This window comes from Gymnoscopelus microlampas, assembly GCF_963454915.1.
Source record: "Gymnoscopelus microlampas genome assembly, chromosome: 6".
Lineage (NCBI taxonomy): Eukaryota > Metazoa > Chordata > Actinopteri > Myctophiformes > Myctophidae > Gymnoscopelus > Gymnoscopelus microlampas.
Window position 1 is genome coordinate 14466160 of NC_139943.1, and position 129928 is coordinate 14596087.

The 129928-nt window shown below is 42.1% G+C and overlaps 11 protein-coding genes across 13 annotated transcripts; 6 read left to right on the top strand and 5 right to left on the bottom strand.

The window, feature by feature from the left end:
• Nucleotides 1–3030: 3030 nt before the first annotated feature.
• Nucleotides 3031–4503, bottom strand: LOC311048004 (potassium voltage-gated channel subfamily A member 1-like; the record flags this gene model as incomplete). Its single annotated transcript, XM_084060983.1, has 1 exon — nucleotides 3031–4503. One exon carries the CDS (start codon nucleotides 4501–4503, stop codon nucleotides 3031–3033), a length of 1473 nt encoding a protein of 490 aa, XP_083917109.1.
• A 3176-nt stretch (nucleotides 4504–7679) lies between these two features.
• Nucleotides 7680–11348, bottom strand: LOC311048005 (shaker-related potassium channel tsha2-like). The gene is made up of 2 exons (XM_084060984.1): nucleotides 9644–11348; nucleotides 7680–8051 (listed from the first exon to the last, which is right to left on the bottom strand). Exon 1 carries the CDS (start codon nucleotides 11114–11116, stop codon nucleotides 9674–9676), a length of 1443 nt encoding a protein of 480 aa, XP_083917110.1. The 5' UTR covers nucleotides 11117–11348; the 3' UTR covers nucleotides 7680–8051; nucleotides 9644–9673.
• Nucleotides 11349–14308: 2960 nt separating this feature from the next.
• LOC311046863 (cytosolic carboxypeptidase 3-like) lies at nucleotides 14309–23300 on the top strand (the record flags this gene model as incomplete). The annotated part of the gene is made up of 12 exons (XM_084059437.1): nucleotides 14309–14358; nucleotides 14780–14868; nucleotides 18850–19032; nucleotides 19549–19659; nucleotides 20331–20481; nucleotides 20581–21369; nucleotides 21470–21632; nucleotides 22270–22396; nucleotides 22511–22611; nucleotides 22692–22789; nucleotides 22985–23054; nucleotides 23160–23300. The coding sequence occupies 12 exons, from the start codon at nucleotides 14309–14311 to the stop codon at nucleotides 23298–23300; spliced, it is 2073 nt and encodes a 690-aa protein (XP_083915563.1).
• A 7555-nt stretch (nucleotides 23301–30855) lies between these two features.
• LOC311046864 (galanin receptor 2a) lies at nucleotides 30856–31788 on the bottom strand (the record flags this gene model as incomplete). The annotated part of the gene is made up of 1 exon (XM_084059438.1): nucleotides 30856–31788. A coding segment is annotated over one exon (933 nt), but the record flags the coding sequence as incomplete, so codon positions are not given.
• Nucleotides 31789–34320: 2532 nt separating this feature from the next.
• LOC311048012 (parathyroid hormone-related protein-like) lies at nucleotides 34321–36258 on the bottom strand. The gene is made up of 2 exons (XM_084060991.1): nucleotides 36147–36258; nucleotides 34321–35415 (listed from the first exon to the last, which is right to left on the bottom strand). Exons 1-2 carry the CDS (start codon nucleotides 36248–36250, stop codon nucleotides 35001–35003), a joined length of 519 nt encoding a protein of 172 aa, XP_083917117.1. The 5' UTR covers nucleotides 36251–36258; the 3' UTR covers nucleotides 34321–35000.
• Nucleotides 36259–65193: 28935 nt separating this feature from the next.
• On the top strand, nucleotides 65194–70027 carry tmpob (thymopoietin b). Its single transcript, XM_084060985.1, has 6 exons — nucleotides 65194–65875; nucleotides 66856–66973; nucleotides 67091–67246; nucleotides 68084–68175; nucleotides 68603–68709; nucleotides 68842–70027. The coding sequence occupies exons 1-6, from the start codon at nucleotides 65633–65635 to the stop codon at nucleotides 69227–69229; spliced, it is 1104 nt and encodes a 367-aa protein (XP_083917111.1). The 5' UTR covers nucleotides 65194–65632; the 3' UTR covers nucleotides 69230–70027.
• Nucleotides 70028–72368: 2341 nt separating this feature from the next.
• On the top strand, nucleotides 72369–80117 carry slc25a3b (solute carrier family 25 member 3b). Its single transcript, XM_084060986.1, has 8 exons — nucleotides 72369–72425; nucleotides 73657–73820; nucleotides 74749–74879; nucleotides 75410–75589; nucleotides 76759–76940; nucleotides 77645–77817; nucleotides 78884–78994; nucleotides 79685–80117. The coding sequence occupies exons 2-8, from the start codon at nucleotides 73682–73684 to the stop codon at nucleotides 79843–79845; spliced, it is 1077 nt and encodes a 358-aa protein (XP_083917112.1). The 5' UTR covers nucleotides 72369–72425; nucleotides 73657–73681; the 3' UTR covers nucleotides 79846–80117.
• Nucleotides 80118–80235: 118 nt separating this feature from the next.
• Nucleotides 80236–87358, top strand: ldhbb (lactate dehydrogenase Bb). Its single transcript, XM_084060987.1, has 8 exons — nucleotides 80236–80335; nucleotides 82586–82722; nucleotides 83313–83430; nucleotides 83879–84052; nucleotides 84530–84703; nucleotides 84886–85003; nucleotides 85569–85692; nucleotides 86927–87358. The coding sequence occupies exons 2-8, from the start codon at nucleotides 82594–82596 to the stop codon at nucleotides 87092–87094; spliced, it is 1005 nt and encodes a 334-aa protein (XP_083917113.1). The 5' UTR covers nucleotides 80236–80335; nucleotides 82586–82593; the 3' UTR covers nucleotides 87095–87358.
• A 1168-nt stretch (nucleotides 87359–88526) lies between these two features.
• On the bottom strand, nucleotides 88527–91503 carry LOC311048013 (vesicle transport protein GOT1B-like). The gene is made up of 5 exons (XM_084060992.1): nucleotides 91350–91503; nucleotides 90480–90571; nucleotides 90014–90192; nucleotides 89810–89891; nucleotides 88527–89226 (listed from the first exon to the last, which is right to left on the bottom strand). The coding sequence occupies exons 1-5, from the start codon at nucleotides 91372–91374 to the stop codon at nucleotides 89188–89190; spliced, it is 417 nt and encodes a 138-aa protein (XP_083917118.1). The 5' UTR covers nucleotides 91375–91503; the 3' UTR covers nucleotides 88527–89187.
• A 746-nt stretch (nucleotides 91504–92249) lies between these two features.
• On the top strand, nucleotides 92250–99028 carry slc35b4 (solute carrier family 35 member B4). The gene is made up of 10 exons (XM_084060988.1): nucleotides 92250–92474; nucleotides 92796–92909; nucleotides 93007–93109; nucleotides 93705–93754; nucleotides 94901–94982; nucleotides 95116–95176; nucleotides 95911–96020; nucleotides 96241–96316; nucleotides 97286–97361; nucleotides 98004–99028. The coding sequence occupies exons 1-10, from the start codon at nucleotides 92398–92400 to the stop codon at nucleotides 98251–98253; spliced, it is 999 nt and encodes a 332-aa protein (XP_083917114.1). The 5' UTR covers nucleotides 92250–92397; the 3' UTR covers nucleotides 98254–99028.
• Nucleotides 99029–100733: 1705 nt separating this feature from the next.
• On the top strand, nucleotides 100734–108732 carry LOC311048000 (uncharacterized protein). Of its 3 annotated transcripts, XM_084060977.1 has the most exons (10): nucleotides 100734–100936; nucleotides 102502–102951; nucleotides 103015–104314; nucleotides 105014–105352; nucleotides 106061–106154; nucleotides 106250–106430; nucleotides 107395–107478; nucleotides 107643–107713; nucleotides 107815–107950; nucleotides 108592–108732. In XM_084060977.1, the coding sequence occupies exons 1-10, from the start codon at nucleotides 100856–100858 to the stop codon at nucleotides 108610–108612; spliced, it is 2757 nt and encodes a 918-aa protein (XP_083917103.1). In that variant the 5' UTR covers nucleotides 100734–100855; the 3' UTR covers nucleotides 108613–108732. The 3 variants fall into 3 exon arrangements, with proteins under 3 accessions (XP_083917103.1, XP_083917102.1, XP_083917104.1); XM_084060976.1 differs by having other exon boundaries at nucleotides 102502–104314; XM_084060978.1 differs by having other exon boundaries at nucleotides 102502–103696.
• The last annotated feature ends 21196 nt before the right edge of the window (nucleotides 108733–129928 follow it).

Here is a 129928-nt window from a genome sequence, read left to right on the forward strand (position 1 = left end):
GTGGGTTTTTTACAGGGCTTTGTGATTCTTAAAATCTGAAAAAGAAGAAAAAGGGGTAAAGTACTTTTCTATTCAATGACTGTAATGAATATATTTGACACAACTGATTTCAGCGTAAGCGTAAAGTGATGTTGATGAAACATTTTCAAGTAGTGTCATTATGCTTTGTCACCTTGCAGTCAGCCTATCTACCTGTACATTTAAATGTTGAGTAACAATATATTATACTACTACTTGTATACTATACTATATGATAATGTCTAACAAGCAGGTTTAGTGGATCAACTTAACAAAATGATTGTGCAAAATAGAGAGACTGCACGTGATGTGCATTGTAATGCCCAAGGATTGCAATGTGACAGATTTATGTCAAACATTTCCAACTGTCTTTTCCAGACAGCTGTATTAACACATTCAAGCTAATGTTTCTAGGGCACAATGGTATAGGCCATTATTTCCTAGCAAATGACACACAAAACAGTCAATCCCATCTAGTTTGGAGAGTCAGGCAATCTCTATAAATGATGCTCTACAAATGCATGTTTTTGATTGTGCGTAGCTAGAGGGGAAAGAGGAAAGGAGCAGGGTTGGTACACTATTTGTCTTAAGTGCTTGTGTAAAGGTGATGTTTTGGGACTACTCTCAAGCTCAGTATTGCATGACTGCAGTTTACACCTAAGGATCCATTTTACATTATGGCAAAGGAAGGACTGCACTGAAGCTTGCAGCTCTGCAGTTAGTTTAGCAATGACCTCACTGAGGTAGAAAGACTGAAAAGGTTCATGGCACATAAACACAAACATAAACAATTAGGAACAGAACACAGGCAGAACATGTTAAAAGCAACGAATATTCCCTTCTTATCTGGACTGTTGAAATGTGACAATATAGCTGATGCTTAAGGGCATTTATAAGTGCATGACAGCATGGGAACGGGGTTGTGCATGACAGTCGTGGATCATTTTTGTCAACCAAACATTCTCTTGCCGTTTCAGACCTTGATCAGCATTGTCATCATCATTCATGATATCATCAACAGCATAAAATTATGAAAAACAAGAACTGCACCAGATCTGCTCAACTTCATGGAATCCAAAGTACAGAGGCACTTTCACCGGTCCTGTTGGTGAGAGGGGAGCAGGCCCGGCGCGCCGCAGCCGACAACGGTAGTGGGGAGGGTGCGTAAGTACGTAGGGCGCACGCGCAAAGCAGCTGACGTCCTTGTCGTGTCTGTCTGTCTATCACTCCCTCCTGGTACACAAAACAACACTAACCGCTTACTTAACACGCTGAGGAAGGCTTGACGCCGAAACGCTATTAATTAAGAAGTACCAGAAGGTTTTTTTTTAAACTGGCAGTCTTGACTTAGGGGGCGAGATGGTCCGGTTGAGGGGGAGTTGCCCCCTCACGCCCCCCTGTGACGCCGAGCCTGGAGGGGTTTAAAGGCACTAGCAACTAATGTCAAAACAATTCTTTGCAATATGAAGAGAATTTTGGTATAGTTCTTTTCTGCGGTTTCAAAACCAACATGTTCTAAAATTTGGTGTTAAAATGGAAGCATGACTCATAATATGTTTAACGTTTCTTGTTCAAAGAAGGTCCATGCACTGCACTATTGAAGTAATACTGTTATTGGTGCTTATTATGATTATATGCATTTTTGATATTATTTCTTCAGCTTCTTCGACTACTCTTTAAATTAGAAATTCTGCATCCCCGAGTTGGGTTTGGATATATTTTGTCACGTTTCAGAAAACATCCAGGGTTAAATTCCTTAGTTTCCCTGACAATATGGCACTACAAAGTGCCTGAACTGCAACAAGCTGTATACTGATGTCATGCATTAAATATACAGTACCAGGATACAAATGTACCTTAGTCAATAGGCCATAATGCAGATTACTTTTTTCATGCTATGATCTCATTTATGTACTGTTCCCTTAAGAATTAACATTCAATTCCTATACTTCTAAATGATTTGCATTTCAAATTAAAAAACTATCCAGTGCACTCGTTGTGAAAATGTATGAGAAGATTGGAATGGTGGCGGGGATCCAAAAGAACATCTTTACCATTATGAGGTATGTCTCATGCATGCCAATATCAAAATGTAAAGTCTCTAAACATGCTCACGTGAAGCTCTTTTCTTTTATCATTGTGCTGTGTTGCATCTAAAGGGCATGGCATTGAATCACTTGGTGATATCATATCATAATTACAGCATCTGCTGGAAAATAGCAGCATTGCGGATGTCCGTGAAGCGAGTATCACCATTTCTTTACATCCAAAACGGGACAGATCAGTCTGTTTCCTATAAGGTGCTTTGCTGAATAAGTAGATCCTTTGAGGGTGTTGCCTATAACCTCCACGTGCCGACCACTGATAGATCAGTGGTTCTCAAAGTGGATTCCAGGGACTCTCTGGGTTCCTTTAGAGGGGTCTAAATTGACCCATACAAGTCTGTAACTCTGACAGTATACAAATGAAACCAAATGGACCCTAGTAATGGGTCCATTTGGTTCCATTTGTATCCTGTCAGAGTTGAGGGGAGACCTTGAAATGTAAAAGTTTGAGAACCATTGCCGTAGATGCCCGCGTTGGTCTCTGTAGACTTTTATGATGCGATCATGTGCAACTTGCGGACATGTTATCTGTAAATCCATGCATAACATTGTAGTTCTCACGCTTGTCCTCTGATAAGTCATCGTGAATGGCTCTGCGTTCGATCCGGTTGCGCCGCGTCATGTGCGTAATAGTTGATTTTTTTTGTATTATTATTTTTTATTTTTTCAGAATATGTATATAGGCCTATTTGTAGGATCATAAGCATTAATTACTCTATTTACCTGTCATATACTTTAACAGCGTTGTTTTTTCGATTTCCTTTCTATATAGCTGAGCATGGTTATTGGCCTAATGCCATGGAGCGCTTTGGGGAGGTAAATGAAAGCATTCCTAACTGATAGTCTACACTCCTCATAATATGACAGTCTCATAGAGATCCCATGTATGGTGCCTATAACTGGGGGTCTACACATCAGTAAGCAGCTTGCTTTTATTTACACAGTTCTGGTTGGCTATAGTGCAGTTGCCAGTTCTGAGGTTAGCTTCTCTAAAATTGTCGATGCTATTGTTAATATCTCCATCGATCTCCATATACTCTGATTTACTGACGCTCGATGAACTACGGCGGCTAGAATTAGTTTCGGAGGGTATATTTGGGTCAACATTGAGCAGCTGGGCCTGCTCCTCTCCCTCCGTCTCCCGGTGGTAAAAGTAGTTGAAGTTGGATACAATGACAGGCACCGGGAGTGCAATCGTCAGCACTCCGGCAATGGCACACAGCGAGCCTACAATCTTGCCCCCTATAGTAACAGGGACCATGTCTCCATACCCCACAGTTGTCATGGACACAACAGCCCACCAGAAAGCGTCTGGGATGCTATGGAAATAGGATCCTTGCTCTTCGGCCTCTGCAAAGTACACGGCACTGGAAAACAAGATGACACCTATGAACAGAAAGAAGATCAGCAATCCAAGCTCCCGCATGCTGGCTTTGAGGGTCTGCCCCAAAATCTGCAATCCTTTTGAGTGTCGTGACAGCTTGAAGATCCTGAAGACTCTGACCAGACGGATGACCCTGAGGATGGCTAGAGATGTCGCCTGCTCCCCCACCCCCTCTTTCTCTGGATCTTCAGCCAACTCGGTACCTAGTGTGATGAAGTAAGGAATGATGGCCACTATATCAATAGTGTTCATCATGTTCTTGAAGAAGGCCGGTTTACTAGGACATGCAATAAAGCGTACTATCAACTCAAAGGAGAACCAGATTATACAGAGGGTCTCGATGATGAAGAATGGGTCTGTGAGGATGTTTGGCTTGTAATAAACAGTTCTGTTCCCAACTTGGACCATCCGACCAGCTGGGTCCTCTTTCAATTCTGGTAGAGTCTCTAAACAAAATATTACAATGGAGATCAGAATGACCATCACAGAAACAATAGCAATCCCTCTAGCAGGGCCTGAACTCTCTGGGTGCTCGAAGAGCAGCCAGATTTGACGCTGGAACTCCTTCTCGGGCAACGGTCGCTCTTCCTCTCTGATGAAGCCCTCATCCTCGCGAAACTTCTCCATCGCGTCCACTCCCAGCTCATAAAACTTAATCTCTTCCGAAAACATATCCAGCGGGACGTTCACGGGTCTCCTCAGGCGGCCCCCGGACTGGTAGTAATAAAGGATGGCATCAAAGCTGGGGCGGTTTCTGTCAAAGAAATATTCATTTCGAAGGGGATCAAAGTATCGCATCCTCTTCTTCGGGTTGCCCAGCAGAGTCTCTGGGAACTGGGAGAGAGTCTTCAGCTGCGTCTCGAACCGCAGGCCGGCGATGTTGATGACCACCCGCTCGCAGCATTCGTGGTCGTCATGGTCCGGGGGATAAGTGTCCTGCGGGTGTCCCGGTACGGCCGCTGTCTCGTCCATGTTATCTCCTGCTACTACGGTCATTCTGAAGGATGGTTCCGGTCGTTCTGATCAAGCAGGCATTCGGGATTTTGATCAAATTTCCACTGTAGTGCTCCCCACTCCCACAAATGTGTTGTTGTAGTCCCCAGATAGGGGGGTTGCTGGCTTTGCCTCAGTGCGGCTCCACTGCGGTTCTCGCTGACTCGACCATTGCTGTTCCCCGCTGCATCTGCTACTGCTGCTGCCTCTGTCACCCAGTCAGAGAGGAAGAAAAAAAAAAGGAAAAAAAGAATGGATCGAACAGCCGAGATATTTGCTAGCTCAGCGATTTCTGCCATATATTTATTTATTTATATATTTGCTTTTCTTTGCCCACTATACAAGTGGAAACATTCAGTACTATAGGAACATGTAATCCATTACCTGCCACCATGCCAGTGCTAATGACACCGGGCACTTATTGATACTCTCATCAGTGTCAATTAGCCTATGTTGTGACGCATAAGATTTGAATCTGCAAAGCCAGTCATGTTCACTACAAACACGCATACAAGCATATTGAAAACAATTACATTCTTAGACAATGTCTCTGAACAAAGGTTTATAAGATTAAACCTTCTCTATAATGTTATCAGGTTATAGGCTTACCTTGGGTTGACCGTTGAAGGGTCCCGAGGAGTGCGTCTTATTCCCGTGTAAAGTCATCCACCGACAGGGTCACCCCGTGGTTGTCATATGGCGTTAACACTTTACATTACACCCACCAGAAAACAGCTGGAGTCTTTCCTGTGCTGCAGATCACATCCTACCATGTCCGTCACAATCGAATAAACCTATAAAACCCATACACTATTATATTCCTAAGTTCTCTGCATTGAAATAGCATTAGGCATGGACAAGCCACAGATCAAATTGTGACAATAAAGGAGAACAAAAGCTAAACGAAAGGAAAACGTGCATCATCAGAGAGAGAGCCGCAGTGTGTGTCTTGTCGGTGCGGCGGCACCTCAGTCAGTGTGAATGGCTGTAGCCAGCCTCCTACCGCAGGAGAAATTCTTATGCTGCAATTCAGAGGGGAGATACATTAAGGGGCAATAAGCAGCCCTTGACATTTCCAGACATTACTGCATCAGCACAAATCCGCGGTTATGCGAGTAGACAAGATGACGGGCAGAATGTGTTTCACTTCAGCTATAAGAGCATTATAATAGAGACCTGGCGTGTCTAAACATGAGAGAGAAACAATTCGTGTGGAGGGTCACATGCTTTTCTTTTTTCTTTTTCATATCAATCATGTTGTTGTGTTTTTCACATGGAAGTATAGCTACAGTGGTGGTGGAGGTGATGGAGAGGAGAGGAGAGGAAAGGAGTGGAGGATGGATGAAGGGAGGCGGGTGCAGGGGGAGGAGGGGGGGGGGGGGGGGGTTCGACGCAATGCAGACCGGGCTGTACTAAAGCACGCTGCCAGAAGTTCTCTACTACACCACAAAAACAAGAGCACTTGTGTGCCAGCATTAGCGCAAATATCTGATCTAAGAGGGAGAGCTTGGGATAAACTTTACAAGGACTATCATCATGTCATTATAGCACAATGTATATCTCTACAACACAGATGTTCAGTTGGTGAAAGTCAACCACTGGATCTCAGGATTCACACATAGTCTCACATGGCTACTGTAGGTGGGAGAGTTATTATAACAACGGTTATGCTTCTTCACGTCTTTCTGTCTCTACTGCTCTGCTCGACACTGCAAAGAAGCCTCCAGAACGCTCGCCCCAAAACACAGTCGCCCGGGGGCAAATCCGGCGACCTCGGAACGGTTGCCACCAGGTATTCCTAAAAGTAACCTCAGTAAACTATGCCTAAAACCTAACCTTATTCCTAAACGTAACCTCAGTATATATGCCTAAAACCTAACCTTATTCCTAAACGTATAACCTCAGTAAACAATGCCTAAAACCTAACCTTATTCCTAAACCTAACCTCAGTAAACTATAGGCCTATGCCTAAACCTAACCTTATTCCTATCCTAAACTTAACCTCAGTAAAACTGTGTCTAACCCTAAACTTATATTTCTAACCTTATCCTCAGTAAAACAAATACAAGAAACGCTGGGGGCAAGCGGTCCGCGAGAAAAATGGAGGTGAGCGTGTTTTGGGGCGAGTCTTCCGGTTACCGTTTCAGCACCACGGACAGCACCACGTGATTGCGATTGTCCCTGATTGACTCGCCTCAAAGCGCGTGTCAATTGGTTTAAATCAGGGGGTCTTCAACAGGGGTTCCGGGACCCCTAGGGTCCCCAGAGTTACTATAGGGGGTACACCAAATCTTTGTGTGATAAGATGTATTTACATTAATCACCTGAACCCCTAGCATCCATATTCTGAGTAGAACATTAGCCGGAAAAGAGGTTTGGTTTAGAAGGGAAAAGAGCAGACCAAGTGCAGAATCAAATATCAAGTTTACAAAGTATTAAGGGTTTGAATTAGCCAGGCTAGGTTTAAATGGTTAAATGTCTAAAAACACACATTTAACATGAAGCCAATGTAGTGTGGGTCCCTGCTTCATCTCTCTCTCTCTCTCTCTCTCTCTCTCTCAGCTAAGGGCTCCTTATTAGCTTGGCCTGAAAAACGTTGCAGACCCCTGGTTTAAATTCCAGGGATAAATTAGAACGCAACCACCCAGGTAGCTAATAGCTGTAGGATATTTTTTTTTCATAAGCACTATTTTAATAGGATACCTGTATGTTTAGCTTTTATTTTTTTCCACCACAACTTGGGTTCGAGTTACCGTTGTTGTGGGCTGACTTGAACCGTTCCTCGCGTTCAAATTCTATACAAATCAACCCACATACCGTAATATAAAAGCCTATAAAATAGATATAGCCTATATATTCATCAGACATTTTACTTAGTTAATGGAATTTGTGGCAAGACCATTTATAGGCTATTGCAGTTCTCTCATTTCCCTATTCGGCACCAAAGGTTTGTAACCAATTAAAACATACACATAACATAAACAAGGTAGGCTACATATGGAACTGATTAAACGGCATTTCAGCTTATTTTAGGCAAATTCGTTTTATAAATTCTTGTGGGTCTAATCTTATTGATATAAAGAGGGGGAATAAGAAATTCAATATTTTCTGAAAATAATTTATTTATAAAAAAAAAGAATATGGACTAAAAGTGCACATACATCTTCATATTAGAAAAATATATATCTTTCCTTACATTTGTGTGACTTACAATTGGTTTGTTTCATGCAGACGTCATAACAGAAAGGTCTTCTGGGCAAACTAGTGCTAGAACAGCAAGTTACAATTAAGTTAACACAATCTAAACCACTTGACGTGATTAGATCAAAAAAAGCTCAATACGGAAAAAAATATCAAATTCATACAAAAAGCACCATTATGTACATAAGGCCAGGCCACTTATAGAAAGAAAGCATGGTCATCTATAGGGCCTAAGAAAAAGAATGTTGTTTTGATGGCACTGTCCATGATATAGCAATGTCCACTTCCATTTCTTACAGGCAGATACTTTTTTGGGGAGTTGCTCCTGACGTTATTTTACCCTGTGCCTCCTGCAAATAGGGAGAAAACAAAGCTCACTATTGTACAATATAAGTATACACCTCATCAAGTGCACTTAATGCAAGCAGCAGTGGTGGAAAGTAACTAAGTATATGTACTCAAGTACTGTACTTAAGTAAAAGGAGGTATTTTTTATTTTACTGGAGTATTTCCAATTTTCAGTACTTTTACTTCTACTCCAATACACATCGAGGCAAATATTGTACTTTTACTCCACTACAATTATTTGAAAACGTAACCTATGCGTCGCCATGTGGGGCATTGTGAGCATGTAGATCTGCTATTTTCAAAAGATTTTTTCATAAATGTTATGCATTTGAAAACTTGTGAAATGGGACATTCTGCATAATGAGTACTTTCTACTTTTGGCACTTTACGTACATTTTGATACCAATACTTTTTTTGTACTTTTACTCAAGTAAATTTTGAATTCTGGAATATTTCTACATTGCAGTATTGATACTTTTACTTAAGTAAAACATTTGAGTACTTTTTCCACTACTGGCAGGCAGCCATGGCATCTATTACGCACAGTTACGCACAATCAACAGCAACACTCCTCAGCGCCAATGTGCATTAAGCAAAAAGCACGGAGTTGCCTACAAGTTACAACACAAAGTAGTAGGCTACGAATTAATATTATATGTTAATATTCCACACACTGTTGTTAATCGCGAGCAAATAGTAGATATAAGGGTCTGCATCGTTTTTAATCAACCACGCCGTGGCGCTCGAAGCTCACATATTCAGGCGTAGCACAAACCATTGGTCCAACAACAAGAAGAAATGCCGAGAGAAGTTTGTTAATCATAAAGGCAATGATTAGAAAAAATAAGAAATACGTGCATTAGGCCTATAATGTTCGCAGCATACAGTACTACAACTAACTCTACAGTAGCCTATACACCAGTGGTTCTCAACCTTTTCAGGCCGCGACCCCCCAAAATAATCATATTTGAACTGGGGACCCCCCAATATTATCATATTTGAACTGGGGAACCCCTCAAAATAGTCATATTTGAACTGGGGACCCCCCGCCTCCCCGAATATAATAAATAAATAAATAAAATATTAATAATAATAATAATAAATCATATTTTAACTGGGGACCCACCACCCTGACAAGCACTTGGAATTCTAGCAGTTGAGGCAATACAATTAGTTTGATTCGGTTCCACAGAGAAATATTGTGCAAATAGCCAATCTACAAGCTCACAATATTGATCTGCTATTTTCACAATTTTTGCCTCTTATATTATTAGACAATTTGGCCAATGTTTGACCAGTTTTTATAGTATAGTTTGTTGATTACTTTTGATGCAGTAATGGTCTTCTTTTTCTTTCATTTTCATTTAAAAAACGTCCTTAAACGGTCACTTCACTGTCATCTAGCCCCCCCCCCCTCCCCCCCACACACACACACACACACACACACACACACACACACACACACACACACACACACACACACACACACACACCATCATGTGGGGACCCACAGGTTGAGAACCACTGCAGACACATCTAGGCTGTACAACAGAGACCTTCAGCAGCTTCTGTCTATGTTCTCCAGAACACTCACCAAGACACTATGTGTGCTTATTATGTGATTCTATACATCAGTCAGTTGTCCTGTGTACTGCTCACATGGACTGAAGTTAACGTATTTCAAACGGTCACATTCGTCGTCATCGTCGATGAGTGACTGCTTGGCGACAGTCGAGTCAGAGTGACTGCCACTGCCGTTAGAGTTTGAGTTGAATTCACCAATAAAGGGGGTCTGCTGCTGCTGCCCACACGTCACGTGTACGTACTCATGGCTTTCCTCCTGCTCGTTTCCTCTGTGGTAGAAATAATTGAAATTTGACACAATTACGGGGACAGGTAAGGCTATGGTGAGTACGCCGGCGATGGCGCACAGAGATCCAACGAATTTACCCCCGATGGAGGAGGGACACATGTCCCCGTATCCCACCGTGGTCATGGTCACCACGGCCCACCAGAACGCATCGGGTATACTGGAGAACGTGGACTCGGGGTCCTCGGCCTCTGCGAAATACACGGAGCTAGAGAATAAAATAACTCCTATCAGCAGGAAGAATATGAGCAGTCCCAGTTCCCTCATGCTGGCGTTGAGCGTCTGGCCGAGGATCTGGAGACCCTTGGAGTGTCTGGAGAGCTTGAAGATCCTGAAGACTCGGACGAGACGGATCACCCTCAGGATGGCCAAGGACGCAGCCTGTTGGCTGCTGCCCTGGTGGTCCGCCAGGTCCAGGCCCAGTGTGATGAAGTAAGGTGCAATTGCCACGACATCTATCGAGTTCATGAGGTTTTTAAAGAAGGCCGGTTTGCTGGGACACGAGAGAAACCTCATCAAAAATTCAAAGGAGAACCACACTATGCAAAGTGTCTCAACCTGAAAAAATGGATCTGTGAACGGGCTGGGTTTTTCCCCATGACTCGAGCTGTTTACAGGGCTGTCGTTCCACGTGGCAACTTCTCTGAACTCGGGCAATGTTTCCAAGCAGAAGATGATGATGGATATCAAAATAACCATAACAGATACTATGGCGATCCCCCTCGCGGGTACTGAACTGTCGGGGTATTCGAACAACAGCCATATCTGGCGCTGAAACTCCATATCAGGCATTGGACGTTCTTCTTCCCTCACCATGCCCTCGTCGTCTCTATAGATCTCTATAGCCTCCTCCTCGAGCTCATAAAACTTGATTTCTTCCATGAATATGTCAGTGGGCACATTGACAGGTCTCCGGAGCCTCCCCCCTGACTGGTAATAATATAGGATAGCGTCAAAGCTGGGCCTGTTCCTGTCGAAAAAGTATTCATTTCTCAAAGGATCAAAAAAGCGCATCCTTTTACGCGGATCACCCAACAGTGTGGACGGGAAGCGAGAGAGTGTCTTTAATTGTGTTTCAAAACGTAGACCTGAGATGTTGATGACGACCCTCTCGCTGCATTCTTGGTCTGCTCGCTCCAAATCGGCCGCATCGACGACTACAGGCTCGTCGTGGTTCTCTGGGGACACCACGGTCATTTTTGACCCACCGAGGGTAATCCCTCACTCACCTCCTCGTCCCCGACCCTTGGTCTTTGACTGTGCGTCGCCCCCACTCTTTCTGGAACAGGCCGACGCTATATATTTTAGAAAGCAAAATCCTTGCTCTGAAAGTCCCAACGGGTTGCCACCGTTAGTTGTTGACTGATGTCCAGAACGGTTGCTCTATAGTTTTTATAACTCTCCTCTTGTTGGGTTAGTCCTTTAGAATGATCAACTTTGAAATGCATGGATCACCACCACTTGCATAAGCTTACCCAGTGGCTAGAGGTGGCTATCATATTCACACCATTTTAAACTCCAAAGCCCTCCCCAACTTGGCTGACGATCCTGACGTGATGACACTTGCTGCTGCTGTCTGTCCCTCTGTGGCTCAGTCAGTGACTCTGTTTGTGGCGTGCAGTTTAAGTAGGCCGCCCTAAGCATTGAGTGAAAATGAACTGAAATGTTGCCCTGAATGGCATAGCTTTTAAAAATATAATTCACAATGAGTGAGCCCCTGCAGTCTTACTCTTGTTAACACCTGGTTAGGTACTAATGGTTTCCAGTCCAGGGAAATCCAAGGTCTAACATGAATAAAATACCACATTAGTGATCCACCCTACAAATTAGTAGGCTATGTGGCTATCTTGGGGCTGTCTTGGTGAGTATGCAGTGATTTCTTAATGTGTTTTGAAGCATGTAGCCATATAACCTGGGGCCCTCCTGAACCATGCCAGTGGAAACTGCTGGCTTGACTGACACTTGAGTAGGCATGGAGGGAGAGTGTCTTCTTGAGGGAGCCACTGCCAAAATAACACTCCCCGTTCACAGCGTTTCAAGGGTTCGATTTTACAACTTGGAACACGGGGGCCCCCAAAGACATGTAACCTAGGCCTGGGGTCACCGAGATACTGAGGTGTAAAAAACAGCTACACTTACAGTCAATTATATGTTAATCCTAGTTGGATTCTGTTCAGTTCCCACAATATAGACTAGACAAAGCAGGTACTCCTGTTTTATCCCCACCCAAGTTCAAGGTCTGATTTATTTCATACCACTGTGGCAACAAACAAGTTTCTTTCTGCTGTCCAGACTTTTTTCACACTTTTATTGCAAATCATTCATAAATTGTCCAGTTTAGGTTTGTCCTTACAATTAACACATTTTATACACCTGGTGACACAGACACAAATAGAGAAAAATATTAAGAAAATATAATAACTACATATTTACCCATATACACAAATGTGCACATATAAACCTGTATCCATACAAATATGTGACACATATGTGTCTACATATATAGATCCACTTATATAGACGAACTAAAACTAACTATAAAGAAAAAACGATGCCACTAACAGATCAAGCAGTATCGGTTCCCTAAATCTTGTTGTTACATACAAAGCAGCATATTAATAATTATCCATGGATAATACATGGTGTGGATGCATGCATCAGTTATTAGTTGGTTGTCAGCAGACTTCTGTTGTCATAACTTACAGTACTAGCAGATCTTTTATCTGAACAAACAACGTTTTCTTTCTTCACTTTTTTTAGATTTATCAACCGGCTGGCCCACAGAAGACCACAACCTTCTGATCTCGCCGCTGGGCTGAGATGTCAGAATCAAATGTCAGTGTCAATCAGGACATGGTGCTTCCCGCAGCGGGCGTCCTGCTGCTAATGTATCAGCAGTGACCAAACGAATGTCTGGGTCAAGCTAAGGTGTCAGGCCTTGACCGTATCCAAGGAAACAAACAATAACAAACAGAGAGAGGAATGTCCACATCACGTTGACAGATGGGTCACAATAAAAAAAGGGTCTTAGAATTCAAGATTCACGACCCAGACAGAATTTACATTTTTCAGTCATCACGATTGGTTAGCAGTGTGTGTCAATAATACCTAATATTTGGACCATACTTTTGGATTTTGTATTAGTTTAAAGTTTAAAGTATTATAATTGAATATAGTCACTAGAACATACGTTTTACAAGTCTGAAGCTGCAGGGTGTATGACCTTTGAATCCGGTGCATGCCCATGGCAACAAGATATTGTTAAGTCATTCACACAAGGTAATAAATCTTGGGGTTCCTCATCCTTACTAACAAAAGGAAATGTCTATGACGCAAGTCATTGATCACAGCATTATTAGATGCTATTAATGTATCGATGCTATCAATGTATATCACATCATCAGCTACAAATATAGCAGATAATATACTAAGCAATGATCAGTTTTAATGTAATTATATTATTATTGTGAAATAATTGTGCCTTGTTATCAATCATAATTTAGTAATTGATTATAGTGTGTAAAACACCACACTGTGGTATGATATATGATTATTATATATTAAAAAAGAATTAAGCACAGTCAAATGCGTTCTTATTGTGCATCATCCCCCGAGGTTGTCTTTGTCTAAATATAGACAAGCCGAGGTTCCGTCCTTACCCGTTACAGACATGAGGTCACCACAGTGGTAACGTGTTTCAGTGGACTCCCTCTGGCTTTCACCTCCTTCCAAACACCCAGGCCAAGTATTTACAAAGCGTGTGTATTTCTGTAAGTGTGTATCCGGAGTCGCTATTAGTGTGTTTGGTGAATGAACACATGTGCAGTGCGTGTGTGTATGTTATATATAATTGAAAGAAGATTTTTAGAAGGTCTGTCCAGCTAGTCAACAGCTCTTTTGGATCCCATCACTGTGGTGCCAACTATGCTGCTGTAAATGGAATAGGGGGGATTTGACCTGGACTGATGAATGCTCTGTAGGGTTAGTGTTGACAGCGTCTCAGTGTGTGGAATGAACCTATAGATGTAGGGCAAACTGTATGGCAGACTGCTCTTCCATCAACACATTGGTCTATAATATAAAAATATTTACATACACGATACACCATCACCAGCAGTTATTACAAGTGGCATTTTTACCAAGAACAAATCTCAACAGAGAGCAAAATTTGCATTGCACCGTGTAAGAATTTGACATGTACACTGCAACATCTGGAGTAGTGTACACTGAGCGAGAGTACAAATGGACCCATGAATGGCAAATGGTCATTTATTTAGCACCTTCATTATACTTTCTGAATGTAATGCACACTGTAAAGCGCTTTGGATAAATTATTGGGTGAATTGGGTGAATGGTTCACCCATTCACACACACATTCACTCACCAATGATGGAGGAAACCATTGAATGCACCAACCTGCTCATTGAGGGGCAGTTGGGGTTCGGTGCCTTGCTCAAGGACACTTGGACACTAACCCAGCGGGGGATCAAACTAGGAAACTTCTGATTCCCAAGCAACCACTCTACCTAGCTACCGCTGCCCCATAAGGGTGCATGGGTCCATTTGTACACTCTCTGAGTAAAATTGTGCACAAAAAGTAGCAGCTAGGCTACTATGTGCAGTAGCTGTAATTACTGTGCACAGTAGCCTGCAGTGACACAGTAATTACAAACTTGGAAATATGAAGGTGAACCATTCAAGGATTGTGCCATACATTTCAGTCAGCACTCATCGTACTCTATGTGAAATGTGAGAAGCCAGAGCAATCCAAACTAATTAAGAGTGTGAAGATTGTTGTACTAATCAACAGACTGTGTTGTACTAATCAAGCCTTAGATGTGTTCATTCTATTCCCATTAGACTGTGTACATGTGAGCGAGCAGTGGACAGGCATCTTCACCCAGAAGTGTCTTCACCCAGGAGTGCCTTCACCCAGGGCTTCCACCCTAGTAAGAAGATACTCCACCCAAGCACTGTGCCAGTTCTTAGAGCTTGATAGCCACCAATTTTAGACTGCTGTCGTCTGAAGTTGATGTTCGTATTTTTTGCTGATAGGTAAAGCAGGCATGTGAGAGATGAAACTGGATACCCCAGATCCGGAGGTTTAGGCCTCCTTGGAATTACCTCTACATGTCCAATCCCACGCCCCCTTCCCGATAATCATTTCAGTCCTTGATCAAGCCTTTCCCTTTTTTTAGTCGACAGCGTCGTCCGAAATTCACACTGCCGCAACCGCAGGGGGATCGGTGTCAAAGGAGAGCCACACATGGGTTGTTAATCAAGCATGACATCAAAGGTCTAACACGAACCCTTAATTTTTATCATGGTAGTATCTCTAATTATAATAGCTGTGCGAAGTGTAGTGACAGTAATACAGATACAGTAGGTGTTTGGCTGCAGAAGAGAGGAGCTAATCTGTGAGAAGCAAATTGTGAGTATCAATTCGCCTGCGTAAACAGTCTTCATACTCATGCTGAACCTCAGCTAGAATACAACATTTCCAGATGTATGACATTAGGTACTATACAGTGTGTACTCTAAATGCCAAAAAGAAGCCATTTCCATAATCATTATACCTGTAACCCATAGATAACCTTACCAGACAACCTTGTTTCCATAATACAGACACACAGATTCTTAATTAACTACCACCAGACACATTGAGTGTAATGCCAACAGTAGACTAAACCAACAGTAGACTAACCAACAGCAGTAGATTAACCAACAGCACAACCAACTAAATATCATTGCTTACATAGCTTTTTTCATTATTAAACCCCTCTGCACATTATTTATTCCAGCCACTGTCAACATGAGGTCTCTATAGTTGAAGCCTGGGTTTCAACGTTTTCAGAGGGAGGGAATAAGAAGTCTGCACACATCTCAATAACTATCAGTGTTGTCATTTTGTACATTGACCCATGCATTTTTCCGGAGATCACATTTCATCACCAACATGTCCTTAGAGTCCCAGACATAGTGCATTCTTTCTCACGAAACCCCACCTATAAAGCCCGCTTCGTGGATTTATATGCCTGTGTGTATAGAGGTTGTATTTTCAGCTTTCACCAGACCTGTAATTGAAACCAGCTCAAAGAGCAACCCTTTGCTATGGAACCTTAGAGACTCCTATAAATAAACAGGCAACACTCCTTCAACACTTGGCTATATGGCACATGGAATGATTAGCTCATGGCAACAACCGTCTGATCTACAGTGTGTACCCACCACTACTTTTCAGAATGACACATGGTTATTAACAGTATACTGTACATATAGACTGTACATTTTACTGTAGGTTAAAAACTTAGCTATACAATGTTGTTTTCACATTTCACTTGAGAGAAATTAGGTCCTGTCAGGTTGGCCTGTAACTGTTATAGCATAGGCTAGGTTGGCTAATCACTAATATTACTTCAATGCTTCCATATCAGCAAGATAGCCTATTAAATGTATTATACATATCATCTATAATAAATGCTATATTGTAGCAAAATATAACTGTAGTTGGCCATAGAACCAAATTCAAATGATAATGGGCCTTTGTTGTTGTTGTTGTTTATTGTTGAAGGCCAAACCAGTGATAAAAAAATCATAGTCCCAACATCAAAAGTAAATACAAATAACAGTGGAGACATTTTTTTTTAATTCTCTTCAGCTCTTAATAGAAGCACTAACACTTAAAGATAAATTATTTGTCAATTAACTGTAGGCTATCTGCTGTATTTGGGGCCAGTACAATTGAACATTTTTTATTGTATTCTTTATGATGGGGTAAGAAAGTTCCAAACAGCATATTTTCCATCTATGAAATGCAAGTTTTATTATAAAACTCTTTCAGAATCCTATCTCCTATGTGAATTTAACCCCAATTTGACTCACAATCCCTGGGCCTTTAAATAATGAATGTCCCCCCCTAGAGGTAAACGGTTGAGAAGTTACAGTAAATTGCACCTGATCCGGACATAGAGATGAGACGGGCAGCCAGAAGCCTAATTGAATCCAGGTGATAAGCTACTAACGTCGGCCAAGATATTGTCGAACAGACGACAAGAGAAAGCACTGTTTGAGTTTTAGCCTTTTGATTTGATATATATGCCTGTTGTAAACGTCAAATTGTGTTGTTGTTTTTCATGCATGCATTTAATTGTATTTTAAGTTATTCAACTTTAAAGGCGTTGGAGAAGCCCACCAGACATGTGAGTAAATCCAAATTGTGCGTGTCACTGTTTTATGGAAGAAGCACAAATGAAATAGCTATAGCTAATTTCACGGATGCTAAAAATATTCGCAAAAATTACCAAAAAACAAACTAATAGAAAAGCAAAGAACATAATTGTGTAGTCACCTATATTTGAAACATAATGGATAGGCTGGGTTCTCCTGGTTACTTTATAAAGAGCATGGCTACACACCTGATACATAAGACCTAAATTGAGTGGTTGTAGCTCTTCTGCTAAGGTTGGCAACACAAGTCCTAGCTATGGCATACATACGATATTTATATCATGTAAGTCATAACGTTAACGACAGAGCTCCCGCTGGCTTAAATGTGTTCTACACACAATAACATGCGACGCTGATGATGAGAAAACAATAAAGCTATAGCTACCATGGTGCTTTCAATGCAAGACACCTGTTGTTGACAACAGGGGCTATAGAGGCTATAGCTATTATGAATACCATAACAACATTTCAGACGCTGACAATGTACAGTATCTACTTTCAGCATGGCATTACAGTGCATCTGGTGGTAGTTAGTTAAGAATCTGTGTGTCTGTGTCATGGAAACAAGGTTGTCTGGTTATCTATGGGTTACAGGTAATGATTATGAAGTAGTGTCTGTCATATTAATTACATCTGTCTGGGAAGCATAGTAAGCTAGATGCATGTGACCAGGTCAATGAGTGTTAAGTGACAGAGTTTTAAGTGACAGAGGGTAATTGGATGGATTGCATTCTTGGCAGCACCACTGCATGTGTTCTGGAAATAGGCCCTTGTTACAGTTTTTTACATTAGTTATTTTCCCTGACTCATAAGACTTGGAACAAGCCTGGCCTGAGGTGGAAAGACGCAACATTGCAGAAATGTTCCCAGCAAATACGCTGGATTGACAAAATCTGAAGGTGGCTGTCAGTGTGTAGGCATGATGGCCAGAATATTCATTTCTCCCAGCAGTTACAAGGACAAGGATATCATATGATGCCGACCTGCAGTGGAAGCACTCAATGTCACATGCATCAGAGATAGAAGAATGGTACTGATGTCATCTATATGCGAGAATCAGGATCAGTCATCACATAAAAATGAAGGTATGTGCTGAATATACAGTAGGCCTACGTCATATTTTCATTAATTGGTTGTTTTATATCAGGGGTCTTCAACAGGGGGTCCGGGACCCCTAGGGGGTCCTCAGAGTTACTACAGGGGGTCCGCCAAATCTTTATGTGATACGATTCTTTTTTTACCTTTACCACTTGAACCCTAGCATCCCTTTTTCTGAGGAGAACTTTAGCCAAAAATAGCAGATCTACAAGCTCACAACGCCTCGGCGTTGTGAGCTTGTAGATCGGCTATTTTTGTCAAAGAGGTGGTTGGTGTAGAGGGGGAAAAAAAGCAGATCAAGTAAACAAAAAAGGTTGAATCTGAAACACAATTTTATATAATATAGTCGAGGGGTCCCTGCTACATCTCTCTCTCAGCTAGGGGTTCCTTGGCCTGAAAACGTTGAAGACCCCTGTTTTATATAGTGTGGTGTAGAACATTATCCGATTACATTTCCAACAATTAGTTGCTAATACGTTACATTAACAATATCATCAGCCCACCCCTCCGCTCCACTAAATATTCCTTAGGGCATCAATTAGGCAGTCAAAGTATTATCTCGAATATGCAGTCAGTCACTCACTGTAGCTTATCTTTCCACACAGCATTACGCAGTGTTCAGTCATTACCCAGAACCACACAGGTGGTGTTTGAGACCCACTCAGGGAGAGCCGTGGCCCGACTGAGAGAACCCCGCCATCTGTACGGTGTGTCCGGACACATGTCTCAAACAGTGCCGCGCTGGCCTCAAGAGTGTGTGGTCATACCCAGGCAGATTCATCACATTGGTGAGACAGAATATTAAAGGAAATCTGGTGGTTTAAGTCAGTGGTTCTCAACCTTTTCAGGCTGCGACCCCCCCCAAAATAATCATATTTGAACTGGGAACCCCCCACCCTGACAAGCACTTGTAATTGTAGGAGTTGAGGCATTACATTTAGTTTGATTCGGATCCACAGATAAATATTGTGAAAATATCCGATCTACAAGCTCATGTGCTCGAGCTTGCTCATGTGCACAAGCTTGCAGATATGCCAGTTTCAAAATGTTTGCCTCTTTCTTATATTATATGTCTTTTTTGGGGGGGTCCCGACCCACAATTTGAGAGCCACTGGTTTAAGTAATAGTTGAACGATGCAGCTTGTATCGGTTGGGATCTGTTTGTTAGTCTGACTGAAGACAAACTGACAGGATTGTTTATTTTTAGTGGAGTGTTGGCCATAGGTACCATGGTTTGGTACCATGGTTTGGCTTGGTGCATCACTGAACACACCTCGTGAGGACTTTATTCTCCTGTTTTCCAGAGTGGGCCCCTTCCATCCCAGAGCCTCTTTATGAACAAGTGAAGACAATTATTACTGAGCAACAAGTAGAAACAAACATGGACGGCATAATTGTATACAATACAGAAGAAGGTATGCAGCATTTGACAGAGAAAACCGACAAAGCCTGATGGCAAAATGTGTTGTGTAGTACTTTCAGATTACATATTGCTATAAAGAAACACTAAAGATAATAATGCAGTGTGATAATCACTCTGCATTCATCATTGCCCCAGGTTGAACACTGAATGTAACCAGGTGATTGCCCGAGTGCAATTAAGTACCGGTATATCTCAGGCTTAAATTATTTTATCAGCAAGGTCTCTCTCATGGTGAAAATTTAGCATGTGGTGGCACCTTAGCTTGTGCTCTTTGGTTAGCTGCCGTATCAGCCCTAGGAATAATGCAGCATTAGCGTGCCCTGATTGGTCAGCTATTTTCCCTTGGGACAATATAGCAGCTGCCCAATCAGCACAAGCTCAGCCTCTCTGCCCTTTTATCACCCCTCACCCAGGGCAAATAAAGGCTGGTATGCGATCAAATCTTTTAGCACATATAACATATCATTATTATTTTGTTGTATATTTATTCCTGCTGTAACCTGTAGGTGAAAAGTTTTTTCCAGTGCATTTACAATCTTAAGAATCTAATTGTTAGTAATTATTTGTCATCTTTTTATGGTCACAACCTCACAGTAATTCCCTGAAGACATAATGTCACATTTCTTACCATGTCGCTGTGTAATTGATGTATTTGTTTTACAGTGAAGGAAAACTACTTTTCGGGGGCTTGTGTTGGTGGGAGCCGTCAGTCAGCTCTGAGTCCTGGTGCTGTATCCCTAACTGGGCCTGATGACACTACCCTGCTGTTTGAAGGACGTTTTGAAAGTGGCAACCTCTTAAAGGCTGTCAAATTGTAAGATGATGTGGCTGGCAGTTCACAGTATACTCATAGGCACTGCAATATCTGTCTGTTTGGTCTCATAAAGCCTACTGTAAACTCATTCTCTTTCAGAGGTGAATTTGATTATGAACTCTTTCTGCGGACTGACCTCTATACCAAGAAGCACACTCAGTGGTTTTACTTCCAGGTCAGGAACACCCGAGCACATGTGCGTTATCGCTTCACCATTACCAACTTGATGAAGATGACCAGTCTGTACAAGTTGGGCCAGCTGCCTTTGCTGTACTCTGAAGAGAAGGCCAAAAGTCAGGGAGTTGGCTGGCACAGGGTGGGCCAGAGTGTCTCTTATTACCGCAATGGGCGCCAGAACTTCAACCGGCCTTGCTACTCCCTCTCCTGGTGCCTTCGCTTTCCTTATGACCAGGACACCTGTTACCTGGCCAACTGCTACCCTTACACTTATTCCAACATGTGGGCCCAGCTTTCTGAAATTGAGCGGGACGCCAGGCGCTCACGCTACTGTAAAGTCCGGACCCTGTGTCGCACTCTGGCAGGGAACCTGGTCCCAGTGCTGACTGTGACCAACCCTTCCAGCCAAAAGGAAAGCAATGGCAGCACGCTGAAGCCAGCGGTGGTGCTGACAGCCCGGATCCATCCAGGGGAGACCAACAGTTCCTGGGTGATGAAGGGCATCCTCAACTACTTGCTGGAGGACTCTCCTGATGCGGCCATGCTCCGAGACACCTTCGTGTTCAAAGTGGTGCCCATGCTCAACCCAGATGGTGTGATTGTGGGAAATAACAGATGTTCTCTGATAGGAAGAGATCTCAACCGTAAATACAAGTCCAGCTTTAAGGACTTGTTTCCCACTGTGTGGGCTACACGTTCCATGGTCCAAAGGTACTGATGTTTGAACAATCAGACAACCAGCTTTGCCTTTCAGAACAAAGTTACAATTGGTTCAGAAACCCACAGCACTATTTTTTACTCTGTTCTCCAGGTTGTGTGAGAAGGGTAAGGTGCTGCTATACTGTGACCTCCATGGTCACAGTCGCAAGCAGAATATTTTCACATATGGCTGCGAGAACCTGGGGGGGCTGGTCCAGAATCCCCCACATGAACGCATCTTCCCTTTGATGCTGAGCAAGAACTGCCCAGACCTGGTACGTTTATCTACTCTCTCGCTCACCTTTTCCTCCACAAAGTAATACGTTGAGTAATGCAATACATTCAACAACATCAGTGTTGAAAAAAATGGACCTGTCCCTATCATGAACAAATGGATACTGTAAATTCTAACAGTCAGAGAAATTCCTATAGCCCCCCCCCCCATGCATGCAGTACTGTCAAAAGACACTTTTGTACATGTACTGTAGAGCAGTGGTTCTCAAACTTTTTCATGTCAAGGACCCCCAAATTGACACTTATTAGCCCGCGGACCCCCATTTCAAAAGATATGCCAGGGACCCCCATAAGAGAAGATTTTTTACGGCTCTAGCAGTGATTCTCAACCATTTTAATTTCAAGGACCCCCAGTTTGACATGCATTAGGGCTACAGACCCCCATTTAATGGCATTTCTATCACTTGGACCGCAATTTATATTGTAAAATCTATGTCAATTTAACTCTCAGAGTTACAGACCCACAAGGGTCCATTTGGTGCCTAATCTATCATTTACCTGGGGACCCCCTGGAACTCCCTCAAGGACCCCTGGGTGTCCCCGGTCCACACTTTGAGAACCAATGCTGTAGAGTGAGTACACCTCAATAAACTCAACAGGTCTGTATTTGTGTTTCAGTTCTCCTTCCAGGATTGTAAGTTCAAGATCAAACGCAGTAAAGAGGGGACTGGCAGAGTGGCTCTATGGAGACTTGGGGTCCTCAACAGCTTTACCCTGGAGATCTCTTTCTGTGGATCCAGCACTGGTGCAGAGACCAGCATGACTGTGTTTTAACTCACTTTACTCCATATTGAGTTGTTTTATTTCATCACTGGAAGTGGTTAAGGTGGACGATTTACTGTATTTGGTCCCTTTGCAGGTCAACGGACAGGAACTCATTTCAACACACAGGACTTGGAGATGATGGGATTTCATTTTTGTGATACATTGTTAGATTATTGTGACCCCAACAGGTCAAAGGTGGGTTTCCATTGAATGTTTTTGTTTGTTTTCAAAATCTTACAGATGGATCACAAAGCTTAAACAACTTATTTTTGCAGTATATTGCATGTCTTAGAGAGCTGCAGGAGATTGCTAGGTCTTGTGTTGATTTTGCTGATCAGTCTTCTGGACCAGCCAATATTGATCATGAGGCAAGGTAAGTCTACAGTTTTTGTTGTTTTTTCAAATTTCAGTTTAATCAAATTGAATGAATCATTATTTGTTTCATATTTGTCTTTTATAATTTCTGATAATCTAACATTTCTATAAAGACCATTTGACAACACCAGTCTTTTAATTGCATTTTAAAACTTGGATTTTTGTTTTGTTCTCTCTTTTTTTTGTCATTCAGCACCAGTGCATCTAGTGGAAATAGCTCAGATTCTGATGAGCAACCAGTTGACCTCTACTCGTTTGCCAAGGTCACTGACAGTTTTGTATTTCTAACGCTTAGTTTAACTGAATTCCCATTTAACAGTGTTTGTCATGAGGTTTGGTGTCTGTGTGACTGACTCTGTATTCCTCAGAAAAATGCACAGCAAAACTCGAAGACCAAGAAGAAGAAGAAGAAGAGAAGGAGAACTCACTTGTTGAACACGCTAGAGATGCAGGACAGCAAGGTGCGAAGGCTGTTATCTAACTCTCATACTGCCCTCACGAAACGCTAATGTTAGACTGTTTTTATTGCTCTTAGTAAATGTGATATTCTATTTCTGTTACAGTACGCAAGTATCAAGGGGACACTGGAGAACAACACACTGACACCTGAGTCCAGTGGCACAATGCCAGATCACCATCTACAAGTACGTTTTTCTGTAAATTGATTTGACAGACACATGCTTTTTATTTGTAGAAGACAGATACGATAAGGTAAAACTTTATTGATCCACAGAGGGAAATTCATTTGTCATAGCAGCAACAGCAGTGAGAATGAGTGGTACAGGTGGTACATAAATGTAACGATGATGATGATGATAATATAAAATACTTAGTTGCTGGCCCTAGAAATCTACACTAGATCTCTCTATCAACAATGAATATATATAAATGATTATATGTACAGACTATCAACTTGCAACTAACATTCGCCGACAATAGCTGATCTACAAACTCAACACGTTGCAATGTGACACGTTGTGAGCTTGTAGATCGGCGATTGTCTGCAAAGATATTTAGTGTATAGCGAAAACGGTATATGCGTGTTGTGTGCGTACACACACACACACACACACACACACACACACACACACACACACACACACACACACACACACACACACACACACACACACACACACACACACACACACACACACACACACACACATGCGCTGTCAACACTCAACAGACCAGCAGTGAGTGTCTGGATGAATATGTACAAACTATCAACGGTATGAATGAATATAACTACAATCTCTCAACAGTTATCCTTAACGGGCATCTGTCAGTTCGGCAATGTACATCCTAGTAGTCCAGGTGAAAGAGTCCATGCAGGGTTAGGGTTAGTAGTCCACAGTCAGTCAGTAACCAGACAGCGCTGGCCTTAACGTTCTCTACGGTTTCACAGTTATGCTGTTACTGGGACAAAACAACAGTGAGGAAACATGATAGTGACACAACTTCTGTCATAACCTCTAAATATAACAGACATTATAATAACAGAGCTTGTGCCTTGCCACAAGGGGGGAGGGGAGGGTAGGGGGGAGGGAGGGAGGGAGGGGGCGAGCACACTTTCTCACTTTCAAAGTGATCTGTTAGGCCCAAGTATCCATGGCCATTAGGAGCAATTTAGCGCGACACAGGAGAGGCTTTCCACGGGGCTCCCTCCTTTCACAGGCCTGATGAAAAGCAATGCATGTCAGGGGAAACCAGAGCTGGCAGACGCACGCTCCCCAGCAGGGCGTGATGGAGATGGTGTCACTTTCACCCCTCCCTCCCTCCTTCTCTCTCCTTCGCTTCGCTTACATTCTCTCTCTCTCTCACACTTGCTGTCTTTTGCTGACATGCTCTTTCTCTCGTGCACTATTCGACTCGCACACTCACTCAACCCCCGCGTCCTCGCCTACACAAACGTGTTTCACTCACTACAGTAACATCTTTTCACTCACTCTCTTTCCTTTTCTCTTTCTTACTCTCTTGCTTACTGGGCGTTCTCTTGTATTTCTTTCATCATGCACTGTTGAGGGTGTATAGTGTTGTATATTGTATATTTTGTTCATTACTGATGGTGTTTCTTTGAGTGTGATGTTTTCTTTTTACCCAGCTGTATCTATTCTACAGTACTTTTTCTTGCCCTGAAACTGAATCTTAACTGCCGTGCTGCGTTTGGTGAGTGAATTTCCCCCGCAAGATCAATTAAGGTATTGTCTTATCTTAATTTCTCACTTTTATTTCTTGGTTTGTTTTTGTGCTGCAGCCAAAGGCGCCTCCAGGTTCTCAGTACCTTCCTGGGATTGAGCTTCCCAACAGGGAGGGTAGGGCATCCCCCACAGGGCCCAATGCTGCTGCTAAGAAGGTACTAAACTTTGTCATTGTTTACAGCAGTTCTCAAAGTGGGATCCGGGGACCCCACAGGTCCTTGAGGGGGTTCCAGGGGGTCTCCAGCAAAATTAGTTAATATAGCATAGCATCACAATCGGTTTAACCACTTTAACCCTATTTTATACTTTATACTTTTATACTTTACATCTACAATCTTTTGATTTAAATAAATAAATAAATCTAGATAAATTGTGAAATCTGCATTATTTTGAAAATGTTTACACGAATCTTCTCTTATTGGAGTCCCTGTCACAAAATCTTTTCAGATGGGTTCCGTGGCCAGTTTGGGTTTTTTTTGACATGAAAATGTAAAAAAAAATGAGAACCCCTGGTTTATAGAAGCCAAACAGAGATTTGTTGTTTACAGTGGGCATCATATAGTACAGCGCAGGAGTTCTGCGCACCCACAAAATGACTCAACACACTCCCTTTATTCATTAGTTAGTTTTTTCTTTTTTTTAATATGCTGTATATAATGCATTAACCAAATTAACCGTGGCGGCTGTTGTGCCTATTTTGGTTAATGTTTTGTAAAAAGAAAAGTTATGTATTTTTATTCTATTTACACATTTTCAAAACTAACAAACATAGCGGATCTATTAAGCTCAAGCTTAAGTGGTTAAAGAGTGTGTTCTGTTGTGTTTTCAGTGGCATCATTTGATCATGTTTAATGCATGATCTCTGCATGCAATGTCTTGGTGTTCTCTGCTTTCTCTCTCGCTCTCTCTCTCTCTCCCTTACTTGGTCTTTGATGCACACAGAGATTGGGACTTTGACAGAGATATTCTTCCTTCTGTCCATGAGTGATGAGCATGTAAACGGTTGAGCACTCTGCTTTTTGGTATTTGCAGTTGAAATTTGAGTTTGATTTTAATTAATTATTTTTTAGTTCAAGTCAGTTGAACTTTGTCCCTCCATAGTGCAGTTAAATAAATGGGTGCACATTGTGAATGATGCAAAACATAAAGCTAAGTGTATGATTGCTTTTCTTTGGCCCGCAGCCAGAACGCTTGCAGCATCTAATGGAAGAGTACATGCGGAGCAGGATGCAGTTAAGCCTGGGGCGGACTGTCAATGGTAGGCTCAGTAGCAACTTAACCCTGTTATCTGTGAATGTTCATGATCTCACACATAAACATGTCTCATACATCTTGCCTGTCCGTGTAGCCGTGTTTTTTGTTTAATTTAATAATGACATTTTATAAACGTTTCGTTTTTCACATATGGTAAACCAACAATTAGTACAAATGAGTAGAAATAAAGAGATACAATACCATTGTAATCAAAAACACACATTAGTCATGGAGAAATACGTTTTATTCACATGAACACAGATTCTTTATACCTTGTTTCATTCAGAACATTCATAAAGTAGTAGCTTTCCAGACTAAAGAGTCACTATACTGTACCTCTGTGAATAAAGTCACTTGAGTGACTGCCTGCCATGACTGCCTGCCATGCAGGCAGGTTTCTGAACGAAACTGCATTGGTAGTTTTTAATTAACGCAAGAACTTCTTGCACTTCTATTTCAGCATGCTAACTTTGCAGTAAGAGAAGGCTTTAGTATCTATTAGTCTGGAATCCCCGTCGAGGATTTGTAGGCAGATGATTTTTGTCATTTGTTGGCAGGTTTCTATTGGCTATTTTCGGGCGATTTGGTATAGAGGGAGAAAAGGAGGGAAACAAGTGCAGACCCTTCAATTAAGTTTATTGGGCTTAAGTGGTTATATCCTTGGGCAAGTAAATTACCAGTGGTAAAGTATTGGAAATTGCAATTGGAAATACTCAAGTAAAGTACAAATATCTCAAAATTGTACTTAAGGTGGTTACTTTCCACCACTTGTGTGTGTGTGTGTGTGTGTGTGTGTGTGTGTGTGTGTGTGTGTGTTCCAGGCAATGCCTGGGGGTCTTCCCAATCCCACAGCGATGCTCGCTTGCTTCCCCACTGTATGCCTTCCGCCCTTCTTCTGCCCACGCTGTACCCTACTCACCCCCCCAAGGAGCAGCTGACAAGACAACAGGAGCTGTCCCTCCAAATGCTGTCCCATGTCCAGTGTAAGCGGATGCTGGCATTTAAGTGGTTAAAGAATTCACCCTTTTAGAGCATATCTGCAGTTGTAATGGAGACATAGTTAACAATAATGCAAAACCTATATATATTTATTTTGTGGATTTGTATATCAAAAGTCCAGTCTTAATAACTTCCTCTCAAACAAGAATGTCATGCATGCTTACATCAGCAGATACTAACCAGTTTTAACCAATAATATCATGACATGCACCTGTCAGTCAATCTTCCACACAGAGCTATTCGTTATGCTAGACTAGAGGGCAGTGCAGCATGTTGAATGTAAACAAAACATGACTGCATTGCGTCACAAAATATCTCTTTTTAAATGTGAGCAGTCCACTCAAATATGTTTCTGAAAACATTTGAGGCGAGAAATATTCAATCAGTGACAGAAACTTGATTCAACACTGCCTTTTTTGTTATTGTTTTACTTTGTGGACTGACTGTTCAGGCGGGTCATGGTACTTGCCAATGGCCAAAATCACAGCTCATAGTTGGATGGAAGACGTGCAGACAGCCGGCGTCTGGAGGTTGGAAAGCTCCGGTGCGGTCCAACCCCGCCCCCATCACTGTGATTGGCTGAGACGTGCATAGCTCCCATTTCACTAGGAAATACGTCACGAAACGGAAATTAAATACTCTCAAAATACCATTTCAGCTCGTCTTTAATAGTCCTCAGCAGATTCTGTGAATGTCATGACGTGACTTTTGATATTTGTGCCTAAGTCTATAATAGTGGTATGCAGTGTTGCATTACTCTTGAATTATGTTGCATCCACAGGCAAACCGTCCCACTGTTCCCCAGACTGTTTGCAGATTAAGTCCAACAGGTGAGACATGGACACTTGTGCTTCATTTATAGTATAAAAAGTATAAATTGGGCTATACTTGGTTGCTGCAGACTTCGACCACTTTCAACCTGGTGTCCCTACTTTGGACATTATAGGCAAAACATTTAAAAACAAACAATTTCAACATTTTCGAGAATAGCTACTGCTAATTCTACAAGCTCATGTGGCCAAATACATATCATTTTGGGGGTCCTTGACATGAAAAGGTTTGAGAACCACTGAATATATCAACATACGTTTTTAAAAAAAAGACATTTGTAGAATCCCCAGACACAAAGATTTGAGTAAAAAATGTTCGCTTTAAAAATATATATATTCAAGATTTGCACACAAAAAAGAATTGCAGATCTACAAGCTCATAGCGTGGCACTCGGCGCGCTATGAGCTTGTATATCTGCTATTTCTGAATAGCCAAAGAAATCTTAAAATGATACAGATGCATTCCCGGATTGAATGGGTTAACTTTTGTTTTGAGGAGGAGTTGTTCATGCTCAGAATGAATACCAGGAATATCATACAGGCAATTTTGACGTTTGCTCTTTTTTGTTTTTGCAACTAATGTCTGTCAATCAAAGAAACCACTTGTCAATGTCAGGGTCAACGGTATGAATATCAGGTTTTTCCTGGAACAGAACTGAAATACAGCGAGTTCTTTACGTTCAGGAAGACTGGAGCCAGTCGAACCATGTCTTTAATCTCATCAGATGATCTCCAGAGATATACCTGCTATTTACTCCACTTAAAGGTTACATCTCACATGTAAATGAAGGGGCATCTACAGTATCAAGTGCCTGTGTCATGGTGAATTGGATTTAGATGAATGTTCCAAAGATTGTTGTATTTTTCCAATCTCCCTGAGATGCTTGCACCAGTGTCACTGCACTTTGCCAAAAGTACAACTAGCTGATTAAGTAGAGCTCTTTTCCAAGGACTAACAGCACAATATACCCCATAAAATCCTCAGACCCGTCAGGTCCATTTCAACACTCTCAGAGTTAAATTAACACTTAGGGTTTTACTATGTGCAAACATGAGGCCCTTCTGGCACAGTACAGAGTACACATTTCAGTCCATGTATCCTCACAAGATAAAAGACTCAGACAGTGAATGAATGGGTGGAACATACATACATGTACTACTACTAGGTTGTAGTAGTTGTGTGTTTGGTTCACTTGGTTGCAGTGGTAAGTACATTTACACAAGTACTGTACTTAAGTACACTTTTGAGGATTTTTTACTTTACTGGAGTATTTCCCATTTTCAGTACTTTTACTTCTACTCCACTACATCTCAGAGGAAAATGTTGTACTTTTACTCCACTACAGTTATTTGACAGCTTTAGTTACTTTGTATATTTAGATTATTATTACAAAACATACATTAACCATTCCAGGCATATATACTTTTCGGCCATTTGAAAATAGCCGATCTATAGCTACAGTAACAATGCGTCGCAATGCCACGCCTTGTTAGCTTGTAGATCTGCTATTTTCAAAAGGTGTTTATACATTTTGAACTTGTGAAACGGGACATTCTGCACAATCAGTACTTTTACTTTTCGTACTTTAAGTACATTTTGATGTCAATACTTTTGTACTTTTACTCAAGTAAATTTTGATTCCCGGACACTGCAGTATTGATACTTTTACTTAAGTAAAAAATGTGAGTACATTTTCCACCACTGCTTGGTTGTAAAGATGCATTGTACTCTATTCAAAGACTGGAGGTTTTAGAGCCTGTGAGGGAGTTTGCTGTACCCATCAGTACCAGCTCAGCAGGGATGGACTGGGTTTTTCTCCCCTCATGTCCCTTATTCACTAGTTTGGTGACTGGAGAAGATGAACATCTTCCAAGGTGAGCTGCTTGTAGGTGTAGCATGAGAATAATGGCATTAACAATCCTCTGAAAGAGGTCCTTAACCAGGCAAAGGTCATTATCTAGGCAAATATTTTCAAAATGTAAAAAAAAAAGGAAAGAAAGTTCTTAATTGGTTAATAATGATAGAAAACATACATTTCACAAAATATAAATTATGTTGCACATATTTTAATCATTATTGTTGTATTATAGTAATTGTATTTGTAACATTATAGTACAGTTCTTAACCATGTATATCAACGATAGCAAGTAATTGTGAGCAATTTTGTCCTTTTTTCACAAAGCAATGAGGAAGAAGGAATGAAACAAACGAAGAAAAAAAAGAAAGATGGAGCACTGAAAAGAAACAAAGCATTAAGGTACTTGGGGCATAAAAAGAAGACTTAAACCAGAGAACCACTATACACTATAGTGCCTCAAAATGATATTAAATATAACTAGGTTTTTGACTATAATGATACAATTTCAGTGTTATTACAGCATCATATTATGCTCAGCAGATAGATTTTCAGTGTTATATTATGTACATATATGTATATGTGGTATAGTATAAACAGTATATTATTCACATGGTACACACAGTATTTTAAACCTTAAAACAAATACTGTGCACAAACAGTCGAATGAATCAAAAACAAAACACTGTATAAGCACATGAACCCTAGTGTTTATAATAGGTGAACATTCACCGAAAAATAACCAATATACAAATTCACTACACGTCATGACGTGTCGTGAGCTCGTAGATCTGCTATATTTGGCGAAGCGTTTTGGTGTATAGGGAAACAAGGAGAGGGGCCAAGTATAGACCCCTGGGGGACACCGCGGTCAACCGGTTTAAGTGCTTAAAACCCTACCGGAACACTGGTGCCATAGTCACTCTAGCAGCTGTCTGATGTGACGCTTATGACCTGCGGGTGCACCCTGTTCCTGTTCCAGTTGAAGAGCCACGCTGCCCTCCTGTGGCGGTAGCGCTTGGACAGCAGCACATAGAGCACAGGGTTGACACAGGGGTGGAGGTACTGGAGCACAGTGCAGACGAAGTAGAACATCTCCCATGCCTGGCCGTGGCGGTACAGCCCCAGGTACACACACAGCTCCAGCACGTAGCCGGGCAGCCAGCAGACAGAGAAGGTGGCCGCGGCCAGGAACACCATGACCGACGCGCGGCGCGTATTCCTGGCACTGGCCACCGACATCACAGGGCTCTTGTGGAGGAAGAGCGCCAGGCGGATGTAGTTGAAGGCGATCACCAGCATCGGGACAAAGTAGAATAGTATGAACTGGCTTAAGACCACCTGGTAGTGATGTTCGTGGATGGTCGGGAGGCAGAAGGTGAAGCCGGCCAGGCTCGGGCCCAGGCTCTCCTTAGTGGCAAAGATGCGCAGCGGAAGGCTGATGAAAAAGCTGAGGGCCCAAACAACGACAAACATGAGAATGACCAGGTCCATGGTGGGCGGTTGGTATGGGTTGGTGATTATCATGGCGCGCGTCATTGAGACGGCGCACAGGGAGTAGGTGCTGGCCGCCAAGCTGAAGGCCAGGAGGAACTGGTAGATCTTGCAGGAGGTGTCCCCCAGGGGCCAGGAGTGACTGACGGCAGAGTGCAGGGTGAGCGGGATGAGGAGGAGGGTGAGGAAGTCGGCCAGAGCCATGCTTAGCAGTAGGACGTCCAGGCGGTTCTTGCGAAGGGTGTTGTACTTGGCGAACAGCGAGAAGACCAGTATGTTTGCACAGAACCCAATGCCCAGGATCACCCCGCAGGTGCAAGCGAAGATCAGCCCGTATGTGTTGGGAACAGCCTGTGTGACAACCCCACCCCAAACACCACATGTTCACATCAGAATCATCATGTTCTTGAGCCTGATTTGTGAAATAGAAGAGTTTTAGTGGAATTTTCTTGAACATAAACAATAAAAGATAACCAGCACACTGCCACTATCAAGGTACACGTAGGATAATTTATTAAAAACATTTCGATCACACACAACCTTCCTCAGGCCTGAGGAAGGTTGTGTGTGACCGAAACGTTTTAATAAAGCGCCTGTGGTAGTGTGTGGGTTATCTTTTATTGTTGATGTTCACCGTTTCACTTACGCACCTGCTTTTAGACTTTTAATCCGGGTGTAGGAAGTGTTGTATCGATAGTGGCATTTTCTTAAAAGAAGCTTGGAGCGTTTTGTACTTTGTCATAGGTTGAAATAACAGGGGATGTGAACATTGTACCCTGCAGCTGATGGACTGTCAAGCTGCAAATCTGTTAAAGGTTACAGTCCGTAGGTTTTATATCCCTCCCGATGGAGAGAGGTAATTGTAACGATGTCTGAACTACAATAAAGATGGCAGTGGACCTAGAATCCAATCCAGTGCGCTGTCTGCTTCAAATAACTTGATTGCCATTGTCAACTAGTAGGTGTCCTACCCAACATCAGGGTCTAAATTTCTCAATAGAAGAGTAGGAAGATCACCTCTAACCACTAACTGCAGATGTGCTAGTTATATTGTATTAACAAACTGCATATATGTTCAAAGCCTTAGTCATATTGTATGAACAAACTGCATACTGTTAAAAACCTGAAAGGCCATCCAGATAAAACAACTTACATTTTTGCCAGAAATGTACATTTCAAACCACCTGTCAAACTCTAGTCAGATTTAATGGTGGTATTTAAAAGGCACTTCCTTAATTTGAACATACTCACCATGGTCTTTCTTCACTGAAGTATCTTCGCGCTCGTTCATTCTCTTTGAATGGTGTGCAATCTGTGCAATCTCATCCTACAAACTTGTCCAGAGAATTGTCTTGTGTGTGAGGTCTTAGCCCTCTCAGGATTCATTAGCACAGTGATTGCTAAATGTGGAGGGGAGAAAGCCAAGGCAAACATCACCTGGGTCAGATTTATTCTGGTTGGCTAGGTTTAAAGAGATAGCACCTCTGTCCAGTGGCTGAGATGTGTAAAACCCATCATTAGTGACGCCCCTTTCATAACAATGTTGGCGAGTGCTTCTGTAACTTGTGATCTGATATATGCTGAATTTGTGCTTTTAGGATTTTCGTGTTTGTATTCTACACATTGTGCTTTGTTTTTTTTCTGCTTTGTTTCACACCTACCTCATGGAGTTGGACCGCAACTATGTTGAAAATTAGTTGTATGTTACTGAAAATTCTCATACTGAAATCAGACTGAAAAGTCTCCTTTGCTGCAGAGATGGCGTGTATACAGTAGATGCACCTGTACTGTATGAACAATCAGCATCTTTAACCACCATAAAAATGACCATTTCATTGATTGTATTCTCCACTTTGTCCCCTGCTCTGTGAGTTATTAATGTCTCTCCCATTGTTAGATTGATTTCGGTGTGAGCGGTAGGCCTTTATCAGGCTGTTGCACAGTGTTTATGACATCATGCCGACTAATGGCCTACACTGCCGCTCTTAGTACAGGATATAGCTGCCACTGATGCATTTGCTCTCTCGTCTCTCCTTCCATTACCATGTCTATAAGGTTCAGTCAGTGGCTGTGAAAAACACCACGTTCTCAAGTGCAACATCAACAACAACCAAATTCATACCTTTGAAACCACTTTTAACCACATGAACCCTAGAAAATAGCAGATCTACAAGCTTGAGCTTGTAGATCGGCTATTTTCAGTGGAGACTTTTGGTGTAGAAGGAAAAAAAGAGCATGGGCCCAAGTACAGACCCCTGGGGGACCAAGGTCAACACAGTATGTGGTTAATTAGTCTATGAGAATATTTTTTGAATATAGATAGACCTTTATTGAACTCATAAGGGAAATCCAGCTGTCATAGCAGTGCCGCATGTACAGTATGTTTAAAAATGTTTGCACGTTGATAGACAAGGATCCAGTAAATAAGTTAATAGGTCATTACATATTAACGTGTACGTATCTCGGTCAAATGTTTGTCATGTTTTTGTATGGTGTTTACAGAGTGCAGTTTACAGAGTGCTGTTACGAGACGGAAGACACATTTAGACTGCTATACCTGTACGCTACATTGCTACATAGTTTAGATTTCTACATAGTTTGGATTGTTGCATAGTTTAGATTGTTACATAGTTTGGATTGTTACATAGTTTAGATTGCTACATAGTTTAGGTTGCTAGGTTGTGTCAAATGTTTGTTGTCCTCAGCCAACCTGATACTGACTGTATGGCTTGTAAACAAAGACACCACAAATCAAGTTGTTTCTAATGGCTACAGTTTTAATTTTGGATTATTTGGAAACATGTACATTATGCCCTCAGTGCAAGTGATGAACATTAAATGAGACGAAAAGTTCCCAACTAGGGCTTAATTCTATGAAAAATAAACCATAATGTGAAAGTAGAGTGGGTTTGATGGAACACACAATAAGTTATAAAAGAAAAAATATATAAAATGTGGGAAAAGAAAGTATCATCAGCATTTAATTGAAAATCAACCACAAGAGAACATGTACAGGATATAACTAAAGTGCATTATGGAATTTAGTCAGCAGCGCCATGATACATTCACACACACAAATAAATACACACTATAAAATGAAATAAATTATGGCAGAACAGTTCTATAGATGTATTCAGTGAACAGTTCAGAACAATTGTATATCCACAACAATCAATACAAGAGGAGCCCTCTAAGTAGCATACCACTTGTGAATCTTGTGAAATTACACTATGTACAGATAATAAATATTTTCTGTCTGTGCCCTATGCATGCACACACTTGGTAAGAGATTTAAACCATATGGCATTTTTTTTTAAGTAAATCAAGATTACAAAGGCTCATTGATTGCCCAAATATGGATTTAAAACCAACTTAGTTTGATATTTCATAACATTTTATAAAATTGTATGAAATTGTATTAAAGTACAGAATTATCAACATGGCAGATTATACAGTAATCATACAAGCAAAGCCCCATGGCCCATAATATGAATTGACTGATCAAGCCATGGATTGAGTCTCAGACCACAGTCAGTGTCTTTGTAGGGCACCACCCAACAGCCATTCAGAACCTGTCAACCAGGGTAGTGCGTCCTTTGTGACTCCTTTGTTGTGACAGATCTTGCCCTTCTCCGCTTCTTTTCCGTCTCCCTCCGGCGGCCTAACCTTACCTTTTTTTTCCTTTTGGTAGCCACTTTCAGCGGCTGGTCCTTATAGGCCAGTGCCTTGTTGGTCTCCTGGGGTAGGTTTGCACCCCCCTCCCTGTCCAGCCTAAACCTGAGGGGGAGGTTTTTGGTGCCACCTGGGGGTTTCTGCCGCAGGGCGCCCCCGCTCAAGTCATGGCCATTAACTCTGGTCTGAAGGGGCGGGGCTTGCTCGTCGGCCGTGTGCACCTCTTCCAATAGCTTCTGGAGCCACATGTGACGCTTGAACTCCTGCAGGGAGCGGCCCTTGTCGTGCATCAACTGGGCATGGCTCACTGACCTTTTCCTGCAAGGGTGGAGCAGAAAAGTCATGGGTCATTATGCTGTCTATCCTGTGAAGATGAAAATCTCTCCATGTTCTACAAAGGCCTCATTTGGTAACAAGACCCTTGGACACAATATCCCTGGAAAAAGATATTCTTAATCCTAACAGGGCAACCTAGTAAAATGCAGGTGGATCATATATCTCGTCAAGATCTATATGTTTCTGTTTAGGCCATTTTTCATATGCCTTTATTGTGATATTTCACGTGACACCAGCCGCAGTGAAAAGTTCTGCCTCAAACTATTTTAGAGGTGTTGGCTAGAGAAATTCAAGGTCAGGTTCCAGGAGACCTCGGTACAGTAGATGGCAGCATAAACAACATTTGTGAGAGCTATTAGTAGCTTAGACTCATGACCCTGCTGCAACGCAACTAATTTGTGTCCCTCACTTTTATATGTGCCATAAAACCGTTTGGGCTATCTATATTTATAATTCATAATTTAAGAGTTCTAGTTGCTCATCTGTGCAATGTTATACAACCTAAGAATCCAAACATTACTTTACAGTAATCACAGTCAAATCCTCAGTGTTAATTCAATTGAGAGAGTGTACAAATGGAACCAAATGGATGTTACTAGGTATGAAAGAGAATAAAAGAGGTTAATATTTTTAAGAAAAGGTGCTCAGGGTAAAAAAAAGAAAAGAAAAAGGGGCGGGGGGACCAAGTTTAAATAAAAATTAAAGGCACTCACATTCTGTTACTCAGTGCATCAACTGGCCTCCCATACAAAGACACAGGAGAGCACAGCAAGAACACAGCGAGGCTCCACTGATGGAGCATGCCTATAGAACACATCCTGGAGCCAAAGATCTGCAAAAATACAAGAACCATACTTCTAACATCCATTTCAGTGGCAAGTACTGCTATCCATTCACGAATCAAGACTTTGCTTTAGAAGGAAACGGATTTCCTGCCAATCTGCAACTTTACTGGATTTACTGGATTACTTGCAGCCTAATGTAGTCAGACAGTAAATCACACTTCTATTCCTACTAACAAATCTCAGCTCTCCCACTGTGTTGATAAGACTATGAATGAAAAGTAAAGGGGGATTTAAAGACACTCGCATAATGCATTTCCCAGCCCCACAATAAAAATGGCAATTAGAAGTAGTTGACTTACATTCGACTCGACTCCTTAGAATGAGAATCCACAAAATGTTCGGTCCACAAATCCCTAAGAGTAGATCCCTTTGCAAATGTACATTTAAAAAAATCTAAGAAAAAAATTACACAGGCGACAACAATTTGGCAAATTTAAAAACTCTATCCAAATCCATTGGTGTGATAGCAGTCAGGGGAAACCCCCGGTGAGTCTGTTCCATTCAGTTGCCTCCCAACAGTGTGTGTTGAGCTATTTATTTCTCCCCAACGTCCCAATGAAAAGGGAGTTGAGGAGATAAAGATAGAAAGAGCAGCAACAGCCCATCAGCTACAGTGCTGCCACACCAATTGGCCCCTGGGATAGTCTCAGGAAGAAGGACACTGAAGCATCATTTCTTGCAGCTCTTGCATGGGAGTTGATGTGTCTAGCTTGCCTAGCAGTCTTGCACTGTGAGACAAATCTGTGTTTGTCTGAGTGAGGCAGAGAGAGAAAGTGGAACTCCTCTTTGGGTGAAGATGCAGGCACTCGCTAAGCCCCTGCCCATTAACTCTGATCCTGACACCCTCCTCACCCCCCCCCCCCCCCACTCCCAAACCCTAACACACACCTGCAGTGACAAGAACGTGCAGTTTATTTTATTAAATTATTTTACACACATTTTAAGTGCCAGTATAACTTTGTATGCATAATCTAAGGTACATTACAAGTATAATGGTCAGAACAGACAGGCAGGGTTTAAAAAGACGCGTTCCTGTAGATCAGCTATTTTTGCTATTTTTGAAATTTAGGGGGGAAAAAAACAAAATAGGATCATGTGATATTTTCAAACATATGAGACAGACATTTCCAAAAAGATAACGTATGTATTTAATTCAGTCTGACCAATAGCATGGATAAAACATATCCCCACCGGCCAGGGGGGGGGGGTATCAAAAGCAGAAGCACCCCCCGCCCCAGCAAATCTAACCCTGCAGACAGGTGTGTGCACCAGTGGATGCAATGACAGGGTACCAAGCCCAGGCTACATAAGGGGCGGATAGGGGTTCTCCAAGGTAAACAGCTGGGCCTCACCACTTTCCCTGGGGAAAATGACCATAACCTCAGAAAAAAACAACCCACAGGCTCTCACTGCAGACCATTCAATTCAATTCCACTCTGCCTCAGCAAACCAGCTCACCACGGAATGGTTACAGTGGGCTTTGAGGTATCTCCTATACTCCGCTAATAACTGTGGCAGTTATGCATCGACCCCGAGCTAGTATATGATCCTTGGATAAATAAATGAAAATTTGACCATGTGCTGGTTACAATTGGGCAGTAAATTGAATCACTAAACAAAAAAACAACCTTTTTTATTATTATTATCCAGCAAAATGAATCATTTGAAGATGCATTTAGGGCTAGGCTGCAATCACACATAAACCACAGCATAGCTACACCACTAAAGCTTATGTGTTCTGTCCAAACCATGGGATTTTACACATCCTTTTTGTGTGCGTAATCGGTGTACAATATTTATAGCTACTTGAGTAAAATGTATTCAGAAATAACAGGTTAAAGTCCAACTGTTTAGCCAACATTTATGATACATTTTGCAGTTGGACCGTACAAAGATCCTATTTATTGGATCTTCTCTTTAATATATCAGTGATGAGCTATTTGCCATGACATTTTATAAAACACATAATACAAATGTTTTGTCAACGTTTTATGAGCAATAGCTTTTATTTGGTCTTATTTTGGACCTTGTGTTTCATGAGTTATTGAAGTAACTTGCAACTCAATGAAATCCTACTCCCTCCTCTTCTGTGATTTCATATTAATTCACTATACTCTTAGGCAAGGCAAGGCATGGCAAGTTTATTCATACAGCACATTTCAACATCAAGGCAAGTGCTTTACACACTAAACACATTATAAAAGGACATTTGAATACAGTTAAAAAAAAATATTAAAGAGTTAAAAGCATAAGAAATAATGAGTTCAACCGGAAGATGGAGCTTTTTTTGAACATTTTTTGAAAAATCTTTAAAGTGTTTGAAGGAATTTGGAATAATTTTCTTTTTTTTTACCTCAAATCTTCTCTTCTGGGGGTGTCCCTGGCACAAAACATTTTCAGGTGGGGGCTCCGCGGCCAAATACATATCAATTTGGGGGTCTTTGTTTTGAGAACTACTGATTTAGAAGGCATTTGTTGAATCGCCTAATGGGTGCATACAAACTAAACGCTGGTACACCACGTTTTAGTTCTGGGGACATAAAGCTGACCTGTTCCAAACAACCAGAGAGGTCAGAAATGTATTTTGTTCCTAAATCATTAGTAAATTTGTAAATTAATTACAGGACAGCAGTTGAGTTTTGGAAGAAGTACTCTCATCTTTTTTACTTAAGTAAAAGTATCAATACCATAATGTAGAAATACTAATTTTGCAGAAATGTCCCATTTCAAGTTTTGTATAAAACATCTTTTGAAAATAGCAGATCTACAGGCTCACAACACTTGTAAGCTTATAAATCGGCTATTTTCAAATACCCAAAGAATAGGTTTGAAGTGGTTATGTTTTGTAATAATGATCGCGTGCGTGCGTGCGTGCGTGCGTGCGTGCGTGCGTGCGTGCGTGCGTGCGCGCATATAGGTTTAACTGGAATAAGGGTTCTGGATGATGACCAGGCAAGGAAAATCACTGGGTTATGAAATTACGATTGAAGATAATTGAGGGATCAGGACCAGATGGGGTGTGAATCTATTGTGTTAGTATCCAGGGATATGTAGTCTGTTATTAGGTTTTTCCAGTGAGCAATGTTTATGTTTCTCTTTGATTTCCAGTTGTTAATACAGCACCCAGGGAGCAGATAGGGCTCTTGCTCAGGGACACATCAACACATAGACTGGGCAGGCTGGGGCACGAACCAGCAACCCTCCGATAAAATGTTATGGTCTGGCCTGCACCGTGGCTTGGCGGTCCGGGCACCTATAGCTTGACAGTGCATCGCGGGTTCGAGTTTCGTTCCTGACGATCTTTACTGCATGTCTCTCCCAAGGGCCCAGCTTGAAAGTTTTACATTGAGGCTAATACGGAAGAGACAGTTCATATGAATGGCCTGTAGTTTCACTGTTTTACCCCTGCTGGTGTCAGAAAGAATTTATCTTAACGCAAGCGGATGGGTTTTTTGACAAACTTTAGACTAGATTTTCTTACCTTTGTCATAAATACTATATGCTTCCAGTCGCTAGTTTAAAGTCTCCTTTCAATCATCATGATATGCGTTTTGATAAACTATGGTCCCATTTATTTTAAAATTGACGATAAAGTAGGTTATGCTCTAGGAAGGGCGGGATGATTTGATTGACAAGCTACACAACCAATAGCATTCATTCCCCGCCCCCGCTCTTGATTGACAAGCTACCCAACCAATAATGGTCTGGTGGCATTCTGCAGGATATGACGCGATATGACACGATATTGAAAGATGGCGGATTTGAAATTGCTGAACAATCGGCTTCATTTACGGTCTGTAGAAACCAATGGCGCCACGTTGTCCATTCTTTTTATACAGTCTATGGTCTCTCCACATCTCTCTCTCCTGAAGGAGTCGCACAGTTATTAGTTAGATCTTTGTCCACAACATTACTGTAGTACATTAGTAGTACAGCAAGGTCAGAGCTGGCCAATGGTCAGACAGTTATTTAACTCAGTGTTAGTTACACACAAAAAAAAGGTTTTAAGAGAATTACTCAGTTGGAGAAAAGAGAAAGGTTCCTGTGGTTAATAAAAATGAAAATAAAACTATGATTTTTTTTTTTGAGTACTTATGTTGTGTTGATTACCAGAAACCGTTGAGACTAAACTGTGGAGCCAGTGTGTGACAAATTACTTAATAGAGCACTCACAATTTTACAAGCCGTCATGATTCAGTTCAACAAGTGGTCCTGAAGGCCGGAGTTGGGGTTGGGAGTTGGGACCAGTACACCCCCCCCCCCCAGCCCCCCAACCCCCTGCTGTCTCCCAAATTAAGCTTTCTTTGGTTTCCAACCGGTCTGCCCCAAACGTCTAACGTTAACACTACCATTCTGTAGGAAAAAAATACCTCATTTGATTCCATTCTGTAAAGACTTTACCTGCAAAAACTATGAAAAAAAATCCCATTTCCTGGCAGACAGCAACACAGAATGGGAGCCAGGAAAGCTGCTTTTGATTCCTGCTAAATTGCACTCTCAACACAGAACAGTATTGCTGTCCATTTTTCATACTTTTCCCATTGCACCTAATTGACATTCACACATAGAGGACCCCCCCCACACACACACACACACACACACACACACACACACACACACACACACACACACACACACACACACACACACACCACATTTAAAATCATTTTCACTTTTCTCTTCCAAGTCAGCAGGCCACAACACTGAATCTAGAATAGCCCTCATATTGTCACAGTTAAGCAGATACCTTGTATCTCCATATTTCATGTTTTTTCTTTTTATGAATGCCCTATGCTCTGCTTTTTTCCCATAATTTTAAACGTTTTTCTTTACTTTTGCAAAGTATTTAGGAATGCCAGGTTGAGAGTGGTTATAAGTATGTCTGTGCGTTTTAATATTTAACCAATGAAAGGTATTAACAGGAACTTGTAACTAAATAATAACTGCATTGGATCCATTGGAACATATTTATTTTTCCAATTCCTGAAAAGTAACAGTTTTGGATATACAGGGTTTCTACCAGACAGCGGTGATATTGTGTATACTAGGTAGACTGAGAGTTCTGCATCTATTTTTGGATGTGTTGTACCATTTCCCTGCTTTGGACCACCCTCTTATGTCATAAATCCTGGTCCGGCTTACTGTAACAGTTCCTCTTTTTGTTCTGGAGCTGCATTCAGAACTCATTAAATTCTTTGCATGGTCATTGCGATTCTGGCCCTCATAGGAACACAGTGCAGCTCTCTACAGCAGGGGTTCCCAAACAATTTCAGCTCTAGCCCCAGAAGAGACTCTCCCCGGTACCCAAACGTACAAAAATACATTATGAATGAATAACTTGAGCACTATTTTATTAGTGAAAATATCCGATCAATTTCAGTATTGGACATTTTCTGAAACATTTTAGAATTTGTATTTGGAAACTTTCTCTTTATTTTTTACTTTATTCTTCTAAGATGTTTTGTCAATAAATAAAAGTTATAAAAGGAAAAAGGAAAAACTAAAAGAAACTCACGACCCATAAAAACTGGTCCGTGCCCGAAACACTGCTCTACACCCACAGTGAGTAGGTCGTTGTCACACTTTGGAAATGTCAGCATTCACAAGGCACTTTTCCTACTCTATGGCTTGCCACCCCTCTAAAACTATCGTGGCTTTGAGTAATATTTTAAATTATACTGTAGTGGAAATGAAATGGCATACAGTGAAAGCATACATGCAAAAAAAAAAACTTCCATAGATTACCTTTGTAAACGTTTTCTGTTGAACATGCCTACAGAAACCTATAAAAAGCTCAAATGTCATTCGTAACCATGTCCGTATACTGTAGCGTTTGCGTTGAAGAACAAAGGAAAATAATTATAGTGTCTCTGATAATGGCCCCTTTATGGTTGGCCTTTTCTTCACATGTTAACTTTAGGCATGTAAGCTTGGAAAACCTCAGTTGAAAAATGGGTTTTGCAGAGTTATTTTCCTCTTAATGGTTTTTTAACCATGAGTTATAGGCAGCTTCTCTCAGTTCATTTGAGGTATGCCGTATAATGTACCACTGTGGGCACTTGGAAGACTGTTCTGCTAATCATTCACACCTACCAATCATAGCTGACATCTTTGGAATGCTCTTTATTCTTTCCCCCCCCCCTTCTTCTGTTTTTTGCCCTCCATTTCAACTATTTCAACAGGCCCTCCACAGTTCTAATGCTTTTGGTAATATACATTAATATTGGATGTTGAAATTGTTTGGTTTCTTTGGTTCATTGATATCATAAGTTGTCACCAGTTTCGAGTTCTGCTACATTAAGTATGGATACTTGATAATGAAGTGAAAGGTCGGGAACTCCTAACAAGATTTGTTTTTGTATGCAGCTAAGAGAATCTGTCAAACTCGAAGGCCGGGTTTGGCATTGCAGTATGGTGCCCTGCTTCGAAACTCTATGACCATACCACTGGCTTTGTTTATGCAGTGATTTATTGAATTATAGACTTTCCTCCCACTTATAATTTAGGTATCTATACTTTTGATTAAAGAATAGATACTATGTGATAGCCAAGACTAATTTGTACGTGGATCTTGCGGCTAAAAAGGCTTATTTACTTGTCCTCCCAGCCTGTCCTGACTCCTGGTACATGCAGTAGTGCCTGGAAAACAGAGACGGATGCTAAAGGCAGCCTCTGGATACTTTAAGACCATTTATACTATATGGAGTATGAATCAATGAAGCATTTCCCTGCATTGGGAGAGGCCATTCAACTGTCAAAGTGAACTTGTCTAATGATGCAACTAATGATACCCGTGCAAAAACAATGTCCACCAAAAAAGTCACTATATCATTACTTAAAGTTAGGTGTGCCGTTCTATCAATATTAATTGCATAACTTCTGAAAGATTCAGGTGATATTCAGATGTATATAACACCCTAGACCATGATTATATGAAATTAGGTTTCATACAATGTCTACTTTTCCTATTTGAGACAGTAAATGCCCTCCATTGCTCCCAAATCCCAAATAATGTTTGAACCATGTTTGTGGACCCATGTTTAGATATTTTCTAAATGTGGTTCAATTGCTGGTGTGGATGTTAGTCATGCTTAATATTTAGTTTGTCATCATGGTGTGGATGTTAGTAATGCTTAATATTTAGTTTCTCATCATGAAAAGCATTAAAATAACACACACACACACACACACACACACACACACACACACACACACACACACACACACACACACACACACACACACACACACACACACACACACAATGGACAAGTTTAGTCAGTATGTCAAAAATGGGTCAATTCTCCACACACTCTGAGAGGCGTACATCCTGAACATTACCTAATGCCTGTTCAGGGTTACCAAAACATGGCCTCCTCTGTCACTCATTGACTTGATCTGAAGTAGTTGCAGATTTTATGGTTTCTGGTTTTGCTATGTGATATATGGTGATCCACGTAAGGCAATACTTGGAAGCCGATTTCTTATTTACAACTTGATTTTTTTTTATTTTGCCATAAATGTCAAGCTCCCGGAGACAGTGAGTCGGGGAGGTCCTGCTAGGACAAAAGCATGTTGTTCAGACTCAGCCTGGAGCACAGGTACATTAAATAACTATTTTTCAGACAGGAAATATCTGCCATTGGACATTTTGCCTGTAAAATATATTTTTTAAGATGAAATAATTCCTGCCTGAATATAAAAGACGATTTTTTTTTTACCCTCATCTATTGAATGTTACTTAATTATTTGCTGTCTTACGATTAAATGGCGAACGTATGTTTGATCACGCCCTAAATATGATTCTTATTGTAAGTCGCTTTGGATAAAAGCGTCTGCTAAATGACTGTAATGTAATGTAATGTAATTCAGGCTGATTCATGAAGCAGAAAAACAAGTCCAAAGTCTGAGCCTTTGACCTGGTCTTATGAGGTGGCCACGACATTAGCATTTCTCTCTTGGCAGATGCAATTTAGTGAGGCCGGCTTCTCTGCAGTAGCCCTGTGCTCCAGGCTCTGGGGAGGGGGCTTCTCTCCCCCTCATCTCCCCACCACCGCCCCAAACCCAGACCACAAGCTGCCCCGTGTCTGATGCCCCTTCTCACTCTCCTGACCTCAGAGCCAGACCCCAGGCCAGCTGGACGTGGCCTGAAACCCCACACAGTCATCACATAGCCACCACCAATGGCTGCCACCCTTCTGCCCCCGACCTATCACCCAAAACATTACCATAAAGTTCTGCCCTACTGCCAAGCAACACACACTGCAGAGCTCACAGCTAGAAGCCCCCCACCCAACTCCACCACTCTTTCTCTCTGTATCTCTCTCTCTCTCTCTGTATCTCTCTCTCTCTCTCTCTCTCTCTCTCTCTCTCTCTCTCTCTCTCTCTCTCTCTCTCTCTCTCTCTCTCTCTCTCTGTGTGTGCCCCTCTGCCCTCTCCCATGTAAAGATAGCTCTGTCTGAGGGAAGAGAGTGGGGTTGCCTGAGGCGGGTAAGCTCACTTGGTTATGATGGCTTTTTAACACACAACATAAAACCTACTGTGGTGTTTTATGTTTTGTGGCTTGCGGTGGTGCCGTGGCATGGCCTGTGGAACAGTCCTCTGCCACTGCAACTACTGCAGTACAGTATTTGAGTCTGCTGAGAAATGTGTTAACAGCCAATACGCACTGTCGAAACATGCAGCCGGTCAGCATGTGCCCGTGCACTACGTTTTTGTACTCGTTCAGTGTCACCATTTCATATTGCAATAGCCCCTGTGAAAATTGGAGAATTGATAGAGGCCTGATTGAGCAGACCACACACATATGGCGTTACGGTAATGACGGCCCACGTCTGTTTGTTTGCATAAGCGAAGAGCAGCCTCAAACCGTTAATGAGTGCTTTGCGTACAGCGTGTAACCACAGTTAAGCCAGTTGGTCAACAAGGTTGGCCAGACAAACCACTGTGTGTGTGTGTGTGTGTGTGTGTGTGTGTGTGTGTGTGTGTGTGTGTGTGTGTGTGTGTGTGTGTGTGTGTGTGTGTGTGTGTGTGTGTGTGTGTGTGTGCGTGCTGTATGTGTGTGTCTTCCTTTGGAGGAAAAAAGTTCACACTCACAGTCTGAACTCCTATCATCACAATTGGTCAGACTTCCTTTGCTTTCCTTTACCTTCCCTAATTTGCTCTTACATCATCCATAAGCACTCACTGTAATGTTTCTATTTTTAACAACATTCTATATTTACTCAGCTTCTGTTCTGACACACAGATATAGTTTTGTTTTTCCAGTGGAAAAAAAAAAGTATCTATGAGACATTTCAGTGACTATTTACACACTGAAAAAAATGGCCTCACTTGAAATTTCCAAATCGTTATAATGCACGTCGAAAGCCAAGTGCACTTCACCGGCTCGAAGCTGATCCATTTACTGTAAATGAGCTTGTCTCTGTTGGTTTCCTGACCAATTACTGTACAGTGAACTTAGGCCCCATATTTATTTATCCATAGGTTATTTTAAATGGACTGCACTCAATGCACAAGCCTTGTTGAGCGGTCTTGTCCTCCCAGCCTGTCCTGGGACACGCAGTGCTGCCTGGCAGACAGAGACGGATGCTGAAGGCAGCCTCTGGACAGCTTTAAGCATGATTTATAGTTTGTCTTACATTGGTGTCATGCCCTGAAAATAGCAGATCTACAAGCTCAACGCGCGTCGCATCTGCAACTCATTGTGAGCTTTCAGATCTGCTATTTTCTGTGTGCGACACCATGGTATGACAAAGTGTAAATCGGGATTTACCCCTAGTTGGGAGAGGCCACCCGCCTCGTGTTCACCAGGGCACAGTGACTGGCACAAGTCTCTCCCGCCTCAGTTTTCACCTCTCAATTTTCTGCTTCTCCGAGAAAACTGGAGAACGTTGTATACTTTATAAAGCTCTACAACTCAGAGGGTATCAAGGCGGGGAGAGGAAATAATAGGAAGGCTCCGGATTAAGTTCTGAATAGAATGTCAACCGAGTGGTAGAATAAGCCAACCCTTCAGTCCACGATTTGCGTTTCTCACTAAGCATTCAGCCCCAGCATCTCCAAGTATAAAACATAAAATGTTTTTTAACCTAATCCAACCTGGGGTGTGGGCTTGCATAAAAGACACAGAGACATACACAAAGACAATGTAAACGTTTATTTTATACACAAGCAGCTTGCCTGCATGGCATTGACAATGTGATGGTGTCGCGTGATCGAGGTCTTGTCTGACATCTTCCACACAGAAACCATGGCCTAACAACGTAGATTTGCGCTGATGTCGGGCATGTCCATATTTGGGCATAGTCCGCCTGCCCACCCGCCGCCACAGAGACAGACAGACAGACAGACAGACAGACAGACAGACAGACAGACAGACAGACAGACAGACAGACACACAACTTGAACTTTATATAGTAGATTATGCTGGCTCTTTGCATAGATGTGTCATTTTAAGAGGCGTAACAAATTATATATAGCGGTCTAAGAGACTTCACTGGGTTGAAATAGATGTTGAGGGCTGTGAGCAAGGCACCTCAAGGCTATGTGAGCTCATTGAACAGAGTACGGAATCGTTATGTTTTATTAGGTATTAAAACTGTTGTGCTGTATACATGGTCTGTTTTTAAAAAGTCTTTATACAAGGCACTGTTAGCTCGACGATATTTGAAGATGGGAGTTGTTCTGTTTTCTTTTTTCATTGAATATATTTTCCAGTTGGATTATTAAAGTTAAAACCTTCAAATGTGGTGAGCAATGACATCATGTTCTTTTGCTTAAGGCCACATCCATGTTTATTGAAGATATCACTGAACACAGACAGCCTTATAAAACTACATTAGCACTGTCTTCTTGGTCAAATGTTCTTCAGAAATTACACATTTTAATCAGGTCAGCAACATTATGTGAAAAGTTCATTGAAAGGGAGCAGACAATGACACACAATAGTATGTGGATATTCATGGAGACCTACTACATAATGACAGACTAAATTGAAAAAGTTATCACAACCAAAACCAAAGGTTTTTCTTTTTCTGAAAAATAGCAATTCCAAGTAAACCTTTTGGAACCATGAAACCAAAGGGGAACTGAAATCCCAAATAGTTATGTAATTGAAAAACCTTTAGTTATCACAAAGCTATCATAACCCTGTATAAGAACAGCGGATTCAAGTCAGAGTGAGGGTTTCGTGCAAAACCTGATGTTTGACCATCTGATTGTTGAATGTGTTCTTGATCTGATTGTTGAATGTGTTCTTGACAATTGTCTTAAGAAGGGACAATAAGATGTTCAGAACTGATTTAGTCTGTAACTTATTCCACTTTTTAAATACACATAACATTTTAGGTCCTCGATGTACAAAGTCCTTTGTAAAAAATACAGACTCAGTAAAACAAAACCTCAAACGTCTTATCAAATATTTTCAATCTGTAAGCAATCAAATATAAACAAAATGATGCAATAGTGTTTGAACAGGGACCAGTAGCCACCATAATATATTCTAGTCATGGAATTCCATCTGAATTGACAACATTTTCGAGGATCGGCCTTCAATTAATGAAACTGGACGAGGATTGGCAAGGTATCTTTTTCAGAATGGTTCACAATGAGAAAAATAACCCCACCCTCTGACCAAAAAACTCAAAAATAACTCTTTCAATCTCAAATTGAAACCATATGCTTCGCCTCAATGATGTAAATGTTTGAATGTGTTAATTCACTAATGAACAGTGAGTCCATTAGACATTCGATTACACACTCTGGGAAGGAGATAAATCAACATTGAGCGTAATCCAAACATGGGCATGTGCCAGGCAGCTTGTTTTCTGTCCGACTGTGGTTTTCCAACAGTCTAAATCCATGAGGCGGATTTGCTCACAACAGCCAACATATTTCTCCAATCTGCATCCCTCTTGTAAAGCAAAGGAAGGAAGGCCGAACTCATAACTGTTTGTTTTGTGCTGCCCCCGGTCTCGCAACCTTGTCACATAAGGCTGGGCTTTCATTGCCTCTCTAATGCATGAGCAAAAGGGAATTAGCTTTTATAAAGTTTGTTTTTAAAGAGTTGTAAATAAAACATTACTGACTCAAACCGAAATCCCTTTCCCCCAACCCCAAATGGTGTATTGTGTGGGTGGCAATTTGGAAATACTGAGCCATGTTGAATGTGTTTATATTACATTGTCCCGGGGGAAAGTTGAGCCTTGCGGTTCAGATGGATTACAGCGGCGGAAAGTGCCGTTGTACGCCTTTTAAGGTTCAGCGTTAATGGCGAGATTGAAGTGGTTGTGTAGGTGTGATCTGTTCACTTCACCTGTTGGTGGCCTTTCAGTCCAATGCAGAGAACTGAAGAGCGTCTGTTTTTAGTTTGTTTTCTCTGTGTAAAGATGCAAGAGATTATGCAAGTATTACAGAAGAGGAAAGAGGCAGTGGTGCTTAAGGAGTAAAGGGTGTCCACACATTTATTCTAACACCTTCCCAGCTGTAGATATCTCGATATCTGTTCCCAATCAGGGTTTTTTCCTGTTAAAGCACACTTTGGACTCAGCCCCCTGTTGCAGTAATGAACCACAGAGTGCAGGCCTGAGCTATATGAATCACAGAGGGTGTGTGTGTGTGTGTGTGCGCACATACTCATGCGTGTTGTGTGCGTGCGTGTGTGCGTATCAGCGTGTGTATGTGTGTGTGTGTGTGTGTGTGTGTGTGTATGTGTGTGTACTGTATGTGTGTGTACATTTGTACGTGTGTGTGTGCGTGTGTGTGCGTGTGTGCGTGCGTGTGTGTGTGCGTGTGTGCGTGCGTGTGTGTGTGCGTGTGTGTGTGCGTGTGTGTGTGCGTGTGTGTGTGTGTGTGTGTGTGTGTGTGTGTGTGTGTGTGTGTGTGTGTGTGTGTGTGTGTGGGCAGGCATGCCTGAGGTTGCTGAGATTCTGCCTTCTCCTCAACATTAATAAGGACTTCCTTCCTACCAGACAGAGTCAAACACCTGATCACTTACCAGGGAGGACATGCCCACGCATCCCTTACAGCTGGCAGCCTCTGCAGGCTAATAAGGATCGGCCTGTGCGCCTCTGCTGCCCATCAATCATAAATGTTCAAAGTGCTCTGAACAAAGTACACAGTTAAATTAACACTCTGGATTTTACTGTGTACAAATTAGGTTCTCTCCATGCATAGCTCACTCCACCCCTCATGGGTGAGAGTGTGTTGGTGGGATACGTCTTTGGGTTCAATTCCCGTTCATGTTTAAATATTGTAGATGAGAACTATGCCGAGAGACAGAGTGAGAAATAACCCCTCTCTTATATACTCTCCATTTTAGAAATTATTACTATTTCTCCAATTGCAATACATTTTGGCCTCTTTTGAAAATGTTCAGCCAAGATACACCAGGTGAAATGTGCATTTTTATGATGTGCGTAACCCCTTATTTTTCCTGTTTAAATATCAGGTTTTGAAATGGTTTTTCCATAATTGAATTAGAGTGGCTAGTCACAACTGACTCAAGTGTACATCCACAGAGTTTCCAGCCCAGACGCTGTCAGGGAACCTCTTGGCCCGGCCGATGGACGAGTTAATAGGACCTGAACAGAAGATTGTCCCATTCACAGAGCTGAGACCCACCTCATGGTGCAATCATGGTTGTGTTCAAAGATATTGATGAACTTGCAACTTTTGATATTAGATTAGGAATGTATTATATCGTGAATGCATTGGGCCATCGACTTGCTCTTGCATCAAGTATGTTCGTTGTCATAAAATTGGCTTCGCTCACTACAGTGATAGTGTTACATGGATCCTATACTATCAACATACCTCCCAGGAACGGGATGTTTCAGCAGATAGTCAGCTTGCACTCAGTAAAAGTTGACACAAGCAGTCATGTGGGTCTATTCAGGGAACAGAATATCCTCCCAAACTAAATCTAAACCTACTGCACTACAGGCTTTCAGCCAAACAGCTTATCCCAGTGAAGGTCAGCATAATATATTACTGCTACCAACGTGAGTTCACAGACTATGTCAAAATAACTATATATTTAATATTCAGCATCATCTGTTCTTCATGTTCTGTGCTCACTGTAACACAATCAATGGCAGCAGTTGTTCTTGTGTTATTGTAAGGACAGATCATGAATGGGGGTGCATGATGATAACATTTTTCATATGTGGCTGAAAAATGTAATGGTTTAAAAGACAGGAACATTGATGTTACTAATGAATCTTAAACAGTATAGCCTACAGGAACACTCACTGCAGTGCTCCAATATGTGTGAAAAGAAAAATCTATTAACTTGAACTGCTGGTATTTGAAGGAATTTGCCAGATATGGTTTTGTAGGGGTTCAGCTGATGTTCAGCAAGTCGTCAATAAAAACAACAAAGTGGCCACACACACGTACAGCCAAAGATTTTTGAGGACGCAGAGAGATAAAAAACTATGTTTTAGACAGACGAGCCACGTTCTTCAGGGTATTGATTGCCAATACCCTGAAGAAGGCTTGTCTATCCAAAACATTTTTTTTTTATCTTTCTGCGTTTTCAATACACTTTTGCACTTAAGCGATGTGTGTGTGGCCACTTTGTTGTTTTTTGTGATCTTTGCCATTGGTCGGCACCAAAAGTGGTGTACGTGGCCCTTCCGTGAACTTGGCAAATTCTCAATCACAGAAAATGGTAGATTGCATAGATTTTCAGTAACTGCTTAAACATTGGAACTTTTTGTTTTATCCTATGCCATGTCCAAGTAGGCTAAAACCTAGCCATGATTACCAGTTTACCAAGTACTACAGTATTTGTCTCACCTGGCACAGAATGTCTCATTAGGATGTGTTTGAACTGGTAACATTAAACTAGACATTATCAAGAAATAATTCCACCAACTCTTAAGAGAATTATACTATTTCCATCATTTAGGTTTGTTGTGAATATTCCTGTCTTTAGGTTTTCCACAGAACAGATTTGAGTGAATCCAACCCTAAGTCTTATGCAGCTATTCTACCATACTGAGGTTCTCAGCTCTGTTTGATTAGGGTAACACACAGGAGGTCCACTGCCATGGTGTTTTCTTTACCTGGGCCCATAACTCTTAAAAACACACAAACACTTGGGTTCTAAATGACCTGTTCATCACACAGTGACAGGAGAGGTGATTCTGGACTCTTGGTGGGCCAGGTGTGCAGATCAGGACAGCCGTGCCGTGCCAAGACCTGTTGGCATGGCGACGTAGGACCATGGAAAGTTCTGGAATCTGTCGCAACTGGCAGGGTGCTCTTGAGTGGGACTGGTGTTGGCTTTGCCTCCAGCTGTTTCTTTACAGACATGCTGAACGCCAGCAACTGCCAGGGGGCCAAGATCAGCCCAGTGAGTCTGGCCACACACAGGCCACTTATACACACATATACACCCACAGTTATACAAACACACACAAACAACAAATACATAAGCATATTCTGCAATCATCTTGCCATAGCCTAGCACTGTAAAATACAACAGCAAAGTATCTGTATAGTGCATCCATAATTATTCTAATTGATTCTTTGCCTTGCATTGATCAAAACTTGAAATGCGTATAAATTATGTGTAGGGCTGCCGGATAACTAGCTTGGACGATTATTCTGACGTCTTTATTTACACATCGGTTTTTGCTTCTGTTTAAAACATTTACCTTCCAACTGACTACATTTTTTTCCTTTTACAGCAGACACCTCTTGGATAAATTGTCTTTTTTGAGAATTATTTCAGTTCTTAACAAATGGCAATATAGCATTCAGGACTATCATACTTCCACTTTAGTAAAGTTCTATCTGTCGTACTTGAAACCCTTGATCGAGGAACCTTTGAAGGTGGTGTCAGTGAATAATCGCTCTGCTGAAATGGCTACACCACAGAAAAATAAACTTGCCATCTTTGTTTTCCTTGTGTGGTCGACGGTAATTCATTGAATAAAGAGAAATGGTGGGGAATTCTTTTGAGGCGTATGTTTGATAATTCATTACGTTCTCGCAATGGGGGAAAGTGGCTGCGGAAATTAAAATTTATTGAAATCTATTTGAGTGGTAAAGTTGGCTGTGTTTCTTGGATAGTCTAACCCTCTTTGACTTGAACAGCGTGTTTTGGTCAATGAGGAGGTGAACTCCTTTTGTGGGTTTGCTCAGAGGTTAAGATGGTTTTAGTTGGTGGTGGATAGACCTGCAGCTGGAGTCATTAGTAGAAAAGGTGATGGATTACTACATGAACCGATCTAACAGGCTTTGAAGAAGTAGTGTCTCATGCCTGGATGGACAGGTATATACATACACTGCTCAAAATAATTAAGGGAACACTTTGATCCCTTAATTCTTTTGAGCAGTTTTTGTTAGCAGTATGTACACAGTTCATGAAAACTCAAAATAATGAAGGGATCAAATTGTTCCCTACATTTCTTTGAGCAGTATATATATATATATATCCATTCATGTTCAAACACTTATCTGGAGTCGGGTCGCGCACCTAGGAGCTCCCTAGGGAGACGCTCAGGAGGCATCCGTACTAAATGCACCTTAGCAGGCTCCTTTCCAAGTGAAGGAGCAACGGATCTACTCTTGAGTCTCTCGCAGATGACTGAACTTCTCACCCTATCTCTAAGGGAGACCCAGCCACCTGTCTGAGAAATATCATTTTGGCCGCTTGTAGCTCCGATCTTATTCTTTGAGTCATTACTGATCTTAAAGCCTTATTTATACGTAGTTTCGTGCTGGTACCAAGCACCGACAAGCTCACAACACGTTGCAGCGCAACGCATTGGGAGCTTGTAGATAAGCCATTTTTGGTGCATGACACCCAGGCAGCAGGCATTCGCTTTTGAAAAAAGTAAATACTCAAGTAAAGAAAGTAAAAGTACCTCAAAAATGTACTTAAGTGCAGTACTTAAATATACTTACTTAGTTACTTTCCACCACTGGCTTCTTTCCCCCAACTGGAGACCTGCAGTGTGGACGGCCTGATAGCCTGTTGAGATGAGGTATGACTTGACTGACTGAAAGACTTCCTCTACTTTGTCCCCTCTTGACTGGGCACATAGTGGGTGGATATGGTAAGCGGCAGTCATAACAAGCATTTTTCAAAATGAACTTCATTTGATGACAAGGTTGGACATATTGAATGCTCGTCAGTGTTTCTCAATCCAAGCCTCAGATTTTGCAGTCCAACAAAGACAAAAGTGCAAATGTGTCGAAGCAAGACATAGAAAAGATGTTTTTGGAAAATGGCACATGCGTCATCCTGAAACCAGTCTTGGGGTCTTCGACGTGGGAACGTGCACACGCTTCAGCACACGCAGCTTGCTTGAATTGCGTGATTTCACAAAGATACTTATTGAACTCAAACCGGGCAGTCTGAAGAAGGTCTTTTGACTGAAATGTCATGGCCTTTGGCTTTTAACTGAAATGTCAAGCTTTTAATGTAAGATAATAAAAGTGTGTCTGTTTGCATGTGGATTTTAACCACTTTTAACCACTTAAACTCTATTCATTTACCAGAGTCCTCCAAGGGTCCATAATAGGCCCCCTCCTTTTTTCCCTGATCTAACGCAAATGCTGTGCGTTAGATCAACTTTTTGTTACCACCACGCTCTGACTCCTCTGGTGCGATATCCTCTTAGACCAATATCATTTACAATAAAGATGGGTCACACTCACTCGAATGACAAGAGTGAGTTAACTTTTTTATTCTTCATGTCTTTACAATGAAGGACAAATGACTATCCAGCCTTCGTCAGTGTGCAATTTTCTGTGCGTGACACCGGAGTGCAACTAAGTATAAATCACCTTTTGCTCTCAGCAGTAACCTGTCCCACCCATCTGTTCTCATTTTGCCACCTGAGGGTTGCCATCTTGTAAAGCGAGAGAAAATAAGAGCTAAAAGGAAGGTGACAACAGTTTTCCCTTCTAGTTTACCTCCATGCACCACACTGAGTCTGACAAGCTGCTGAAAAATAGGACTGGGTCACATTTCACCCCTCAAAAGAATGTGCAGGGGCTGAGTAACCCTGTGGTCTGCGTTGGCATGTTTGGGCTGGCTCTTCATAATATGTAGTGTGTGCCATCGAAGACCGAGGGCATGAACACCAAAGAGAACTACCCAGGGCGTTTCTACTTTGGACTTGCAAAAATCAATGCCAAAACCTAATAGTAGCACCGTAATCAGTCTTCCCCCTAATATTAGCACCCTTTTTTCTCAAGGGTGGCGGTTGGAGCATTTGGCTCAATATATCCTATTTGACCTTAGATTCAGTTCTGTGGCTTCATGAAGGCACCGTTGTCATCATCATCAGTCAGCACACTAACACAATGCTGTGTTGACCTTGTTTATCGCCGCTGTCGGGTGGAAATTTTATTTTTATGTCTAAAACCGATACTTTTCAGGAAATGGGAAAAATAACCTGTGTCCTAATGTATCCAATGTATTTACTATTTAGCCACAAGCTCTTGTTAATACAGTACATTGATTAAATATTTGTAAAAGCCACGGACAGACTTAAAGGTAGGGTAAGTGATTTTCTTTTGTTAAAATAAGTGTTAAATAGTAGCTTTATATTCTGATAGTACTCATTGCAATATAGAGTGTTTGTTCAGTAACAGGAGTCTCCATGTCTCTCCAGCTCTTTAGTAAACAGAAAATGCATTTTCAGGTCAGGATACCAATTTTATCGAATCAGGACAGAGAACTCTGACAGGATACAGATTAAACAAGTGAAATAGGAAGTGATGGCACAAAGCAATGAGCATGCCAAATTGGAACTGGATCACTATGAAAATGAAGCTGATAGATGGGTACTCTCTCCTGATTGGCTGAAATGGTGTCACCTACCTGAAAATGTATATGCTGTCTATCAAAGAGCTGGAGAGACAGAGAGTTACTGAACAAACACTCTATACAGTAGCAATGAGTACTATCAGAATATAGTATTCAACCTTTTAACAAAAACCTTTTTGTTTTGACCAAAAAACATCACCCTACCTCTTTCAACCTGACGGCTAATGCTGGGCGTATAATGTTCAAAGATTTTCAAACTTTTACACAAGTGGTGAAATTAACCGATCTTCAAGCTCACAACGTGTCATGATGCAAGGCAGTGTGAGATTTTTCACTACTTTTGTTCATTTATGAAGATTTTTTTTTTTTAATTGACATTTGTGCTCCTCTGAGCACAGATCTCTGCCAGGCCTGCTCGCTGACGCCCACCCAGGGCTGTGTAAGTCATGGGGTACAGCCGCCAGGACACAAGGAAGCTGCCGGGGTCGTGTGTGATTAAAATTGGGGCCAGATTGGAAAAATGTAAATTCTTCCCTGGCCTACTGGGAGAGTGTGTGCTAAGTTCCACGCCAATCAGTCCAGTGGCCGTGATTAGCTGTTCACAAATACGCACACGGACGGACGGAGAGAAGAACAGGAGCGTATACATAATCTCGCCGTTGCGTTCTAATTGCCAGGTAATATATGAAATATGGAGACACATATTTCATAAAACAATACATCCTTATCTTCAGTATACTAAACCCTCTTAAAATAGAAAACATTGTTGAATTGATCCCTTATGTTTATGGTATGTCAGCTACCATATATTCACAACTTGAGCTACTTGCAACACATGGTTTCATTATTGAACCCCAGTCAGGAAATCTCACAGAAATGGCCTCTTTTTTAAATCAAAACCATAAGCATTGGTGATGTCAAGCCAAGGCAGACATTAAAATGTGGTACAGTTACATAGAGAAATACTGTAGATTGTGTGCCCCAAGAAGTGAGGAAAGGAACTCTGAGACAATTTGGTCAAAGCACCTGAAATCTTGGGGTGTATTCAGTGTCACCACCACTGGTGTTTGTTGTCCCCCTTTGAGCTGTGTTGGTTTGTTACACCTGTGCTGAATTTGCAGGAAACCGTCTTGTCCAAAGGGCAGAGTATGTCAATTAGACCAGGGGGTGATCTATGGTCAATCAAGCCACCCAGTATGCATTCTCACTGCAAATTAATTAAAACTGATATCCAGTAAGGCCAATATTTTTTGTTCTGCCACTAAATGTCGGCGATTTATCATTCAAATATCCTCGGGTTTTGTGTAGGTACTTTTGGACCTCGGGTCCAGTGGGTTTGATGCTTGGCCAGGGACAATATAGTGCCCTTGCCAACAGTCCAAGCTGTGAACGCTTGTCTGAGAGTTACCGTAAATCCTTCTGCTTGCACCGCTAAGAAGCTCAGAAAGCCACAGCCCTGCTATTTGCCACCCCTGTGGTCCTTACAGGTAGCCACTGAGACTCCCCAAATTATGATCTCCATGTGTAGGGGAGCAATACGAGAACAGAGCTCAATGGATAAAGAACTACCTGTTGCCCCTTGTTTTCATCAATGGATAAAGACGGGTGCTGTCTGGTCACCCCTGTGTTGATTAATGTGTCCATTTATTGGATGTGATACTGGTGATTAATGGGATATTATTGTGGGATGTTTGCCCCCACTGATAAAAAAAAACATTCAGATTTCATATATTTCCTATCTGAACTTCCCGTTTGTGGCTGCCATTCCAAAGCACAAAGCTTTAAATTCTTGAACTTGTACATCCCTTGAATTTATATGTATATGCGAGCTTGCTTGATTGATATATTAAGCTGCAGAAATGCATTGGTGGTATAGTGTTAATAATATCTACATTACAAGCAGTTGATCCAGATTTGGTTACATTTTATTTCATTTTGGCCAATGCAACAAAACATCCCCCCCACCCTTAATAAAACAGCCCTCACTGGTAATTGAGTAGTGCATTGATCACATTATTGTGTAATGTCCCAGGTTCAATTCGGACTGGAGACCTGTGTTTAATGCCCCCCTCCTGTGTGTGTGTGTGTGTGTGTGTGTGTGTGTGTGTGTGTGTGTGTGTGTGTGTGTGTGTGTGTGTGTGTGTGTGTGTGTGTGTGTGTGTGTGTGTGTGTGTGTGTGTGTGTGTGTGTGTGTGTGTGTGTGTGTGCGTGCGTGCGTGCGTGCGTGCGTGCGTGCGTGCGTGCGTGCGTAAATATACATAATCTAGATTTGTTTTCACCTCATCTTTATCAAGTGGAAATAAAATGATTATCTTATCATCTTGTAAGGGGATAAGTTAACCTTGTAGATGGTGCTGGGGGACTACTCATTATGTACTACACAAAACCCTGGGGTGGGGGGTTCATTCATTTATTCATTCATTCGTGTTGTTGTTTTTTGTTATTTTTTTCAATAATCAGTAGCCTGCAACTCTTAAGTGGATCACGTAAATGTTGAAGATCAATCCTGTTTAGTTTTCACCGAGCCTGTTTGGATACTTTGAGCAATGGTGGGCAGCAAAGCAACCAGGTACTGTAAAATCAGCAAACATGATTATGATCTTAATTTAGACATATTTTAAATATGAAATATTATCAATCTCGGAGGCCCACCTGGGAGCTGAAGTCCAACACTGCCCCCACCAGGAGTTCCCAGCAGGATTCTGGGATCACACATCAAGGTTTGTCGCTGGCCCTCGACCCCTTCCCAGGCCTCTGGGGTGGGGGGTGGAGGGGGTGTAGCGGGGCGGAGGAGACAACACACCGTAGCTGTGTGCAACTGCACAGTGAGTCCTTTTGCTCGTTGCCATGCTGTAGTTGACCGCAGGATTGCAGTGTTTACTTAAGAGCCGGTGCATAAGAGAAAGGCGGACCACCGGCAGTCGCCACCCGCCGGGTCCTGGGCAAGACCTGGGGCTCATCTTTGTTGAAAATGGCTCTGGAACCTGCCGCCTCCCACTGGGCTGGCCTATATTTAGCAACAAACTGAAAAACCTCTTCATTCTTAAAAAGCTGTTTAGGTTTCCATTGAGAAGGTGGTTCAGAGGAGGACGGGTTGTGATGCTGCAGTCCAGTGCCTGTAGTGATGCTCCACTCAACTGGAGAAGATGCATAACCACACAAACCCCAGCGTCCCCACTCTTGGGAGAACGTTCAGCAAGAAAAAAGCAGAAGTACAAGCTCGCAAGGTGTCACATTGCCATGCACTGTGAGCTTGTACTTATGCTATTTTCGGCAATTATAGATTTGGTGTAGAGGGAAAAAGGATGGGACCTAATTAATAGACCCCTGTGGGACTCTGGTCAGTGAAGCATAGTGGTTAACTGAATAGTGACAGCGATGCTACTCTCGCCTCTGCCCCTGCCCCCCCCACCCCACAGACACGAACTGAGTGCCAGAAATGCAGTTTTTTTCTTTTTTGGGGGGGGGACCGTCTAGAAGGAATGCGATTAGTATTTTAATATAATCGGTGTTATGATATATGAGTGAAATATCCCTTGATGACACAATAATGTGTATTGTTATGTGTTATGTGTTATTTTGGGGTGGGGGTTGTTTTTTGTTTCAAAGCTTGTTTTCACAAACTAAAGACATGGCCATGTTCCCTTTTGTTACCAACATAAATATGTTGTCAAACAAACCTTTTCAAATCAACACATGCTTTTGACTCCAAGTCATAATCTTTTGGAATTAGCTCTGGCAGAGATATAAAGGTTAATATGACTAAAGAAAGGCACAGGAACTCAAACCAAACCAAACATCATTAAACTAGATGGAAACAGATTTCAACTTGTTGGGGAAATCTGTCTTTTATTAATACTGAACAACAAACCAACAAAGAGAATGGAGGCCAACTTATAAAATTGATAGCATCATGGTTAAAATGTAATGTCATAGGAACTTTTCTCAAAAGTGCACTCTTGGATCTTTAATATTTCACTAAAAACAGGACCCTACTGCTCTGTATGTAATAAGTCAAATGTTTCCTTCTTTATGAAGATGTTTTCTTAAGATAGATGATCTGCTGATTCAGCGTTTCTAATATTTATATGATGTTTTACCCCTCCCAGTTACCAAAGTCTCTGATTCTGGGGGAGGGCAAATCCAAGAGAGGACATGCGTATTACATGTTTTCATTTGCCCTTATGTACGCCTGAATTGTGAAACAATCCCTCTTTTCATGCCCATGGTTTCATTCAGTGGGTGGCGAGAGCACCAGTATGATTGGGGATGAGGGAGCCGGGTGATTTTTTCCAAGGTGAGCACCTCATGGGAGATGACTGTTCGCTGCCATTAGTTTAAGTGCAGGAGTGTCAGTTAACCCGACACTGGCAGAAGGAACACTTAATACCAGATGGAAGTAGCTGTCCTTGAAGTCTTAACAAGCAGGCACACAGAGAAACAAGCCTTTATTCAGTGTAGGAGCACGTAGAAAAAATTGATAACTTAGCAAGGTTACCACAAAGTGTATGTTAAATCCCACATAGGAAAGGGAGGGATAAAGGAGATTGAAGGGGGTGGTGGTGGGGGGCAGGGGGGCAAATGTCCAAAGTGGATAAAAACACAGTTTGGATGTTGCTGACTGTAATTTTTTATTGCGTTCAAAATAGGCAGGAATATAAAACAAAGCGGTGGTTGTCACGCTAAAGGATCCTGCTGCTTAAGAGGTGTCAAATTATTGTACCTCAGCTGGATACATCAGCGTTGGAAGCCAGGGGGTGAGAAAAGAGCCAAACCCAGTAGACTTTGGCACATTTGTCCTTTACCGCTGGCACGGATGAGCCACGCTGTGAGGCTTCAGGGCATCGATAGGCCCCTGGTGTTTCCCTACCCAAAATTATGAGTTACTACAATGCTTGACCCTTCAGGGCCAATGTCCTTGTGGACAGTAAACATAGAGGTGACATTTACAGATGAAACTTCCCTAGTCCCCCTGATACTGATCTAACTTTCTGATGAAGAGGAGGCCAAGTCCACCCAAGCAGTGAGACTGAGCCAAAAGTTTCAGGTTTCAGGATTGCATAAATAAGATCATATCAAGTGCCTAGCAGTTTTTGAGAAATGTGTTCAACTAGAGTCACACACGTTAGAGTAATATATCATCATCTCACTGGCCAAACACTTGAAACCGAAAAGGCCTCATTTCTTTTAATTAGGACATTTCAGAGTATACCTCATCTATCTGTGGAAGCACCTGACATAGTGGTCACCAAAGAAGCCTCTGTCAGCTCTGGTAGATATGATCACCATCCTTTTTTTGTGTCTAGAGTACAGATATAATTGCTACCTGGATTAAAAAAAATGTTAGGGCCAATCTGGAAGTCTCTCCTGCCATACTATAAGTTCCTACCGAAGATTTACAAGGGAAGTTCTGTGTTGAGTTTTGGATAAATTAAGAAAACAAGCCCTGTGGCAAACGTAGGCTTATTATATTAACACATTTTGCTCAACAAGATAATCTCCACAAATCGACACACTTTTTTATGATAGTCGAACCACACAAACTTCAGAATTCATGGTTCATGGGTTCACAAGTGTAATTTATGTCAGAGAACAAGATGTGAAGCTCTCTTAGGCTCTTATGTTAACCACAGACCTTATTTTCCACATTAATCGAAAACCCAATGGGGGGAAAAAGCATTGGAAATCTGGCGAGGGAAACCGGTGCAAACTCACTTCCGGGTTTTAGGACTACAAACTGTAGCACTAGTGAAATGAATGCACTGAGTTGCTGGTATGTTCCTCAATCTGCTACTGTGACAGAGTGCTGGTGAGTCTCAGTTGATAGTCTGCTTGTCATTGAATAGATATTCTACTCCTGAGTGGCGACATGCTTGTATGAGTGGGCTGTGATCTCACAACAAAGGCATCCAGGAGAAGACGCATCACAGGAGGCCTTTGAGAAATCTTTGGCTCTTCCCATACTGGTCCGGTACCAGTGTTCATCCATGCGAACAGAAAAACTGAGCCGAGGCAGGTCTGTTGAGGACTCTCAGCCAAGTTAAGCACGGAAATATTTCTTTCCTGTTAACTCAAGAGTCTGGCAGTCACCTGCGTGAGGTTACCCTCTCTGTTCATCCACCACTGGCCATTCGTTAAAGCCTTGTGAAGCACAGACAGCAAGATTATCTGGTGATAAACCATGTATGAGATGTAGCTATTTGTATCAACTTTGGTGGTTTTAAAATCTCCAGTGAGCCAAAGCTCTCAACTGAGATTTTGTCACACGGTATCGTTGTCAGTAAAATAAGAAAATGTTCACTTTGCAGGGTGGTTTTGTTGGCAGAATGAAATTCCCTTAATTGTTACAGTATAGAGTTGCAAGGAGTTTCAGAGGGCCCTAAGGTTGGGGAGCCAGCGGGTGTGCTTGGGGACAGTGGATAGATTTCTGTTTCGGGCAGAGCTGGTCATTGTGTTTGGCGCACAGTAGCTTGCTGGCACACACTCTGCTCAGCTATGCACATAGGCTCCATGATCTCTTGAATTACACAGTGAATGAAGGATCTACAGCATTGAAGCTCCTTACAGGCAATATACTGTGGCCTATCTTAAGTGGCAGTGGTGGCCTAGTGGTTAGAGGGGCGGCCTTGATAACGGAAGGTCCCTAGTTCGATTCCCCAATTCATCACATCAATCATGAATCACCGCTGAATAGCCCTTGAGCAAGGCTTCCATGCAGGGTCCGGCTGGAAACAAGCTTCGTGCTTAGTCCGACACCCTGGGTAAACAACAAACTTTGCTTTGCTTTGCTTTACTGGTCACTGTGAGTTAGACGAACCCTCCGTGCATATCAAACTTTTCTTCATCCAAATTTGAGGAGATGACGGGTCAACATTCGGATTTCCTCCAAATGATCCTACACCGTCTCACTGGATTTAAATTGTGTGTGTTTTTTGAATTTTATTAACGACATGGAGGTTCACATACAGTCTGGAGTTCAGTGAGGACATGTCCAGTGTTTTCTGTGTTCAATGGCCAAACAAAACTGTAATAGCTCAAATCATAATAATGCAAATATATGAAGGAGTACTTAGCAATTATGGCACCAACAGGAACATGGCACGCCAAGTGGGCATCAACAAGGGCCAGAAAGGGAGTCTCACTTTTCCTTTTTGAGAGAAATGTCTACAGCTAAGTGTGTGTCCTTTAAGTACATCTTGGATGGTCAACAGACGAAAATATACTGTGTGAGCACTACTAGATGGCTGTTCTGAGGCCAGGACACACAAATTCAGCTCCTGTGAAATGCACGGCACCCGCTGCCCGCATCCTACCCTGCTTTCTGGCACAGGAAACTACAGAGTGCCTGATCTTAATTAGTTTAGCAGTAAGGAATAACATCCTTGGAGGATTAGAGATTGTTGTTATAGATTACCACAGAGAAAATGCAACTTTTTTTTATTGTAGTTTTTTTCCAGTCCTATTTAATACTTAGTTGGATGCCAGTGTAACGCTGCGAAAATAGCCAATCTACAAGCTCACAATGTGTTGCATCGCAACACGTGCAGTGTGTAGATCGGCTATTTTTCATAATTCTTTTTTATAATTTGACACCCATATTGAATGACATGCCCAAAATAGGAATACCAGGTTGAACATGGTTACGTTCTCTATAGTGGTGGCAAACTTCAACTGCGATCACAGAAATATAATGATGAAGATAAAACGTTTTTCAAAACAAGGTTACAGTGTGCTTTGCAAAGCAAGATACAAAAATACAGGATGTCCTGTTAATGCAAAACCTCCAAATAAGCATTTATAGGTAACAGGGTCAGCAAATAGCAGATGCAGGCCAGCTTGGTGACAGCTGTACCAGTAATGATCATACAGCATGTTGAAATTTCAGAACTATGATTAATTTGACACGTATTTCTTTTGTTGTGTCAGTGGAATTGGATCACACATTCTCTGGGTGGTAAGGGTTGACTTTTCCTAGGCTGCTCCTGTGGTTGGCTCAATTGGGATTCAGAAATGTTTAAAATCCAAGATAAACTGCATGAAAGAATCTGTAGTCAACATTTTTCTAAATGATCAAAAATCCATTTTTAGAATTTGATTTGGAGTAAATTCAAAACCTCTGTTCCCTCATTTCCAGCCATCATATGACATTATTTTTCTTTCAATTGTCAACATACCTTTTGAAATACAGTATATACATATGTATGTACACCATAATTATTCATAAACAGCCCTTTATATTTTTTATAATTAATTCCATAAGTCTATACATTTATAGACCTGTCCTAGTAATATGTGAACAACTATTTGTCAAATAGATTAATTCCATTTGAACCACTTTCAACCTGGAGTCCCTATTTTGAGCAGGCCATTATAGGCAAAAATAACAGATACAAGATCACAACGTGTTGCATCATTCATGACACGCTGTGAGCTTGTAGATTGTCTATTTTCGTTCTTCGCCGTACAACGAAGTGTATAGGGCTTAAGTGGTTAAATGAACTCATTCTGAAAATGTGAATGTTGACGATTAAAGAGTGAGCTTTGATCATTTTTCAGAGGGCAAGACTGTTATGCTTAAAGAGGCACTTTCTATGATTCTTGGCCTGTGCCTTATTTTCTGTATAAATTACATACAAAGAAAGCTTAAGAGGTGTTTCTCAAGGGCTCGACATTTTTACGCTTACGCTCCACTGGCAAGTCCAGTATGGAAAACCTGAACTATACTTCGAGTCCTGTATTTGGTGTGGTTTGGACTTGAGGTGGGGATCAATTGCTTGGTTTCTGCAGCAGCATCGCAGAAACCCCCAGAGGGAGGTCTGAAGGACAGGTGGGGGGCCGTGGCATGCACTGCCACCTCAAACCACTGTCCCCAAGGCATCAGAGGGCCCTCACCACAGAGTGAAGACTAATTTAAAGGCTACTTCTGTATATATTATACTTATAACGCAGCTGTTTTCTTCAAGCCACGCAGATATACAACAATTTGTTAAATTAGGCTTTAAAGACATGTCCAGAGACCAAACACAAAAAAAGACATGGAAACAGTACATGGAAGAACAATTCTTCCATCACAGTGGTTCTCTCTCTCTCTCTCTCTCTCTCTCTCTAACCGTGGCTAGACAAATTGGGATGTTCGAATTTCGACCAGCTTATTATCCTTCTTCCAGTTGTCAAAAGAGATGACTGCCTGAACTCTAATAAAACTACCTATGGTTTCACCGCAAAGGTTGATAAGGTGGCTGATGGTGCCCCCTTCTGCCACAAAAGCAGAACATTTACAACCTGCATTTTCGAAGATTGCTCTTCAATATTAAATTATGCTATTCAATATATTATTATAATGTATTATTATATAATGCAAAATACACAAGTATTTCCTTCCTTTTTTTTATTACACTTTTTTTTCAATAAAAAAAAACAAAAAACATGTAAGCCTAATTATTATCAAGTGAGACCAGAGTCACCAGACCAGTGCCAAGGGGCACGATTAGCGTTAAGTCTGTGGTTTCTTTCAGAGTTGCCATATTTTGTGAGAGAAATAAGCAACTAGGTCTAGGAAAACAAGCCCAAAAGAAGCAACTAGGCCACATGAGCATTTTAAACCTACCGGTATATGCATCGGCTATTTTCAAAAACTCTTGCAATAAAATGTGCAATAGTTGGAATATGTTTTGAAACATTCTAAACAACACAATGCTCCCTTGCACAAAACGTTTTCATGAAAATATTTGTGAACCACTGGTTTAAATAATAATTAAAACATTTGGAAGCAAGCCTAAACTAAGCAAGTACACTTTAGAAACAAGGCCAAAAAAACGCAACCACCAATATTTGCAAGCAACTTTACAGAAAAAGCCCAAAGTCGCTTATAATAAGCCAACATGGCAACACTGGTTTCTTTGTCGCTCGCTGGTGATTGCCTGTCTGCTGCCTTATTTATGCTCCATAGTACTGCGGTGTGGCGCGTGCGAGAAATAGCCGATCAGCAAGCTCACCGCGCCTCGTGTCCACGGCGCGAGGTGAGCTTGCAGATCGGCTATTTTCCGCGCGCCGCACCGTCGTACGACGACAACGTATAGCTCGAGCCTGCGCGAGCGCTTCCATTCATAGCAAACCAATCAGATCCGAGTTTATTGGCGTCGCGCGTCCAATAGGGAGCCTGCTTCTTGTTTGTGGCCTGATGCGACACCGCGCGAGACAGACAGTAGCAAGTGGGCCGGTTTGTTGCTAAGCTAATTCAGTCGTTTTTTATAGTGAATTGATTTAAAACCGTATATATTTTCACTTGCACCATACGCGTGTGTCTTATTGATTTTGTCGTTTTTCTGGGTTAAATTAGATGCTAAGCTAACGAAATAAACCGAAATAAATTATTTTTGTATTAAATGTTAGCTAGTTCTTACTAGCTACATCGCGCGAGCTCGCGCCAGTTCCGTTTGACAACAGCGGTCACGTTCCTCCGTGTTGTTGTTGTTTTGTTTGTGTAACTAAACGGAGAGAGTTGGTCGTTTTCAGGATTTCAAAAAAAAAAAATCAAACCAGACACGAAAACAGACGAAACATGTCCGTATTTCTGGAAGATCCGTCGGTCCTCACGAAAGAAAAGCTGAAAAACGAGCTGACGGCCAACAATGTGCCGCTTCCCAGCGGAGAGAATCATAAGAAGGAAGTGTACGTTCAGTTGTACCTGAAGAACCTGACCGTGTTGAACAGCATGAAGAACAGCGGCCCACCTGCAGACACCTTCTCCAGTGATGAGGAGCTGGAGAAGCCGGTGGTCTCCAACAGGAGCCGTTCTGGGAGAGTACGTTCTGTTTTCATGTCTAGATAATATGGATACAGGATAGGTGGGCACTAGGGACATCTGGGCACCTTAATGTAAAATCGTCTATTTTGTCCAGAAATGTAAAAAATAATATTAATCATGTAAAGTATACATGATGTGAACATGCACGGTACATCATTATCGGACTCAGATTTTATCCTTCAACTTCTTGTGTATGCCTCAAAATGACTGGATATACAGGTGTTGTAGCAGTTGTAGAAATATTAGACCTTATAGAATGTTTAAGCATTTTTTAATCATGTATACTTTACTTGATTAAAAAAATCGAAATATATATTTTTTACAATTTTGTCAAAATATCTGTGCGTGTGTTCTTTGAAATTATATATGCGTTAACAACAAAGAAACACTGGCAACCTAGAGCCGGTGTGCATAGTTGAGCTTGGTGGCTCATCATCGACCTTGATCAATAGAATAGAAAGAATACAACTTTTTTAACCCACGTTCAATTTATTGTCACAGATTTACAGGTGTATATCAAATATCAAAACTAATATATCAAATCGAATATAGCCGAAAGGTAATATCTTCTGTCCTTGTCTGGACATAAACTTGTATTCTACTCCACTATATTCCGGCTCCATGTTTTGATTTGATGATTGTGTGTAGAGTCATAGCTGACATTGACATGTATTACACACCTCAATACAGTAGTTTAGCAAAGGCCATTGCTTTGTAGCACAACAATCAGAATATAATGTTCTACTGCAATCGTAAACAACATAGTGATTCATATTGGCTATAGGTAACCATTTCAACCCTAAGGTCCCTATTTTGGGCATGTCCTTATGTTGTCAAGAATTGTCAAATAGCCAATCAAGATTGTAGTTAATCGGCTATTTTCGCTATTCGTCGTAGGGCTAAATATATTGGGCCTAATTATTTTTTGTGATATTTTATCTAAGAAGCAGCCACAATAACTTGTAATTACTCTGCAGAAAGCTACCAGAAAGACAGACAAGCCACGCACAGAAGAAATAGAAGTGGCCGGGCTCACTGATGAAGACTTAAAAGAACAGCTGGAAAAACATGGTGTGGAGGCTGGACCCATTGTGGGTAAGATCATTGCAGCAGGCTCCCTGTGGTTGTTAAAATCCTTCGAAAATATTGAACTTTGAAAATTGTTCTTTTACCACTACTTAGCCACCATTATGCGATATGCCCTCATTTCAGCCTCCACACGTAAGGTGTATGAGAAGAAGCTGCAGAAGGTTTTGGATCAACCTCCATCAGAACCCCCCAGTGCACCTGAGACCACCACAGAGCTCACAGCAGACAGCAACCAGAACGGCAACACCAATTCTGACCATTACAGCGACAAGGAAGACGGTAAGCTCACATTCTGAACATTGATTCAGGCTGCTGGGCTGAAAACACTTGGTCTGAAATGGAAATTAAATATTGCATAGTGCACTTAAAGGGACACTTTCAACTTAAATCACATTGTTCTGATGTGAAAAGATCAATCATTTAGTGTCAAATTACTGCATATTGATTGTATTTGGCAATAACAATATTTTGAGATGGAAGTGGAACCTGGTGGGTAGAGAGGTTCTTGAGAACACCTCAGACTATGTCTGTCACTGACACAAGGCATAACTTTGACAATAGTGTACTACTACAAATTTCTCTATGTGGATTTGTTATATTCTCACCATGACTCTTTAAGTCCCAGCCCAGTGTTAGAGCAAGGGCACTCTGCATTCCTCTTGGTGTAATTCTCACTTCACATCTTCCTGTCTGAGAGGCACTGGCTTTCATCCCTTAAAGGAGTAGTTCACCCAAGAAATTATTTATTTCTATCGTTTACCTACCTGGTGATGTATTTTAAAACATTCCATAACGGTGAATGAAGAATACAAAAATGAAGAAAAACCTGATGAATGGAATTAATCCTTGATTGATTGAATATTTTATTAGACAAATGCAAACCGCAAAGTACAGTCAAACACTTAGTCTAAAATGATCACACTAAAAAGTCCAGTAGACTTGTTTCCATTGAGGTCCTAATCTGAGACCCAAATTAACAACAGCAAAAGTATATAAAAATACGTACATAGATTCTCTTCTAAGTAATTTCTTGGGGGAACTACACCTTTTTAAGTGGGGTTTAGCGTGTTTGGATTATTTTTCACTAATTGGTTTGCATCCGTTATATTCTTTCAGAGGAGACTCCTGTTCCTGTTGTGGAGAAGCCTGTACAAAGCCGAGGGAAAACTCCTGTCACCCTCAGGACCAGTAGTAGACGCCAAAATAAGGTTGGATACATTCTGACAATACTAAACTCAGTTTAAACCTTGCTTAAGGCCCATTTATGCTGCTTTGAGTGCTAAACGATGCATCACACTACATGTCTCACAGCATTCTGAGTTTTGAGCATTCACACTGCCTGCGACAATGTAAACTAGGAACTGAATATGGTCTCACACATCACATAAAGGAGCTTACTTCGTCTTCCAAACCAATGTGATTACGCTACATTTTATGAAGCGTCTGCAACCTTTAATTTTTCCAGAGGTACATGACACCATCTATGAATGTCCCACACGACACATTTTTGTTGATTTGACGTCACTTTTGTGCGACGCGATGGCCGACGATTCATGCAAAGAATAAATTGGCCTTTACATATGTCTTATAGGAAGGCACTCTTATACAATTTTTTTAATCCTAATGTATTGACAGGCAGTGGAGGAGAAACTTGCTAGTGATGACCAGACCCCAAAGAAGGCTGGGGAGAGTGTTGTTGAAGATATCCTTGCCAATGAAATTAGCACACCAACAGGCATCAGGTAACTTTTGAAATGGGAAGTTATGATGATGATGTAATTATTTTAATGTGACTACAGTATGATTTAATTTTGTACTACGTGATACATTGATTTAGCTGACATCTTCCCATGTGTGCCATCTTCTGTGAGCAGTGCCAGCTGCAGGAGGCCAATACGAGGGGCGGCCGGCCGACCAGTGAAACCAAGCGAGTATTGGCTGGACGAGTCCCTCCTGAAGCGCAGCGTCTGCACAGAGAGCCACTCCTTTTCGGAGACTGTCTCCCGTGTCTACGGCAGTACGGCCCCTCCCAGCAAGGCACCAGTTCGACAAGGCGTTCTATCTATGCTACTCAGGCTGCTGCTCACGGTTGTAGTCGCAGGTTCACTCTTCTACGCCTACCAAAATGTGAGTGCTGAGCACATCAATGCTCTCAAGGGCCTCCTGGAGAATGTGCTCACCCCCCTCCAGGAAGTGGTTGACAGTACAGCCACCTACCTGGGCATCAGTGGCAACAGTGTCGCACAGGGCACTGACAAGTAAGGACACCCCCGTCTACCCAGCCCGCGCCACACCCTGCCATCTGCCACAATAGACCTTAACCTAAACAGCAATCTGCGATCGCCTATTCTTTTTATACATTGGTTGAATCAAGGACACAATTTCAGTTGGGTAACATTATAGACCCCCAACACCCCCTTGCTCCACTTTTCTTCCCACATCAAGAGGGAGGTCTCTTCTTATAGCAGCTTCTGGTTAACACTGTCCTGTGGCAGGCCAAGACTAAGACTCGTTTTTATGTCATTTTCAATCTGTGAATTGTTTCGTGTCCTTTTTTGTGAATTTGTATTCTATGTAGATGTCAGTGCAGAATGGAGAGGACAGTTATCCATGCATGGTTGTAGTTATTGATGGATATAGTTTTTAAAGGTCTGTGCCAGGCGTTTTCTGACGGTGAAGTGCCTGGACACTGTCAGCACTTAGTGGCCTCCCATTCCGAAGCACAATGAAATGCTACTAACTAAACAACGTATTTTTAAATCTACACTGTAGTCATAGAGAACTAGATAGTGTCTCGTTTATTTTTTATGGTGCTCAGGTCAATTCTGCTCTAAACTAATGTGATCCGTGCTGGGAGGAGACACCTGGTGAAATAAGGTCGCATCACTGTATGAGGAAAATCAGCCCACCTCGTTGCTGAGGTAAAAAAAAAGAAGAAGATTTTTGCTCAGTTGCTAGTAGTCACTGTTGTGGTCAGTTTAAAATAAATAAAGTAATTGCCTGCTGAAATAAGCATACGTTATAACAGCTGGCTTGCATCAAATAAACTGCTGCCCAATTTATATTCTTTTCTTTTTGCTGTGCTTTAAGATTTGTGATCCTTCAGTCCCCTCTATAGGACTGGCTGTTAAAGTGCACCCACATATCCCTGCACACTTACTGTGTTTATTCATACACCACTGAATAATTTATAATGAAGACCCATGGAGGACATAGACTGTAAAATCCTCAATGTTAATTTAATTCGGAGTGTACAAATGTAACCAAATGGACCTGAAATGGTCCATTTGGTTTCAAATGGCTAAATTAACGTGCTTTTTTATTTTTTTGTATTGATTAGTACTTCTGCCTGTGTAAATTACAGTGTTTAAATTCTAGGCTACTGTTAATGGGGGCAGTGGCAGTGATGTGGAAAATGTGGTGGAACATTTTTGTTTCCATTTGGTATTTTTCTAATGTGACATGTTGAACTTTTTATAGCACATTTTAAAGCTGCAATCCATAATGTTTTTGTGAATAAAATGTTATTTTGATAAATGTATGGCAGAGTATGCCAATACAATATAACTAGCACATCTGCAGTAGTTCTAGTCGGTCTACCTGCTCTTCTATTGACACAAGGTTATCCTGTGGTCGAGTAGGGCCACTAACTACTGGTTGCCCGAGGTTCAATGTTTATTGTTACATTTAATGGGTAGGCCTAGAGTAAGTCTGTTACGGTCTGTTACGGTTCCTCAGACAACAGGTATAGAAAAGTCAAAATGCAGTTTAGCCTCTACTCAAACGAGCTGTCCTTTTATAGCTCCAAACAGTAAAAATGTTGGTGCTTGCAGACATGGGTTTGAATCCCAGGTAGGTGATGACAGTTATAGATTGCAGCTTTATGTATAATGTGAAAGCAATACGTGAAATATACAAGTGCTAACGTATTGTAATCTAAACCTTGTTTACTTAAAACGATTTGGGTTTTCATCAGGCAGCTCTCTAATGATGGACAGAAATGGCGGATTATGTGGGTAAGGATTTTGAATCTGTTTTTATTTATGATGTATATGGTGTATCATGAAATAAATTTGTTTTTTTGCCAAATGTGTTGCTACTGTGTCTTAAATCTAATATACTGATTGAACTTTTGTAAAATAAAACCAAACTAATAAAGTAAAGTAAAAACATATATATTATTAGGTGAAGATTTACAACAATAGTTTTGGGGAAGATTGTGATTTCAGTGCTCTGGGTCCAGACTGGTAAAAAATGGGTCCTGAGCAAAACTATTTGAGAGTCTGTAAAGGAATTATTGGATCCTACATTAAGATTAAGTGATCATCTGAGATATGTATGCATCATCATCTGTTAATGACCAGCAGGACATGGATGAAACAGGAAGGAAGAATGTTGTTTACCCATGGCCATTCATGAAAATATATAGATGTTGATATTTTTACATTTATTTTGTTATATACTTTTGACACATAGGCTAACACATATGTTGATGCATATGCATTTTTGAAGATTTTAAAATCACGCTCATTTGTGGGGTTTATTTTTGTGTGTGACGTTTTTGATTGGTTTTCGACAATGTTTTAAGGTTTTATCTCCGCGGTAGTTCTGACGGGCGGAGTTTAGGCACTCACAGATTTTGTTAGAGAAATAAGCAACCCGTCTAGAAAACAAGCCCAAAAGAAGCAGCTAGGGCACTTTAAACTAAGCACTTAAAGGGGGGTAGGAGACAAATACATATTAATGGGGATAAATAAATATCAATTTCGGACATGAAAATATTTGAGAACCACTGGTTAAATAATTAAAACATTGTGAAGCAAGCCCAAATAAGCAACTAGACTTAAACACGCCCGAAAAACCACAACCACCAATATGTACAAGCAACTTCACAATTTTCAGAAACATAAGCCCAAAGTCGCTTATAATAAACCGACATGCCGGGCGAGGCAATGACAAGAAAGCCAACTTTCGTAGGCTAGTCTGGACCGGATGCTTGCAGTCGGCTGTGGTTCTCAGGGTTGCCATGTGCGCTTACTATAAGCAATTTGGGACTTGTGTTTCTGTAAAGTTGCTTGTAAAAGTTCGTAGTTGTGGGTTGTGGATTTTTGGGCTTGTTTCTAAAGTGTACTTGCTTATTTAGTCTTGCTTCCAAATGTTTTGATTATTTTGAGCTTGAGCCACCAGTGGTTCTCAAATATTTTCATAAGTGTTTTGTGCTTTGTTGTGCTAGAATGTTTAAAAAAAGATTCCACATTTCATTGCAAGAGTTTTTGAAAATAGCCGACGCATATAGGTTTAAAGTGCTCATGTGACCTAAGTTCTTTCTTTTGGGCTTGTTTTCATAGCCCCGGCTTCTTAAATCTCTCACAAAATCTGGCAACACGGACGTTCACCCTTTTTATTACAGACGGAGGCCCACAGCGGCAGCGCCATATTGTACAGCAAAGTCTGAAGAGTAAGTATGTCTATATATACCAAACTAAAGTACAGATAGTGGCATTATGTATGGTAGGATGGGATAAAAGCGTCGTTTCTATTGAATAAAGTTAGTCGACTGATGTTAAATAGTGTATATTTGCTGCAGTATTGACGCTACACTGGCTTCCAGAGAAACGTGCTTGGCAAGCAGTGTGTGTGTTGGCAGTTAAAGCTGCGATCCGTAACTTTTACTGCATGGCCTTTGGCCTACTCGGGATTCGTACCCAAGTCTCTCCCCCGTGATTATTACCGCTCAGGCAAGAATAGATGCAGGGGAGATATGGTTGCATTTATGATCTGCAGGTAGTACTACTTTGTAAACCAGTAGGTGCCCTACCGACACCCCAACCACTGCAGATATAAATATTGTATTATTGATTATTGATTATTGAAGTCAGGAATTCGAAATGTACTTGAGTAAAACCACAAACGTATTGGTATCACAATCTACTTAAAGTACCAACAATAGAAAGTACTCAGAATGTCCCGTTTCACAAGTTTTCAAATGTATAAAAATCTTTTGAAAATGGCAGATCTCTACGAGTTCACACATTGTGAGCTTGTAGATCTGCTATGAGTCAAAATGGGGTTTATTTGGCATTCGCTCTAAAGGTAGGCTACAATGAGCAGCGAAATGTTGGTGGGACATGTTCCTCAAAGACTATGCTAAGTGCTAACACACAACTAGTAGATACAACAAGGTGGAACAAGAATTCTTATGCAGGATACAGAATGTGCTGTAATTAAATCTAGTACAAGCAGGGGAAAAAAGATGGAACTAAAGGTAACCGGCATTATGTAATAACTTAGTTTTTTGTAGATTTGTGTACCTTGACAAAAAAAGAATCACTACATTTTCAGTGGCACATGAACATAAAACAGATGAGTTTGAGTGCATTTTGTTCATCACACCAAATGAGATGGAATAATCCATAAATGTCAGCTTTTACACAGGCATGTTTTATTCAATCACTGAGTGTCTCAGCGTGTCCTCAGCCGCATTATACCAACCCCATTAGTTGCAAAATACCTAAGGTACAAGAGTAACTAGGCTAGTGGCTTAGCTAGCCAATTCCTTTTTTTTAAATAAAGAGTAATAGTAGCTTAGCAAGCCCATTGCCCAACACTGTTACGTCATTAGCATTGCTTCAACAAGCCAGTTGATGTGCTGTAGTAAATGCTCACTTAAATCTCCTTTTGTACTTCAGTACAGCTTATCCAGCCAAGGACACCATGTATCCGACTGCGCTGCTGCACCTTGCCCGGGCCAACCCATTCAGTGCCCCACAGTTCACACTACAAAAAGTCCATGAGCCAGAACCAAGCCCTGTACCTGAGGGAGGACGGAGGCTGGCAGCTGCTGCAGTGGCCGGTAATTCTCTTCTTTATCCTGTCAAAAGTGGCCGACGTCGGCGGCAGAATGGTGTCATGTGATGCTGGTGTCAATGTTATTTTAACCTTTGATTCAGCATTTCAGCAGGAAGAGATTGATGTCCTGTAGCCTAATCTGACAGATCCCCCACTATTTTTTCAGTTAGAAAGAGATGGTTGTGACTTTGTATCCGGTATGTGTACCACACACTGCAGCACCTGGGATTCAGGTGACAGGTCTGTGACCTAAAGCCGAGGTCGCATGGATATCTTTGTTTTTGATTGCACTTTGACCTCGCCATACTAGTGACTTTGATCACATTTGAAAGCTACTGATATCTCTTAACCCATTACGGAGATGCCACTAACGTCATGGATGAATAATAAATCGTATTGTGAGTTAACCGTATGTTTTTCTTTTGAGAGCGAGAGAGATGCCTAAGATAACACAACACCCCCATCAATGAGCCTCTATTCCATAATTCCATTAATTGCCTTTCCATATTCATTACTACACCTGATCAGTGGTATACTTTGCATGAACAGGGTATTTAATCAGTCAAAATGGAACTTCAGGTTTCATGGTTAACAGTGTGATGAGTGATGCAGGCTAACAGATTGAATATTTTATTGTTACATAATACATCCCAGGTATAAAAGAGTAAAGTTCTTGGATTTCGGCTCCTCGACATTGCAGCAACAATTCAATAGGAAAAAAGCAATACAATCTAACAAAAAATATAATGGAATAACAATAAGTGAGTTTCTTTTGTTAGGTGCTGTGTGCATGGGACTTCCTCAAAATATACATATACAGTATGTATATGTGTGTACAATTTGTGTATACTATGTACTGTACATACAGTACATTGTACTGTATATAGGTACTGTATATAAATGATAGCATGGTGTTTGTGTGTTCACTACAGACTCTCCAGATGTGAGCTGCGAGTTTGGGTCTGCTAAATACTATGCCTTTTGCGGCTTCGGGGGCATTCTCAGCTGCGGACTCACACATACAGCAGTTGTACCCCTTGATCTGGTCAAGTGCCGACTGCAGGTCTGTATTTTTGTATTTGCACGTTTTGATTGAAGATAATATATGAAAACAAAACGTCTTATTGTGTATTCAAATAAAGGGGGTATACCGTTTTTTCCACTTTTTTCTCACGTATTGTGACATCGAACTTTTAAAAAAAACGGATTAATACACAGACGCACAAGAAAAAATATATATTCAAGACAAAATTAACAAATCAGGATTGAACACAAATTAAGTATACCTGCATCATAAATCAATATACTTATGTGCTGTGACATTTCAGACTGATATAGGGCATGTGGCCCTGAAACGTTGCAGCACATTTAAGGGTGCAATAAATCATTGTTCTTCTAACTGACCCCATTAGTGTGGGAGGCGAGTGTTTCATTTTCTACATTCATAAACAAAAATGGACTACATTATTATGTTCAGATGTATTTCATTCGGACTCGAACATCCAATCATGATGAACAATATTTTGTCTTTGTGGCATTCTCACCTCAAAATCATAAGCACTCATGTCAATCTATATTTATTTTGTCTTTTAGGTAGACCCTGCAAAGTACCAGAGTATCTTCAAAGGGTTCTCAATTACAGTGAAAGAGGATGGTGTTCGTGGGCTGGCAAAGGGCTGGGCTCCAACCTTCATTGGATACTCTATGCAGGGCCTCTGCAAGTTTGGCTTTTATGAGGTCTTTAAGCAAGTCTACAGTGACCTTCTGGGAGAGGTAAGCATTGCTCATTGTGGACTTGTGTCTAAATAATACTTAATGGTACAATGGTATCACTCACCAAAAATAACTGTCATGTAATTTAGGCTTGAGGGCAGGATTTGGGTAGATGATGATAACTCATTGAGTTGCTAAATATTTGACTCTTCATCTCTTGCAGAAGAGATGAAATGTTGAAATAGTTTAGACTGTATGATCACCGGGATGATCTATTGTGCTTATTTAGAGCCTTTTTGTTTTATTTTAATTGATTTTAACCAAGCTCTTTTGATCAAGATTCATGTTGAATATAAAATCTGGCACAATAAGCACTGAAGTCATTGTTGCCGTGTCATGCACTTTAAACTTAATGCGTCTCAAGCTGTCTCCAGTTCAAACATCAGGAGATCACGTGTCTTCCAATACATGTCAAGGCCTTTTCAGAATTTTAACTTATATGATTTTTAACACCATGCACTTCTGAAAGGCCCAAACGAATATTTACATTTGGGTTATACATACATTCTCAATCAGATGCCCCTATTTTGGACACCATGTCATTACAGGTGAATACTGTATCTGTGTACCACCAGAATGAAACACGTTCCTTAGATCCACCTCTGGGGGGCGCTCCTGGGCTTCTGCTGATCTCTGTCCAGAGTGTTGCGGCAGCTCAGAGACCCCCAGCAGCTTTCTAGGCTGTACAGTTGGAGGTGCTTGAGTCATTGGCGTGTGAGAACAGTCCACCCGCTCCTCAGCCCACAGAGCTGCACTGGCCCTTCACTGGACCACACCCAGTGTAGACAGTCTGGGGAGCGGACAGTCATTAGCAGTTCAGTTAATACACATTGCAGGATGTTTGTGCATATCTGGAAATCAATTTGATTATTTCTAGGTATTAGAAGAACTTATGGACGTATGGCAAAGTATGAAGAGATAAAACTGTCAGTATACAGTATGTGATATTTGTTGCATGAAGAATGATCCTCAGCTATAGGATGACATGACCTAGTTGGAAAAATGATGCATCATGGGGGTGTAAAACTGCAATTTACTGTAAGTGTAGGACCCCTCAGGTGTGTGGAAGGGTCTGGTGACTTGTATCATAATGATCAAGATAAATGGATGAGTGTGCATATAGATTGACATGTCTGTCTCTGTCTCCCTCTCTGTTTGGAACTAAACAGGAGAATGCCTACCTCTGGAGGACGTCTCTCTACCTGGCTGCATCTGCCAGTGCAGAGTTCTTTGCGGACATTGCCCTGGCACCCATGGAGGCATGTAAAGTGCGCATCCAGACCAAGCCTGGTTACGCCAACACCCTGCGAGAGTGTGCACCCAAGATGCATGCTGAGGAGGGGCTCTGGGCGTGAGTGTTCTGATATGTGCTGAATTTGTTTGCTTCGATTTCATATCATTTAGCTGAGCCACTGCAAAGTGGCCAGTGTCCACAAATGTGTCCACCAGAGGGTGCTGAAAGCGGAAAACTCTGCAACTATGCACACCTCCAGTTTGACTTCATTTTCATTTAAAAGATTTCAGAGAAAACATGCTCCTTAGATCCACCTCTGGGGGGCCCTCCTGGGCTGCTGCTGATCTCTGTCTAGGGTGTTGCAGCAGCTCAGAGACCCCCATCAGCTTTCTAGGCTGTACAGTTGGAGGTGCTTGAGTCATTGGCGTGTGAGAACAGTCTACCCGCTCCTCAGCCCACAGAGCTGCACTGGCTCCTTCACAGGACCACAACCAGTGTAGACAGTCTGGGGAGCGGACATCATTTACAACTGTAGATTCTGGCTGCAAGGGAAATTGTCATATTTCATTCAAATCATTCTGTTCAGTTTTAACCACTTGAACCCTAGCGTTCCAGTGGTTAAATTCTGGGCATGTCATGATAGGTGAACATTCTGTGAAAATAGCAGTAGCCGAGTTTATAGATCTGCTATTTTCGGCGCAGAAATTCTGTGTAGAGTGGGGAGAAAAAGAAGGGGGCCAAGGAGATAGACCTCTGGGGTACCCCGGTCAACAAAGTGTGTGTATATAAGGTTCAAGTGGTTATGTTTCATCTTGCTGCAGTTTCTACAAAGGCGTGGTCCCGCTGTGGATGAGGCAGATTCCTTACACCATGATGAAGTTTGCCTGCTTTGAGAGGACTGTGGAGGTGCTCTATAAATACGTTGTGCCCAAGCCCCGCAGCGAGTGCACCAAGTCGGAGCAGCTAGTGGTGACCTTCGTGGCCGGTTACATCGGTGAGTCCGACATTGACAGTACCGCAGCTTGTTAAAGCTACAGTCCATAAGTTATGCCCATTGTCACCCTCTCCCGATGGATAGGCGTAATTACAACGATGTCCTAACTACTGCAAATTTGGCTCTAGTGTCCAATCAAGTGCACCATCTGCTTCAAATAACTTTATTGACATTGTCAACACGTTCCTTAGATCCACCTCTGGGGGGCTCTCCTGGGCTGCTGCTGATCTCTGTCCAGAGTGTTGCGGCAGCTCAGAGACCCCCAGCAGCTTTCTAGGCTGTACAGTTGGAGGTGCTTGAGTCATTGGCGTGTGAGAACAGTCTACCCGCTCCTCAGCCCACAGAGCTGCACTGGCTCCTTCACTGGACCACAACCAGTGTAGACAGTCTGGGGAGCGGACAGTCATTAGCAGCTCAGCTAAAACACATTGCAGGATGTTTGTGCATATCTGGAAATCAATTTGATCATTTCTAGTAGAAATTAGAAGAATGTATGGCAAAGTATGAAGAAATAAAACGGTCAGTTTCACATGTTATACCGTAAGTTTCCTGTTCGACACCAGGGTCTAAATGTCTCAATGGAAGAGGAGGGAGACCACCCCCAACCACTGCAGATGTTCTAGTTATATTGTATAAACATATGCTCTACCATACATATTCATTCAAATAAGTCCTGGGTTGTAGTATGGAAAATGCAGCTGTAATGTGATCTCTTTTTATAGAACCAGACTATAAAAGCCTATTCCTGCCACTGTTAAGTCAGAAATCTGACTTTATATCTCAGTATTCTGAGGGTATTTTTCTCACAATTGCCCGTTTTACAGCTGTGAGGAAAAAACTCATTCTAATCTGAGTCCGAGATATAAAGTCAGATTGTGAATTCCACAATTAAGGTCTTTTCCCCCCCTTTTTTGTATTAACCTTTTTTATGGGCTAGCACACCAGGTTCTGTTTTTAAACTCAGTACGTTGTCCTGAAGATAAGGAGTGTATGCTAAACATGCCAAAGCCTATCAGACCTGTGTTCTTGGCTGACCCGTGTTTCCTCTCTGTGCACCGCAATGCAGCCGGCGTGTTCTGTGCCATCGTGTCGCATCCCGCTGACTCAGTGGTGTCTGTGCTCAACAAGGAGAGTGGCAGCACAGCCATGCAGGTGCTCAAGAAGCTGGGACCCATGGGTGAGTAAAAGTGGTCCTCTGTAAGCCTGACATCATATGAGCAATGGTTTGCAAACACCAGAGTGAAACACGTTCCTTAGATCCACCTCTGGGGGGCGCTCCTGGGCTGCTGCTGATCTCTGTCCAGAGTGTTGCGGCTGCTCAGAGACCCCCAGCAGCTTTCTAGGCTGTACAGTTGGAGGTGCTTGAGTCATTGGCGTGTGAGAACAGTCTACCCGCTCCTCAGCCCACAGAGCTGCACTGGCTCCTTCACTGGACCACAACCAGTGCAGACAGTCTGGGGAGCGGACAGTCATTAGTAGTTCAGATAAAACACATTGCAGGATGTTTGTGCATATCTGGAAATGTCTATTTGATCATTTCTAGGTATTAGAAGAACTTAAGGACATAATGGCAAAAGAAAAAAATATGAAGAAATTCAAATGTCAGTTTCAAATGTTATACAGTATGTGATATTTGTTGCATGAAGAATAATCCTCAGCTACAGTGTGATATGACCTATAGCTTGCAGTTTTACACCCCCATGATGCATCATATTGACCTCAGACCAGAGTCTTCAAATTGTGTAAATGTGGATTTCTTTAAGTGTAGGACCCCCTCAATAAAGTGTCCTTTTTGTTTTACTACTGTTTGTATCACATGACGGCTTAGGCTGACTGTAAACCCTTGTCCTCATTTCCCCTATCCCAGGTGTGTGGAAGGGTCTGGTGGCTCGTATCATAATGATCGGCACCCTGACCGCCCTGCAGTGGTTCATCTACGATTCTGTCAAAGTGTACTTCCGTCTGCCTCGCCCCCCTCCCCCGGAGATGCCAGAATCCCTGAAGAAGAAGCTGGGACTGACGGAATAACACGAGCAGCCTTAAAACCCCGCACAATATAAAAGCCTTAACACACCCCAGCCTTGTACCCAGCACTGCACACAGTGCACGAGTCTTTTGCCTGTTACAGCCACAAGCTGTCCTGACGCCCACCTGCACTGGGCTTCTTGTCAGACTTGTCAAAACTTTTAAACGAGGAACTGCTATTTCCTCTTTGGAGGTCTATAAAGGTGAACTGTAGACCAGCAGGTGTTGCCACCGGATTGTAGGTCAATGTTAAAATAAAAGAGAATTTGGAAACATTGTGTGGTCTTTTGCGTTGACATTAAAGTTTTCTCTTTCTCCACAAGGGAACAAGTGAGCACTGTACTACCTGAGGTGTCATGAGTGCCAGATTTGAGTCCTAGTAGGGGATGAAAAGGCTTAGTCAATTAAATCCAGTCATCAGTAGTAGCAGGAGCAGCCAGACAACTGTAGCAGGGCTAAGAGAGGACCTGATACAGACAACAGCACATCAAGGGTAAGATTTACCATACTGTTAGTGAAATTGAAGGGACAATATTTAGAACAGAAAAAATGTGCAATGTCGCCATATATTTGTATTGGAAATCCTTAGACCCTTGCAAGAGAATGTCAGTGTGTTTGTGATGTGATCTATACATATCGTCGCTGTTGGGCAGAAACCTAGTATATCCATATTTCAAATGTTTCGTTTTTTCGGTTTAAAGCATTTTTAATCATAAACACCTTATTTTGACATGTTAGGATGGGTTTATCACCTTCTGTACAATCATTAATTTAATGGCATCAATAATGTCTACCCTTGCCATTTTTAGTCGCATTATCCATGCACCAGGGATAATAAGACTATCTCAGAAGATAGCCTCTGATCTGCCATACTTCCTGTTGGGGAGTACCAACTCTTACCACCAGGGAGCTGGTACTCCCAGAAGGAACTTATGCAAATGATCATTTATCCCCAGCTCTATTAGAGCACCAAACGAGTGGCTAAGATTGCAATAGCTGTTCTTACTTGAGTGTGTATCCTAACATACAAATTCACTATTTACCTTGCAATACTTTGCCACTGTGGTAAGATTATATAAATCACAATAGTGTCAATCAAATGTGCTTAATTTGTGTAAAAAGACCCTTTATTATAAGGGTCTGCCATTTTATTGTAGCTGCTATTTGTAGTCAAGTGTTTGTCAAGTATGTTTAACCATGTTTTGTGGTGCACCGTGATATTTAGTAGTGCATAAGTACCTACCAACATTACAATAGGCTTAGTTCTAATGTATGCTGGTGAACCAAACACTAGCCATGATACACTATGGTCCTGCATCGGACATAAATATTATGCCATGTACTGTGTCTACTGCACTGTCCTGCATTGAGTAACACATGATATTGAATGGTTCTGTACACTGTATGGTATTGTATGTACTGTATGATTCTGTACTGTTTTTAACGGTGTAAAACTAACAGGCCTGACTGCAGGATAGACGACAGCCAAAGGTTTCGGGTCAAAAGATATTTTATTTCGGGTCAAAAGATATTTTATTTTCTGATGCGGCTATATTCTGCTTGCCATGCCTTTGGTGTATAATACGTAGATTGGCAAGGCCAGACTAATATCAGTGGCCCCCCCTTTTTTTACGTTTGTCTGGTTTCCAGGCTATGTAATTTTAGGAAACACGTAAAAAAAACGTACAGTCATGACAGGGCAGAGGCTGTCCTCCTTTGAATGCTTGTGAGGATGACTGATTTATCCTATGTGCATCGATTAATGCACAACAGGTCAGGTATGTAGTCACACCCAGCTCTACTTAAGTTTAACTCAAACCAGGTGTGACTGTTTAAATCAGACATCCCACTCCTTTGAGACATTTATCTTGTTTCATACGTCCCTTCACCTGCATACTGTACATATAGTGTCACAAGATATTAGAGAGAGAGACACTAGGTGTGTTGGTCATGTGGGGTGTTGGTGCAGCAGATGGTGACTGGGTTAAGGGATTACTGTTAACTCCTTCAACAGTCTGCAGGCAGTCCATCAAGGTTGCTATCTAATTAGGGCGTCCCTCCATTTGGGCAGGAAGGGTGAGGAGGAAGATGAGCAAGAACCCTGTGTGAATGCAACACCTTGGTCTGGTCTGAGTCACATGTGCTCTGTGCAGCAGCTGACGGACTGGATTGCACTGCTAACAGCGAGCCTATGAGGCTTTGCGGATGCTGGGTTTACTGAGCTCTGTGCACGCGCACCTTAGGTCTCCTTTTAGCTTACCATGCTGATTGTATTTTGGTATATATACCTTGCAGCTCGGAGCTTCACTGAACAATGCAAGTATACCATGTTTGTTGTTTGTTTGTGAGGCATAGCTCTGTGTCTTTTTGGGGTGAACTCTGCAGGAGGGTAATGTCTGAGACGAGTCTGTTTTCCTGTGTAAATAATGGATTCAGATGTCAGGAAGGACACAGTTCCATTAGTGCTAAATGAATCGAATGTCAACTTTAATCTCTAATCCCTAGATGCGTCTATCCTCTAGAGAGCTACAGGAAAAAGCTATATGTCCTGGCTGACTCCTGAATGCAGTATTTCTGAAGTTTGCTACTGACAGTAGCACAGCTTGTCCCGGCTGTGTTTGTGTGACATCCAACACTTGTCTGAGGGTATGTCTGGGACCGACATTTTGTCTTTTATCTCTCACCCTCCCTCTCTCCCTCTGTGGCTGCCCCCCTTTGCTCGCTCACTGTCCTCTCCCTCTAGCACTGAAAATGGCCTCAATTCTGCAGCAGCTGCTCACCCCACTGTTCAGTGGTCCCGTTGAACCCCCCAGGAACAAGGTGACAGTGGTGGGGGTTGGCCAGGTGGGCATGGCCTGTGCTGTCAGCATCCTGCTCAGGGTAAGATCCCCCCTATTACCCTCCCCAGTGTCAAAGGAAGGGCACAAAGTAAAATCTGTGTGTCTATCTCTCAAATTGTAGTCTGTTTTTATACACCGGATTTTACTGTGTAATACCCAGTCTTCCAGGCTGACAACGGATTACCTTGTCTGAGGTCTGTCTGGGTATTATGCTGCCACTCTCTCCTTGTTGGTGTGGTTAGAATGCTAGGTACACACTCACCTCATTTTGTTGCAGTTCAGCACAATTCATTTAACTTAGATTAATGAGGTAGTATCAGTAGTAATAGTAGTACTGCTCTGTGAAATGTGCAGTAAATAACCATGAATATAGAGGATAGGTCAGGTGCAGCTTTGTTCATTTATTCCAAAGCCTCATTGTCACAATGCAGAAACAACAATCATTTGAACTTCATTGTGTAGGCATTCTGGGAAGAAGACATTTTTTTTAAATAGACATAATACCTACAGTATGTTGCATCAGTGAGTTGTGAAGTGGACTTCATCTGTCCTTTTCACAACTATAATATTTTGTCCATAGGGAGATTAAAATGTAGTATAGAGTTAAGATGTCCTGTGGTGTGTATGTAGGAACTGGCTGATGAGCTGGCCCTGGTAGATGTGATGGAAGACAAACTGAAAGGAGAGATGATGGACCTGCAGCATGGAAGCCTCTTCTTGAAGACTCCCAAGATTGTTGCAGACAAAGGCAAGTTTATAACTGTTAACACACTCAACAAAGATGGCCCCAAACTGAAACCTGATTATATTTGATCGTATGACAATGTCGCTTGGTGGAAGTTTCAGTTTTTTAGTAGTAGTTTTCAGAGTATTTTTGGTGAGCAACACAGTCGTACGACAAAAGAATGGAATTAGGCTTGAATTTGGTTATTCAAATGGTTGCATGGTTCAGCTAAATATGTTTTTTCCCCCTATTACCACAACATTATGCCATGTGCCTATTTACAACCCGTTGCGTTGTCATAGATTAGACACAAAACATTTTAAACCACGTCTGGCCCTTAACCTATGATCAGGGGACGACTGTATACTCACCCCCCCTCATGTATCCTTCTCACTCCCCCGTCTCCTTGCATCTGGATCACCTGGATAACCTTGCAGCACCAGTTCAACTCTACTTTCTCTCCTCTCTTCAGACTACTCTGTTACAGCCGGCTCCCGCATCGTGGTGGTGACAGCTGGAGTCCGTCAGCAGGAGGGAGAGAGCCGACTCAACCTGGTTCAGAGGAACGTTAACATCTTTAAACACATCGTCCCACAAATAGTCAGATACAGCCCTAACTGCATCATCATTGTGGTGTCCAACCCAGGTACTGTTGGTGTATGTAACATTTATTTAACCAGGGAAAAGCCCTTTGAGATAGAATCTATTTTTCAAGGTAGGCCTGGCCAAGAAAGGTAGCAGAACATAATTTAAAAGTTACATTGACACATATTATGACAAATTTCTATAATTAAAATATCTTAAAATGAAACAGCCAATTGGAAACATCTACACTCCTCCTTAAAAACATCCCCAATCAGGGTCTTGAAATCCTAATATATAAGTGTTATCAACAAATCTGTCCATAGACACATGCACACACACACACACACACACACACACACACACACACACACACACACACACACACACACACACACACACACACACACACACACACACACACACACACACACACACACACACACACACACACACACACACACACACACACACACACACACACACAGACTATAATACAACTCACAAGGGCATAATTTCAGATGTTCTTTCCCACCCACAGTTGATATTCTCACCTATGTCACCTGGAAGCTGAGCGGTCTGCCAAAGCACCGCATCATTGGCAGCGGCACCAATCTGGACTCGGCCCGCTTCCGCTTCCTGATGGCTGACAAACTGGGCATCCACTCCAGCAGCTTCAACGGCTGGATCCTGGGAGAGCACGGAGACACCAGCGGTAAGACCACACTAGACAACATTATTGCTCAAAAGCTCAAACTTTATTGATCCTTGGGGGGGAAATGTGTATGTGTGTGCCCATATGCAAATACACCTTCAAGAACAATAGCAGTGAGTGGTACTTGGATAATGGACAATGATGTAAAGTGTTGATGAGGTAGAGGTTCCTGTGTGTTTCAGTGCCTGTGTGGAGCGGAACCAATGTAGCTGGAGTCAACCTGCAGACATTGAACCCTGACATCGGCACTGACATCGACAGTGAGAACTGGAGGGAGACACACAAAATGGTGGTGGACAGGTTGGAAAATATTCACTAAAGCCTAATTTTATACTCCATCGCACGATGGTGTCACTTGCCAAAAAGAACAGCTCTTCTACGTTGAACACTCTGGCAAGCGGCTATATAATATATTCAGTACAAACTCTCAGGCTGTATCTAGTAAATCTGGTCAAAAGCATAGTTTCTCAGTGTTGCAACATTATTTGCTTTTTTATGCGTTATAATTGTTCATCTTATCAAAACTTTCCTATAAAGAGTGTTTAAATAATCAAAAAGATATGCACATTACTCATTTGGTATGGATCAGTGATTCTCAAAGTGGGGTCCAGGGACCCCCAGGGCTCCTTGAGGGAGTTCCAGTGGGTCCCCAACTAACTCATTGATAGTTAGGATCCAAATGGATCCTTAAAGGTCTGTAACTCTGACGGGGTACAAATGGAACCAAGTTTGGCTCAATTTGAGTTATGGGGTCCTTGGCCTAATCAATGCATACCAAGTCCATGATGTTACAAAGTTTGAGAACCACTGTTATACAGTAGATGGTACAACGTAGTCAAGACTTGTGTGCATCTGTTTACTTCAGTGCCTATGAGGTCATCAAACTGAAAGGCTATACCAACTGGGCCATTGGACTAAGTGTAGCTGACCTGACAGAGAGCCTGATCAGGAACCTGAACCGGATCCATCCCGTCTCCGCCATGGTCCAGGTGAACACTCCCCCCACACACAACCAAGCAAATCTCCTTATTTTCATTCCCATTTAGCAAAAACTCAAATAGAAATTGTGATTCTTCCATGCCATATTATTATTACATGAAGATACATAACGCTCTGAAAAGCAGTATTAAGCCTGTTTTAATGTCGCTCACCAAAATCAGTTATTTTCTGTGAGCTACACCGTCATAGGATGAAGTATAGCTAAGGCTTTAGAGAGCTATCATCTAAAGCACACTGCAAGAACATGACAGTGTACAGTACATTTTGCACTGGACAGAATCAAATATCACTATGTTCAACCAAATAGGTAAGGGTAAGGATAAGGATAATTCCTTTTAACAGGTCGTTCATGAAAGTCCTTGCGGTCTTGTTTCCAATGAGAACCTGTGAGCAATTAGGGTTAAGAGTCTTGCTCAGGGACAAATTTCATTTCATCGACACATATGCTGGGATGGCCTGGAATCGAACCTGGGGCAACCAGGGCCTCTGGCTCCCTAGACAGGCTCACTAACCATTCAGCTATGGCCGCCCCATACCACCAAATTGCTTGTGCACACTGCCAGTAGACCGCATATAATTTAATATTTTAAGTCAATAGGGCTCTGATTGGGCTGAAGCCTTGCCCACATTTGGAATCATGTCATAGATGACTCGTGACTTGTCATAGGCTGGACACTTGAGATAAAAAGCCTTTTTCACACATACAAAGCGACAGGTGCGTAAGAGAGGACCAAACTAGGGCCAAACATGTAGCGGAAAAAGTTTCTGCACACTGTCTTCATATGCAAACATCTGAGATTCTTTATTGGGAATAGGCTGGACACATGAAGTCTGAGACCCACATTGAAGCCATTCTGTGTTCCCACGTGGATCCCACCATCCACACGATTCAATGTTTGGTAATAATCAGTAAAGCCTATAGAATAACTACATGGGTAAATGAAAATAATAGAACAGCTAGGACAGTTAAGGTAGGTCAGAAAATGTCATCACTTTACTAAAAGGCAGCCTTTAAAACCAGGAAAAGATGGCACTTATGCCATATCATGATATTACTATCTAAAAAAATCCCAAACGATCTAATATTGATATAATGCCCAGCCCTATTTTGCGTATGGGTAGCAGAAGTCAGTAGGTCTCAACCCATAACTCTTTGCATGTCCATACCATGTGCTGTCAATTGAGAAATACAGGACCATGCAGCTTGTTTGTGTCCACTAACAGGGCATGTATGGGATTGAAGATGAAGTGTATCTGAGTCTGCCCTGCGTGCTGAACAGCAATGGTGTGGGCAGCGTGGTCAACATGACCCTGACAGAGGACGAGGTGTCCCAACTGCAGGACAGCGCCACCACACTGTGGGGCATCCAGAGGGACCTGAAGGATATTTAACTGAACAGTAGGGGGAAACATACCTACCGTATACCTAACCCAGCAGCAGGCACAAAATAGCACACAGCTTGCACCTTGTCTGTCTGTCCACCACCGTAGATTCCTATGTATGTGGGTTGTTTAGCCAATAAACCTTAGGTAGGTTTCAAAATGTGAAATAAAAATATTTCATTTTTTGTCTGTGTCTGGTAGTGTCAATCTGCCAGACACATCAATCTGTATTGATGTGCAATAAAGCAATATTGTTGGCACCTGTATAGGTTATATGCTGTTTAATTGTTCATTCATTGCTATTAAATTAATGGAACAGATTAGTATCACATCATCTCAAACGTGAAGTCCAGCCATGTTTCGAATGAAAGGGTTTCGGTGCTCCACAGTTAAAGAATCAAGCTTGATTCTGAGGAAGACCCTTGTCAAAACATCAGTAACCCCTGCAATAAGTAAGTAGCAATAAACGTGCAAACTCAATGAGGGCTCTGGTGTCTTACTTTGGATAGTCTGTTAGAAGTGCCCGGGTAAAGTTTTTGATCACAACTTGTCGGTTTTTATCTTAAGTGGTTGAGGTGAACTTATACATTTATGAACTTAGTGTATTCCCGGTAACCTTAGTTTGACTCAAATAAGGCTGGAGGCTGCCATTCCAAATTTAAATGATTGGGTTATCTCAGGGATCAAGGTGAGATTTGTGCATGGATGACCATCTACTGATCCCATTCACGTGATTGATGGCTCATTGGACTCAGGAGACATCTTTGAAGAATACTGATACATGCTAAGCCCTGCCCATGTATCAGATTGTTCTGTTTGGTTGTCTGATTTAGTGTAATCTGTGCATGTTATATACACAGGGATTAAAGTAAAAAAAAAAGAAACAAGTTTTCACTACTAAAGAAAGGAGCCCACCACACTAGTATATGGAGTGAGAGAGCGAGAGGCGTAGCCACAGGTGGGCATAGGTAGGCCTGGGCCCACCCATTTGTTTTTTTCTGCCCACCCCTTTTATATGTTTTTAATATATTCAGCCATTTTGATAAGAGTATCCGAAATCAGTCACAAACCCGCACCAAAAACCCACCCAAAACCGCACATTTTCAGAGCGTACATTGCCTAAGCCTAGCCTACGCTAGCGTTCTGGCTACGCCACTGGAGAGAGAGAGAATTTACTAATGTATTTCTTATTTCTGTGACCTCAAAATCATTATTTTATTTGATGGCATCCCTTCCCTGGCATTTGTGCCCTCCAAAAATCTACAACACCAAACAAATGCTTAGTGGCCTTGTCCCTAAGAATTCCAGGCATGCACCATTTTATTGAAAATACATGACCAAAATAGGAACACCAAGGTCAATGCTCAAAATACGCACACCAGGGTTAATGTGGTTAAAGCCAAGTATGAATCCAATATGAAATGCACGATTGAGGCAAAAATTAAAAAGCAAACTTTATTTCAAGTTATGTATTTACAAAAGTTACATCCATTAAAATGTCTTTCCGACAAAGTTCATGTTTAAATAGAAAGTGATTCATAAAGTAGAGATTTAGAGTTGGTCTCTCATTGTATGTGAGACCAATTAGAGGCCTGCTGTGTATCTCCACAGCAGCTCAGTTTGATCTTGGTCAGGTAGAGCAAAAAACGGTGGTTCATGTAACAGCTGTACAAAATTTCAGTAACACTCCAGTTCCAGTTGAGGAAACAAAAACGGAAAACTTTTGTCTAGAGAAGAAAAGCCGTTTTATCAGGCTCCCGACTGCTCCTATCTAGTTGTCCAAGCATCCAGTGGTTGGTCCCAACATGTCTGTTTTTAATCAGTGGATACATTTGTGGGGGATGATGAAAAAAATGGAAGCAGACTTTGGGCCTTCAAAAAAACTACAAAATCTCAGTGATAATGTCCATATGAGATGAAACTATTTCCTTTTAACAAAGGAAACTTCATGATGTCTGTCAAATGTCCAAAGGAACACTTTCCCCCCATGATGTAAGAAAATGGTCTGGATTCACAGTCTTGACCTTTACTATTGGCTTTGGCTGGTAAGGGCCGAAGTCAGTTGTAGGAGATGTGTGCCTCCTGCCGCAAACAGCTCATTGTTATACCATGTTGTTGCTCTCGCCAACTTTGTCTACCAACTGAAAGATAATGAGAATGAGCCACAATTAAACATAAACTCCAATTTCCACAATATATATGGTGCTTCTGTCCAGCACTTTGTGACTCTGTGCAATACAAATTAAGTTTATTATATTTTAGCATCAGCTTGTCACGTGCGTTGATGAGACAATCATGATGGATGCTGTTTTAATGCAACACAATGATATACATTCATCCTGTTTTCTGTTGTCTGTCTCTTTTATCTTCAAGAATCAAGGGGGGTGTACAAGCAGCAAAATGTTGGTGCAACAAGGTCTGCAAAACTGTGCAACAGCATAACAACATTCAACAGAGATTAAGCCACACTAACTCTTTAAAACCCTCTTAGCAGCAACGTGGATGTGCAATGGGAAATGCACAGAATTGGGGGGGGGTTAAAATAGTTTACACAAAGATATGCACAATGTGTGTGCATATGGGCTATGGGAAAATGAACAGGATACGTGTGTGCCACCTTTGGAAAACCTGGGACTACAGTTGAATCAAGTCACCACCTTTAATAGAGGAGAGCTTTTAGGATCACAACAGTGGATTCTAAATCACAACAGTCTTTGTACTTACACTACTGATCCCCGGTAAGTTGAGCAAAGACCCCAGTATAGGCACCCGCCTGATGAAGCCGATAGCCACTGGGAAGAATCCTCTGTTGAAGAGATGTTGGTAAAGAAAAAGAAAAGAAAGAAAAAAGGTGAGTTCAAAATCTCATAAAGGTCACAGGATGTGTAGGCTAATACTGAAACAGCATTCATTGGCAACTGAGCTAACCTAAATAAGAGGAAGAACCCGTAGATTTCCAGGACCACTCCAATGATGGGCCAGCCGATGAGAACCACAATCACTCCTCCCAAGAAGAAGCCTGTGGCTTTGGCTTTGTGTCTCTGGAAGAAGAATCTAAAGGTCCGCTCCAGACCGATGACAAAGGACAGGCCTGCGACAAAGAGGATCTACATACATACATATACACAAAACAAGTTGTGAAATGTCATGACATAAAATGTATTTCCAAATTGGCATGCACTGGATACAACAACATAAATACTAGATGGGCCAGTCATAGTAAAGTGATCTGTTCAAAGAAAGTGATTGATTGATTGATTGAATACTTTATTAACAGTCTGCAAATAGTACAGTGGTACGATTATACAATGGTGCTAAAAGGATAACACAAAAAGCCCTGAGGAGATAAATCATATTAACACGGTCGTAATAATCAGATCACAGACCGACTCACATTTCCAATGGCCAGGAGAGCTGTGTCAAAGAACAGCATCATCCCAAAGAAGAGGAAAAACACCCCGAAACCCGTCAATCCCATACCGATTTCTGTGAATTGAAATAAGTTTTAGAACCAACAAGTCACAAAGATGAATCACATTAACTGATCAAGAACATTAACCCCACAGTGACCCACACCACGACCACCACCAGAATAACACATTGCTCTAATTCAGTGGTTCTCAACCAGTGGTCCGGGGACCACCAACGGCCCTTGAGGGGGTTCAAGGTGGTCTCCAGCTAAATGATGGAGAGTTGGTAACCAAATGGACCCTTATAGATCTTTAACTCTTGAGTGTAAAATGAAACCATACATATTTAATTTTACGCTCTCAAGAGTTGAATTATTGTTAAACATCTGCATTACTTAATTTACAATAAGTCTACACAATTAGAGAATGTAGAAGAATTGGTATTTTGCCTGTTATCTCTCCTATTGGTACCATACAAAAATGTCCAACAATAACAAAATATTCTAAGTCTTGGGTCTGAGAGGCTAAATCTCAATTAATAATGGACCTTGATATGAAAAAGGTTGAAAATCACTGCACTGACTGATCAAGTAAATTAACCCCAGTGACCCACACCACCACCACCAGAAGAACACACTGCTCTCATTCATGCTAAAGTTAGCACGCCTAATATGATGATCAAGTACAATATTATTATACAAAGTACAATATTATGATCAAACTTGTACAGTATACCCTACAGTGACCCACACCACCACCACCCACACTGCTCTAGTTCATTCATTCATGCTAAAGTTAGCACGCCTAATATTATGACTTTCAGCAAATCAGAACTTCCATAAAATGCGTCTTACTTTGTGAATCCGTTAGAGAAATCATTTTGACCGCAGTGAGGTAATTGGCAAATCACTAAAAGACTATTTAAAATAAAATAAATATCTGTTGAACTGTAGCACACAACAACACAGTCTCTAAACTACTGCCGAATACGATGATGATCTGATTCTGGGCTGGCGCCACGTCTTCCGGAACCACGCACGCACGCACGCACCAGTGTTGCCAGATTGTGCAAGGGAAATAAGCAACCAAGGTCTATGAAAACAAGCCTAAAAGAAGCGGCCGCATGAGCACTCTTTGAAAATAGCAGATCTACAAGCTCACAACACGTCGCATCGCTTATAGATCTACTATTTTCAAAGAAAAATCACACACTTAGGAATATTTTCAAATCCACAAAATCTTGAATGGTGGTCTCTGGCACAACATATTTTCAGAAGTTTGGGTCTACACAAATACATATTAATTTGAGGGTCCTTGACATTGGTCATTGAACCACTGGTTTAATTTAAACAACATTAAGAAACAAGCCCAAAAAACAGCAACCCACTTCCCCACAACTACCGATATTTACAAGCAAATTTAGAGAAAGATAAGCCCAAAGTAGCTTATAATACGTGGACATGGCAACACTGGCACGCACACATTTGAACATTTTTGTGAATAGCAACTGCGCAGATTTTGCGCAGATAGCGTTTAGCTCATGTATGTGTTGTTGTTGTTGTTGTTGTTGTTGTTGCTGCAATTTTTCTCAATGAATAGTTTTGTGATGTTTTCTAAATAACAAGCTATTTCAGCCATATTTCAGATTTCAAAACAAACCGGATTGTGTCTGGGCGATGTACGGACTACAAACCGTCCCTATGACTACAACTCCCATGTTCACCAGGGAACAAGGAAGAAGAGACTGTCTGTCTGTAGAAGATCCGTACACAACAAGAAGAGTTTGTTGAGACTAAAGAAGCTTCTATGAAAACACCTGGTTCTGTTCGCCAGAATGTAATTGATCAAGGATCCACTTCAAGCAAAGGATATATTAGTTAGGATATATTATTATTACAAATCATGTCTCCTGCTTTTGCAATTATTCTTGTCTTTGTTGGATGTTGTAGCAACGTGGTGTTTTTGGAGCTACTTGTAAGGTCAGTGATTATTTTGGAACTATTTGACCACTTAATTTAATTATTTCTGTCTGTCGCATTTGCTGAATACGAAATCTAATAATTACATAGGTGTTACGACATGTTTTTCCTTTTTCGACGAGGCAAGAATTTGTCATTGAAGTAACTGTTGTGATATCATCACTTGCAGAAGTTTATTTAGCTTGCCTACTGTTTAACCCAGACCTTTTTTTCTGGTATGCATTATACCAGAAAAAGGTGTGGGTTAAACACTTGTGGGATTGTCAAATGTAGAAGCCATGAGTAATTAAGTAAAAATGTTTACATGACATGCTCCTGCAGAGAACATCCAGGATGTGGGAACATTGTGACATTCGCTCAGTTTGCATTCATCGCATTGGAGGGGTTCATCTTTGAGACAAACTTTGGGAGGAAGAAACCAGTTATCCCTATAAGGTATGTATGACATCAAACTGATTCTATTTGAGCATCCTGTCATGGAGAAGATTGAACATGGATGCTAAATTCTGCCTCTTGAACCTCTACTTTCCAGCAACTATGTGATTATGGTGACCATGTTCTTCACAGTCAGCGTGGTCAATAACTATGCGCTCAATTTCAACATATCTATGCCACTGCACATGATCTTCAGATCTGTAAGTACTGTTCTGCTTGTGATTTTGAATCATCTGCTGTCCTAACAGCTCTCCTCTACTAGACAGAAATAGACAGACCTTTATTGATCCCTTTATTAAGGTGGTGACTGGTTGATTTACTCCTCTGTGAACAAGTGCCAGCTTGTAGAACACGATGACACCAAGGCAGCCTCACACAACATGTTCTCAAGTTTGTTAAGCACACACAGAGAAGACATTTGCATAAACCACACTACGTGATCGTAATTCGTAAGACATGTGAGTGATGACTGATAACAGAAGTAGGTGAGATAGGATAGATAGAAAACATGATGATGACAGATGTGGTACAAACTCTGCTTAGGCATACCATTTCCTGATAAGTAGAAGAGCAGAGCACACAATGTGCAGAGAAACCGTTTAGTGAGTAAGAACAATTTATGTACAGATAGCCTACTGGTCTGGGATGTTTTTTAAGCCTCATGCATTATTATTAACTATATATTACATTTTCATCTCAAATACCAGTGTTTTTTGTCTACTCAGACTGCCTCCCATTGCCAATACGTGGGCCTAATCTCTCGTTGACTAATGTCTTGTGTCCCTTTCTTCACAGGGGTCATTAATAGCCAACATGGTCCTGGGTATAATCATTCTGAAGAAAAGGTATTCCCTCTACCTATAACTTGTCAAGCTCTCATAACTTGCCTTAAAGCTACAATCCATAAGTTGTATGGCGCTCCCGATGGAGAGGTAATTGCAACCATGTCCAAATTACAATAAAGATAATGTCACATCTAGTGTCCAATCCAGCGTGCCATCTACTTCTGCTTCAAATAACCATTTTGACATTGTCAACCAGCAGGTATCATACCTAACACCTGAGTCCAAATTTCAACCCCCCCAGTCTGTCTGTCTCAAACAGGTGCTTAAGGCCATTAACATGCAAGGCTGCAATAAACAGAATACTAGTCAACATTCCTGAACAGAACGATGTCCTACATTTCAATGATCATGATAAGAGAGAGAAAACGAACTTGACACCTGTGTCATCATAAATCAACGTGCAGTTTTGGCAAGGGTGTGCTGAAACCTTTAACATGAGCACCAAACTGGACATGGACCAGCTTTATGATGGGTTTTGTGTTATTTTGACACGCGTGAGAGAGGTCTCGGTGACAAGACATCCTCCTGTCGCTACAAAGTAGATTGCACTGCTCAAGCACACAATTAATTACAATAACACTTTGGTAACCTTTGTTTTAAAGAAAAAGAGAAGGTCCACACGCCGTCTTAATGCTCCGATCCCAAAATAATTTGGGTGTGGTGGTAAAAAAATAACAAAGTTTCGGCCTCTCCGGTCTTTGTCAGGTATACTGAACAGTGCGTCAAAATGCAGTTATATATAGGGGATCATGGGCAGAGCTCACATCAGTTCGTGAATGGAGACACCCTTAGTTTTAACCATCCCCAGTCGCCAACGCTTTCGTCGAGACTGTTTTCATTTATGACTATAAATAGTCACAGGCGTGAGACGTATAGAGATATATGATACAAGAATCAGGCAAACGTGACCCCCCACGGTCTGTGGAGAAGGTGACTAAAGTGCAACAAAAAGTTCGGCATCCCTTTCCTGCCTGACACCAGCGAGATGGGTTAAAATAACATTTTAGTTATTAAAACAAAAACTGCTGGATTGTAGCTTCATATGTAAGTGCCACTTACTGCATTTGTTTTCCTGTAGTAACACTACCATAGTGTCAGTAGATCTTATTTTCTAAGCTCATCAGTGCTGGTCTTTTTATCCTGCAGGTATTCAGCGAGTAAATACTTGTCCATAGTTCTAATTACAGTTGGAATCTTCATATGCACCATTATGTCTGCTAAACAAGTGGTAAGTCACTCACTGATTGTGTGACATTTTCTACACATACTGTAATTGGTTACTTGGCTCCATGTAATGCAATAATACAACAGGTATATGCTCTTATTAAATGCTGTAGTGATTTGTAATTTTGTTTCGATAGAATGTGGCAAATGAAGCTTCGGAGGAGGAAGGTGTCAATGCGTTCATGCACTGGCTGTTGGGTAAGTTATGAGAACAGTGAGTCTATGAGCAGACCACGTTTCACATGGATACACTGCTTAGGCACCTGATTCGGATGCTTTCAATGCATTGAATGGGACATTATCACTTTTTATTAGACCATTGAATGGGCGAAGTAGGCGACCTACTTACCTACCCGCGATTTATCAGACCAGTCATTGGGTGTTATCAAGACATACTGACCTACCAACGGAGATGACTTAAATAGTTCAGTTTCGGTTTTGGTTTCGGACCATGACGGAGGCGCACAGTCTCAGGCAAACTAGAACCCCGTGAAGGACCACCGAGGGAGCTAAAGCGACGAGTTGCCGCCCTGAACGGTGTGACGTTCGCCTGAGCCTACTCAGCGCCGTTGGAGTTATGTACCGATAGGCACAGAATCGTAAATTATGTTGTGGGGACTGCTCCGCCTCCAAGTAGGTCAGTAGCTCCTGATTACGCCCAATGAATGGTCTGACAAATCGCGGGTAGGTCAGTTTATCGCCTACTCGTCGCCTACTCGCCCATTCAATGGTCTGATAAAACGTGATAATCTCCCATTCAATGCATTGATAGCATTCGAAGCTGGTGGCTTTGGATGAACTAATATCACTTTATAATTCATATTGCTGATGTATTTTATACTTTACATTCACATATTATAGTGGATAATGTCCAGCACTCCTGTGTAACTTAATACCATGTAACCAATTGTGAGTGTTCCATATTCCCCCAGGTATTGCCATGTTGACCTTTGCTCTGCTCATGTCTGCAAGAATGGGAATTTTCCAGGAGACATTATATAAGCAATATGGCAAATACCCCAAGGAGGCCCTCTTCTACAATGTGAGTCACCTTTTAATTCCAACATGCAGTTTGAAGCTAATTCAGCCTCAATCAGGGCTATTCTTAGGTGATAAGATGTTTTTAATCTAATAAATAACTTTTTGCTTCACCAAGTATGTAGAGATTTTCCAGTGAACAAAGTATCTGAAAGGTTATGTATCACATATCTCTACTGAGTTGAGCTATCTTTTTTTATGCGCTATTCAATCTCTCTTCACAGCACTTCATGCCACTGCCTGGGTTCCTGCTTTTGTCCACAGACATTTACAACCACTGCATGTACTTCAACCAGAGCAGTAAGATACAAGGAGTCAATGTATTTAAATGAACAATTCAATATATTATAAAGACGTATGCTGGATGTTAAATACAGGCGTTATTGTCAGTGTTGATATTTATAAATATGCACAAACAGGAAAGACAGGTGAGTGCGAGGGAGGATGATATACAGCAAAAGTAGTGATGCACAGTTTACCATGGTTGTTTGGGATGACTATAACATGCTCATCAATACAGATTAGCTGAAGTGTCATAATCTTCCTATGGGGATTTAACCAGTCATGAGTACATGAAATGACCTTCATCCCTGATCCATAGAGCTTTGCACACATTCAAATATGATATTTTAATTGGGATACAGGTCCAGTAGGCACCTAAACCTTGTGGGCACCTCAACGTTAAATTGGCTGTTTTTTCCAAAATGTAGAAAAAGAAAGAATAACTGTATGCTTTGGAAAATGGTCAGAAATGATGTGTAATGCATACCTGATTTTAACATGCACGGTACATCATTATCAGACGTAAATGTACCATTCAACTTATTGTTTATCTCCAAATGACTGGCTATCACAGGTTTTGTTGCAATTTTTTGCATTTGTAAAAAGTATTGGGCCTTAAATTTAATTTAAATGGTATTGTTTTATACATATTTGGCCCCTCATTTGTAAAAATAAATGTAGATATAAAGTCAAATGCCCAGTGTTCTCAGGTGCCCACTGTTCCGGTTACCTTTTGATAAAAAGTAGTGACAAAGCATCCAAGCTATTTAGGTGCCAAGGACAGTTACATCAGACCCTGTATAATTATAAAAGAGTCAGATTTAAAATGATGATTCACAGTGCATCACAAGCATTGCTTGTGAATAGCTAGTGGATGTTATATTATAGAGTATGAAGGTTACATTTTTGACCCCAGTCTCTAGTCAGGGATGCCTGGTTTGCTGAGTCAGTATTCATACTTTTGTAAATACATGTTTTCTCTCACAGCTCCTGTGCCGGTTCCTGTGATTGGCCTGACCATGCCGATATTGTGGCTGTACCTACTGATGAACATCATTACACAGTATCCTTAAACAAACAAAACCTGTTTTTGCTTGTTTGTTGTTTCATCTTTAACACTTCACTTTAGTTCCACAAGTGTATATGGTTTGTTTTTCGTTCTTTTCTTTTATCTATCTACTGACTGGTGCTGTCATTCTTTATCAAATTGTCAGCTAAATGCCTAGAGCAGTGGTTGTCAAACGTTTTGGGCTCGGGCACCCCGTTTTTTCATCCAAGGCATCTCTAAATGTTTGAAAACATTTGATAACTTTTCCCTGCAGATCATGCATATTGGTGTGGGACAGGTATTAGCAACACTCCAGCTGAAACCATACTGGAACTATCTTTATAAAGCCTCACGTTTGGCTATTTTGCTGCTCCTGATTAATCAGACAAGGCCTCCAATGTCAGTTGCTGAATGGGTATAACGTTATTTGTTCTCTTATGAAACCTCCATATTTCTCTTTCATATCATCTAGCCTCCAATATCTGCTAACAGGTAATGTTAGTAAGAGATGTGTCGCGAGGAAAACTTTAGAATATTCATTTCAGTTTGGACAACCAACATGGAAACTGAACTCAAGATAACTGGAAGTATTTCTCAAGATGTGCTTTTTAAAGTTCCAGATGTCTTACTGTACTAGACCTTAACCCACGTCCTCAGGTATGTGTGCATTCGTGGTGTGTTCATCCTGACAACGGAGTGTACCTCACTAACGGTGACCTTGGTGGTGACCCTAAGGAAGTTCCTCAGCCTCATCATCTCCATCCTGTATTTCCAAAACCCCTTCACTACCTGGCACTGGGTGGGCACAGCAGTGGTCTTCCTGGGCACGTTGATCTACACAGAGGTCTGGACCAATGTCCAGACAGCCCTACGTGGACCAGACATAAAGGAGAAGAAGGGACAGTGACCTGCAGAATGGGCATATTGCATCGTAGAGAGTGCCTCTGCACTGATGTGTTCTTCATGGACTGTGATGTTGCGCACAGTAAAACCCCAAGGATCTTACACCTTTATTACTCTATAATTACAGTACGCACAGTTTTATTTGGGGAATTGATGTTGTTTTGTATGAGTGATGTTTACAGTGTTGCTCCACGGTGTGTGCCATAGTAATGGATGTAATAAACCCTACTGTGTAATAGTATTCAGTTATTAGCATACCTCATCAGAACCTCCAAGTGCACACTGTGAGAAAGCTGTTGTCTTTCATTTGTCAGTTTGGTTGGTTATTTATTTAAATGTTGTTGTTTTTTTTATGTGAAAGGAGGTTGTGACATACGATGATAACAAGTTTCAATGGGAATATGCTTGACACAATATACTATATGGTGACCATGCATACTGTAAACATTTAGCATTTAATGTCAGGGTTATATTGTTATTACTGATAGGAATATTACTGGCTTGACATAAAGAGGGGTAATCATTTAGATTGTTTAAGTCTTGATTTGTATTATGTTTAGTAGCTTTAAAATTATTGTTGTACTGTCTCAGGATGTTTGGACCAATATGTATCATCAAGAGCCTAGTAAATACTGTAAATGACTAAACAATTTCAATCAACCCTCAATAAAATTACGAAATAGTACTGTAGTGTAAAGTACATGTGAATGCTGATCCAGCAGGAATATAAGGTGTTTAGAAAGGCAATAACTAACATTAAAACTCTAGGATTACAGCCAGGTCATGCCCAGTCTCTTTCTCTCTTGTTATCTAAAACTATAGGTAGAACTACTGGCTCAACAGAAAGAGTCTCAACTGGACTAGGCAGAGCTACTGTCTTAACAGAAATACTCTCAGCTGGTGTATCAAGAGCCATAGACTCAGCAGAAATAGTCTCACCTGGAGAAGGTAGAGCGACTGGCTCAAAGTGTTCAATAGATTGAGTACAGCATCAATTAAGTAGTACGGTTTCTGATTTGATTCTATCATGTATCTCTGTTCTGCCCTAGCTTCTTGTTTCTCCACACTGTGGTCCACACAACCTGTTGTATCTCTACTCTGCCCTTTACCCCTTTTAGCTTATTGCTAGTGTGTGTATTGCATACACACACTTCACTAAAGACATGTAAAACAATGTAACCACAATAATTATAAGAAACATAACTTTGGCTTTGACTTTTATCACCTACCTCTGCTTTAGAGTAATGGCAATTCAACAGTAGCTTAAAACATACTTTATGTATGCAAAATTTGTATTTGCATATTTTCACCATTAGCCTATTGTTGACTAATCTTTTTTTTACCATTGGCTGCCTGAGCCTAATGATGGTCTTTTGAAGATGCTCTAACGCTGGCTCTTAAAAATAATTCTGGCATATTTTACTTTAGGCATAATTCTAACTGAGTCTTGGTATGATTACAACATGTAATATATATATGGTTATGAAAAATAACCATACACATTATATAATATGAGAAATACGGATACATTCAAATTCAAGGCACTTGTCTTGCATTGATCACAGGTAACATGGGAATAGAAAGTGGTTGAGAGTGGTGTGACATTACCGCCACCTATGGGCAGAATTGCACCATGTATCAGTGCGAACAGAAGTGCTTTCTTATGATTACAATAGTTTCAAAAGACACACACACTCACCGACTTTTAAAGGGCCAAATACGACAAAAGAAAGAATCATAACAATAGGAAGGTATTTGAGCAATAACAATAGTTACTAAACATTACATGACATTTATTTTTTACCAAAGGAACACAATGTTCATTACGTCACGAGTTTCTCAAGGCGACCAATTAAGAGAGGTCTTGTTCAGTCCTAGCCATGGATCACACGACGGTCGTGTGTTACGCCCGTCATGGATGAACTTCAACCAGGTGTTTGCGCGTTCTCCATTTACGGCCGTACATCTACATTAACGTCCAGATGTCAAATGTAAAGTGCTTACTCCATGGCCACGGATGTTACAATTCTGTCCGGATTCACAGAAGTACCCGTATCTTCCGTATTGTTCACTAAAAGGATTTTGATACGATTGGTGGCCATTTTCTCATAGAGTTATAATCTATCAGAGTGCAGTACCTCCCAATCGGTAGGTCACGTAGTTGAGGAAATGCGAAGAAAATGGCCACCAATTAGATTAAAATCCGTTTTCTTGAACAATACGGAAGATACGGGTACTTTTGAGGTCCCGAACAGAATTATAACATCTGTGGTCATGGGCTAAGTACTTTATATTTGAAATTTGAATGTTTATGTAGCTGTATGGGCCGTAAATGGAGAAAGTGCAAACATCAGGTTGAAGTTCATCCATGACAGTCATGTTTCAGGGCTAGTTCAGTACCCCCTTTCTCTTACCCAATGAAGGTGGTTGTTATTGGGTTTTTTCAGGAGTGGGAAGGGCACTTTCTGCATGCATGCACTTGTGTTTGGAGACTGGCGTGTTACTTTGCTCGGTTGTGGACGTTAGTGTGTAAAAACACATCGACATAAGGAAAAAGTATAATATATATTTGCACACATACATTAGTAGGGTATTTGGGGGTTGAAATGGGGGGGAACAGCCCAAGCCACATGTCTTATGAAGACGATGGTGAAGGCGGCGGAGTTACTTTTGTGAAGGGCATTAAGGTGAGTGCGCTGTGAGAAACTTGGATTGTAATAATATTATAATTCATACACATCCTAATGGCTGCACAATAGGCTGATCTATTCGTTTATTATTGCACTATTATTACTGTGTTTTTTGATGCATTTGTGCCTGCTGAAGAACAGCACAAGCAAATGGTATGTGTGGTATGTTATGTATGGCAAATCTTAAAAAGCCAAGTCCAGGGTTTTTGATTGATTGATTGAATTATTTATTAACAGTTTGTAAATAATACAGTGGTATGATTTTACAATGATTGCTAAAAGGATAACACAAAAAGCCATATGGGCTTGTTTCTATTGTGGTTCGGTGTATTCAATTCATCGAGACAATGTTAAAGACATACAATTATAAATACAATAATAGACAAGACAGGGTGTCTGGCCAATCTCTTTTTAAATGTGTCAGTTTTTTAAAGAGGCCAGTGGCATAACGTGAAGCACTGTCACTCAGTACTATACTACATGGGAGGCTCTCTTAAGTTTAAGCTAAATATAGAGAGCAAAGTGCATGTGGGCAGAGGATGGCCTTTGTTAACCTGTGTCACAGGTTAACAAGTTTGCATTCTATCTACATGTGTGTCGCAGACACACATGTAGAATGAGTGCAAACGTGTTATGTGAAAACACATTATAGCAATCATTGCAATAGAATGTTCTCATGTATGAGTTATTTCTCCTGAATAGATGAAATTGGAATCCTCCTGACCTGAAATTTATATTTTCTGTTTACTAAAGAGTTGTGGGGAGGCTCCAAGGGGGCGGGGCCTCCACATCTCTCCAGCTATTTAGTAAACAGAAAATACATTTTCAGGTCAGTATACCAATTTCATGCAATCAGGAGAGAGACCTCAGATAGAATAAGGATAAACATGTGAAAATGGAAGCCAGGGATGAAACAAATATATGAGCAGACCAAGATGGATCTGGAACACGAGCTGATAAATGATCTTTGACATTTTTTAACCCACCTGAAATTTTATTTTCAGGTGGGTTTGCCAAAAGGCTGGAGAGATGGGGAGACCCTAGCTAGCCCGTCCGTGATCTTGGTCACGTATCATTAAGTTCCGGCTGAGGGGGTGGAACGTTCCTTATTGTGGAAACGCACCTCTATGTTAAAGGAGCATGCGCTTTCCTAATCAGGAACGCAACAAACACTGCTAATTGGACTCAAGTGGGCACAAAATAAATAAGTAATACATTAAAAAGGAAAAAGGTTGTTTCAACCATCAATGTTTTTTTTTCAGACCATCTACTACAGACATCTGTAGGATGCTGGGGCTACCTTTACATTATTGATAAGATAATTATTTGACAGTTTCGCCAGTCACCCCCTTAGCCAGGTCTCAACGATACCTGATCGAGTCCCGGAGTTACAGCAGAGGTGGAGGTCACAGATGAGGCGAGGGAGACCCCTCAATGATTACTATCAGAGAACATGGAGCTTTAACTTTTACCAGAAAAGATCACTTACAGCACCTTTAATGCTTTGAATAAATATGCCCTGTTTTCCAGGTAACTGATCTAAACACTTTTGATTTTCACAGCTATCAGACAGAGTTGTCAACCGCATGAAACAGGCTTCAGCTGGTGGGAAACCTCAACCATCTGGATCTTGTCCTGTATTTTCATCTGAATCAGAATCACCCATAATTACTGCCCCCGAACACTCACTGCCACTTCTGGAACACCCTCCTGCTTCCTTCACCCCACCTTCCCCTTCAGTAGAACCTTCCTCTACACCTGTACCTTCTCAACCTGTAAAACTTGCTCCCCCTCCTCCTGTTAAGTTTCATTCCCCGCCACCTTCTTCGGAGGAATCCACAGTTCTCCCCCCACCTGTCACAGCCACACCCCCTCCTTCATCTGTTGAGCCTGAAGCTCCGTCCAAACCTCAAGTTGAAACCATTGTTCCACTTCTGGACTTTGTCTATCTAGCTCCATCTGTGCCTGTTAAACAAGATGTGCCTGTGGAGCCCACTGCTCCTCCCCCTGTGGAGGAGCTGCCTTCTCTGGCTCAGCCACCCACACCTGTTCAACCAATACTACAACCCCATGTAGAGCCAGAAGCCCTGTCTGTTGTTCCCCCAATGGCAGAACCTGAAGCTCTCCCCCTGGCTGCTAAGCCAGTAGTCCTCCCCTCTTCTCCAGCACCAGAGCCTGAAGTTCTACCCACTGTGGTTGAGCCTGTGGTCCTCTCCCCAGTCACTGAGCCGGCTATTGAACCAATTATCTTTGGTAGTCCCTCAACAGTAGAGCCTGTAGTTACTTCAGCACCTGTGGAGCCCATTGTGTTGCCCCCACCTGCTGAGTCAATAGTCCTGGCCCCTCCTCCACCTTCAGAGCCTGAAGTTGTACCCACAGTGGTTGAGCCTATTGTCCTCTCCCCAGCCACTGAGTCTGCTATTGAAGCAATTATCTTTGGTAGTCCCTCAACAAAGGAGCCTGTAGTTATATCAGCACCCGTTGAACCCATTGTGTTGCCCCCACCTGCTGAGTCAATAGTCCTGGCTCCTCCTCCACCTTCAGAACCTGAATTGTTGCCCACTTCTCCAGAGCCTGTAGTTTTAGCTACACCTGTAGATCCAATAGTTCCAGCCATTCCTGCTGAAATGAATCAAGCTGCTCCCACTGAACCTGCTGTCACTGCTCCCTTGGTTGAATCTGCTGAAATGGTAGCACCAGTTGAAGCTATAATCCTTCCAACCCCTTCACCTGTGCAAACTGGTCTATCTACCCCTGGTGAGTCTGTTACACTTCCCATCACCTCTCCTCCTGAGCTTGGAGGAGGCAAAGTACCTCAAATTACTCCAGTTGAGTTAGCTACCATTGAACCTGTAGTTCTACCTACATCAGTTGACACTATTACTGCTAAGTCTGTAGCTCTATCTACACCAGTCGAGACTGTTTCTGCTAAGCCTGTAGCTCTACCTACTCCAGTCGAGACTATTTCTACTAAGCCTGTAGCTCTATCTACACCAGTCGAGACTATTTCTGCTGAGCCTGTAGCTCTACCAACTCCAGTCGAGACTATTTCTGCTGAGCCTGTAGCTCTACCAACTCCAGTCGAGACTATGTCTACTAAGCCTGTAGCTCTACCTACACCAGTCGAGACTGTTTCTGCTGAGCCTGTAGCTCTACCAACTCCAGCCGAGACTATGTCTACTAAGCCTGTAGCTCTACCTACACCAGTTGAGACTGTTTCAGCTAAGCATGTAGCTCTACCTACACCAGTTGAGACTGTTTCAGCTAAGCCTGTAGCTCTACCTACACCAGTCGAGACTGTTTCAGCTAAGCCTGTAGCTCTACCTACTCCAGTCGAGACAATTTCTGCTGAGCCAGTCGCTCTACCTTCTCCAGGTGAGACTATTTCTGCTGAGTCTATGGCTCTTGATACACCAGCTGAGAGTATTTCTGTTAAGACAGTAGCTCTGCCTAGTCCAGTTGAGACTCTTTCTGTTGAGCCAGTAGTTCTACCTATAGTTGAGACAATTTCTACTGAGCCGGTTGCTCTACCTTCTCCAGTTGAGACCATTTCTGCTGAGCTAGTGGCTTTAATTAAGACTATTTCTGCTGAGCCTGTGGCTCCAGCTACTCCAGCTGAGAGTATTTCTGTTGAGGCAGTAGCTTTACCTACTCCAGTTGAGACTATTTCCTTTGAGGCAGGAGCTTTACCTACTCCAATTGAGACTATTTCAGTTGAGCCATTAGCTTTATCTACGCCAGTTGAGACCATTTCTGTTGAGACAGTAGCACCTACACCAGTTGAGACTATTTCTATTGAGTCAGTAGCACCTACACCAGTGGAGACTATTTCTGCTGAGCCAGTAGCACCTACACCAGTTGAGACCATTTCTGTTGAGTCAATAGCACCTACACCAGTGGAGACTATTTCTGCTGAGCCAGTAGCACCTACACCAGTTGAGACTATTTCTGTTGAGCCTGTAGCTGTACCTATTTCAGTTGAGAGTACTCCAGTTGAGCTTACTATTCCATTTCACTCCATAGATCCATTTTGTCCTGCTGAATCATTTTCCTGCCCCTCTCCTCCACTCACAGAGCCTGCGGCTGTGTCTGTTGCACCTTCACCTCCACCCGATGCACTTCCTGTTCTTCCACCTCCTGTAGAGCATGTATCATCATCACCATCACCTCCCCTTGCTTCCACATCTGCCCGAGACCACATTTCTGATGAGCCCATTGTGCTGCCTCCTCCACCCTGTCACTCCATGGAAGTGGCCATTCTATCCACATATCCACCTATTACTGAGCCCTCTGAGGAGCCAATATTCACCCCTCCAAAATCGCCAGCTGTGGAGCCTATTGTGGTCCTCCCTCCCCCTGTCTTTGATGAAGAAGTTCCTGTCATCATGGCCCCACCACCCCCACCTGCACCAGGTAAGAACATTTTCACTCATTTCCAAGATATGCATAGTAACAGTAAGTTGAATATTCAGGCTAGCCTTGCACCAAGAACTGACAGATTGATGTGACACAACAAAATCATGCAGAATGCATTAACCACCGCCAAAAATAGCCGTTCTAAAATCTCACGTCGCGTTGTGACGTGTTTTGAGCTTGTAGATCGGCTATTTTCAATGAATGTTGGCCTATTATGACTTGCTCAGAATAGGGAAGCTAGAGTTCATGTGATTAACCCATTCAATCCAGGAATGCATCTACAAATGTCTTCTAAATCCTAACAGGTTTCTGAAAAACGTATGTTGCTATATCAGTGGTGCTCAAACTTGTTCATGTCAACGACCCCCAAAATTATATGTATTCGGCCGCGGACCCCCATCTCAAAATATTTAGTTCCAGGGACCCCCAGAAGCAAAGATTTGAGTTACAAATGTTCGCTTTAAAAATGTTTAAATTCAAAGATTTGCGCAAATATTCACAATTTTTCTAAATAATTCAGATCTACAACTATGAGCTTGTATATCTGCTATTTTTCAATAGCCAAAGTATAAAATAACGGTTATAGCTCAATCTAAAATGACACAGATGCGTTCCTGGATAGAATGGGTTAAGAGCAATGAGAAGTTTGTTAGACTTTAACACAAAAAGATCTTCATTGACGTGACGTGCCATCTTCTGCTGAAGTGGATGAAGCCACGTTGAGGGGGAAGATCCAAGAGGAGCTGCAGAAAGGTCTGGAGCTGGAGATCAGCCAGAGGAAGAAGGAGCTTATGAAACAGTAAGCATCTTATTATTCGAATTAGAAGGACAACATGTCAGTCATATCTGTATGTGAGTACATCTCTGGGTCTTTGTTTGCCTCTGTGTGTGAAGGGTAGAAGAGGTGCAGGCCCTGGCCAGAGCTCAGGCCAAAGCAGAAGCCAAGGTCCTGGTGGAAGAGCTGGTGAAGAAGACGCTGGCTGAAGAGAAGGCAGTATACATTGAGAATCTGAAAGAGTCCCTCATGACAGAGCGCATGAAGACAGAGGACGAGAGACTCATGGCCCAGCTATATGTAAGAACAACAAGCATGGCCCATGATGTGTGTCGTCAATGATGGTGGTTAGGAGGACATGTTATTAATCAATATAACAGTATTATGCTTAGTTACTGTTAGTAATAACTAAAATAATGAATTTATCATTAAAATATGTATTGCTGTATTTTTATATTACTTAAGAGTTCTACTCTTGTCTGGTATGTCCAAACAATACCTTGGACCATTGTAGAGTGGCATTGTTCATGTTGGCTGCATAGCTAATTACTAATTACCAGAGTGGCAAAACACTGTTACTAATTTTCACATTCAGTTTGTTTTGGTATACTGTGTGTTCACGTATGCTTGAATTTTCTGATTTTGTTTCTTGCATGTTAAATCGGCTTGAGTTTCTTCTTTGAGTTTGGCTCAAAGAAGAAACTAGGTTTGACTGTTGTCAGGGTCAGTGTTACTTCTAATCAGCTTGACTTCTCAACACAGCTTACTGGACTGACCAGATATTGGTCAGTTAAGGGCTGCTTTCTGATTGTGTAGCTGAGCACACAAGTGTCCCACCATCAGTGCTTGCACTTTTTCTGACAGAATTATATGGTGTTTGGTGGTTTAGAATTTCTCACAATCAAACTTTAAACACAAAATTCTCTCCATTTCTTACTGCACCTCCTCTGTCTTGTCTTCTGGCCTTGTTTCAGTGGTTGGAGCTGAAGGTAAGATAGGAGACAACTCCTAGATGCATGGCTTTCTCTTTCACTTTGGTTCACCTTTCCAGGCAATTACACGGTACACTAAAAAATAACACCGCCGTTATCTCATCTTGTCAGTCATTACTATGGGTTGTTAGAGCTACATTATGCCGATGTCATCATCAGCGTAGCATAGCTGTCATTTTCCTGACAGCTATGGGGATCAATAAAGGCATATCTGTCTCATGTTCACTTTTACAGATGTAGTTAACAGTGTGGTGTTGTATGTCCCCCTTCAGGCCCATAAACTGGATGAGAAAGAGAAAGAATTGGAAAAACAGGATGCTTTCTTTAAGGAACATGTGGCAAATCTTGAAGCAAAGGTGAGCAACATTTGGATTGTGTTCCCTATCCCAGTTTCGTCATGCTGTATATTGACTGTACAAATCACTTGTCTGTACAGTATATTCCTTTAATCACTTGAACCATCAGACTTGGGTATTCTATTAGGTTTGCTATTGATATTCTGATATTTTGTTCGACACAGAGTGCTCAGTTTTACAAAGTTACAGCTGAGAGCTTCCAGAAGGGCAAAGAGGATGCGCATGGCCGTTTTGCGTGAGTTTGAATGCCATTCCCAACCTACGCTGTTCAAAATAGTCTGATTGCACGGTATGCTCCAGCATTAACACCATTATGTTTAATGTTTCTCCTCCCAGGCGTGTCAATATCACTCCAGTATGTGGTGACCTGCAGAGTCAGATCTTGAAATGCTTTAAGGAGAATGCAGGCCACACCCTGTCCTGCTCCGGGATTGCCTCTGCCTACATGCAGTGTGTGGACAAAGCCAAAAAAGTAAGGCTAAATACCATGTATGCCAAATATAGGGGTTATGTCCACAGAAAGTGTTTTAAGAGTGTAGAAGCGTTTGGATAAATTATCATTTATTGATACCCGCAACGTTCAAACCTGTCAACCGTTGCTGTGCTCGAATGTCTCATCATCTGCGTTATTAGCACAAATAACCTCGCTGAAACTGGTAATGCTGGTAAATATGGACTTGTCATAGTTGTGTTAACTATTCAACGTCAGGTCGTAAATAACCAGGTTGTCAGACACTGCCAGAAGGATCAAACGTGACATTGATGAGCGGCACTCCTCCAAAAGTTGGAATTATTTTCTGATTGAAGTGCCCAGAGCGCTCCACCAAAAAATGCTGGACTCCCAGAGTGCTGAAACACGAGGCTCTGCGCTGGGAAGAGGAGCGCTCCAGGACGTCTTTACCATTGAAAATGCATGGCAGAAAGATGCTAGCAGCTCAAATAACGCTTTCTGTGGACCGAGCCCCTTATACTCAGCACCAGTGTCGCGCACCGAAAATAGCACATCTATTTTAAATCAGGCATGATGCCGCATTATACTTTCTGTACTATTTACTACAATACTTATACTGTTTGTTAACATATTTTACATATCTTGCCCTTTCCTCCTCCCAGAAGACGAGCACTGGAGGCTAATATGATAATCTGTGGAGAACTGCCTTATACCTCGCTGATGGCATTACTGCAGTACAACACCAAAGGAAAGGAGACAGGCGGCATTCACCAAACACACTTAAAAATTAACTAACAGTCCAATCCAGAGACAAAGCCCACAAGTACCAGAGAGGAAAATGCAACAGCATCTACCTCATACTTTTTCAGAGGTCTTGAGGACCGGCATTAGATGTAAACCTGATATATGCTTCAGGGTCATCTCACTCACTTGCCAAATGACATTTTGTCAATGAACCGTATAGCATAATTTATACTCCATCACATGACGGTGTCGCTTGCCAGAAAGAACTGAATCTTCTAGCTAATTACAGTTCTGTTTGGCAAGCGACAATGTCATGCTACAGGGTACAAAATAGGATTAACTTGGGCCTTATAGTTTGATATAGTTACCATGTTTTGTTCTTGGGACTGGTTTGTAATAGACAAATGATACTACGCTACAGCTACAATAACAGATTGATCATTCCTTTTGCTCACGTGCATCTGTTTTCTGTTTTCCAACAAGGCAAAACAAGACATTTACCGATAACATGTTTTATTTCCATGTTCATTTTTACAACTGTAGGATTTCAGCTGGGGTAATAGCGTGACACACATTTGTATGCACTGAGATGTGTTGTTAATAGATTGATATGCACCATTGCCTTAACACTAACATATCTGACAAATCAGAAAAAAAGAAAATAAATCCACTGCATAAAGAATTGTGGACTTTGAAACGTGTGCATAATGGTAGTGTATTCTGAATAAGTAAATTGAGGCACTTTTTTCAAACCCTGATGGAAGTTTAAAAAAAAAGAATAAAAATGATGTTCTCAATAAATGTTGAAAAAACATGACATTTCACTGCTTTGTGGATGCTGCCCTCTTGTGGATTTTGAGCAAATGATGGAATTAACAATGTATTGGGTTGTTTGTGTCATAAAACAATTATGTATGGTTGACCAATATAAAAGTGTGTAGCCTGGTAAACCAACTTTGTTTATCATTGCTAGGACATAAAAAGAAAGAACTGCACTGCAAAGCACGCTTTATGTATCCAGCTCAGCAAAATTGGTAATTTATTAGTTGGTTCTGGTTCCTAGGACGGAGGTAGGCTATCAGTTATTCAGTGGTGGAAAGTAACTAAGTGCATGTTCTCAAGTACTGTACTTAAGTACAATGTTTAGGTATTTTGACTTTCCTGGAGTATTTCTAAATTTCCGTACCTTTACTTCTACTCCAGGCAAATTTACTTTTACTCCACTACAATTATTTGACAACTTTAATTACTAGTTACTTTGTTGATTTTGATTATAATTACAAAACATACATTAACCACATTCAGCCCTATTTATAGTTGGCCATTTTAAAATAGCCGAGCTTGTAGATCTGCTATTTTCAAAGGATTTTTATTTTGTTTGAAAACGTGTGAAATGGGACATTTTGCACAATGAGTACTTTTACTGTTGGAACTTAAAGTACATTTTGATACCAATACTTTTGTACTTTTACTCAAGTCAATGTTTACTTTTAATTCTGGACTTTTACTTGTAACAGAGTATTTCTACATTGCAGTATTGATGATACTTTTACTTAAGTAAGTAAGAATGTGAGTACTTTTTCCACCACTGCATTTACTTTACATAATTCCATTGCCAAAACCAAGGATCCATTACGGTTTGGCGGCCCCGTTGTAAAAGATTCTACCCAGACCAAGTATTTTACGGCATTCGCTACTTGGATATACCGGTAAATGGGCTTTCCATATAGGTTGACAGACAATCTGCTACCAGTGTAAGTGCGTGGACTTAGACGGATGATAGACAAACACATTAACTAAGAGGCATCTGTAGTAGGCCTACTGATGGATTTGGTGATTATGCGGCGTCATCATTTTGAAGTGCGACAACCTGTGGATGTTTGCTCGTAAATTATGGCATGTTTGTTTTTTGACAGGTAAGTAAAGATCTCAGTCAAACAGCAGCTGTTGCCTGTTGCTATTTGTGTTTACTGTTACGGTCGACGGGCTATGCGCAGATTATCAGAGTGTAGCTATTGCCTATTGGTTAATCATGTAATCAGCGAAGTCTGAAGTAATACATTTTGAAACAACGAAGTTTGTTAATCTGTTTGTTCTTCAAATTATATCATGAGCACTGATTCTACCTGACATTGTTTAGAATGATTTGAGATTATCGGGCTATGCGCAGCTGCAGCTAATATTATCAAAGTTTAATTGGTTAAAATAAAATGCCTACAATGGCTATTATAGGCCTAACTGTTTCAGTTGGCCGTTGCTGCAATTAATGATAGATCCGTGTTAAATTGGTTGTTTCTGATTGATTGTCTGGCGTAGGTTATTTAATGTATTTATGCTCGCGGAGATTGAAGACAGCAGAGTAGCCTACCAGGAGAGAGCACTAATTAGAGATTAAGTAGGCCTAGTTTAGAATTATTAATCTGAATTCATAATATTAGCAAAACAGAGAATTCTACAGTTTTTTTTTATTACCTACGTTAAAAGCTCTATTTTTGGTTACTGTTCTGTTCCAATTGTACATTGACATTTGCACATGATCATCAGGGAACTACTGTATATGTGACAAGGGTGAAATGAGGGGTTCTTAAAACTTTTGTAATTTGTTTTTATTGGTGCTTAATGTGTATAATTGCCTCATTTAACCCCACCATCTTATTATTTTTGTACCAATTATTATTACGCACTGTATTGTTTATAATTGTTTTCCCCATGATCCCCTGGTCACATGTATTGAGAGACATTGAGTGGCAGAGCGGCAGTCACGCGGTCACGCCCAAGGCCACGGTCATGGCCAATGTCCCCAGACAGACTGTCACCACGGACAAATGAAAGAAGAGGGAGGTGTGGTTTGGCAGGTACAAAAGCGGAGGCGGGACCGTTTGAAAGAGAGAACAGAGCACCCAAGTGACAGAGGCGTCAGTGAGGAGAAGGACAGCAGAGGGGAAGGTTGTGCCGAGACACGGAGTAGAGGAGTGCATAGATGAAGTAGACATACCAGCCACCTAGGAGTTTGGAAGCCGAGGTGTGCCTACATTCAAAGGAGAAACCAAGAGGAGAAAGCGATCGAACCGAAGGGGAGGAAGAGGCGAGTGAGACCAGACCATATGAGAGACGAGTGAGACCAGAACATATAAGGAGCGCTGAGACTGGAAAGTGGCGATAACGTTGCATACGCAACCAACTCAGCGCCAGGTGTAAAAACCTGGCTGGCGAGTGAGTATTCGAACAAGCAACGTTGAATCCCTGTATAACCACTGCCTGAGACAACGCAAATGTATCGTGTAAATGCACAGTGAACTGGTCTAGATCTCTATAATTGCAGGCGGAGAGAAAGAAGAGAGAAGACGAAGACGACTGGCCTCAAACCCTTTCCCATCTTACCCCCATATATGGACATGCAGCATTACCCCTGAACAAACCGTGTTGAGTATCTTGAAGCACTTTATTGGCACAGCACTTTACTTGAAAAGTATTTGTTGCACAGAAACCCCCCATGCTAAGGAACCCTTGTGATTAAGCCCCGCGTAATTTGCACAACTTTATAATTTATTTTATAGTTGTTGTGTAGATTAATTGTGTTTTGTATGTTTATATAGGTTTTATTAGTATAGTGTTTATTTGATTGTTTTTAAGGCACAGAAGCCAATGTATTAGGGACCCAATAAATATGACTTACCTTTTTTGATACACTGTATTCGTGTCCAGTTTCTTAAAGGGATATTCTCATGCCAGTGTTGTATTCTCAAAACCAAAAGTATTGAAACTTACCAGTTAACCTCGAACCTGTGAAAGCCTGAAGAAGAAGTTAAAGTGTATTCAAAGGGGACTTCCCTCTATAACAAAAGTGGCGTAGTCGACAAACAATTAGTTCAGACAGGACTCACAGTAATTACGCACCCAGCACTTTATTGTGCATTTATATTTTATTGTTGTGAGTTTTATTCTGGATTATTTATTAAAGGAGAAGAGTGCAATAGTACAAACAAATTGCAAGTCAAATGTGATACAATTTCGGCCCTGTTCACATATTTGGCGTTGGCGGCAGGACTGGTTGAGAACAAACACATGAGAATACCCTTAAGAGAAACTGTACTGTTTTGTTGTTTTTGTTGCTTTTTGTTTTTTGCTTTACGGATTCAGAATGATGATGATGGCGGTGTATCCCGGTGCCCCATGGTTACCCACCTTTGGTGGAACAGAAGGCGAGAGTAAATATAGGGAATGGAAAGACCAGATTAGAGGATTATTAAGTACCCAGGAACTACCAGAAATCAGGAAAGTTGCTATTATAATTAAAACGCTAACCAACGAAGCTAAACGGCAGATTAGTGTGGTTGAGGAGGGCGAACGCGACACAGTGGCAAAAGTTTTTAAATACTTAGATGCTTTATATAAAGAAACTGTCTCTGTCGCAGAAATGCGCTCACTATTCTATCGGTGCGCACAGCGCACAGGAGAGAATGTACAAACTTACACCCTGAGACTTAGAGAGCTGTTTTGTGGGCTGCGGCAGCACGACCCAAGCACCGCTCCCTCCGAAGCCATTCTTCGTGATCAGTTTGTTATGGGTTTAGCTGAGGGCCCCCTGGGCCAAGCCTTAAAAATATATGCTCGACGACACCCAGATGAAGATTTTGCTGCTTTACGCGAAGAAGCCTACCTGTTAGCTGCTGAACATGGAACTACTGAAATAACGTGCCACGCTGTTAATCCTATTTCTGTCCCCTACCCTTCTCAGGACCCTGCTTGGAGAGAAAAATTAAAACAGGAAATCATGGACGACGTAAAAACTCAAATGCAAGGATTCACGCAGGAACTCATGAAGGAAATCAGACCGCTCCTCCGCACTGGCACCAATGACGCACGAGCGCGCACTCCACCGCCACCTGAGCGACGGTATACGGCCTCTCAGCGCTACGAATGGGATGAAGGAGGTAGGCCGATATGTAGCCAGTGTAGACAGGCGGGTCATATAGCGAGATTCTGTAGATCCGACCGAAGTCAGTTAAACTAGTACGCCCTGTCGCCGAGGTCCGGGGGGCAGAGGTGCAACGTTCACAAAAAAAGTTAAGGGCCAATGAAGTGTTTGTGGGGGAATGTCCGACAATTGGGATAACAATGGGGGGAGTCCAAATGAGGGGTTTATTAGATACGGGGTCTCAAGTCACATTGATGCAGCAGAGTTTGTTTAACGAAAAGTTCTCGCAAGATAAAATGGAAAATGGGCCTCTGGTGTTTAGCCTACGGGCAGCAAACGGCCTTGATCTACCCTATTCTGGCTATGCCATATTCGATTTAGAATTAGAAGGACTGAAAATACCGGGAAGAGGAATCGTAATTGTAAAAGATGAACATTGTATTGAGCCGCTGATCATTGGGATGAACGTAGTCCACGCAGTGTGGCATGCATTATTTAAACTCTCTGGGAGGTCTGTGTTTCCATGCCAACAGGAGAGGACACCATGGAAAAAAGCATTCGCCGCCTGTAGGAGAGTGGAGGCAGTGACCCACGAAGACGGAGCATTGGGCTATGTGTGGCCTGTTGGCCGACGGAGAATCCGAGTCCCCGCCCGCAGTGAGTTAGTAGTATGGGGCCGTGCCTGGAAAGGTCCAAATGGAGCCGAATACGAGGCCCTGATGGAGGCCATGCCGGAAGGAACTGATCTGGGAGTGGCCCGAGCGTTGGTCACCGTGCGTAATGGCCGAGTCCCCGTGCGCATCTGCAACCCCCACGCGTATAGCGTGACCGTGGGCAGACATCAAAAGTTAGGGAAGCTATATCCAGTGGAGGAGGCCGACGTCCGTGGACGACGAGACCTGAACCTGTCCCTAGGAACCGACGGAGCCGTGGAAGTGTCCCTGGTGAGCATCGAAGACGAGGGACCCGTGAAGACCTTACCTGAGGAGATGGAGGCGTTGACCCGGCGAGATGACCTACCTGACCAGCAGAGAGAAGAGCTGCATGCGATGATGTGTAAATGGAAGAAGGTGTTTGCAGTCCATAATGAAGATTTTGGGCAGACGGACGTGGTGCAACACCAAATACCAACTGGAGACGCGGCACCCATCCGCGAGAGGCACCGACCGCTGCCGCCCTCCATGTATAGAGAAATGAAGACCTTATTGAGTGACATGCTGGACAAGGGAGTGATAAAAGAGAGTTGCAGTCCCTGGGCAGCGCCCATTGTCCTGGTGAAGAAGAAAGATGGCAGCTGGCGTTTCTGTGTCGACTACCGTAAACTGAATGCCGTGACGCACAAAGATGCCTTCCCTTTACCTCGGATTGAAGAGACTTTAACAAGCCTGACCAAGGCTCAGTGGTTCTCCACACTCGACCTGGCCAGCGGTTATTGGCAGGTGGGTATGGACCCTCGGGATCGAGAAAAGACAGCGTTTACCACCCCTTTAGGACTGTTCGAGTTCCAACGTATGCCGTTCGGTTTATGTAACGCCCCCGCGACCTTCCAAAGATTAATGCAGCGATGCTTGAGTGGCCAGGTGACAGAGTCATTATTAGTGTACCTCGATGACATTATTGTATATTCACCTGACTTTTCCTCTCACATGCAGCACCTTGACCAGGTTTTCGAGCGGCTGTGGAGACACGGATTGAAACTGCGCCTCGATAAATGCAAGCTTCTCCAACCGGAGGTAAAGTTCTTGGGCCACGTTGTAGACAAAGAGGGAGTGCGCCCGGACCCTGAAAAGTTGGCTGCGGTAAGAGACTGGGCCCCACCCTCGACTGTCCGCGAGGTCCGCGCTTTTCTAGGTCTGGCTGGTTATTATCGCCGCTTCGTGTCCTCATTTGCTGCCATAGCTAGGCCGTTAAATAGTTTGTTGATCGGAGTCCCGAATGATGTGAAGTCCCATCAGTGTAAAATAGAGTGGTCCCCTGAATGCCAAAACTCGTTTGATGCTCTTAAAACTGCCCTTACGCAGGCTCCAATACTGGCTTATGCAGATTATGACCGACCGTTTGTAGTGTATACTGATGCGAGTGGCCGCGGGCTCGGCGCCGTTCTGGCACAGGTCCAAGATGGCCAGGAGCGAGTAATCGCCTACGCCAGCCGAAGTCTACACCCTACCGAACAAAATGATGCAAATTATAGCTCCTTTAAATTAGAACTCTTGGCACTTAAATGGGCAGTGACCGAAAAATTTAAAGATTACTTAGCTGGCGCTCATTTTACGATTTATACAGATAACAATCCTGTTGCGCATCTTCAAACAGCTCGACTAGGCGCGGTGGAACAGCGCTGGGCAGCCCAGCTAGCATCATTCACCTATGATATAAAGTACCGACCTGGAAAAAGCAATGCGAACGCAGATGCCCTGTCTAGGTTCCCTGTTCAACCTGTAGGAGTGGCCGTAGTGGAGTTGGCACCGGTGGAGAGAGAGGACGGGTGGGCTGGAGCTGAGTGGCGGGGAACACAGGATCGAGATCCGGACATCCAGATGGTGAAGAGTTGCGTAGAGCGGAGGAAACTGCCTACCCTTATGGAGAAGAGGAGTTGGTCACGGGAAGCCAGGCAAATGTTACGACAGTGGGACCGGTTGCGCATCAGAGACAATGTGTTGTATAGGCAAGTGATTGATCAGCATACACAAGAATGTTACTTACAGCTTGTTTGTCCAGGGGCGCGACGAGAGGAGGTGTGGAAAGGACTCCATGAGGCCTCGGCACACGCCGGAGTGGACCGGACTTTGGCGCAGCTTCGGCGCCGGTTCTACTGGCCGGGCATGGAGGGGGCGGTGCGACAGTTCCAGCGAGGTTGTGTTGCCTGCAGCCTACTGAAAGACAGGATAGAGCCCAGGGCCCCCTTACAGCCATTCGAAGTATCGTATCCTATGGAGGTAGTGGCTATTGATTTTCTCACATTAGGTAGGCCGAATGACGCATGGCAGAATATTCTTGTAGCAACCGATTTATTCACCAGGTACAGTTGGGCTATTCCAACGCGTGACCAAACTGCGCCCACGACTGTCCGTGCGCTTTGGACACATATTATTCAGCCATTCGGTTGCCCGGCTCGTTTCCATTCGGACCGAGGCCCGAATTTTGAATCCGAATTAATGCAGCAATTGTGTCATACATACGGTATTACTAAGAGTCGCACCACCCCTTACCACCCAGCTGGTAATGGGGGGGTGGAGAGGTTTAATCAAACACTGTTAAACATGTTGCGCTCTCTAGATACTGATCGCCAAGGCAGATGGAATGAACACTTACCTGAGTTAGTACACGCTTATAACAATACTGAACATGGTGCGACAGGTTATGCGCCTGCGTACTTAATGTTTGGTCGCCACCTGAGGCGTCCGGTAGATGTAGCATTAGGAGTACCGTTGTCACAAAATCGAATGGGAGTGGGAGATTGGGTGCAAGATCACCAGAAACGAATGGCCACAGCGTATAGGACAGCCGAGAAAAAAATGGTGCATATAGCAGGACAGCGTAAACAGGTCTATGACCGCCGAGCCGGTATGCCACCATTGTTACCTGGAGAGAGGGTGTGGGTACGAAACCGGAACCGACAGGGACAAGGTAAACTGGGCCCATGGTGGGACCCAGAACCTTTTGTGGTATTGGAGAGGGTGGGGGATGCGGGCCTAGTATACAGGATCCGACCTGAAAAAGGAGGGCGAGATAGAACGATCCATAGGAATGCATTAAAAGTGTGTATAGCCCCCAGGTCACCGATGGAGAGCCCCGAACCTGCCCCAGTAGCCGAACCGGTGGGACCAATATGGCCGCCTTATGTAGGGTTTTTCCCCGGTCCTAGGGAACCTGAAGGTCCGCGGCGCTCTGGAAGAGCGAACCAAGGACAGCCACCTGAGAGGTACGGGCATGACGTTTAGAACCAGTTGCCAGGGACTGCCAACGAAAAAGTAGGGGGGAATGTGACAAGGGTGAAATGAGGGGTTCTTAAAACTTTTGTAATTTGTTTTTATTGGTGCTTAATGTGTATAATTGCCTCATTTAACCCCACCATCTTATTATTTTTGTACCAATTATTATTACGCACTGTATTGTTTATAATTGTTTTCCCCATGATCCCCTGGTCACATGTATTGAGAGACATTGAGTGGCAGAGCGGCAGTCACGCGGTCACGCCCAAGGCCACGGTCATGGCCAATGTCCCCAGACAGACTGTCACCACGGACAAATGAAAGAAGAGGGAGGTGTGGTTTGGCAGGTACAAAAGCGGAGGCGGGACCGTTTGAAAGAGAGAACAGAGCACCCAAGTGACAGAGGCGTCAGTGAGGAGAAGGACAGCAGAGGGGAAGGTTGTGCCGAGACACGGAGTAGAGGAGTGCATAGATGAAGTAGACATACCAGCCACCTAGGAGTTTGGAAGCCGAGGTGTGCCTACATTCAAAGGAGAAACCAAGAGGAGAAAGCGATCGAACCGAAGGGGAGGAAGAGGCGAGTGAGACCAGACCATATGAGAGACGAGTGAGACCAGAACATATAAGGAGCGCTGAGACTGGAAAGTGGCGATAACGTTGCATACGCAACCAACTCAGCGCCAGGTGTAAAAACCTGGCTGGCGAGTGAGTATTCGAACAAGCAACGTTGAATCCCTGTATAACCACTGCCTGAGACAACGCAAATGTATCGTGTAAATGCACAGTGAACTGGTCTAGATCTCTATAATTGCAGGCGGAGAGAAAGAAGAGAGAAGACGAAGACGACTGGCCTCAAACCCTTTCCCATCTTACCCCCATATATGGACATGCAGCATTACCCCTGAACAAACCGTGTTGAGTATCTTGAAGCACTTTATTGGCACAGCACTTTACTTGAAAAGTATTTGTTGCACAGAAACCCCCCATGCTAAGGAACCCTTGTGATTAAGCCCCGCGTAATTTGCACAACTTTATAATTTATTTTATAGTTGTTGTGTAGATTAATTGTGTTTTGTATGTTTATATAGGTTTTATTAGTATAGTGTTTATTTGATTGTTTTTAAGGCACAGAAGCCAATGTATTAGGGACCCAATAAATATGACTTACCTTTTTTGATACACTGTATTCGTGTCCAGTTTCTTAAAGGGATATTCTCATGCCAGTGTTGTATTCTCAAAACCAAAAGTATTGAAACTTACCAGTTAACCTCGAACCTGTGAAAGCCTGAAGAAGAAGTTAAAGTGTATTCAAAGGGGACTTCCCTCTATAACAAAAGTGGCGTAGTCGACAAACAATTAGTTCAGATAGGACTCACAGTAATTACGCACCCAGCACTTTATTGTGCATTTATATTTTATTGTTGTGAGTTTTATTCTGGATTATTTATTAAAGGAGAAGAGTGCAATAGTACAAACAAATTGCAAGTCAAATGTGATACAATTTCGGCCCTGTTCACATATATAATCCTGGCACTTCCATCCCCTCCAAGTTTTTCCATGTTTTGTCCACTGAACTCAACATGAATGGCAACGATGATTTGGTTGCAATGTAACGTTGCTGCCAGGAGAGGGCTCTATTCATCAGAATGGGCCTCCTATCTCTCAGAAGACAAGTATATTTCCACTTGCTAAACACTTGCATTCCACCTTTTCAAGTGTCTCTTGGCAGTTGTGATAGACATAACTTAGTCTGATTATAGCCTGATACACAACAGGCACCACATGCCTTTTTATACCTGTATGTCTAAGTTGTGTAAGTGGATATCAATTACAGGCTCTAGTGTCATTCCATAATTCTCTTTCTACCCCTTTCATATTTGTTGTCATGCACTAAAGGGTATTTTTCCTCATCCGAGTCTCTATGGTACACAATGTGCTGCTTCATATATAAAAAAGTCTGGTTGAGTGGGTGCATGTGTGAGAATTGTCAGAAGAAAGGAAGAGATACATTGTGGCACAATAGAATACTGAAAACAAGCACAATGTCCTGGTCTGCCCAATACTGCATCCGGTTCTTTCTGTTGCATTGACTTCAGAGTACTAAACCCCTAAATGCATGCCTGGTCTGGTCTGTCACCGGATGCACACCACTAAAAAAATTGTAGTCCTGGTTTAATTTTTTGCTGGAAACTGACCTAGTAATTTGCTAGTTGGTATAGACTTCTGTGCAACAACTTTGAAGAAGCTGACCTGTTACAAATTGTGATGGCATGTACATTTAATGTGAAATTGCTTGTTTTGCTTCAGGAGATGAGAACCACTGCCCCCATAACAATCCAGCAACTGTACAGGCAGGGTGGCAAAGCAAAACAAAAGTAAAGTTGTGGTTTGAAGACCAGACTTGACGTCACGTTCCTGTGTTAGCCATAAACGAAACTGGCCAACTTACCAATGGTGTTCTGTTTTGCGTATTGTGTTTCTGCATAAGCGTAGTTATAATGTTGTGTTTGACGTAACTGTGTTGGAATTGGAATCCACCCTTACTCTTTGAAAATAGCACTAACACTATTTCTCATTGTACTGTGGTATTGAGGTATTGTGTCTGTGTTTATATATGATCTATGATTTTCATTTCTTATGGGATCCAAAAGTTCCCAAAATAACTGCAGACATGGAGAAGTGCTCAACGAGTTCATGGGAAAAAATATGTCATTGTTTGTCTTTTAGATGGGTATAAAACAGCAAGGCAAAATAACAAAATAGCTCCTTCAAACTCTGCGCCATTTCTTGCACCATAAGGAGCTTTTCTCTGAAGCACAGCTGTTCTCAGAGATCTTACTTTGTTGCTGCAGACCACCTTGCCTCGACCTTCCCCCAGGGCATCCATTCTGGCCTGGAGCTAGCGATTATTATCTCCGCCAGGCCGTACAACCAAAGGCCGTAGACTATGTTTTCGCTCCTGTCCATCCGTCCGTCTGTCTTTTCGTGGCTAATCTCCAGCACCGCTGGACCGATTGGCGTGAAACTTTTCACGTGCACTCCCAGTAGGTCAAGGAAGTAACTTTTCCCAAATGCATTCTCACCTCCTTTACAGATTACAGACAGGATCGCATCGTGAACTTCTAGGTCATAGTTAGTCTCTCCACTGGCCCTGGATCTGACTTCTGTCAGGTGTCCCCTCAGTGGAGGTGACCCAACAAACTCCATGAGGTTGATTCCAATATTTGACCAAGGCATGAACTCTAGTCACAAACAACAGGGTGAATGGTGAAGAAAATTGAATGTAAAGAAAATAATTATTTAGTACACCTGGTTGACAGCCAGTACTGGCCAGAAGTTTATAGTGCAATATCTCCCCTGGCCAAACTCTTGGATGAGTGGTAGAAATGTGGTCTCATACAGGAGCCCCAGGTTCAAATCCTGCATAAGACATCAAAGTTATTGATTGTAGGATACCAGATCAACATCCAACCTAGCGTCTACATACATTTGTGCATACCCACATGCCGGTTCAGTGCGGCCCCTGGAGAATTCGATTGACTTCACAGTGGACATGGCACTTCATAATCTGCCATCACCTCTGTTTACATTCAGCCCCCTACTCCATAAGGCAGCAGCTTGACCCCCCTAATCCCTCCCCCTGGATCCCAGCCCCAATGCATTGACTTAGTTTGCAGTACCTGTGGTCAGCGGCGGATACCATGTAATTTAACCGTACCCATAGTCAGCTTAGTGCAGTGTCATCACTCCGGTGCTCCCACCCTCTTTCACCGCCCCTATGTGTGTGTTTGTTTTGCCCCCCTCCCCTCTCTTTCACACTCCTAGTGTGTGTGTTTGTTTAGGGGGCGACGCCCACCTTTCCATTGACTTAACATATAATTGTGCCACATGCCAGTTATTGAGAAGCGCTGACACTCAGCACAGCACTCCACTGTGGCATCATCAGTACACATGCCAAATATGAAGGCGATTGGTCGGATGGTTTATGTATGTGTGAACAAGTAACCAACATACTGCTTATACAACATGGTCTGCATAACATAAAGTAATCATCAAAATGGGCAACAAGTACCGATACAAGGAGTGCTATAGGAGATGAGGTATGAGTCTGAAGAGATGAGTTGACAGGGCTCATGCATGTCCTTTGGTTAGTTTGTAAGATGCTGCACCAAACTGGCCACGTCAAAGTCCCCATGTTGTCACATTGGTTCAAAATGCACTTGAGATACTGGTGGAATGTAGGTACATTCCACCAGTATGCAGATACAAGGTCTTTATCTCAAAACTAGATGGAGGGTGCTGGTCATTTCTGTGTATGTCGTCTATAAACTGGACTTTAGGGTTTTATTGAACCATAGAATGACAGGACCGTCACGGCACAACAGGTGCTGTATGCATTCTGATGAACTGAATTGTTAAGGCAGGTGCTAGAAATGAAATGGGAAAAATAGAAAGTGAAACTGCACACTAACAAAGAAATAGATTGGGACAAAATGCCAATCCAAAACATTTTTGAATTACTACGTAGGCTGATACCCAACTTAAAGTTGCAAGTGAAGACAAATACAAAAATGTTTTCTCATGCTTTCCTCAGTGATCTAGCCACACTTTATATGCCTGGAATATAAATGGACAACCCTCAGGGTGGCTGCTTGCAAATTGGTTAACCTTACCTGCACCATCTGAATGGGCCAGAGGAGAGGGGGTGACAAAATGTCATTTGTGTTACATTAAAACATGTGTTGTAAACGTGCAAGGATCTCAGCTGTGGACAATTAAAAAGCACAAGATGTCTGTCTCTTTGAATTGACGTTAATTGTGTAATCATTTCACAGATTTTTTCCAAGAAAGCCTTTGAAATGAAAGAGCAAGGTTCAGGGAGTCTCTGATGTTATGGGTTGTGCAATGAAAGCTTCCATTCAATAACAGTGTATATGTGAGTGTGTATGTACTGTATGTACATTCTGAAGTAAGAACTCAGAAATCATGCTGCTCATCACAGAAAGACTTTTAATGTTGTATAATTTATGACACCTTTAGAATAGGGAAATCATTTGTAATTATATCTCGGGGGTTGGGGGGGGACTAGAAAACTATTATGAATTGAATGGTACAAGGCTGCTGTTCTGCATCGTATGTTCAGTATTCTGATTAAATGTGGGCATTTGAAGTTATTTCGATAATTCCGAGCTACTGTGAAACATTACCTGTGTGAATATGTGTTTGTATTTACAGCACGTTGAGTTGCTGCGTTCCTGAGGCATTGAATTAGCCGTTATGCAATCCTGTCCTTCCATTAGTGATGCTATAAAGGATGCCAGCAAACTGAATAAGCTGGGGAGGAAGGCTAGCTGCGTACTGTAGTTGGGAGTTGAACTCGACAGTCTAGAGGTGCTTGCATAGGGGATGATGGGCGCCATCCTGGAGAACCCCTCCCATCCCCCTCTATGATGAGCTAGGTATGAGGACCACATTAAGCCACAGACTAGTCCCTCCTCAGCACAACATAAAGTGACTTGGATAGTTGTTTTTTTGCCAGGAGCCATCGGGTTCCATAACCAAACGTGACACCATATGAGAACTTTAACCACCTAAACCCCAGCATCCGTCGACAAGCTTACAATGAGTCGCAGCGAGCTTGTCGGTCGGCTATTTTATGCAAAAGCTTTCCAAACAATAACGAAAACACGCTCAACCATATGGGCTTTAAGTGATTTAAGACAGCGATTAAAAGTCAGTAACAGTAACAGACAATGCCTGTTACTGACTTTTAATCGCTGTCTTAAATCACTGTCTCCTGCATGGACTCACTTGTCTTGCACTCTTAGAAGGTTGATAGATTGTCTGTTTTCATCCCGATACTGTTGAAGGTCTATTGACAGACCATACTGTATATGGTATATATGAATTTCACTGTTGATAGGCGTAGACACATACACATATCCATTCTTATATTCATTGTTGGATGAATAGCTATAAATGTATATTCATTCATATATTCACTTTGCATACTTGTACATTTATTGATAGTCACTGTACATATGTTCACTCGTTCAAAAGTAGTGCAGATATCTAGGGCCATATTTTATTTTATCTTTGCTTTTATTTATTTTTTCTTGGTTTGGTTTTTGATTTTTTTTTTTTTTTTTTACCATTTTTGACCTCTCAAGTGTTTCATTCTCACTGCTGCTGCTGCTGACACCTGCATTTCCCTCCAGTGATAAGAGTGATAGAGATTGTTACCAAGGACACGATCTGAAGCCTGCAGACCTCCAGGGTGAGACTATTACATAATGCCTTTTGTGCTGTCTCAGTTGACTTGCATATGGGAGCAGAGCTTTGAGCGTTATTGTAGTGATAGTGTTAATAGTATTAATTACAGTGTTGTCCATTGATAGCTGATCATGTGATACAATGCACAGAACAAATAACAATCACTGTTCACAAAACATCAATAACATACAGTAAAACAGTGTTTATGCTATCGGGAAGCGAGGCTAAGAGGACAAATCAAGCATAACTATTTATGTTCTGTTTCCCAAGGAACAAACAACCACATGGACTTCTTTGTAGAAATTATTTTGGAGAGTTTTAGGTCTGTCTGCGTTCTTTTCACCAACAACTGAGCCAGTGATTATCTCTAGGCCTTCTAGATTATAATCTCTGTTTCATTCATATGGGTTTTTTATACTGAATGCTGTAAAGTATTGATTAAAACAGTGGCTATTGAAACTGTTGTGCATGCAGGGTCATGTCAGTGAGACAACTCTGTTATGAAACACATGTTGCATAGCTCTGTATGTTGGTTGTCCGGGTAACCCATGGGGGGGAGTGGAAGAGAGAGAGAGAGAGAGATGGAAGGAGAATGACAGAGCTACTGAAAGAGCAGGGAAAGTGTTCTCCTAGTCTGATGCCAGATAGAGCAGCTGGTGTAGATTATGGGATGGCAGCGTGGTCAGGATGTCGGCTGGCGGGCAGGGGCAAGCTGTGGAACTGAGGATGTCCATAGAGGCATTCCATGCAATGCTGTGGTTGCAGACAGCTGGACGTAGAGGTTGAGGGATGGGACAGAGGCAGCGAGGAGGAGAAGGGAGAGAGAAGCATCAGGTGCATGTGTATGGATGCTGTGTTGTCTCGCTGGATAACTGACAGTGGGCTCCTCTGACTGTAGGTACTGTGAAGAACGTGAATAAAGGGTGTGGATGAGCATAGCTGGCACAGCAGAAGTGGGATGTTGGTGTGGGGGTGGGGGCAAGGCACTGATCTGGGTAAGGGGTTATGAGGTGAGGGGTTGATGTGACTCAGCCTACGCAGCAGTGGACCTGGCGCCAAAGCGATGGACAGATGAAAGAAGGGGAAGGAGCGACTCATCATGTGGTCAGCTGACTCATCATGTAGGAACGGAGTCACTGGGACCGAAGCACGAGCTGAGCTGCGGGGGCTAGGATATTGTGTGTGTATTTGGGTGCATGTACGTGTTTTACTGATGAACATCCCTTGGTGTTTGACAGGGGCAACAATTATTCAATTTCCTGTCACACAAATGGAATGCAGGAGTGAAATTCCTGTTTTGTGAGTCGTGCCCTCTCACCTGCTGCTGTTGACGTACGGATCCTATTTCCTCCTTTCCCTCCTACCAGGGAATTTCCCAGTTTTTGTGGTCCGAGATGATGGTGGAACTCACCATGCTTGTGATGGTGGATAAACAGATACTGTTTGACAATTCTTTCAATTCCTGGCTAGCTCAGAAGGAACATGTTGGTGTTTTCTTTGAATCACAAGTTGTTTAGTTTAGTTATGGAAACTCAAAGAAGGGAAACCATGGAATTATCCTACCCACTGATAATTAATGGAGCATTTGAGAGTCGGTGAAGTACAAGAATGGTGGAACTGATTCTAAAAGATTGAGTGGAAAAGTTGTGTTTGAAATTGTGTGCTTAAATTGTTACAGTAGTAAGCCTGAGTATGTTTTGCCAGGTTGGGTGTGTACTTGTGTGTGCATATTTGTGAGAGACATAATAAGAAAGGCTAAGCTCTGAGTGAGCGCCAACCTGTCCGGTATGTTAATGTTTCAAACTAGCCTTGAAAAACGTTCTCATCTCCACTGTTTATGTCCCTAACATTTACTGTAAACACGTAGAGTAAGACCAATTTACTGTATGCTTTTCTTTGTGTGAGTGTGCATGTGTGCGTGTGCGTGTAAAACAGAGACAGATGAGACAATTTAAGCCTATTGACTCACAGTGTAATAATGACTGGCAGAAACAGTGGACAAACTACTCACACTTACTGTAAAGGAGAGAGTGAGAGAGAGAAGGAGAGAGTGAGCGAGAGAGAGAGCGAGAGAGAGAGAGAGAGAGAGAGAGAGAGAGAGAGAGAGAGAGAGAGAGAGAGAGAGAGAGAGAGAGAGAGAGAGAGAGAGAGAGAGAGAGAGAGACACACACACACACACACACACACACAGAGGGAGGCAGCAGGCTGTGCTCTCATTGGCAGCTCCATCTCATAACTCCTGTGTGTCTCAGTGGGCTCATACACAGAGATGGACTGAGGACCACACACTGACATACAGTACAAAGATGGACACATGGACAGAGCACCTTGCAACTGGATCGGTAATCATGCAGACATCTTGGTTGGAGAAAAGGAAGGTGAGTGAAAAGATAGACACAGGCTTGTGTATGTTTGATACTTGTTACTCTGTTCATATATACAGTACAGTACAGCACAGCACACCACACACACACACACACACACACACACACACACACACACACACACACACACACACACACACACACACACACACACACACACATATATATATATATATATATATATAGTGCTGAAATGTTGGATTTACAGCTGGTTTTGTTACAGCCTCAGGTCATTATTTAGGGTGATACAAACAACATCCTGCTTTAAATGTAATCTTGAATTAATGTTTCTACCTGACACCAGAGTAGCATTGCAGGTGGCCTTTCCTCTTTTCACACAAACATCTATTATTGTTCTGCTCATTGTGTCATTATGACCATGTGCATGTTGGAGGAATTGAGACGACCAGTCACCTGTAGCTATGCTGAATCTCTCTTGTTTCACGGTTACTGAAATAAACCTGACCAAGAGCATCAACAAGCTCCTGTTATTCCTGGTTCTGTGGGGTAGGAGGCAGTACTCAGCACACAGGTCCCCCAGACCACCTCATCAGGACCTCATATGCAGGTTGCGTGCAAGTGTTCTCTACTGCTCCGCCTTGGAGAGAATAATTCTCTATTACACACAGTTTATTCCTAACTGTTGGTAAATGGCAGACGGATTTCCTCTCCTCATGTCATCCACTCCATTATGCACTTATGCACTCGAGGCTCCCATGTATTTGAATGAGAATGGTCATGCTCTGCTGCAGTGGTTCTCAAACATTTTTATGTCAGGACCCCATTTGTGACCCCCAAATTGTATTTGGCCGCAGAGCCACATCTGAAAAGACTTTGTGCCAGGGGCCCCCATAAGAGAAGATTTGTGTTTAAAATGTTCGAAATTATTCCAGATTTTTTCTGATTTAAAGAAAATTATAAAAAATAGCAGATCTACAGGGTATTTCACATAGCTGAGCTATAAAATAGGGGTAAAGTGTTTAAACTAGGGACCCAATGGAACCCCCCCAAGGACCCCTGGGGTCACCAGATCCCACGTTGAGAACCACTGCTCTACTGCACACATTTGCTTGAATTTTCTTCACTTTCAGTTTCCCTTTCCTCATCCAGGCTTTATGATTATGTGATGGTATAGCGTACTATGTGAGTGTCAGGTGACCCCACCTGGATGTCGTCCTACATCAGCATGTGTGGGATATATATAGCATTAGCCATGGAACGAGCAAGCCTCATTCTGTCATTTAAATCCTGTGTGCGATGTTGTCTCCCATTTGTCAGTACAGTCACTGATCCAAAGGAGGGTGGTAAAGCGGCAGACTAATTAATGACTGATGGACTTTGCTCCCTACAAGTGCATTTACATCTGTGGCTGACAGTCAAGATCATTGTGTGTTCCAAAGTTAAACACACTTTGCATTTCTGTCACTGTTGTCTCTGGTGTGTGCATCTCTTCATGCACAATTGTGTCTATGGCTTTGGATGTATGTCCATAAATGGGCACTTGTTTAACATTGTTTGGTCCGGCAGACTTTGTACAGAACATGAGAAGCCAATAAACCACATGTTTATGACTGACCTGCCACAACGATAGCCTGTGATTGCTGCAAGTCAAGACAGAAGAGTTGTTGCCATGGCGCCGTGATGTGACAGCCTCAAGTGTTGACACTGACGAGGAACTGGATGGAACAGAGGCTACGTTTCAATGTCCTACTTTAAGAGCGCTGGGGATGAGTTTCTCTTGCCTGGCCCAGTGCCCGGAGCCTTACTGTGTTTCTGAACTCCACAGGATCCTTTAGACTGTGTCCTAACACAGAGCACACGCTCTTAAAGCATCTCACCTCACTGACTGAGCCCAAACATAAACGTAGCCTTAAACAAGAGTGCTGACATGCGCCACCTCTGTGTCACATAAGGGGGTAAAGGTTGGGTCTCTATATGTAAATTGTCGAGACAACTTGTGATTTGGCACTAGAATAGAATAGAATAAAATCGAATAGAATTCAATAGAACAAAATTGAATTGAAAATACCATCCTTTTGTTTCATCACATTGTAATTCTTGTGTGAGAGATGGCTTAACAGGTTTTGAGTCTGCATGGGTAGGGTAGCTGATGCACATTCCTGTGCATTCCTGTAAACTGCCTAAATGTCACAATAAGTATTACTGGCTAAATATTGATACTGAATAATAACCTTCTACCGAAACATGTGAAGGAGACAGCGTGCAGGAGTTCTGTTTCTTCATCATCAGAAATATAGTAATTTCACTCTCAATCCTATGAAAGTTCACATTATGTCTCTGCATTTAGTTTAGATACAGTAGTAACATGAATGATACAGTAATGCACAATGTATCTCTGTTTGTGTGTACATGCACTATAGCTTGTGCTTCTGTGTATGTGTGTGTTGAGAGGAGGGGGTCATAAATTGACCTGCTGAAGACATGATGAATACCACTCCGCTCTTCTGGAATACGCCTCCATCAGCAGATTCACCCTTTCTGTCTCCCGTCCCATACATTGCCCACATGCAATCACTCTGTCTTTCTCTATCTGTCACGTTAAACACACACATGCATACACATATTCATGAGGCTATAGCTTCTGCCATTAAGCGTAATTGCTCTGTTTGCCCCATGTATGAACTTACTGCAGCATACTAAGGAGCATTAACTTGACTATGAACCTGGAGCCACGCATAGAGTCATATTGACTTCAAAATGAGCTATGGTAAAACATACCCAGACGGTGCACTATCCTCTGAAGCTCAAGGGAACAAGAGATTGCTTTCATCATATCACCATCCATACAGTCTCCCCTGGAGACTGTATGGATGGATGGAGACTCTGCTATTCTTCATTGGCCTGATGATGAACTGTGTTGACTGACTCACTCCCGGCATTGATCAGAATAAGCTTCCTTGAAGCCAGAGGACAAAGAGACTGGAATGATGAGTGACAAATTGGTGACTACAGTTCTCGTAACACATCAGCAGGTTTCTCTGGATACCTCCAGTCATTCTCATTTGGCAGCTGCTTTGCCCCAGTCATCATCATCGATGACTGTTTGTCTGTTTCTGTCAGAACGACAGGCATGAGTACACAAGGGGGCCTTCTAGCTCTTCGAAAAAACACTTATGATGTGTTGGACTTATTTTACCTGAGGACTGCAGTGAAATAAGGACTAAAATACTTTCAAAAGAAGCAAAAAAACAAAGCTCAAGAACGGCTTAGAAGACGTGGCTGTATATTTTCCTCTATTTACAGTAGAATATAACTGTGAATTCAGTTTTAGTAATCTCATCTGTTTTATTGAGACTTGGCCTAAGGAGGGCCAGACAACTTCTAACTTGAGAGGCTACACCATAGTTTTATACAGTTGGCCACTGGGCAGCTCCATTGGAGCAGTTGGGGGTTCGGTGCCTTGCTCAAGGGCACTTCAACAGTGGGTGTTGAGGGAAGGAAAAGTCATTCACTTCCCCGCGCAGATTTTTAATGCCTGGAATACGAACTGGGAACATTTGGTCTTTTTGGCAGATTTGACACAGATTGATTATAGTTCAGAATGTCATCAATTCTGCACCATTGTTCATATAATCCTATTGCTTTAAAAGAGGAAGATGTGACTTCAAGCCTTGCCAGGCTACAGCCAAACAAACAGGCCCATATGGACTTACAGTATAGTGTGTGGCTCTAAAGACTTACTAGGCTGTTCCAATATCTCTTGTAGTATCATACAAATGTAATCCAT

Coding starts and splice junctions, on each gene's coding strand:
- LOC311048005 (XM_084060984.1), bottom strand. CDS start 11,116: ATGACCGTGGTGTCCCCAGAGAACCACGACGAGCCTGTAGTCGTCGAT.
- tmpob (XM_084060985.1), top strand. CDS start 65,633: ATGTCCGTATTTCTGGAAGATCCGTCGGTCCTCACGAAAGAAAAGCTG. Junction 66,974..67,090: donor GGAGGCTGGACCCATTGTGG/GTAAGATCATTG, acceptor CCCTCATTTCAG/CCTCCACACGTAAGGTGTAT. Junction 67,247..68,083: donor TTACAGCGACAAGGAAGACG/GTAAGCTCACAT, acceptor ATATTCTTTCAG/AGGAGACTCCTGTTCCTGTT.
- LOC311048012 (XM_084060991.1), bottom strand. CDS start 36,250: ATGTGTTCTATAGGCATGCTCCATCAGTGGAGCCTCGCTGTGTTCTTG. Junction 35,416..36,146: donor GATGCACTGAGTAACAGAAT/GTGAGTGCCTTT, acceptor CCACCCTTGCAG/GAAAAGGTCAGTGAGCCATG.
- LOC311048000 (XM_084060976.1), top strand. CDS start 100,856: ATGGGGGGGAACAGCCCAAGCCACATGTCTTATGAAGACGATGGTGAA. Junction 106,155..106,249: donor AAGAAGGAGCTTATGAAACA/GTAAGCATCTTA, acceptor CTGTGTGTGAAG/GGTAGAAGAGGTGCAGGCCC. Junction 107,479..107,642: donor TGGCAAATCTTGAAGCAAAG/GTGAGCAACATT, acceptor TGTTCGACACAG/AGTGCTCAGTTTTACAAAGT.
- ldhbb (XM_084060987.1), top strand. CDS start 82,594: ATGGCCTCAATTCTGCAGCAGCTGCTCACCCCACTGTTCAGTGGTCCC. Junction 84,053..84,529: donor CATTGTGGTGTCCAACCCAG/GTACTGTTGGTG, acceptor TCCCACCCACAG/TTGATATTCTCACCTATGTC. Junction 85,693..86,926: donor CCGTCTCCGCCATGGTCCAG/GTGAACACTCCC, acceptor GTCCACTAACAG/GGCATGTATGGGATTGAAGA.
- slc25a3b (XM_084060986.1), top strand. CDS start 73,682: ATGTATCCGACTGCGCTGCTGCACCTTGCCCGGGCCAACCCATTCAGT. Junction 74,880..75,409: donor TGGTCAAGTGCCGACTGCAG/GTCTGTATTTTT, acceptor TTTGTCTTTTAG/GTAGACCCTGCAAAGTACCA. Junction 76,941..77,644: donor GCTGAGGAGGGGCTCTGGGC/GTGAGTGTTCTG, acceptor ATCTTGCTGCAG/TTTCTACAAAGGCGTGGTCC.
- LOC311048013 (XM_084060992.1), bottom strand. CDS start 91,374: ATGATTTCTCTAACGGATTCACAAA. Junction 90,193..90,479: donor CTCTCCTGGCCATTGGAAAT/GTGAGTCGGTCT, acceptor GTATGTATGTAG/ATCCTCTTTGTCGCAGGCCT. Junction 89,892..90,013: donor GGGTTCTTCCTCTTATTTAG/GTTAGCTCAGTT, acceptor TCTCTTCAACAG/AGGATTCTTCCCAGTGGCTA.
- slc35b4 (XM_084060988.1), top strand. CDS start 92,398: ATGTCTCCTGCTTTTGCAATTATTCTTGTCTTTGTTGGATGTTGTAGC. Junction 92,910..93,006: donor AAACCAGTTATCCCTATAAG/GTATGTATGACA, acceptor TCTACTTTCCAG/CAACTATGTGATTATGGTGA. Junction 94,983..95,115: donor TTATGTCTGCTAAACAAGTG/GTAAGTCACTCA, acceptor TTGTTTCGATAG/AATGTGGCAAATGAAGCTTC.